The sequence below is a fragment of the Hyla sarda genome, chromosome 4 (genome assembly GCF_029499605.1).
Source record: "Hyla sarda isolate aHylSar1 chromosome 4, aHylSar1.hap1, whole genome shotgun sequence".
Lineage (NCBI taxonomy): Eukaryota > Metazoa > Chordata > Amphibia > Anura > Hylidae > Hyla > Hyla sarda.
In genome coordinates, this window is record NC_079192.1 from 79,280,693 (window position 1) to 79,424,871 (window position 144,179).

Sequence of the window (144,179 nt, forward strand, 5' to 3'; positions counted from 1 at the left end):
GGGGGGTAAAAACTTCCCCTGTAAGGCCCTACCCTTCTTGGCAAGTGTTACTCGTTCTAAAAAGGGCGGCCCCACACAGGAACCTCTCCCTATTTCCAACTAAAAACCATGGGAAATGGCAGTGTTTTAGGTGGGAGTAGGGAGAGGTTCGTGTGTGGGGCCGTCCTTTTTAGGACGAGTAACACTTGCCACTAAGGGAATTAATAGTGCGAGAGTAGGGCCTTACAGGGGAAGTTTTTACCCACGCCTGTTACAATGGACCATATGTTGTTCCCTTCCACCTTTTAGAGTTCTTTGCATCGCATAAATATTTGGTGGTGTTGGAGGCACATGGTGTTTTTTGCACACCTTTCCTTTTTTTAGATTTAAAAAAAATTTGGGTCCATATATTTTATCCTAAGAATAATGTTAAAAGTTAAGTTTTACGTAAGTATACAATCCTCAATACTTACTTGTGCACACCAACACTTTGACAAAAAAGACCGTTTTCTTCTGCCTACCTGCCTCAGCTTCCATTCTGATCCTGCCACCCGCCTGATACCACACATCTGATGCCAAGTTCTCCTTCTTTCACCCACCTCCGTCACCGGGTACTGGTATTAAAAACCACCACCCCACTTTACCAAAGTGTACGGCAGCACCGACGAGTGGAGCTGTAACTATGGTCAGGGACAATACATGACCTTTATGGCCCACTGGGTGAATGTGGTTCCTGCACAGCCACAACAGCAACTTGGACAGGTCACGCCGCATCAGCCTCCACGCTCTCAGGCCGTTGGTCCTGCAACAGTGTGCGACTCCGCCTCCTCATCCTCCACCGTGTCCCATAGTCACCCCAAGGAGAACTCGTATGTCCACAAAAAATGTGGAGAGACTGACCTTTGTGAAGATGAATTAGGCATGGATCAGCCAGGATTTCCACCCACCAATGCCTGATGCATGAGAGTAGATTGACCATGGTGCCACACCAACACTTCACAAATATGGATAGTTCCAAACAGATTTAAGGCACTGCTCCCCAGTTACAAATATTCCTCCGCATCAGACCTTTTTTCACTCACCATCGTCACCGGGTACTGGTATTTCCACCCATCGCACCACTCTGTCACCGGGTCACTTTCAGGACTCCTGATGCTGCTGCTGCCACCTCCAGGCTGTCTCATTCTGCTACCATATGGTCTCATATAGCTACCATAAATCTTCAATATAAATTTGAAAATTCATCTTTTAATCTTAGGGATTGTGAAGCCGTATTGTCTGCTCATGCTGCCACAAGCTCCAGGCTGTGTCATTCAGCCACTATATGGTTTACTGATGCTGCTGGGCCTGGGACATTACCTAAACATTTTTATGGTAGCACTAGCTACCTTAAATCTTCAATTTAAATTTGAAAATTCATCTTTTAATCTTAGGGATTGTAAAGCCCTATTGTCTGCTCATGCTTCCGTGAGCTCCAGGCTGTGTCATTCAGCCACTATCTGGTTTACTGATGCTGCTGGGTCTGGAACATTACCTAAAAATTTTTATGGTAGCACTAGCTACCATAAATCTTTGATTTAAATTTGAAAATTCTTCTTTTAATCTTAGGGTTTGTGAAGCCCTATTGTCTCCTCATGCTGCCGCCAGCTCCAGGCTGTGTCATTCAGCCACTATCTTGTTTACTGATGCTGCTGGGTCTGGAACATTACCTAAAAATTTTTATGGTAGCACTAGCTACCATAAATCTTCAATTTAAATTTTGAAAATTCATCTTTGAATCTTAGGGATTGTGAAGCCTTATTGTCTGCTCATGCTGCCGCGAGCTCCAGGCTGTGTCATTCAGCCACTATATGGTTTACTGATGCTGCTGGGCCTGGGACATTCTGCCAGATAATGGTCTCCTCATTCTGCTGCCACCTATAGGCTCTGTCGATGCCCACCAGCATGGGTAATCCAAAAATGTAAATAAATTAAAATTAAATGAAATAAAAATGGCATAAAAAAATTTGCCACATCCAGACGCTCTGTGGCAGTGATTCTAATAGCGATGCCTGTAATTTGTATGTCATACTGAATAACAGTATTATTTCACTACCCCAGCACACTCCATATGTGTGTTAGGACAAGGCAAAGTGTTCTACACCCTTATTGAGCCTCTCTGTAGGCCAGACATAGCTGTTTTTTAACCCCTTAAGGACAATGGACGTACTCCTACGCCCCCGTTTCCGAGTCCTTAAGGACCGAGGACGTAGGAGTACGTCCTGTCCTTTCCCGGCCCCCCGCCGCTAGCCGGAGGGGAGCAGGTGCCCGATGCCTGCTGAAATCGTTCAGCAGGCATCGCGGCATATCGCCCAGGGGGGTCATTATGCCCCCCCATGTCGACGATGGCCGCAGATCGCTGGACAATTCAGTCCAGCGATCTGCGGCGATTCCGGGTCAATCGGGTCTCCAGTGACCCGGTGACCCGGAATTACTGGCTGATCGGGGCCGTCAGAGACGGCCCCGAACAGCCAGAGCCTGCAGGGGTGAGGTGGCACTGGTGCCACCTCACGATCGCCCTGATTCGTCGGCCGGATTACCGGCCGACCAATCAGGGCGCCTGCTGCGGGTGTCACTCCCGCACCCGCTCCGCCCCTCTTCCAGAGGACGTGAGCGGGTGCGGGACGTGCATCCCTGGTGCTGGGGACCCCGATCCCCGGCGTTAATGTTGGGATCGGGGCCCCAGGAGCGACGACGACGGCGGCGGCGGGACTGACCTGTGCGGCGATCAAGCAGCAGCAGGAGGTGAGTGACAGTCTCCTGCTGTTGCTTAGCAACAGCTCCCAGCATGCAAAAAGGGCATGCTGGGAGCTGTAGTTATGCAACAGGAGGAGGCAGACCACCACAACTCCCAGCATGCACTTATGGGCATGCTGGGACTTATGGTTTTGCAACAGCTGGAGGCACATTCTTTCTATGGAAAAGTGTACCTTCAGCTGTTGTGTAACTACAACTCCCAGCTTGCACAAACAGCTTAAATGCATGCTGGGAGTTGTAGTGGTGCATCTGCTGGTTGCATAACTACAACTCCCAGCATGCCCGTTGGCTGTCGGTGACTGCTGAGAGTTGTAGTTTTGCAACAGCTGAAGGCACACTGAGTTAAGTAGCAAACCAGTGTGTCTCCAGCTGTTGCAAAACTACAACACCCAGCATGCCCTTCCGCTGTCCGTACATGCTGGGGGTTGTAGCTTTTGCAACAGCTGAAGGCACACGGGTTGCAAAACACTGAGTTTGTTGCCAAACTCGGTGTTTCACAACCTGTGTGTCTCCAGCTGTTGCAAAACTACAACTCCCAGCATGCACTGATAGACCGTACATGCTGGGAGTTGTAGTTTTGCAACAGCTGGATGTCCCCCCCCCCCCCAATGTGAATGTACAGGGTACACTCACATGGGCGGAGGATTACAGTAAGTATCCGGCTGCAAGTTTGAGCTGCAGCAAATTTTCTGCTGCAGCTCAAACTGCCAGCGAGAAACTACTGTGAACCCCCCGCCCATGTGACTGTACCCTAAAAACACTACACTACACTAACACAAAATAAAATAAAAAGTAATAAAACACTACATATACACATACCCCTACAATAAAAATGAAAAACGTCTGGTACGCCACCGTTTCCAAAACGGAGCCTCCAGCTGTTGCAAAACTACAACTCCCAGCATGCACTTATAGACCCTACATGCTGGGAGTTGTAGTTTTGCAACAGCTGGATGATCCCCCCCCCCCCCCCCCCAATGTGAACGTACAGGGTACACTCACATGGGCGGAGGATTACAGTAAGTATCCGGCTGCAAGTTTGAGCTGAGGCAAATTTTCTGCCGCTGCTCAAACTGCCAGCGAGAAACTACTGTGAACCCCCCGCCCGTGCGACTGTACCCTAAAAACACTACACTACACTAACACAAAATAAAATAAAAAGTAAAAAACACTACATATACACATTCCCCTACACAGCCCCCCTCCCCTCCCCAATAAAAATGAAAAACGTCTGGTACGCCACTGTTTCCAAAACGGAGCCTCCAGCTGTTGCAAAACAACTACTCCCAGTATTACCAGACAGCCACTGACTGTCCAGGCATGCTGGGACTTTTACAACAGCTGGAGGCACCCTATTTGGGAATCACTGGCGTAGAATACCCCTATGTCCACCCCTTATGCAAGTCCCTAATTCAGGCCTCAAATGCGCATGGCGCTCTCACTTTGGAGCCCTGTCGTATTTCAAGGCAACAGTTTAGGGCCACATATGGGGTATCTCCGAACTCGGGAGAAATTGTGTTACAAATTATGGGGGGTATTTTCTGCTATTACCCTTTTTAAAAATCTAAAATTTTTGGGAAACCAACATTTTAGGTAAAAATTTTTTTTTTTTTTTTACATATGCAAAAGTTGTGAATCACCTGTGGGGTATTAAGGTTCACATTACCCCTTGTTACGTTCCCCGAGGGGTCTAGTTTCCAAAATGGTATGCCATGTGTTTTTTTTTTGCTGTCCTGGCACCATAGGGGCTTCCTAAATGCGGCATGCCCCCAGAGCAAAATTTGCTTTCAAAAAGCCAAATGTGACTCCTCCTCTTCTGAGACCTGTAGTGCGCCAGCAGAGCACTTCTCACCCCCATATGGGGTGTTTTCTGAATCGGGAGAAATTGAGCTTCAAATTTTGGGGGGTATTTTCTGCTATTACCCTTTTAAAAAATGTAAAAATTTTGGGAAACCAAGCATTTTAGGTAAAAAAAAGTTTTTTTTTACATATGCAAAAGTCGTGAAACACCTGTAGGGTATTAAGGTTCACATTACCCCTTGTTACGTTCCACGAGGGGTCTAGTTTCCAAAATGGTATGCCATGTGTTTTTTTTTTGCTGTTCTGGCACCATAGGGGCTTCCTAAATGCGGCATGCCCCCAGAGCAAAATTTGCTTTCAAAAAGCCAAATGTGACTCCTTCTCTTCTGAGACCTGTAGTGCGCCAGCAGAGCACTTCTCACCCCCATATGGGGTGTTTTCTGAATCGGGAGAAATTGGGCTTCAAATTTTGGGGGGTATTTTCTGCTATTACCCTTTTTAAAAATGTAAAAATTTTGGGAAACCAAGCATTTTAGGTAAAAATTTTTTTTTTTACATATGCAAAAGTCGTGAAACACCTGTAGGGTATTAAGGTTCACTTTACCCCTTTTTACGTTCCCCGAGGGGTCTGGTTTCCAAAATGGTATGCCATGTGTTTTTTTTTTGCGGTTCTGGCACCATAGGGGCTTCCTAAATGCGGCATGCCCCCAGAGCAAAATTTGCTTTCAAAAAGCCAAATGTGACTCCTTCTCTTCTGAGACCTGTAGTGCGCCAGCAGAGCACTTTTCAACCCCATATGGGGTGTTTTCTGAATTGGGAGAAATTGGGCTTCAAATTGTGGGGGGGTATTTTCTGCTATTATCCTTTTTAAAAATGTAACATTTTTGGGAAACCAAGCATTTTAGGTAAAACATTTTTTTTTACATATGCAAAAGTCGTGAATCACCTGTGGGGTATTAAGGTTCACTTTACCCCTTGTTACGTTCCCTGAGGGGTCTAGTTTCCAAAATGGTATGCCATGTGGTTTTTTTTTTTTTGCTGTCCTGGCACCATAGGGGCTTCCTAAAGGTGACATGCCCCCCAAAAACCATTTGACGCTCCTTCCCTTCTGAGCCCTCTACTGCGCCCGCCGAACAATTAACATAGACATATGAGGTATGTGCTTACTCGAGAGAAATTGGGTTTCAAATACAAGTAAACATTTTCTCCTTTTTACCCCTTGCAAAAATTAAAAAATTGGGTCTACAAGAACATGCGAGTGTAAAAAAGGAAGATTGTGAATTTTCTCCTTCACTTTTCTGCTATTCCTGTGAAACACCTAAAGGATTAATACACTTATTGAATGTCATTTTGAATACTTTGGGGGGTGTAGTTTTTATAATGGGGTCATTTATGGGGTATTTCTAATATGAAGACCCTTCAAATCCACTTCAAACCTGAACTGGTCCCTGAAAAATAGCGAGTTTGAAAATTTTGTGAAAAATTTCCAAATTGCTGCTGAACTTTGAAGCCCTCTGGTGTCTTCCAAAAGTAAAAACTCATAAATTTTATGATGCAAACATAAAGTAGACATATTGTATATGTGAACCCAAAAATGTTTTATTTTGAATATCCATTTTCCTTACAAGCAGAGAGCTTCAATGTTAGAAAAATGCAAAATTTTCATTTTTTTCATCAAATTTTGGGATTTTTCACCAAGAAAGGATGCAAGTTACCATAAAATTTTACCACTAAGTTAAAGTAGAATATGTCACGAAAAAACAATCTCGGAATCAGAATGATAACTAAAAGCATTCCAGAGTTATTAATGTTTAAAGTGACAGTGGTCAGAATTGCAAAAAACGCTCTGGTCCTTAAGGTGTAAAATGGCCTAGTCCTTAAGGGGTTAATATCAATTTGCCGCGAATAAATTCGGACCGAACCTAATTTTTTCGGAAAATTTGTTGAATCGTCCAAATCAAATTTTTCAAAAATTCGCTCATCTCTAGCAACCCTATATGAAAACTTTTACATCCCCACACAACCACCTATAAGCTATATAACAAAGCTGCGAGTGGAACAGAAAGGAACTAATGGTACAGGAAGACAGCAAGAGGTAAGAAGGGACTAAATCTGACAGGGGGAGAGGTGAGAAGGCAAAGGGGTGAGAGAGATACAGTGACTAACAAAAGAAGGGGCAAATAAAGGGAAGAGACCTTTACATGCTACAACCAACAAACCAGCCCATAGATGGGGATTCATGGCCATGGGCCAAGTTAAAGGGGTACTCACCCCCTAGACATTTTATCTCCTGTCAAAAGGATAGGGGATAAGATGTCTGATGGCGGGGGTCCCGCCGCTGGGGACCCCCGCATTCTACCATGCGGCACCCACCTGTAATGGCTTCCGGAACTGCTGGAGGCCCTCAGGCTAATACACTCCCGACCACGAGAACGGAAGATCGTGACGTCATGAATGCGGTGGTCCCCAGCGGCGGGACCCCCGCCATCAGACTTCTTATCCCCTATCCTTTGGATAGGGGATAAGATGTCTAGGGTGGAGTACCCATTTAAAAAAAAAAAGACTACACTTCCAGTTGGGCAAGTGCTGAGAGAGTGAGGGAGATACACTCTTTACTTTCTATTCTGACTAATACTTAGCATCCTATGATGTTTATATTCCCTTCATATAAAATATTCCACCACAGCAATGCTGGGAGTAGTAAATTAAGTCAGCCTCATGTAGACTTTCCTTTATCATTGTCATGCTGCAAGGAAGGGGAACTCGATACCCCTGTTTTAATAATTTGTGGGGATTCCAGTGGTCATACATATCAGGCCTCGTTCACATCTGTATCGGAGGCTTAATACGAAGCCTGATGGTCTATTGGACAATGGACACTGAGGAATCCCATTGACTTTAATGGGGTTTATCTGATTACTCTCTGTTGTCTGCTTAGCAGGATCTGACAGACAAATTTGGTATTTTGTTCCGCTCAGGACCCGCCAATTAACCAGATCCTAAAACCGGAACGGAGCTCAAACAAGAAGCTTAAGCACATAAGTATCCTATATAATTTTCCGAAGCTTTTAATGAATTGCAACCGGACAGAGAAGGTGGTAGTGAAGGTCAGAACGACACTTGAGCCTACAAGCCAGTACTGGAGCCATCCACTTCCTCCCTGTACATACCATCTTAATACTATAGAATAGTGTATATGATTGATGTGGCAGCAGCACATGATCACCTCTCTCATGGGCTATGTCTGGTAGAGATTGTGGCTGAGGCTCCTGACATGTCATGTTTAACCTGTTCCTTATTACAAGAGTCTTTGTCACCTGCTGACCTCCTATTACTTTAGATATACTGTAATCATTTCTAATACATCAGTCCCCATCTGATAACCAAGGTGATATTACTATGGACCCAGCCATAGTCACTCCTAAGGAGAGACAACGGGAAAGTGAATGTGTCTCCTGCAGTGACGGAGGATCGCACGTATTACATCGCGTACATATTACATCGCAGGGTGAAGGTTTGCACGCAGTCAGTGTCGTACGTATTACATCGCAGGGTGAAGGTATTAGTGCAGTCAGTGTCGTACATATTACATCGCAGGGTGAAGGTATTAGTGCAGTCAGTGTCATATATATTACATCGCAGGGTGAAGGTATTAGTGCAGTCAGTGTTGTATATATTACATCGCAGGGTGAAGGTATTAGTGCAGTCAGTGTCGTACATATTACATCGCAGGGTAAAGGTTTGTGCGCAGTCAGTGTCGTACATATTACATCGCAGGGTGAAGGTATTAGTGCAGTCAGTGTCGTACATATTACATCGCAGGGTTAAGGTATTAGTGCAGTCAGTGTCGTACATATTACATCGCAGGGTGAAGGTATTAGTGCAGTCAGTGTCGTGTATATTACATCGCAGGGTGAAGGTATTAGTGCAGTCAGTGTTGTACATATTACATCGCAGGGTGAAGGTATTAGTGCAGTCAGTGTCGTACATATTACATCGCAGGGTGAAGGTATTAGTGCAGTCAGTGTCGTATATATTACATCGCAGGGTGAAGGTATTAGTGCAGTCAGTGTCGTATATATTACATCGCAGGGTGAAGGTATTAGTGCAGTCAGTGTCGTACATATTACATCGCAGGGTGAAGGTTTGTGCGCAGTCAGTGTCGTACATATTACATCGCAGGGTGAAGGTATTAGTGCAGTCAGTGTCGTACATATTACATTGCAGGGTTAAGGTATTAGTGCAGTCAGTGTCGTACATATTACATCGCAGGGTGAAGGTATTAGTGCAGTCAGTGTCATATATATTACATCGCAGGGTGAAGGTATTAGTGCAGTCAGTGTCGTACATATTACATCGCAGGGTGAAGGTATTAGTGCAGTCAGTGTCGTACATATTACATCGCAGGGTGATGGTTTGTGCGCAGTCAGTGTCGTACATATTACATCGCAGGGTGAAGGTATTAGTGCAGTCAGTGTTGTATATATTACATCGCAGGGTGAAGGTATTAGTGCAGTCAGTGTCGTACATATTACATCGCAGGGTAAAGGTATTAGTGCAGTCAGTGTCGTACGTATTACATCGCAGGGTGAAGGTATTAGTGCAGTCAGTGTCGTATATATTACATCGCAGGGTGAAGGTATTAGTGCAGTCAGTGTCGTACATATTACATCACAGGAGAAAGGTATTAGTGCAGTCAGTGTCGTATATATTACATCGCAGGGTGAAGGTATTAGTGCAGTCAGTGTCGTACATATTACATTGCAGGGTTAAGGTATTAGTGCAGTCAGTGTCGTACATATTACATCGCAGGGTGAAGGTATTAGTGCAGTCAGTGTCATATATATTACATCGCAGGGTGAAGGTATTAGTGCAGTCAGTGTCGTACATATTACATCGCAGGGTGAAGGTATTAGTGCAGTCAGTGTCGTACATATTACATCGCAGGGTGATGGTTTGTGCGCAGTCAGTGTCGTACATATTACATCGCAGGGTGAAGGTATTAGTGCAGTCAGTGTTGTATATATTACATCGCAGGGTGAAGGTATTAGTGCAGTCAGTGTCGTACATATTACATCGCAGGGTAAAGGTATTAGTGCAGTCAGTGTCGTACGTATTACATTGCAGGGTGAAGGTATTAGTGCAGTCAGTGTCGTATATATTACATCGCAGGGTGAAGGTATTAGTGCAGTCAGTGTCGTACATATTACATCACAGGAGAAAGGTATTAGTGCAGTCAGTGTCGTATATATTACATCGCAGGGTGAAGGTTTGAGCGATGTCAGTGTCGTACATATTACATCGCAGGGTGAAGGTATTAGTGCAGTCAGTGTCGTACATATTACATCGCAGGGTGAAGGTATTAGTGCAGTCAGTATCGTATATATTACATCGCAGGGTGAAGGTATTAGTGCAGTCAGTGTCGTATATATTACATCGCAGGGTGAAGGTTTGTGCGCAGTCAGTGTCGTACATATTACATCGCAGGGTGAAGGTATTAGTGCAGTCAGTGTCGTATATATTACATCGCAGGGTGAAGGTTTGAGCGATGTCAGTGTCGTACATATTGCATCGCAGGGTAAAGGTATTAGTGCAGTCAGTGTCGTACATATTACATCGCGGGGTGAAGGTATTAGCGCAGTCAGTGTCGTATATATTACATCGCAGGGTGAAGGTATTAGTGCAGTCAGTGTCGTACATATTACATCGCAGGGTGAAGGTTTGTGCGCAGTCAGTGTCGCACATATTACATCGCAGGGTGAAGGTATTAGTGCAGTCAGTGTCGTACATATTACATCGCAGGGTGAAGGTATTAGCGCAGTCAGTGTCGTGCATATTACATCGCGGGGTGAAGGTATTAGCGATGTCAGTGTCGTATATATTACGTCAGAGGGTGAAGGTTTGAGCGATGTCAGTTTCGTACATATTACATCGCAGGGTGAAGGTATTAGTGCAGTCAGTGTCGTACATATTACATCGCAGGGTGAAGGTTTGTGTGCAGTCAGTGTCGTACGTATTACATCACAGGGTGAAGGTTTGTGCGCAGTCAGTGTCGTACATATTACATCGCAGGGTGAAGGTATTAGTGCAGTCAGTGTCGTACATATTACATCGCGGGGTGAAGGTATTAGTGCAGTCAGTGTCGTACATATTACATCGCGGGGTGAAGGTATTAGCGCAGTCAGTGTCGTACATATTACATCGCAGGGTAAAGGTTTGTGCGCAGTCAGTGTCATACATATTACATCGCAGGGTGAAGGTTTGAGCGATGTCAGTTTTGTACATATTACATCACGGGTGTGTTTAACAGTAAAATGTTCAGTATTTGATAGTGGTCATAATAAGAGATGTATCTTGACACAAGAGCTGTCACCCCCTGGAGCCTAGATAATATATGTAGCATTTCCAGGCCAGCACAATACGTATTATGTCATAGTCAGCGTGCTGGAGGCTTGGCTGTGGGTTGGGCACTACAATGTCACCAGGAATGTATAGTCACACTGGATGTAAGCTGTTGCAATCGCTCGGTACAGCTGCAATGGCTGACGGTGATCACAATAGAAGGATTCTTAGGTTACATCTATATTACAGCTGGGGCTAAGTACCCACAATCTAATGTTCATAATCCCTCCTTAATATAGGCCTCTGTCCTCACTCATGGCCTATATATAATTACAGGGGCCTGAATTTATAGTCTTCTATAGGTTGTGTCTCGTATTGTAGCTCAGCTCCAATCTTTAATGTCATGCAGTGACCTCTACCCAACATCAAAAGTGCCTACAATGCACATGTGAACATAGGAACTGGACCAGGGGGTACTGGGAGAAGGCATCCTGGTCTGATGAACCACATTTTCTTTTACATCATGTGGACAGTCCTGTGGGTATCAGTCATCACCTGAGGAAGAGATGGTACCAGGATATACTATGGGAAGAAGTAAAGCAGAGGTAGTGTAAGAGAGGTCATTGATTAAGTGCAGGTGCGCGAAACGATTCGTCGATTGAGCATTGCTGTATGACCTGCACTAAATAAACCACCCGCAGATATCCGAGTGCCTCCGTATCTTTTGTTTTGAACAGGGGTAGTGAAATGCTGTGAGCAACTCATGCTGGGAAACCAGGAGTCCTGACATTCATGCATTACTCTGACATCCACTTACCAAACCATCTCAGCTCCATTCTGTGTCAATGCAAGTCTATCGATGGGGATGGAGCTTCGTCCACCAGCTCTTGGAGAGCTGCAAATTAGAGATGAAGCCTGCAGTGCAGAAATCTGGTGAACAATGCCATATACAAGTTATATAATGGCCAGAAATAGTGTTGCTCCTCATGTAAAAACACAGGGCAGCATATCCTAAAAAGTCAGCTGAAATGACAGGTACACTTTAAAGGATCAGTTGCTAATTTCCATAGGACGTCTTGTAAAGTCCAGGCCTGGGGGAGTCAGAGATGCTTTAGTGGCAAAGACATAAAAGGGATGTTCAGCACATCATTTATACATAGTGCTTCTCTACCCACAGATGACAAAAGTATATTAGGAAATGGCTGATTTTCAATACAGGATTAACCATAGCATTGCTTTATGTACTGTACAGTACAATAGCTAGGAACATGTATAACATATTTGAAATATGCACTAATAGAAACAAACCCATTAAATTTTCCAATTAAATCTTTGTATCGTTTATGTCATGATCCGGACTGGTAAGCGGGGAGGACACGGGTGGTGGATCCTCTGTGTCAGTGAGGTGATGGCATGGGCCGTACCAGGGGAACGGAATCTAAGGGGTTACTGGTTTTCACCAGAGCCCGCCGCAAAGCGGGATGGACTTGCAGCGGCAGGTAACCCCCAGGTCGTTCCACCCGATAGCGACTCAACCCTACTGACAGCTGAGACAGGCGCGGGACACAAGGACAAGGCAAGAGCAAGGTCGGACGTAGCAGAAGGTCTGGGCAGGCAGCAACGGTTCGTAGTCAGGGGCAACGGCAAGGGTCTGGATACACAGGCAATGGAACACACAGAAACGCTTTCTCAGGGCACAAGACAACAAGATCCGGTAGTGACAGGAAGGGGAAGTGGGTTTATATAGTGTAGGGAGTGCTTGGAACTAATTGGGCCAGGCACCAATTAACCTCTTAAGGACGCAGGGCGTATGGATACGCCCTGCATTCCGAGTCCTTAAGGACGCAGGGCGTATCCATATGCCCGTGGGAATTCCGGTCCCCGCCGCTAGCCGGTTGGGGACCGGAGCCGGATGCCTGCTGAAATCGTTCAGCAGGCACCCTGGCACATCGCCCAGGGGGGTCCTGAGACCCCCCCATGTCGGCGATCGGAGAAAATCGCATGTCAATTCAGACATGCGATTTTCTCCAATTCCGGGCTGATCGGGTCTCTGGTGACCCGATCACCTGGAAAATAGGGCTGATCAGAGTTGTCAGCAACAACCCCGATCAGCCTAAAGGATTGGAGTGAGATCGCAAAGCTGCGATCTACTCCTATCCCCTGCCATTACTCAGAACGGAGTTCTGACCAATGGCAGCGCAGGACAGGGGGTTGCCCGCCCCTGGATGTCGAGGGGCTCTGGGAAGAAGATGGAGGCCGTACCTGCAGGAGAAGATGCCTGGGGACCTGGGATCTTCGCTGGAGCCTGCGGGATCCTGATCAGGTAGGGAATCGACAGTGGGGGGGGGAATTGAAAGTGAAAGTAGATCTATCTTTACTGTGGCAACCACTAGGGGGGCCAAACTGCAACTCCCAGCATGCCCAGAGAGCCAAAGGCTGTCTGGGCATGCTGGGAGTTGTAGTTTTGCAACATCTGGAGGGTCACAGTTTGGAGACCACTGTTACAGTGGTGCCCAAACAGTAGCCCTCCAGATGTTGCCAAACTACAACTCTCAGCATGCCTCGACTGCCCAGGCATGCTGGGAGTTGTAGTTCTGTAACATCTGTCCCTTCAGATTTAGCAATTTTCATGAAATTTTTGAAAATTGCTGCTCTACTTTGAAGCCCTCTAATTTTTTCAAAAAGCAAAAATATGTCCATTTTATGATGCCAACATAAAGTGGACATATTGTGTTTGTGAAGAAAAATAAAATGTATTTGGAATATCCATTTTCCTTACAAGCAGAGAGCTTCAAAGTTAGAAAAATGCTAAATTTTCAAAATTTTCATGAAATTTTGGGATTTTTCACCAAAAAAGGATGCAAGTAACGCCAAAAATTTACCACCAAAATAAAGTAGAATATGTCACGAAAAAACAATCTCAGAATCAGAATATTTGGTAAAAGCGTTTTTGCGTTATTAATTTGTAAAGTGACGGTGGTCAGAATTGCGAAAAAGGGCTCAGTCCTTAAGGTGAAAAAGGGCTGCGTCCTTAAGGGGTTAATGGTGCACTAGCCCTTTAAATCTGAGAGACCCGGCACGCACGCGCCCTAGAGAGCGAGGCCGCGCGCGCCGGGACTGAGCAGGAGGATGGGGCAGGTGAGAGACACGGGGCGCGAACCGAGAGTGGGCACGTCCCGTGCCTCGGATCGCGTCCCCTCCGGGGACATGGAAGCAGCGCTCGCAGTCAGCGGTGCTGACCGGAGCGCTGCATACAGAGGCACGACGCGAGCGCTACGGGTCCCGCTGCTTCCCCGGAGCGCTCGCGGCGTGCCTCTGTATGCAGTACCCCCCTTGGGTCTCCCCCTCTTTTTTGAACCGAGGAATCTGTGGATGAGATCTTTGTCTAAAATATTGGCCTCGGGTTCCCATGATCTCTCCTCAGGGCCAAAATTCTCCCAATCTACCCAAAATTTTTTTTTACCTCGGACGATCTTGAAGGCGAGGATTTCTTTAACGAAGAAGACATCAGAGGAGCCAGAAATGGGAGCAGGAACAGTGACCTTGGGAGAAAAGCGGTTAAGTACAATAGGTTTGAGAAGAGACACATGGAAAGAGTTAGGAATGCGAAGAGAAGAGGGAAGATGAAGCTTGTAATAGACAGAATTGATTTGATTCTTGATTTTAAAAGGGCTGAGGTAGCGAGGACCCAACTTGTAGCTAGGGACACGAAACCGTATGTATTTGGCAGAGAGCCACACTTTGTCATAAAGGGAGAAAGACAGGAGGAGTTCTTCTCTTTGTATCAGCATGTCTCTTCATATGACGAGGCCAGTAGGAGCGACTTATGAGTCTCCTTCCAGATAGCGGAGAAGTTCCGGGTTACTTCATCCACGGCAGGAACTCCAGAAGAAGTGGGAATGGGGAGGGGGGGCAGAGGGTGACGGCCGTACACCACAAAAAATTGAGATTAAGCGGAAGACTCAGAATTTTTGAAATTGTACGAGAATTCAGCCCAGGGCAGAAGGTTGACCCAATCATCTTGGCGGGAGGAGACAAAATGTCGCAAGTAGTCACCAAGAATCTGGTTCACTCTTTCCACTTGTCCATTAGATTGGGGGTGATAGGAGGACGAGAAATTTAATTTGATCTTTAATTGATTACAGAGAGCTCTCCAAAATTTTGACACAAATTGAACGCCTCTATCCGAGACGATATGTGTGGGAAGCCCGTGAAGACGAAAAATCTGCAGAAAAAATTGCTTCACCATCTGTGGCGCAGAAGGAAGGCCTGGATGTGGAATAAAGTGAGCCATTTTGGAAAAACGATCAACGACCACCCAGATGACAGTGTTGCCATGGGATACAGGAAGATCAGTGATGAAGTCCATGGCTATGTGGGACTAAGGCTGTTCAGGCACCGGCAGCGGATGGAGAAGACCTGAAGGTTTCTGACGAGGGGTCTTGTCACGTGCACACACTGTACAGGCTCGTACGAAATCGGTCACATCCTTTTCCAAGGAGGACCACCAATAGTGTCTGGCAATCAACTGTAAAGTCTTTTTGATTCCAGCGTGACCAGCCAGATGGGAGGAATGGCCCCATTTGAGGATCCGGAGACGAAGACGGGGAGGAACATAAGTCTTTCCTGGAGGGATAGGCACCAGAGAAGCAGGAGCAGAAGAGATCAGACACTCAGGGGGAATGATGCGCTGAGGAAGGGTCTCGGCTTCAGAGGCATCGGTGGTACGAGATAGAGCATCAGCTCTGACATTGTTGTCTGTGGGACGAAAATGGATTTGAAAGTTGAAACAGGCAAAGAACAACGACCAACTAGCCTGGCGAGGATATAGTCGCTGGGCGGATTGGAGATAAGACGGATTTTTGTGATCTGTATAGATGGTGATGGGGTGAAGGGATCCTTCCAGAAGATGTCTCCACTCCTCAAGGGCCAACTTAATCGCCAATAGTTCACGGTCTCCAATGGAATAATTTTTTTCTGGAAGGGAAAAGGTTTGGGAGAAAAATACGCAAGTAAAATTTTTTCCTTTAGCAGATTTTTGTAGGTGAACAGCGCCGGCTCCAACAGAGGAGGCGTCAACCTCGAGGAAGAAGGGCTTCTGAGGATCTGGTCTGGACAAGACTGGAGCAGAGGAGAAGCTGGCTTTTAGGTGGTTAAAGGCTTGCTCCTCCTGTGGCGGCCAGGATTTCGGATTAGCATTTTTCTTAGTCAGTGCTACAATAGGAGCAATGATGGTGGAGAAGTGGGGAATGAATTGACGATAATAATTTGCAAATCCGAGAAATCTTTGGATTGCTCGCAGGCCAGTGGGACGAGGCCAATCCATTACTGCAGAAAGTTTATCAGGATCCATTTGAAGACCTTATCCAGACACAATGTATCCCAGGAAGGGAAGACTGCTGCGTTCGAATAGACACTTCTCAATTTTGGCGTAAAGTTGATTTTGGCGTCGTCGCTGGAGCACTTGACGAACATGAAGGCGATGTTGCTCTAGGTTGGAGGAAAAAATGAGGATGTCGTCAAGGTAGACTACCACACAGGAGTACAGCATGTCCCGAAAATCTCATTAACAAAGTCCTGAAAGACTGCTGGGGCGTTGCATAGACCAAAGGGCATGACTAGGTATTCAAAGTGACCATCTCTGGTATTTAAGTCGGTTTTCCATGCGTCGCCTGCTCGAATACGGATGAGGTTAGATGAAGTTTGGTGAAAATCTTGGCACCTTGTAGTCAGTCGAAGAGTTCGGAGATGAGAGGCAGAGGACAGCAATTTTTTTACGGTAATTTTATTGAGACCGCGGTAATCAATACAAGGGCGGAGAGATCCATCTTTTTTAGCGACAAAGAAAAATCCAGCTCCAGCTGGAGAAGAAGATTTCCGGATAAAACCTCTTTTGAGGTTTTCTTGTATGTACTAAGACATAGCTTGTGTTTCCAGGGCAGAAAGTGGGTAAATCCTACCACGGGGCGATGTGGTACCGCAGCGGTCCCGAACAGCCGACTGAGCAGCCGGGATACTTTCACTTCAGACGCGGCGGTCAGCTTTGATCGACGCGTCTGAAGGGTTAATACAGGGCATCACCGCGATCGGTGATGTCCTGTATTAGCCGCGGGTCCCGGCCGTTGATAGCCGCCGGGACCGACCCGAAATGACGCGGGGACACTATCAGACAGGACAGAGCACAGAGGAGTCCTATCAGATAGGAGGGAGCACAGAGGAGTTCTATCAGACAGGAGAGAGCACAGAGGAGTCCTATCAGACAGGAGAGAGCACAGAGGAGTACTATCAGACAGGAGAGGGCACAGAGAAGTACTATCAGACAGGAGAGAGCACAGAGGAGTGCTATCAGTCAGGAGAGAGCACAGAGGAGTACTATCAGACAGGAGAGAGCACAGAGGAGTGCTATCAGACAGGAGAGATCTCAATGGAGTGCTATCAGGCAGGAGAGAGCACAGAGGAGTACTATCAGACAGGAGAGAGTACAGAGGAGTACTATCAGACAGGAGAGAGCTCAGAGGAGTACTATCAGAGAGGAGAGATCACAGAGGAGTGCTATCAGTCAGGAGAGAGCACAGAGGAGTACTATCAGACAGGAGAGAGCACAGAGGAGTCCTATCAGACGGGAGAGAGCACAGAGGAGTACTATCAGACAGGAGAGAGCACAGAGGAGTACTATCAGACAAGAGAGATCACAGAGGAGTCCTATCAGACAGGAGAGAGCACAGAGGAGTACTATCAGGCAGTAGAGAGCACAGAGGAGTCCTATCAGACAGGAGAGAGCACAGAGGAGTCCTATCAGACAGGAGAGACCACAGAGGAGTACTATCAGACAGGAGAGAGCACAAAGGAGTACTATCAGACAGGAGAAAGCACAGAGGAGTGCTATCAGACAGGAGAGAGCACAGAGGAGTACTATCAGACGCAAGAGAGCACAGAGGAGTTCTATCAGACAGGAGAGAGCACAGAGGAGTTCTATCAGACAGGGCAGAGCACAGAGGAGTGCTATCAGACAGGAGAGATCACAGAGGAGTCCTATCAGATGGGAGAGAGCACAGAGGAGTACTATCAGACAGGAGAGAGCACAGAGGAGTCCTATCAGACAGGAGAGAGCACAGACGAGTCCCATCAGACAGGAGAGACCACAGAGAAGTACTATCAGACAGGAGAGAGCACAGAGGAGTCCTATCAGACAGGAGAGAGCACAGAGGAGTACTATCAGGCAGGAGAGAGCACAGAGGAGTGCTATCAGACAGGAGAGAGCACAGAGGAGTACTATCAGATGCAAGAGAGCACAGATGAGTTCTATCAGACAGGACAGAGCACAGAGGAGTACTATCAGACAGGAGAGACCACAGACAAGTACTATCAGACAGGAGAGAGCACAGAGGAGTCCTATTAGACAGGAGAGAGCACAGAGGAGTACTATCAGACAGGAGAGAGCACAGAGGAGTTCTATCAGACAGGACAGAACACAGAGGAGTACTATCAGACGCAAGAGAGTACAGAGGGGTGCTATCAGACAGGTGAGAGCACAGTGGAGTATTATCAGAAAGGAGAGATCACAGAGGAGTACTATCAGACAGGAGAGATCACAGAGGAATCCTATCAGACGGGAGAGAGCACAGGGGAGTGCTATCAGGCAGGAGAGAGCACAGAGGAGTACTATCAGACAGGAGAGAGCACAGAGGAGTCCTATCAGACAGGAGAGACCACAGAGGAGTACTATCAGACAGGAGAGAGCACAGTGGAGTACTATCAGACAGGAGAGAGCACAGAGGAGTGCTATCAGACAGGAGAGACCACTGAGGAGTTCTATCAGACAGGAGAGAGCACAGTGGAATACTATCAGACAGGAGAGAGCACAGAGGAGTGCTATCAGACAGGAGAGAGCACAGAGGAGTACCATCAGACATTAGAGAGCACAGAGGAGTGCTATGAGACAGGAGAGGGCACAAAGGAGTGATATCAGACAGGAGAGATCACAGAGGAGTACTATCAGAGAGGAGAGAGCACAGAGGAGTGCTATCAAACCGGTGAGAGCACAGAGGAGTCCTATCAGACAAGAGAGAGCACAGAGGAGTCCTATCAGACAGGAGAGAGCGCAGAGGAGTACTATCATACAGGAGAGAGCACAGAGGAGTGCTATCAGACAGGAGAGAGCACAGAGGATTACCATCAGACAGGAAAGATCACAGAGGAGTACTATCAAACAGGAGAGAGCACAGAGGAGTACTATCAGACAGGAGAGAGCACAGAGGAGTACAATCAGACAGGAGAGAGCACAGAGGAGTACTATCAGACAGGAGAGAGCACAGATGAGTGCTATCAAACAGAAGAGAGCACAGAGGAGTACTATCAGACAGGAGAGAGCACAGAGGAATGCTAACAGACAGGAGAGAGCACAGAGGAGTACCATCAGACAGGAAAGATCACAGAGGAGTACTATCAAACAGGAGAGAGCACAGAGGAGTACTATCCGACAGGAGAGAGCACAGAGGAGTACCATCAGACAGGAGAGAGCACAGAGGAGTTCTATCAAACAGGAGAGAGCACAGAGGAGTGCTATCAGACAGGAGAGAGCACAGAGGAGTACCAACAGACAGGAGAGAGCACAGAGGAATACTATCAGACAGGAGAGAGCACAGAGGAGTGCTAGCCCACCCTTATTTATGTGATGGTGCATTCCTGTGCAGTCCTAGTGCCGATATATGATGTCGGCGCCCCGCAGTGTCCAAAATGTCTGCAAGGAATTCTCTGTGCAGACATTCCGCCATGTGAACATAGCCTAACAGGCCACTGGTAGATCAGCATGGAAGTTTCTCTTTAGGACATGTTCAGACGATGGAATGTCTGCACGGAAGATCAGCGGAGTGTTGGCAGAACATGCCAGCGCTAGGACCACTGAGAAATTTGCTGTCTCATAGAAATCAATGCATTTCCGCTCAAACTCCACAGAAAGAATAGACATGTCTATTTTTTCTGTGGACACTAAAAACATCTGGAGCTGAAATTCTGCCATGTGAACAGTGCAGCAGAATACCCTGTGGAATTCTAATGCAAAATTATGCACAGAAATTCTATTGTGTAAACATAGCCTTAAAATCCCCCTTCAACCCAATGCGGATGTTGAGACAGGACCTGAAATACAGTACATGATAAGTTCAGCTTCCATCCGTGTCTGAAAGTCACAGTGCGATCACTTATCTATCCATTTAAATGGACGCTTTTCCTCTGCAGTCAACAGATGTCAGTCAGCAGCCTATTCATTATAATAAGCTTGCTACCAGGAGTTCTGCATTAAAGGAGTACTATGGCGCTTTTTTTTAATAAACCCTTCGTGCCCGGCTGCAAAATGTAACAAAACAAACTTTAACTCACCTGCATACGTTCCCCCGTTGCTCCGATGTCGGTGTCCTGTTCTCTGGTCCCTGTCTTCTTCTGCTTCCTGCAGGTCAGTTAGTCACGCTGCTCTCAGCATATCACCTGCTAAAGCTGGCAGGGCCGCCATCGGGGGTACAACCCATACACCATGTAAGGGGCCTGGAGCTTCTGGGGGGCCCAGCCAGCCCTGTCCTTTTTTTTTTTTTTTTTAAGCCTGTCAGTGAGTGACTGTGTCTGTTACTCACTGACCACTGGGGGCCAGCCACTGCACACTGTGCTGACTGATTGACTGACTACATACGGTCAGTCAATCAGTCAGAATCCTTTGAAAAGGCGGCGGTCCCCCTCAAAAGCTGGGCCGGCCCTACAAGGGAACTGGGTGCACAGATGACAGGGCAACTAGTCTTGCCCCGTCAGTAAACTGGTACTTACATCCGCCTGTGGGGACTTGCTGGCAGAGGTGCATGCAGTGAGTGAGATGTAAGTAGCGCAGGCCATGTGAGATTGTCAGTGTGTGTGTGTGTTGGGGGGGGGGGGGTGCTTCCTAATGTGGGGAATTTATGCAATGCTACCTAATGTGGGGAATTTATGCTACACTACCTAATGTAGGGAATTTATGCTACACTACCTAATGTGGGGAATTTATGCTACACTACCTAATGTGGGGAATTTATGCTACACTACCTAATGTGGGGAATATATGCTACACTACCTAATGTGGGGAACTTATGCTACCTAATGTGGGGAAACTATGCTACACTACCTAATGTGGGGAATATATGCTACACTACCTAATGTGGGGAATTCATGCTATGCTACCTAATGTGGGGAATTTATGCTACGCTACCTTATGTGGGGAATATATGCTACACTACCTAATGTGGGGGATTTATGCTACCTAATGTGGGGAAACTATGCTACCTAATGTGGGGAATATATGCTACACTACCTAATGTGGGGAATTTATGCTACACTACCTAATTTGGGGAATTTATGCTACGCTAACTAATGTGGAGAATTTCTGCTACGCTACCTAATGTGGGGAAACTGCTACCTAATGTGGGGAAACTATGCTACACTACCTAATGTGGGGAAACTATGCTACTTAATGTGGGGAAACTATGCTACACTACCTAATGTGGGGAAACTATGCTACCTAATGTGGGGAAACTATGCTACACTACCTAATGTGGGGAAACTATGCTACTTAATGTGGGGAAACTATGCAACGCTACCTAATGTGGGAAAACTTTGCTACCTAATGTGGGGAATTTATGCTACGCTACCTAATGTGGGGAAACTATGCTACCTAATGTGGGGGAACTATGCTACACTACCTAATGTGGGGAAACTATGCTACTGTTACGCCGAGCGCTCCGGGTCCCCGCTCCTCCCCGGAGCGCTCGCTTCACTCCCTCCGCTGCAGCGCTCCGGTCACGTCCTCTGACCCGGGGCGCTGCGATCCCGCTGCCAGCCGGGATGCGATTCGCGATGCGGGTAGCGCCCGCTCGCGATGCGCACCCCGGCTCCCCTACCTGACTCGCTCCCCGTCTGTTCTGTCCCGGCGCGCGCGGCCCCGCTCCCTAGGGCGCGCGCGCGCCGGGTCTCTGCGATTTAAAGGGCCACTGCGCCGCTGATTGGCGCAGTGGTTCCAATTAGGGTTTTCACCTGTGCACTTCCCTATATTACCTCACTTCCCTTGCACTCCCTTGCCGGATCTTGTTGCCTTAGTGCCAGTGAAAGCGTTCCTTGTGTGTTCCTTGCCTGTGTTTCCAGACCTTCTGCCGTTGCCCCTGACTACGATCCTTGCTGCCTGCCCCGACCTTCTGCTACGTCCGACCTTGCTTCTGCCTACTCCCTTGTACCGCGCCTATCTTCAGCAGCCAGAGAGGTGAGCCGTTGCTAGTGGATACGACCTGGTCACTACCGCCGCAGCAAGACCATCCCGCTTTGCGGCGGGCTCTGGTGAAAACCAGTAGTGGCTTAGAACCGGTCCACTAGCACGGTCCACGCCAATCCCTCTCTGGCACAGAGGGTCCACTACCTGCCAGCCGGCATCGTGACAGTAGATCCGGCCATGGATCCCGCTGAAGTTCCTCTGCCAGTTGTCGCTGACCTCACCACGGTGGTCGCCCAGCAGTCACAACAGATAGCGCAACAAGGCCAACAGCTGTCTCAACTGACCGTTATGCTACAACAGTTGCTACCACAGCTTCAGCAGTCATCTCCTCCGCCAGCTCCTGCACCTTCTCCGCAGCGAGTGGCCGCTCCTGGGATACGCTTATCCTTGCCGGATAAATTTGATGGGGACTCTAAGTTTTGCCGTGGCTTTCTTTCCCAATGTTCCCTGCATCTGGAGATGATGTCGGACCTGTTTCCCACTGAAAGGTCTAAGGTGGCTTTCGTAGTCAGTCTTCTGTCCGGAAAAGCCCTGTCATGGGCCACACCGCTCTGGGACCGCAATGACCCCGTCACTGCCTCTGTACACTCCTTCTTCTCGGAAATCCGAAGTGTCTTTGAGGAACCTGCCCGAGCCTCTTCTGCTGAGACTGCCCTGTTGAACCTGGTCCAGGGTAATTCTTCCGTTGGCGAGTATGCCGTACAATTCCGTACACTTGCTTCAGAATTGTCCTGGAATAATGAGGCCCTCTGCGCGACCTTCAAAAAAGGCCTATCCAGCAACATTAAAGATGTTCTGGCCGCACGAGAAATTCCTGCTAATCTACATGAACTTATTCACCTAGCCACTCGCATTGACATGCGTTTTTCTGAAAGGCGTCAGGAACTCCGCCAAGATATGGACTCTGTTCGCACGAGGCGTTTCGTCTCCTCGGCTCCTCTCTCCTCTGGTCCCCTGCAATCTGTTCCTGTGCCTCCCGCCGTGGAGGCTATGCAGGTCGACCGGTCTCGCCTGACACCTCAAGAGAGGACACGACGCCGTATGGAGAACCTCTGCCTGTACTGTGCTAGTACCGAACACTTCCTGAGGGATTGTCCTATCCGTCCTCCCCGCCTGGAAAGACGTACGCTGACTCCGCACAAAGGTGAGACAGTCCTTGATGTCTACTCTGCTTCTCCACGTCTTACTGTGCCTGTGAGGATGTCTGCCTCTGCCTTCTCCTTCTCTACAGTGGCCTTCTTGGACTCTGGATCTGCAGGAAATTTTATTTTGGCCTCTCTCGTCAACAGGTTCAACATCCCGGTGACCAGTCTCGCCAGACCCCTCTACATCAATTGTGTAAATAATGAAAGATTGGACTGTACCATACGTTTCCGCACGGAGCCCCTTCTTATGAGCATCGGATCTCATCATGAGAGGATTGAACTTTTGGTCCTCCCCAATTGCACCTCGGAGATTCTCCTTGGACTTCCCTGGCTTCAACTTCATTCCCCAACCCTGGATTGGTCCACTGGGGAGATCAAGAGTTGGGGGTCCTCTTGTTCCAAGAACTGTCTAAAACCGGTTCCCAGTAACCCTTGCCGTAACTCTGTGGTTCCTCCAGTAACCGGTCTCCCTAAGGCCTATATGGACTTCGCGGATGTTTTCTGCAAAAAACAAGCTGAGACTCTACCTCCTCACAGGCCTTATGATTGCCCTATCGACCTCCTCCCGGGTACTACTCCACCCCGGGGCAGAATTTATCCTCTCTCTGCCCCAGAGACTCTTGCCATGTCCGAATACGTCCAGGAGAATCTAAAAAAGGGCTTTATCCGTAAATCCTCCTCTCCTGCCGGAGCCGGATTTTTCTTTGTGTCCAAAAAAGATGGCTCCCTACGTCCTTGCATTGACTACCGCGGTCTTAATAAAATCACGGTTAAGAACCGCTACCCCTTACCCCTCATCTCTGAACTCTTTGATCGCCTCCAAGGTGCCCACATCTTCACTAAATTGGACTTAAGAGGCGCCTATAACCTCATCCGCATCAGAGAGGGGGACGAGTGGAAAACGGCATTTAACACCAGAGATGGACACTTTGAGTATCTGGTCATGCCCTTTGGACTGTGCAATGCCCCTGCCGTCTTCCAAGACTTTGTCAATGAAATTTTTCGTGATCTGTTATACTCCTGTGTTGTTGTATATCTGGACGATATCCTAATTTTTTCTGCCAATCTAGAAGAACACCGCCAGCATGTCCGTATGGTTCTTCAGAGACTTCGTGACAACCAACTCTATGCCAAAATTGAGAAATGTCTGTTTGAATGCCAATCTCTTCCTTTTCTAGGATATTTGGTCTCTGGCCAGGGACTACAGATGGATCCAGACAAACTCTCTGCCGTCTTAGATTGGCCACGCCCCTCCGGACTCCGTGCTATCCAACGCTTTTTGGGGTTCGCCAATTATTACAGGCAATTTATTCCACATTTTTCTACCATTGTGGCTCCTATCGTGGCTTTAACCAAAAAAAATGCTGATCCCAAGTCCTGGCCTCCTCAAGCAGAAGACTCCTTTAAACGACTCAAGTCTGCCTTTTCTTCGGCTCCCGTGCTCTCCAGACCTGACCCTTCCAAACCCTTCCTATTGGAGGTTGATGCCTCCTCAGTGGGAGCTGGAGCTGTTCTTCTACAAAAAAATTCTTCCGGGCATGCTGTCACTTGTGGTTTTTTCTCTAGGACCTTCTCTCCAGCGGAGAGGAACTACTCCATCGGGGATCGAGAGCTTCTAGCCATTAAATTAGCACTTGAGGAATGGAGGCATCTGCTGGAGGGATCAAGATTTCCTGTTATTATCTACACCGACCACAAGAACCTCTCCTACCTCCAGTCTGCCCAACGGCTGAATCCTCGCCAGGCCCGGTGGTCTCTGTTCTTTGCCCGATTTAATTTTGAGATTCACTTTCGTCCTGCCGATAAGAACATTAGGGCCGATGCTCTCTCTCGTTCCTCGGATGCCTCAGAAGTTGATCTCCCTCCGCAACACATCATTCCACCTGACTGCCTGATCTCCACTTCTCCTGCCTCCATCAGGCAGACTCCTCCAGGAAAGACCTTTGTTTCTCCACGCCAACGCCTCGGAATCCTCAAATGGGGTCACTCCTCCCATCTCGCAGGTCATGCGGGCATCAAGAAATCTGTGCAACTCATCTCCCGCTTCTATTGGTGGCCGACTCTGGAGACGGATGTTGGGGACTTTGTGCGAGCCTGCACTATCTGTGCCCGGGATAAGACTCCTCGCCAGAAGCCCGCTGGTTTTCTTCATCCTCTGCCTGTCCCCGAACAGCCTTGGTCTCTGATTGGTATGGATTTTATTACTGATTTACCCCCTTCCCGTGGCAACACCGTTATTTGGGTGGTCGTTGATCGATTCTCCAAAATGGCACATTTCATCCCTCTTCCTGGTCTTCCTTCTGCGCCTCAGTTGGCTAAACAATTTTTTGTACACATTTTTCGTCTTCACGGGTTGCCTACGCAGATTGTCTCGGATAGAGGGGTCCAATTCGTGTCTAAATTCTGGAGGGCTCTCTGTAAACAACTCAAGATTAAATTAAATTTTTCCTCTGCATATCATCCCCAGTCCAATGGACAAGTAGAAAGAATTAACCAGATCCTGGGTGATTATTTGCGACATTTTGTTTCCTCCCGCCAGGATGACTGGGCAGATCTCCTTCCATGGGCCGAATTCTCGTATAACTTCAGGGTCTCTGAATCTTCCTCCAAATCCCCATTTTTCGTGGTGTACGGCCGTCACCCTCTTCCCCCCCTCCCTACCCCCTTGCCCTCTGGTCTGCCCGCTGTGGATGAAATTTCTCGTGACCTTTCCATTATATGGAGAGAGACCCAAAATTCTCTCTTACAGGCTTCTTCACGCATGAAGAGGTTCGCGGATAAGAAAAGAAGAGCTCCCCCCGTTTTTTCCCCTGGAGACAAGGTATGGCTCTCCGCTAAATATGTCCGCTTCCGTGTCCCTAGCTACAAGTTGGGACCACGCTATCTTGGTCCTTTCAAAATTTTGTGTCAAATTAATCCTGTCTCTTATAAACTTCTTCTTCCTCCTTCTCTTCGTATCCCTAATGCCTTTCACGTCTCTCTTCTCAAACCACTCATCCTCAACCGTTTTTCTCCCAAATCTGTTCCTCCCACTCCTGTTTCCGGCTCCTCGGACGTCTTCTCGGTCAAGGAAATTTTGGCTGCCAAAAAGGTCAGAGGGAAAAATTTTTTTTTAGTAGACTGGGAGGGTTGTGGTCCTGAAGAGAGATCCTGGGAACCTGAGGACAACATCCTTGACAAAAGTCTGCTCCTCAGGTTCTCAGGCTCCAAGAAGAGGGGGAGACCCAAGGGGGGGGGGTACTGTTACGCCGAGCGCTCCGGGTCCCCGCTCCTCCCCGGAGCGCTCGCTTCACTCCCTCCGCTGCAGCGCTCCGGTCACGTCCTCTGACCCGGGGCGCTGCGATCCCGCTGCCAGCCGGGATGCGATTCGCGATGCGGGTAGCGCCCGCTCGCGATGCGCACCCCGGCTCCCCTACCTGACTCGCTCCCCGTCTGTTCTGTCCCGGCGCGCGCGGCCCTGCTCCCTAGGGCGCGCGCGCGCCGGGTCTCTGCGATTTAAAGGGCCACTGCGCCGCTGATTGGCGCAGTGGTTCCAATTAGGGTTTTCACCTGTGCACTTCCCTATATTACCTCACTTCCCTTGCACTCCCTTGCCGGATCTTGTTGCCTTAGTGCCAGTGAAAGCGTTCCTTGTGTGTTCCTTGCCTGTGTTTCCAGACCTTCTGCCGTTGCCCCTGACTACGATCCTTGCTGCCTGCCCCGACCTTCTGCTACGTCCGACCTTGCTTCTGCCTACTCCCTTGTACCGCGCCTATCTTCAGCAGCCAGAGAGGTGAGCCGTTGCTAGTGGATACGACCTGGTCACTACCGCCGCAGCAAGACCATCCCGCTTTGCGGCGGGCTCTGGTGAAAACCAGTAGTGGCTTAGAACCGGTCCACTAGCACGGTCCACGCCAATCCCTCTCTGGCACAGAGGGTCCACTACCTGCCAGCCGGCATCGTGACAGCTACTTAATGTGGGGAAACTATGCTACGCTACCTAATGTGAGAAAACTATGCAACGCTACCTAATGTGGGAAAACTATGCTACCTAATGTGGGGAATTTATGCTACGCTACCTAATGTGGGGAAACTATGCTACCTAATGTGGGGAATTTATGCTCCACTACCTAATGTGGGGAAACAATGCTACCTAATGTGGGGAAACTATGCTACACTACTTAATGTGGGGAAACTATGCTACTTAATGTGGGGAAACTATGCTACGCTACCTAATGTGGGGAAACTATGCTACCTAATGTGGGGGAACTGCTGCCTACCTAATGCAGATTAATGAGAGTTGCAGTGCAATTTTATGGCATAGTACTTTTTTGGGGTGGGAGGGGGAGTGGGGGCCTAGGCACATTCTTTACACAGGGGTGCTGTGCTGTCTGTGTCCGCCACTTGCGCCAGGCATAGGCTGCATCCCTATATATGGGGGTGCAGCTCCATCCCCTGGAAGAAATCTCTCCCCCTGCCAGGCTGCCCGTTTGCTGCTTTAAAAAAAATAATAAAAAAAGCACAGTTCACACGGCGCTTCTTTCATCACTGTGTGCGCCTTTAAGACGCACACAGCATTCAATATGCGCTGGTAGCTGGAGTGACAGGAAGAAGCCAGCAGCTTCATCCTGTCACTCCATCCCGGGCTTCCTGTGTTGCAGCGGCTTAGCAAGAGGCTGTCCGCAAAGGAAGCAGAGAGAAGAGGAGCGACAGCAGCTGTAGGGGAATGAAGGAAAGGTGAGTGATTTTTTTTTCATGCTATGAGGGGATAATATACGATGGCGGCAATGTGAGAGGGATAATATAGAAAGGGGAGCAATATGAGGGGGTAATATAGGAAGGGGACAAAATGAGAGGGATAATATACAATTGGGGGCAAAATATGAGGGGGGAGCTGTGTAGGGGCCACAAAATTTCTGATGGCAGCCCTGGCAGCGGGACATTGCTGCGGCCGGTGATGCGCTGAGAGCAACGTGACTCACCGACCCGCAGGAAGTGGAAGAAGACAGGGACTGGAGAACAGGACACAGACATCGGAGCAATGGGGGAACGTATGTAGCTCAGTTAAAGTTTGTTTTGTTTCATTTTGCAGCCCGGGCACGGAGGGTTAATAAAAAAAAAAGCTCCATAGTACTCCTTTAATAGAAAGGGGGCGCCAAGATGGGGCAAAAAGTTTATTGTATAAAAAAATGCTAACATGCTTTGCAATTCCACCCAATTTTTTACTGTTTCTGCTGTCAGTGAAAGGAAACATTAATGTTCACTTTTCACAGCTGAGGATTTGCTACAAATGTATCTAGTCAAGACGATTTCTTTAAACTAAACCCATCAGCAGCGCTGATCTCTCTTGTATCTTGATAGTTTATCAAGAATTGTAAAATATGTAGTTCTGAAGTCCAGGCTGTTTAGCTCACAGGATTCCTAAGCGTGAACTGTTTATATGTATAGCACTGAGTCACCACAAGCTTTATACACTTTACACATTCCGTTACAGTTTTCTTGCTCTTTCATCAGCTCAGAAAACTCATTAGTTGCACCAGGGGCAGGACAAGCTCTCTGAATGCACAAGGGTGGCATTTCAGAACGTGCCTTCCCTTACACCCTGTTCAGCTTGATAGCTCCCAGATGGACTATTATATCGATTCGTCTTGAGAAGCGGTGAGGTTGGGTGTAGCAGGGGCACAGTGGCATAATTTATTGAGAAGGCACAGTGGCATAATTCATTGTTTTATGGTACAATAAGTCGGTACAGGGCACAGTGTTTGTCAAAATTATATTTTGGGACATAGTGTGTGGCAGTACTATACCAGGGACATAGCGTGTGACAGTATTATACCAGGGGCATACCAAGTGGCAGCACTATACCAGGGACATACCGTGTGGTAGAAATATACCAGGGATACAGCATGTGGCAGTAATACACCTAGAGCATAGCATGTGGCAACACTATACCAGGGGCATAGCGTGTGGCAGTAATATACCAGGGCACAGTGTGAGGCAGTAATATATCCAGGGGCACAGAGTGCAGGCAGTAATATGTCCAGGGGAATGGCGTGCAGGCAGTAATATATCCAGGGGCACAGAGTGTGGCAGTAATATGTCCAGGGGCACAGCGTGCAGGCAGTAATATGTCTAGGGGAATGGCGTGCTGGCAGTAATATATCCAGGAGCACAGCGTGTAGGCAGTAATATGTCCAGGGGAATGGCGTGCAGGCAGTAATATATCCAGGGGCACAGAGTGTGGCAGTAATATACCAGGGGCACAGCATGCGGCAGTAATATATAGCATATATAGCATAACTACAGCTCCCAGCATGCCCTTTTTGCATGCTGGGAGCTGTTGCTAAGCAACAGCAGGAGGCTCTCACTCACCTCCTACTGTTGCAAGCCGCCGCATACTTGTCAGTCCCTCGCCGCCGCTCCTGGGGCCCCGATCCCAACATTGATGCCGGGGATCGGGGTCCCCAGATGCCGGGGTCCACGTCCCGCGCCCGTTCACGTCCTCCGGAAGAGGGGCGGAGCGGGTTGCGGGAGTGACACCCGCAGCAGGTGCCCTGATTGGTCGGCCGGTAAACCGGCCGACGAATCAGGGCGATCGTGAGGTGGCACCAGTGCCATCTCACCCCTGCTGGCTGTGGCTGTTCGGGGCCGTCAGAGACGGCCCAGATCAGCCAGTCATTCCGGGTCACCGGGTCACTGGAGACCCGATTGACCCGGAATCCGCCGCAGATCGCTGGGCTGAATTTTCCAGCAATCTGCGGCCATCGCCGACATGGGGGGACATAATGATCCCCTGGGCGATATGCCCCGATGCCTGCTGAACGATTTCAGCAGGCATCCGGCTCCGGTCCCCAACCGGCTAGCGGTGGGGACCGGATTTCCCACGGGTGTATGGATACACCCTGTGTCCTTAAGGACTCGGGATGCAGGGCGTATCCATATGTCCTGTGTCCTGAAGAGGTTAAGAAATTATTCCTCCATCCTCTGCTAAGGTTTATGAAGTTGAGCCATCTTGCTGAAATGTATGAGGCAACACACAGCTATCTGCCCCTCTCTGTAATACAATGCTATAGAAAGTGACTGGGAGGTTAATTGCTGAAGTAAAAATTATTTTCAGTGAAAAACGCACTGCTCTCTGTCCACCAGAACGCTGATGTGACTAGGAGGTGAAACGCTGCTGGAAAAAGCTTTTCTGTGTAACACACAAAGCGCTGACAGTCCTATCGCTCGGCAGTGAAGGGATGAAGTGACTAGCCGGAATATGGCTGCCAATTATATAGGGCTGCGACATCACAGGGGTGGCTGGCTGCTGATAGGCTGCATGTGATTCAGGGTCATCCCCGCCTACCCTTGTTCCGGCCTTCCCAGAGTTCCTTGCCCCATGTCCTCACATGTGGATCCGCCATTTTAGATGCCCTGGAGCCTGGACCGTACTAAATGGAGCTTAATGAAGCGATTTGAGCGATAGAATCGCAGCGATATTCACATTCGTTGCAAATCAAATTTTTCATGAAATTCGTAACGAATTTGGATTAGTCATATTCGATTTGCTCATCTCTAATGATTGCGTAAAAAGAAAAAAATAAGTCATACAATACCTCCCAACCATCCTGGATAAGGCAGGACATTCCCGCTTTTGGGGTGATGTCACGTTGTCCCAGAACAGCCCCCACATGTCCGGCTTTAACTGTAGATGCCTCCTAATTATTGCTGTTAAGAGGTGTTCCCATTCTGAAGGTGCAGGCGTGATTGAGGGCAGGGTTAGGGGTGTGGTAATGAATGTGGTGTCCCAGTACAGGACTCGGTCCTGTTCCTCTGTCTAAAGTCCCCAGAGCCAGAGTCCCTCCATGCTATCAGGGCTCTCCTGGAGGGCTAACCCCTAGTCGCCTCTTAATACTGTGTTTAATGTATATATTTATATATATTTTATTATAAGTCTATTGATGTACAGGACCTTAGGTCATGTGACTGTTAATAAGATGTGTTATGCTAAGGTTCAAGGACCTTTGGGTCATGTGATATGCCCATAATACTTTAGGTCAGGACTGACAGGTTTGCACCACCAATGAGCTTTGATCCTGCCCCTTCATATATAAGGGGGCTGCAGCCACTTAATCAGTCTCTTTCCCTTTGGATCTCTAGAGAAAGCAGATCTGTATCATCTACTACAATTCAAGCTAGGCCTGAAGCCTATTCCTTCAGCAGCTACAAAACGTGAGTTAATCCAGCTCAAAGCCTACAAATCCTGTGTGACTACTGAACCGAAATTACCCCTAAATTCAGTAGCACAGTGGCTAGCAAAATCCAAGCTCATTCTACTACAAAGTCCCAGCAAACCTGTGAGGAGCCTGTACCACGGTCCTCTTACAAAACACTGTCTGTTATCTGCACTTGCATAAAATCTGCAGTAAAGTTATTCCTGGTTTACTTCAACTCCTGCTGTGGACAATCCTTTATTCCTCCCTATCGTTTGTGGGACGGGTGGCGGTAGGACTAATTACATTGAGGAAGCCCTCACCCTGGCGTCATGACAATTAAGGGTTAATCCTATACCCTAAACATTACCACAGCAACACCCCTGTTCACCCTTAGACCTACAAGCTCACCACATGAGCATTCATTTATTTTACTGCCTCCCCAGCTTAATATAAAAATATTATGATACTGGAATACCCCTTTAAGGTGGTGATACACCTTTAATAGCTGTTGAAAAAAACATTAATGTGGCGGACGGCTATCTCTCCTGATCTGCCCATACACATTATTATTCGGCAGGGCCAGGGGACATTTTTCTTCCCCAATAACATCTGTCTGGAGTGGCCCAACTGTAATCAATCGTCTGATCCTGCCAAAGTCAGCCGACTGTGTAAGTGTATGGGGACCATAAAGGAAAACTGTCAGCTTGCTCCACCCGCACTAACCACTGGTACTGGCTGGTAGTGCTGGGGACTCTGATCAGTATGATGAATACCATGCCCGGATCCGCCGCGCCGTTTGCCCGTTATCTTCTTTCTTCTTGATATGCAAATTAGCTGCTAACTGGCATGGGCGGCGTTACTGCCTTCATCTGGCACTGTGACGTAACCGCCGCCTGACCCGCAGCACTGCCAGGCTTACGAATATTCATGTTCTCCCTCATCCTCTCCTCCCCGCTGATTTCAGGACTCCACTGCGCTGAAGCGGCTTCCGGGTGTAGACAGGAGGCAGGCACATGCGCAGTGGGGTCCTGAAATCAGCGGGGGGGGAGGAGATGATGAGGGAGAACATGAATATTCGTAAGCCTGGCGGTGCTGTGGTCAGGCGGCGGTTACGTCACAGTTCCTGATAAAGGCAGCAACCCCGCCCGTGCCAGTTAGCAGCTAATTTGCAAATCAAGAAGAAAGAAGATAACGGGCGAACGGCGCGGCGGATCCGGGCATGGTGTGCATCAAACTGATCAGCGTCCCCCGCACTACCAGCCAGTACCACTGGTTAGTGTGGGGGGAGCAAGCTGACAGTTTTCCTTTAAGCTATGGCCCCTGACTACAGTACCACCTGTTCTACCCCTGATGGTGACCCTAACATGTGAGTTGTAGTTTTGAAATATGTGGAGGTCCACAATCCTACATCCTTAGGGTTCTAGTTTTGCTGGGCATGCTGGGAGTTGTAGTTTTGAAACATGTGGAGGTCCACAATCCTACATCTTTAGGGTTCTAGTTTTCCAGGGCATGCTGGGAGTTGTAGTTTTGAAACATGTGGAGGTCCACAATCCTACATCCTTAGGGTTCTAGTTTTGCAGGGCATGCTGGGAGTTGTAGTTTTGAAACATGTGGAGGTCCACAATCCTACATCCTTAGGGTTCTAGTTTTGCTGGGGGTCCGGGCACGCTGGGAGTTGTAGTTTTGCTACAGCTTGAGGTCCACAGTTTGGAAACTACTGATCTAGAAGATGGGTATCATCTTTAATCATGTGACACCCTAAACATTTTTGGAAAGTTTTATTACATTTTTATTGATTGTCACGACAAAATCCCAGGCTGCACAGAGGATCAGCTGGTACTGTGGTCTCATCCCGCCTGTGGGCACCTTCACCCTTGGTGGGTCAGATGGCACTGCTCGTATATAAGATCACGTGAGGATGCTGCATGCTCACACTCCGCACGTTCCCGTACATGGCACGATCCAGGGGGCGGGGCCTGACACAGTCATCTGCGGGGGAGAATCCGCGACCACCAGGACTGTAGCCCCGCCCACAACCATCACCCTAACCAATCTCAGCGCCGAATCTCCACACACCCCATACTCGGCCAATGGTCTGCCGTGTCGGTGTTAACCCCTGCAGTCCCGGTTAGGGATGCTGCGCTTTTTTATAAGTAATAATATAAGTTCTCCCGGGCCAGGTATACTGGTTGTATACAGTGTCTGCACTTCCCGGTGTTAGTCATTAGTAGTCGCGGCAGGCGCTGTACAGAAGTGACTCACGCTCACCTCTGAGGAGGATGCTCGGGACGTGTCGGAGGGAGAGCAGGGGTTAATAGGATGACAGTGACGTCAGCGGGGGCTTGGCTGCCGGGCATCAGTGAATGAAGCACTTTGTAAAGAGAGACAGCGAGGAAAAAAGCCGGGTACTACCGAGGAGCACGGAGATACCGCAGCGGTACCGCACCGGAGACACCGAGACATGATCGCTTCCCATCTACTAGCATACTTCTTCACCGAGCTCAACCATGACCAAGTACAGAAGGTGAGGACTCACCATGTATCTAATCCCATCTATCTGATGTATCCAATCGATTCATCTGATGGATCTCATTTCATCTAATCTAGTCTATAAAACTGATGTATCTAATCTTATTTAATACATTCTGATGGATCTAATTGGATCTAATCCAGTCCTTCAATATGATGTATCTTATTTTGTCTAATCCAGTCTATCAATCTGATTCAGTATCTAATAAAGTTTTTGTGTCTGATTTGTCTAATGTTATCTAATCCAGTCTATATCACTCTGATGTATCTAATCCAGTCTATATCACTCTGATGTATCTAATCCAGTCTATATCACTCTGATGTATCTAATCCAGTCTATATCACTCTGATGTATCTAATCCAGTCTATATCACTCTGATGTATCTAATCCAGTCTATATCACTCTGATGTATCTAATCCAGTCTATATCACTCTGATGTATCTAATCCAGTCTATATCACTCTGATGTATCTAATCCAGTCTATATCACTCTGATGTATCTAATCCAGTCTATATCACTCTGATGTATCTAATCCAGTCTATATCACTCTGATGTATCTAATCCAGTCTATATCACTCTGATGTATCTAATGTCAGGCATGGGCTGTAATACTAGATTACAATGATACTAGAGTGCACTGCATGGAGGTATAAAGGTACAATGAGGCTATTAGAATGTGGCATAAGGGATAAAGTATAGTAGAGTGCAGTGTAAAGAGGTACAGTAAGTATTAAGGATAGTAGAGTGCGGTGTAAGGAGGTACAGTATAAAGGATAGTAGAGTGCGGTGTAAGGAGATACAGTATAATGGATAATAGAGTGCGGTGTAAGGAGGTACAGTATAAAGGATAATAGAGTGCGGTGTAAGGAGGTACAGTATAAAGGATAATAGAGTGCGGTGTAAGGAGATACAGTATAATGGATAATAGAGTGCGGTGTAAGGAGGTACAGTATAAAGGATAATAGAGTGCGGTGTAAGGAGATACAGTATAATGGATAATAGAGTGCGGTGTAAGGAGGTACAGTATAAAGGATAATAGAGTGCGGTGTAAGGAGATACAGTATAATGGATAATAGAGTGCGGTGTAAGGAGGTACAGTATAAAGGATAGTAGAGTGCGGTGTAAGGAGGTACAGTATAATGGATAATAGAGTGCGGTGTAAGGAGGTACAGTATAAAGGATAATAGAGTGCGGTGTAAGGAGATACAGTATAATGGATAATAGAGTGCGGTGTAAGGAGGTACAGTATAAAGGATAGTAGAGTGCGGTGTAAGGAGGTACAGTATAAAGGATAGTAGAGTGCGGTGTAAGGAGATACAGTATAATGGATAATAGAGTGCGGTGTAAGGAGGTACAGTATAAAGGATAATAGAGTGCGGTGTAAGGAGATACAGTATTAAGGATAGTAGAGTGTGGTGTAAGGAGATACAGTATTAAGGATAGTAGAGTGCGGTGTAAGGAGGTACAGTATAAAGGATAGTAGAGTGCGGTGTAAGGAGGTACAGTATTAAGGATAGTAGAGTGTGGTGTAAGGAGATACAGTATAAAGGATAGTAGAGTGTGGTGTAAGGAGATACAGTATAAAGGATAATAGAGTGCGGTGTAAGGAGGTACAGTATAAAGGATAATAGAGTGCGGTGTAAGGAGGTACAGTATTAAGGATAGTAGAGTGTGGTGTAAGGAGATACAGTATAAAGGATAGTAGAGTGCGGTGTAAGGAGATACAGTATAATGGATAATAGAGTGCGGTGTAAGGAGGTACAGTATAAAGGATAATAGAGTGCGGTGTAAGGAGGTACAGTATAATGGATAATAGAGTGCGGTGTAAGGAGGTACAGTATAATGGATAGTAGAGTGCGGTGTAAGGAGATACAGTATAAAGGATAGTAAAGTGTGGTATATGGAGGTACAGTATAAAGGATAGTAAAGTGTGGTATATGGAGGCACAGTATAAAGGATAATAGAGTGCGGCTGTGTATGGAAGTACAATATAGAGGATACTAGAGTGCGTTGTAGGACGGTACAGTATAAAGGATGTTATAGTGATGTGTATGTAGGTATAGTATTGTTTATGTAGGTATAGTATAAAGGATGTTACAGTGCGGTGTATGTAGGTATAGTATATGTATAGTAATGTTTAGGTATAGTATATGTATAGTGATGTTTATGTAGGTATAGTATAAAGGATGTTACAGTGTGGTGTATGTAGGTATAGTATATGTATAGTGATGTTTAGGTATAGTATAATGTTACAGTGCAGTGTATGTAGATATAGTATATGTATAGTAATGTTTAGGTATAGTATAATGTTACAGTGCAGTGTATGTAGATATAGTATATGTATAGTGATGTTTAGGTATAGTATAATGTTACAGTGCAGTGTATGTAGATATAGTATATGTATAGTAATGTTTAGGTATAGTATAATGTTACAGTGCAGTGTATGTAGGTATACTATATGTATAGTAATGTTTAGGTATAGTATAATGTTACAGTGCAGTGTATGTAGGTATAGTATATGTATAGTAATGTTTAGGTATAGTATAATGTTACAGTGCAGTGTATGTAGGTATAGTATATGTATAGTGATGTTTAGGTATAGTATAATGTTACAGTGCAGTGTATGTAGATATAGTATATGTATAGTGATGTTTAGGTATAGTATAATGTTACAGTGCAGTGTATGTAGGTATAGTATATGTATAGTGATGTTTAGGTATAGTATAATGTTACAGTGCGGTGTATGTAGGTATAGTATATGTATAGTAATGTTTAGGTATAGTATAATGTTACAGTGCAGTGTATGTAGATATAGTATATGTATAGTGATGTTTAGGTATAGTATAATGTTACAGTGCAGTGTATGTAGGTATAGTATATGTATAGTGATGTTTAGGTATAGTATAATGTTACAGTGCAGTGTATGTAGATATAGTATATGTATAGTGATGTTTAGGTATAGTATAATGTTACAGTGCGGTGTATGTAGGTATAGTATATGTATAGTGATGTTTAGGTATAGTATAATGTTACAGTGCAGTGTATGTAGATATAGTATATGTATAGTGATGTTTAGGTATAGTATAATGTTACAGTGCAGTGTATGTAGGTATAGTATATGTATAGTGATGTTTAGGTATAGTATAATGTTACAGTGCAGTGTATGTAGGTATAGTATATGTATAGTGATGTTTAGGTATAGTATAATGTTACAGTGCAGTGTATGTAGGTATAGTATATGTATAGTAATGTTTAGGTATAGTATAATGTTACAGTGCAGTGTATGTAGGTATAGTATATGTATAGTGATGTTTAGGTATAGTATAATGTTACAGTGCAGTGTATGTAGGTATAGTATATGTATAGTGATGTTTAGGTATAGTATAATGTTACAGTGCAGTGTATGTAGGTATAGTATATGTATAGTAATGTTTAGGTATAGTATAATGTTACAGTGCGGTGTATGTAGATATAGTATATGTATAGTGATGCTTAGGTATAGTATAATGTTACAGTGCGATGTATGGAGGTATAGTATATGTATAGTGATGTTTATGTAGGTATAGTATAAAGGATGTTACAGTGCAGTGTATGTAGGTATAGTATATGTATAGTAATGTTTAGGTATAGTATAATGTTACAGTGCGGTGTATGTAGATATAGTATATGTATAGTGATGCTTAGGTATAGTATAATGTTACAGTGCGATGTATGGAGGTATAGTATATGTATAGTGATGTTTATGTAGGTATAGTATAAAGGATGTTACAGTGCAGTGTATGTAGGTATAGTATATGTATAGTAATGTTTAGGTATAGTATATGTATAGTGATGTTTATGTAGGTATAGTATAAAGGATGTTACAGTGCGGTGTATGTAGGTATAGTATATGTATAGTAATGTTTAGGTATAGTATAATGTTACAGTGCAGTGTATGTAGGTATAGTATATGTATAGTGATGTTTAGGTATAGTATAATGTTGCAGTGCAGTGTATGTAGGTATACTATATGTATAGTAATGTTTAGGTATAGTATAATGTTACAGTGCGGTGTATGGCGGTACAGTATGTTATGATACTAGAGTGAAAGAACACTATAATTGTACATTAGAATGTGCATCTTGTGTTTAGGGTTCATATATTGGCGCGTGCCTAAGAGCAGATAGATCCTATATTACCCCATTATTGGCAGTATAACAGTAAACTGTGCGGTGTAAGCCGCATGTATATAGTGTGTACAGTGTAGGTGTGTGTATATATTTCAGCATTGCTCCCCAATCTGTGGTATTGCGGCTTTTGCAAAAATACAAGGCTGCCGGGGCACGACAGGAGTTGTAGTTTTGCAGCAGCCGGCGAACCACATGTTGGAGAACCCTGTATTACGGTGTGCGGTATATCTTCTATATTACGTTCCCGGCAGTGACCGTACTGCAGAGCCCACCCTCCTGGGAGACAGGTGGCAGGTCAGGGGGCATGGAGGCAGCCAGTCTATGACTCTGTGGTCAGTCATTGTGAGCTTCCAGGACTCAGTAGTGTGTACACGTCCCTACATTCTCCTCCTTTGGGGTAGCCTGCCCACGTGATGGTGCGGAGCATAGATAACGCAGAGTGGGATTTCCCCGGTCACTACCTCATAACACCGCGTTTCATCATCACTAAAGATTTTACTACACGATGTGAAAATAATAATTCCGCCTCAGACAGGAAGTTGGTTCAGTTGCCTGGAAATTGCTCTTTATCAGCTTTAACTCTTTCCTTCCTTTTGAGTAAAACAAATTTAACCTAAAATTTCCGGTCCGATACAGTCACGCTGTGGGGTTTGACGTTTACTGAGCCAACCCCCTACAGCCATTTCTGCACCATTTACCCCCCAATTCTGCACCATTTTTCTAGCTCAGTGTTTTCCAATCAGGGTGCCTCTGGCTGTTGCAAAACTACAACTCCCAGCATGCCCGGACAGCTGAAGGCTGTCCGAGCATCCTGGGAGCTGTAGTTTTGCCAGAGCTGGATACCTATAAGCCAGTTTATTATGTGACCTTAGTAGCTGGAACCATAGACGTCAATAGAAAAATGGCCGCAGTAGATCTTAAAGTACGTGAATGTAATTATTTTCCTATTAGTGTTCTAATCTTCTCCTCTGCCCCCAAATCATTGTCTGGAGAATAGTAGGTTTTCCTCTGAGTACATTGATCGTGTACAGTAATATATTGGTTGCTATGGCGTTTCTTGGAATTCCCTCAGTACACTACCTGGCCAGAAGATGACCTTTCAGGGAACGCCGCATTCACAAGGTCACCAATGCAGTCAGTGAACATCTATGGAAATCTGGGTGTAGATGTGTGAGGATTTATATGGTGGCAAGGATAGAGTTAAAGTGCTCCATCTTTGTCTCTGTGGCCAACGCTATATGGAATTAACTTGTATGTACCACTCTAAGGGTACAGTCACACGTTTAGGTTTTTTGGTGCACTTATTGAACACAAAGCCAGGAATGGATCTTTTCTTTATACTGTACAGATCTTCTAGTTAGGATTTTTTCCTGGCTCTTTGTTCAATAAGTAGCAGAGTACCCTGCGTTGTCTGGTCTTTCAACCTAAACATTGTGGGAGATGGAATGCTAAAATTACGCTCTGGTCCTCATATCCCAACCCCAAATGACATCCCCATATCCCGACCCCATATACCTTCGTCATATACCATCTTCATATCCAGACCTCATATACCTTTATCATATACCGTCGTCATATCCCGACCCCATATACCTTAATCATATACCATCGTTATATCCCTACCTCATATACCTTCATCATATACCGTCGTCATATCCCGACCCCATATACCTCCGTCATATACCGTCATCATATCCAGACCCCATATACCTCCGTCATATACCGTCATCATATCCCGACCTTATATACCATCGTCATATCCAGACCTCCTATACCTTCATCATATACCGTCGTCATATCCCGACCCCATATACCTTTGTCATATACCATCTTCATATCCAGACCTCACATACCTTCATCATATACCATCGTTATATCCCTACCTCATATACTATCGTCATATGCCAACCTCATATACCTTCATCATATACCATTGTCATATCCCAACCTCATATATCTTCATCATATAATGTCGTCATATCCAGACCCCATATACCGTCTTCATATACCATCGTCATATCCCAACCTCATATACCGTCGTCATATCCCAACCTCACATACCTTCATCATATACCGTCGTCATATCCCGACCCCATATACCTTCATCATATACCGTCGTCATATCCAGACTTCATATACCTTTGTCATATACCATCTTCATATCCAGACCTCATATACCTTCATCATATACCATCGTTATATCCCTACCTCATATACCTTCATCATATACCATCGTTATATCCCTACCTCATATACCTTAATCATATACTATCGTCATATCCCAACCTCATATACCTTCATCATATACCGTCGTCATATCCAGACTTCATATACCTTTGTCATATACTATCGTCATATCCCAACCTCATATACCTTCATCATATACCGTCGTCATATCCCGACCCCATATACCTTCATCATATACCGTCGTCATATCCAGACTTCATATACCTTCGTCATATACCATCTTCATATCCAGACCTCATATACCTTCATCATATACCATCGTTATATCCCTACCTCATATACCTTCATCATATACCGTCGTCATATCCCAACCTCATATACCGTCGTCATATCCCGACCTCATATACTTTCGTCATATACTGTTGTCATATCCAGACCTTATATACCTTCATCATATACCATCTTCATATCCAGACCTCATATACCTTCATCATATCCAGACCTTCTATACCTTCGTCATATACCGTCGTCATATCCCGACCTTATATACCATCGTCATATCCAGACCGCTTATACCTTCATCATATACTGTTGTCATATCCAGACCTTATATACCGTCGTCATATCCAGAACCCATATACCTCCATCATATACCGTCATCATATCCAGACCCCATATACCTCCGTCATATACCGTCATCATATCCAGACCTCATATACCATCGTCATATCCAGACCTCATATACCGTCATCATATCCAGACCCCATATACCTTCGTCATATACCGTCATCATATCCAGACCTCATATACCGTCATCATATCCAGACCCCATATACCTTCGTCATATACCGTCATCATATCCAGACCTCATATACCTTTGTCATATACCATTGTCATATTCCGACCTCATATACCTTCATCATATACCGTCGTCATAGCCCGACCTCATATTTGCACCCCTTGGGGGAGATTTATCAAAACCTGTGTAGAGGAAGAGCAGTGCAGTTGCCCATAGCAACCAGTCAGATGGCTTCTTTCATTTTTGAAGAGGCCTGATAAAAATGAAAGAAGCGATCTGATTGGTTGCTATGGGTAACTGCACCACTCCTCCTCTACACAGGTTTGGATAAATCTCTCCACATATGCCCACCTCGTATCCCGACCCCTTATCTTGACCCATATGCCGTCCCAATATCCCTTCCTCATATCCTGACCCCATATGCCGACTGCATATCCCAACCCCATATTTGTCCTCAGACTTGCATTAGGGGGTGGCTAATGGTTGATTTATATTTTTAGTTGACATATAAGTAACGTGTGTCCCAAGTTTCATCAAAATAACTCCAGCCATTTGAAAGTGATGCTGGAACATACATACATTTAAAAATAAATAAATAAAAAATACATTTACAGTGAGAGAGATGGAAATAAAAACCTACATGTGTACATGAAGCCTAAAGCAGTGGTCTCCAAAATGTGGACCTCCAGATGTTGCCCTTGGCTGTCCAGGCATGCTGGGAGTTGTAGTTTTTCAACATCTGGAGGTCGACAGTTTGAAGACCACCGCCCTAAGGCATTCATTAAGAATAATTTCCATAGGAATCCAGCCAATACTGGTTAACACACCAGCGACATGTATATGGGATTTTTACCGTTCAGCTCGCAGTCCGCTTCCTGATTGGATAAAAATGAGGTCGCTATTACTGTAGCATAAGGCCGGATCTAATATACGGTCAGTCTCTTGTCATTAAACTGATATCCTCCTTAATGGGATGTAAAAGTTAAGCGCCCCCTACAGGGATATTTTGTGAAAGGTCACACACATGGATCACTTCTTCCTAGTATTATTTTACCAGTTACACCAGTAAAGCAATAAAAAGCCCTTCACATCTGTGCCTAAGATGTATATGCCAGTGTTTCCCAAGCAGGGTGCCTCCAGCAGCTGCAAAACTACAACTCCCAGCATTAGCTTATAGACCTGGTGTCATCGTATGTGACAGCCTCTGCTCTAACACCAGTCCTAAGAATCTACACCAGTGTTTCCCAAGCAGGGTGCCTCCAGCTGTTGCAAAACTACAACTCCCAGCATGCCCGGACAGCCAACAGCTGTCCGGGCATGCTGATAGTTGTAGTTTTGCAACAGCTGGAGGCCCCCTGCTTGGGAAACACTGCCCTACAGCTGTCCAGGAATGCTGGGAATTGTAGTTTTGCAACAGCTAGAGGGACCCTGGTTGGGGAAATACTATCCGTTGGCTGTCCGACATGCTGGGAGTTGTAGTTTTGCAACAGCTGGAGGCACCCTGCTTGGGAAACACTGCCCTACGGCTGTCCGGGAATGCTGGGAGTTGTAGTTTTGCAACAGCTGGAGGGACCCTGGTTGGGAAACACTGCCCTGCGGCTGTCCGGGAATGCTGGGAGTTGTAGTTTTGCAACAGCTGGAGGGACCCTATTTTTGCAACAGCTGGAGGCACCCTGGTTGGGAAACACTGCCCTACGGCTGTCCGGGCATGCTGGGAGTTGTAGTTTTGCAACATCTGGAGGCACCTTGGTTGGGAAACACTGATATATGCTTTAGTATCCATTTGTATATTTAGGATCCTTATATAGTAATTTTGGGATGATTAATTTAATATGTATAAAGGGTAATATGGAGAACTTGCAAATGATCTACTATATCCAACCAGACACCCAATGTAGTAAAAAGAGATTTTACCATGTAAGTTTAATTTAAAATATAGGACTAGGGATTTCTGTAACATAAGATGTTCCTGTGATTATTATTTTTAAAGGGTTAAACAATTATTGCATACTTCTTCAGACTTCATGTGTATAAGGGTATCCTTCACTAGGAGCATTACGTTTAAAGGGATTATCCAGGAATAAAAAAAGAGAGCTAATTTCTTCTAAAAGTAGCACCATGCCTGTCTTCAGGTTGTGTGTGGTATTACAACTTGGCTCCGTTCATTCCAAAGGAACTGAACTGTAATAGCGCACACAACCTGAGGACAGGTTCGGTGCTGTTTGTGGAACAAATCTGCTCTGTTTTTCTTGTACTGGATAACCCATTTAGGGAGGAACACACAATCCGACTGCTGGAGGTAGTTTTAGGTCATCCGTGTGTCCTTTTAATGTCACTGAGCAATACATCTTTACATTCTAAGTGGGTCATTAAAGGGGTATCCCAGGAAAAACATTTAGTTTTATATCAACTGGCTCCAGAAAGTTAAACAGATTTGTAAATGACTAAAAAAAATCTTAATCCTTCCAGTAGTTATCAGCTGCTGAAGTTGCGTTGTTCTTTTCTGTTGCTCTCTGTTGATACCTCTGCTTGTCTCAGGAACTATCCAGAGTTGGAGCAAACCCCTATAACAAACCTCTAAGGTTATGTTCACACTACGGATTGTGAACGGAATCTCCGCTTGCAGAATTCCGCGAGCGGAGATTCCATTCTGAAGTACTTCGGCGATAGTACCGCGCGGCACTGCGCCGTCACCATTGACTGCTATGCAGTGTTCGCGGACTTCTGCGCAAAGAATGAACATGTTCTTTCTTTGCGCAGAACAATTTCAGCGGCGGAATTGTCTGCCGCTGAGATTCCGCAGGGTGAACGGGTCTCACGGAAACCCATTTACACTGATGTTTATGTTCTCAGTGCGTAATTCCGTTTGCCGGGTAATTACGTAGTGTGAACATACCCTCAGGCTTCGGACAGTTCCTGAGACAAGCAGAGGTGTCAGCAGAGAGCACTGTTGTCTGACAGAAAAGAACAACTCAACTTCAGCAGCTGATAACTGGTGGAAGGATTAAGATTTTTTTAATAGGAGTAATTTACAAATCTGTTTTAACTTTCTTGAGCCAGTTGAGTTATGTGTGTATATATATATATATATATATATATATATATATATATATATATATATATATATATACAGCAACAGAAGAATACAGCAGCACACTGCCAGCACAAGGATATAGGTGCAACATGAATATGCAGTTAAAACATGGAGAGCTATACAGCTATGGTGTAATAGATGCAAATGTGAAACTATGAGATAGTGAGGCACTTAGCTCGCAAATTTGTCTCCGCCGGCGGTCAAATAGCTTGGACCGTCCCACCGCGATAAGGTAGCCTCCTGGGACGGACCCTACTCTGTGAATATGCCTCTGTGTGAACAGTTCAGTAAGCATGGCAGGATCTGGAACATCCAAGCCACCTTATATACACACCTGATAGAGGTGGGTGGGGTGCAAGGCCAACATGGAGGTAGCCACTCCCCCGTATGTGCAATACAGACAAAGAATAAGTCAGCCAGCACTTTAGTTGATACCAAACTATTATATGGACCTGGCCTACAGGTGCACGCTACTAGGCTAGATATACAGCAACAGAAGAATACAGCAGCACACTGCCAGCACAAGGATATAGGTGCAACATGAATATGCAGTTAAAACATGGAGAGCTATACAGCTATGGTGTAATAGATGCAAATGTGAAACTATGAGATAGTGAGGCACTTAGCTCGCAAATTTGTCTCCGCCGGCGGTCAAATAGCTTGGACCGTCCCACCGCGATAAGGTAGCCTCCTGGGACGGACCCTACTCTGTGAATATGCCTCTGTGTGAACAGTTCAGTAAGCATGGCAGGATCTGGAACATCCAAGCCACCTTATATACACACCTGATAGAGGTGGGTGGGGTGCAAGGCCAACATGGAGGTAGCCACTCCCCCGTATGTGCAATACAGACAAAGAATAAGTCAGCCAGCACTTTAGTTGATACCAAACTATTATATGGACCTGGCCTACAGGTGCACGCTACTAGGCTAGATATACAGCAACAGAAGAATACAGCAGCACACTGCCAGCACAAGGATATAGGTGCAACATGAATATGCAGTTAAAACATGGAGAGCTATACAGCTATGGTGTAATAGATGCAAATGTGAAACTATGAGATAGTGAGGCACTTAGCTCGCAAATTTGTCTCCGCCGGCGGTCAAATAGCTTGGACCGTCCCACCGCGATAAGGTAGCCTCCTGGGACGGACCCTACTCTGTGAATATGCCTCTGTGTGAACAGTTCAGTAAGCATGGCAGGATCTGGAACATCCAAGCCACCTTATATACACACCTGATAGAGGTGGGTGGGGTGCAAGGCCAACATGGAGGTAGCCACTCCCCCGTATGTGCAATACAGACAAAGAATAAGTCAGCCAGCACTTTAGTTGATACCAAACTATTATATGGACCTGGCCTACAGGTGCACGCTACTAGGCTAGATATACAGCAACAGAAGAATACAGCAGCACACTGCCAGCACAAGGATATAGGTGCAACATGAATATGCAGTTAAAACATGGAGAGCTATACAGCTATGGTGTAATAGATGCAAATGTGAAACTATGAGATAGTGAGGCACTTAGCTCGCAAATTTGTCTCCGCCGGCGGTCAAATAGCTTGGACCGTCCCACCGCGATAAGGTAGCCTCCTGGGACGGACCCTACTCTGTGAATATGCCTCTGTGTGAACAGTTCAGTAAGCATGGCAGGATCTGGAACATCCAAGCCACCTTATATACACACCTGATAGAGGTGGGTGGGGTGCAAGGCCAACATGGAGGTAGCCACTCCCCCGTATGTGCAATACAGACAAAGAATAAGTCAGCCAGCACTTTAGTTGATACCAAACTATTATATGGACCTGGCCTACAGGTGCACGCTACTAGGCTAGATATACAGCAACAGAAGAATACAGCAGCACACTGCCAGCACAAGGATATAGGTGCAACATGAATATGCAGTTAAAACATGGAGAGCTATACAGCTATGGTGTAATAGATGCAAATGTGAAACTATGAGATAGTGAGGCACTTAGCTCGCAAATTTGTCTCCGCCGGCGGTCAAATAGCTTGGACCGTCCCACCGCGATAAGGTAGCCTCCTGGGACGGACCCTACTCTGTGAATATGCCTCTGTGTGAACAGTTCAGTAAGCATGGCAGGATCTGGAACATCCAAGCCACCTTATATACACACCTGATAGAGGTGGGTGGGGTGCAAGGCCAACATGGAGGTAGCCACTCCCCCGTATGTGCAATACAGACAAAGAATAAGTCAGCCAGCACTTTAGTTGATACCAAACTATTATATGGACCTGGCCTACAGGTGCACGCTACTAGGCTAGATATACAGCAACAGAAGAATACAGCAGCACACTGCCAGCACAAGGATATAGGTGCAACATGAATATGCAGTTAAAACATGGAGCGCTATACAGCTATGGTGTAATAGATGCAAATGTGAAACTATGAGATAGTGAGGCACTTAGCTCGCAAATTTGTCTCCGCCGGCGGTCAAATAGCTTGGACCGTCCCACCGCGATAAGGTAGCCTCCTGGGACGGACCCTACTCTGTGAATATGCCTCTGTGTGAACAGTTCAGTAAGCATGGCAGGATCTGGAACATCCAAGCCACCTTATATACACACCTGATAGAGGTGGGTGGGGTGCAAGGCCAACATGGAGGTAGCCACTCCCCCGTATGTGCAATACAGACAAAGAATAAGTCAGCCAGCACTTTAGTTGATACCAAACTATTATATGGACCTGGCCTACAGGTGCACGCTACTAGGCTAGATATACAGCAACAGAAGAATACAGCAGCACACTGCCAGCACAAGGATATAGGTGCAACATGAATATGCAGTTAAAACATGGAGAGCTATACAGCTATGGTGTAATAGATGCAAATGTGAAACTATGAGATAGTGAGGCACTTAGCTCGCAAATTTGTCTCCGCCGGCGGTCAAATAGCTTGGACCGTCCCACCGCGATAAGGTAGCCTCCTGGGACGGACCCTACTCTGTGAATATGCCTCTGTGTGAACAGTTCAGTAAGCATGGCAGGATCTGGAACATCCAAGCCACCTTATATACACACCTGATAGAGGTGGGTGGGGTGCAAGGCCAACATGGAGGTAGCCACTCCCCCGTATGTGCAATACAGACAAAGAATAAGTCAGCCAGCACTTTAGTTGATACCAAACTATTATATGGACCTGGCCTACAGGTGCACGCTACTAGGCTAGATATACAGCAACAGAAGAATACAGCAGCACACTGCCAGCACAAGGATATAGGTGCAACATGAATATGCAGTTAAAACATGGAGAGCTATACAGCTATGGTGTAATAGATGCAAATGTGAAACTATGAGATAGTGAGGCACTTAGCTCGCAAATTTGTCTCCGCCGGCGGTCAAATAGCTTGGACCGTCCCACCGCGATAAGGTAGCCTCCTGGGACGGACCCTACTCTGTGAATATGCCTCTGTGTGAACAGTTCAGTAAGCATACTGTTCACACTGTTCACACAGAGGCATATTCACAGAGTAGGGTCCGTCCCAGGAGGCTACCTTATCGCGGTGGGACGGTCCAAGCTATTTGACCGCCGGCGGAGACAAATTTGCGAGCTAAGTGCCTCACTATCTCATAGTTTCACATTTGCATCTATTACACCATAGCTGTATAGCTCTCCATGTTTTAACTGCATATTCATGTTGCACCTATATCCTTGTGCTGGCAGTGTGCTGCTGTATTCTTCTGTTGCTGTATATCTAGCCTAGTAGCGTGCACCTGTAGGCCAGGTCCATATAATAGTTTGGTATCAACTAAAGTGCTGGCTGACTTATTCTTTGTCTGTATTGCACATACGGGGGAGTGGCTACCTCCATGTTGGCCTTGCACCCCACCCACCTCTATCAGGTGTGTATATAAGGTGGCTTGGATGTTCCAGATCCTGCCATGCTTACTGAACTGTTCACACAGAGGCATATTCACAGAGTAGGGTCCGTCCCAGGAGGCTACCTTATCGCGGTGGGACGGTCCAAGCTATTTGACCGCCGGCGGAGACAAATTTGCGAGCTAAGTGCCTCACTATCTCATAGTTTCACATTTGCATCTATTACACCATAGCTGTATAGCTCTCCATGTTTTAACTGCATATTCATGTTGCACCTATATCCTTGTGCTGGCAGTGTGCTGCTGTATTCTTCTGTTGCTGTATATCTAGCCTAGTAGCGTGCACCTGTAGGCCAGGTCCATATAATAGTTTGGTATCAACTAAAGTGCTGGCTGACTTATTCTTTGTCTGTATTGCACATACGGGGGAGTGGCTACCTCCATGTTGGCCTTGCACCCCACCCACCTCTATCAGGTGTGTATATAAGGTGGCTTGGATGTTCCAGATCCTGCCATGCTTACTGAACTGTTCACACAGAGGCATATTCACAGAGTAGGGTCCGTCCCAGGAGGCTACCTTATCGCGGTGGGACGGTCCAAGCTATTTGACCGCCGGCGGAGACAAATTTGCGAGCTAAGTGCCTCACTATCTCATAGTTTCACATTTGCATCTATTACACCATAGCTGTATAGCTCTCCATGTTTTAACTGCATATTCATGTTGCACCTATATCCTTGTGCTGGCAGTGTGCTGCTGTATTCTTCTGTTGCTGTATATCTAGCCTAGTAGCGTGCACCTGTAGGCCAGGTCCATATAATAGTTTGGTATCAACTAAAGTGCTGGCTGACTTATTCTTTGTCTGTATTGCACATACGGGGGAGTGGCTACCTCCATGTTGGCCTTGCACCCCACCCACCTCTATCAGGTGTGTATATAAGGTGGCTTGGATGTTCCAGATCCTGCCATGCTTACTGAACTGTTCACACAGAGGCATATTCACAGAGTAGGGTCCGTCCCAGGAGGCTACCTTATCGCGGTGGGACGGTCCAAGCTATTTGACCGCCGGCGGAGACAAATTTGCGAGCTAAGTGCCTCACTATCTCATAGTTTCACATTTGCATCTATTACACCATAGCTGTATAGCTCTCCATGTTTTAACTGCATATTCATGTTGCACCTATATCCTTGTGCTGGCAGTGTGCTGCTGTATTCTTCTGTTGCTGTATATCTAGCCTAGTAGCGTGCACCTGTAGGCCAGGTCCATATAATAGTTTGGTATCAACTAAAGTGCTGGCTGACTTATTCTTTGTCTGTATTGCACATACGGGGGAGTGGCTACCTCCATGTTGGCCTTGCACCCCACCCACCTCTATCAGGTGTGTATATAAGGTGGCTTGGATGTTCCAGATCCTGCCATGCTTACTGAACTGTTCACACAGAGGCATATTCACAGAGTAGGGTCCGTCCCAGGAGGCTACCTTATCGCGGTGGGACGGTCCAAGCTATTTGACCGCCGGCGGAGACAAATTTGCGAGCTAAGTGCCTCACTATCTCATAGTTTCACATTTGCATCTATTACACCATAGCTGTATAGCTCTCCATGTTTTAACTGCATATTCATGTTGCACCTATATCCTTGTGCTGGCAGTGTGCTGCTGTATTCTTCTGTTGCTGTATATCTAGCCTAGTAGCGTGCACCTGTAGGCCAGGTCCATATAATAGTTTGGTATCAACTAAAGTGCTGGCTGACTTATTCTTTGTCTGTATTGCACATACGGGGGAGTGGCTACCTCCATGTTGGCCTTGCACCCCACCCACCTCTATCAGGTGTGTATATAAGGTGGCTTGGATGTTCCAGATCCTGCCATGCTTACTGAACTGTTCACACAGAGGCATATTCACAGAGTAGGGTCCGTCCCAGGAGGCTACCTTATCGCGGTGGGACGGTCCAAGCTATTTGACCGCCGGCGGAGACAAATTTGCGAGCTAAGTGCCTCACTATCTCATAGTTTCACATTTGCATCTATTACACCATAGCTGTATAGCTCTCCATGTTTTAACTGCATATTCATGTTGCACCTATATCCTTGTGCTGGCAGTGTGCTGCTGTATTCTTCTGTTGCTGTATATCTAGCCTAGTAGCGTGCACCTGTAGGCCAGGTCCATATAATAGTTTGGTATCAACTAAAGTGCTGGCTGACTTATTCTTTGTCTATATATATATATATATATATAATTTTTTTTTTTCCTGGAATACCCCTTTAAAGTTCTGTTGAGTTTTGGTGTGTTCTGTTGTGTTGCTTTGTGTTGTGTTTGTATTGCTTTCTAGGAATTCCTCAGAATTGCGCTCGCCGCTCAGTTTTGGAGATAATGCACATATATGTAGACAGGAATGCACTGAAAAACGTCTGCAAGGAATTCTTCACGCTGAAATAAAAATAGCAAAAGCTATTTTTAGAGATGGAGGCTTGTGTAACCAGTCGGTGTCCTCCATCGGGAAAAATTAATAAAATAATAATTTTTAAAAATTGCATAAGCATTTGGTATTCTCATTGGGAACAATATAGCAATACACAGTGCTACTCTTGTGTATCCAACCTCCATGAAATATCGGTGCCAGGTTCCCCGACCTGGTGTCATCGTATGTGACAGCCTCTGCTCTTACACCAGTCCTAAGAATCTAGACCAGTGTTTCCCAATCAGGGTGCCTCCGGCTGTTGCAAAACTGGAGTTTTGCAACAGCTGGAGGCACCCCAGTTGGGACACATTGGTCTAGAAATTGTCACTAATAGAAGACAAAATATCGAACTAATGCAGTGGTTCTTAAAGGGGTACTCCGCCCCTAGACATCTTATCCCCTATCCAAAGCATAGGGGATAAGATGTCAGATTGCCGGGGTCCCCGCTGCTGCAGCACCCCGCTATCATTACTGCGCAGAGCGAGATCGCTCTGCACGTAATGATGGGCAATACAGGGGCCGGAGCATCGTTACGTCATGGCTCCGCCCCCTCATGACGTCACGGCCCGCCCCCGTCAATTCAAGTCTATGGGAGGGGGCGTGGCGGTCATCACGCCCCCTGCCATAGACTTGCATTAAGGGGACGGGCCGTGATGTCATGAGGGGCGGAGCCGTGACGTAACGATGCTCCGGCCCCTGTATTGCCCGTCATTACGCGCAGAGCGAACTCGCTCTGTGCAGTAATGATGGCGGGGTGCCGCAGCGGCGATCCCCGGGGTCCCCAGCAGCGGGGAGCGCAGCGATCTGACATCTTATCCCCAATCCTTTGGATAGGGGATAAGATGCCAGGGGTGGAGTACCCCTTTAACCTTGTTGGAGGTACTGAACCCCACCAGTTTCATATGCGCATTCACCGAACCCTTCTTAATTGGAAAAATAAAATATGATTTTTTCAAATTCAAAACATAGGAGGTATATATTTAAGTGTATATTTATACATAGGTGCACAAAATGAACAAAACCATTAAGAACAAATAACAAAACCATTAAGAACAATACCATGAAAACATGATTTTCACACAAACATAATGAATATTTACTTCAAATCAGTGTGACTTCTGCTGTTGTCTTTCAGAGACCAGTTCAGAAATGCGCAGCTTTACCTTGGCAAGTGCCACTCTCATGTCATTTTTGCAACAATGGCAGTGTTCCCCCCCACATTAGGCAGGCAGTGCCCCCCCCCCCACATTAGGCAGGCAGTGCCCCCCCCCCACATTAGGCAGGCAGTGTCCCCCCCCCCACATTAGGCAGGCAGTGTCCCCCCCCCCCACATTAGGCAGGCAGTGTCCCCCCCCCCCACATTAGGCAGGCAGTGTTCTCCCCCACATTAGGCAGGCAGTGTTCTCCCCCACATTAGGCAGGCAGTGTTCTCCCCCACATTAGGCAGACAGTGTTCTCCCCCAGATTAGGCAGGCAGTGTCCCCCCCCCCCCACATTAGGCAGGCAGTGTTCCCCCCCCCACTTTAGGCAGGCAGTGTTCCCCCACATTATGTAGGCCAGTGGTCTTCAACCTGTCCGGGCATGCTGGGAGTTGTAGTTTTGCAACATCTGGAGGTCCACAGGTTGAAGACCACTGATGTAGGCAGTGTTCCTCCACAGACATACAGCCTCCAGCCATAAACAGTGTATGGCTGGATGCCTGTGTACTGCCCACTTCAGTGCTCCGACCACCGCTCCGGCTATAGCAGTAGCACACATCTTCCTCCTTCTCTATCCTCCGGTCCTCTGCGCCTTCATTTCCATGGGCGCAAGCACGGGACGTCAGTGATGTCCCGGCGGCCCTGCGTTTTTAAACTTAACGCGGGGCCACAGGGAGTTAATAGTGATGGGGAGAATTGCCCCGTTGCTACAGGACGGGCAAAGACCGGCTCTGCTCGGGGCCCCAAGCAATTGCTTGGTTTGCCTGTCCTGTTGCGACCTCCACCGCCGAACCCCCGGGACTGACTCACCGAACCAATGGGGTTAAGAACCACTGAACTAATGTATACTAGTAATGCAGCTGAGAGATGTAACTGAAGGGAAATCTAGTTATGTGCAAGAAGATGAGTCATAAGAAATCCTTCTATAAGAAGTCAGAGTTCAGAGATGAGACATCACTAAAGACTACGTGCAGGATGTCATATCCGATATAAAATAGGTGCTCAGACCCCTACCGAACGCTAGAGCGAGCCGGGGCAAGGGTGCACTGAGCGGACCACATGACTGAGACAAACTTACAATGTATGTCTATGGGATTGTCTTGGTCCCCGACACAGAGGGAAGGGTGATGCTTCTTTCCTAACTTGTCCTAGAAAACCTATATAGATGCACCAAACTGACACAATATTATGAGTAAATATAAATCTTTATTATAATCAGATAAGATAAAACATGATAAAAAATGATAAAAAATCACTAACTTGTCCTAGCAAAATTTTGAGGTCTAAACACTCAGACCCCGACCAATCAAAACTTTTGACATGTGAAAAGTTTTTTTTGAAGACACACTTTAAATAATTCTTTCTGTTCTGATCTATCTATCTCATATCTATCTATCTGTCTCATATCTATCTATCTGTCTCATATCTATCTGTCTCATATCTATCTGTCTCACATCTATCTGTCTCACATCTATCTGTCTCACATCTATCTGTCTCATATCTATCTACAGGGGTCAAGTCCTAGGAAAAAAAAGTGTGGGAACTCACCCACCCAACTTTCCACTTAAAGGGGCACTCCGCCCCTAGACATCTTATCCCCTATCCAAAGGATAGGGGATAAGATGTCTGATTGTGGTGGTGCCGCCGCTGGGGACCCCCGTGTTTTCCCTGCGGCACCTGGCATTCGTTTAGAGCGTTGGGTGCAGAGCCAGAGGCTTGTGATGTCACAGTTACAGCCCCTCAATGCAAGTCTATAGGAGGGGGCATGACGACCATCACACCTACTCCCATAGACTTGCATTGAGGGGGCATGGCTGTGACATCACAAGCGTCTGCCCCCCTTCGCCAGTCATTCGGCACGGAGCGAAGTTCACTCCATGCACACTGGATGTCTGGGGTGCCGCAGCCAAGATCGCTGGTGTCCCCAGCAGCGAAACCTCCGGGATAAGATGTCTAGTGGTAGAGTACCCCTTTAAGGGCTGGTCCTGCAGGACTCCGGCTAATGGGAACTGCGTTCCTGCTGTGGAAAAAGTGCAGAAACTCCGTCCCTATGAGTTCCTGCAGGACTTGAGCCCTGTCTGTCTATCTATCTCACATCTATCTATCTATCTCTTATCTCTCTCATATCTATCTATTTCATATCTATCTATCTATCTATCTGTCTATCTCACATCTTTCTATCTCACATCTATCTATCTCTTATCTCTCACATATCTATCTATTTCATATCTATCTATCTGTCTATCTCATATGTATCTATCTATCTCACATCTATCTATTTCATATGTATCTATCTATCTCACATCTATCTATCTATTTCATATGTATCTATCTATCTCACATCTATCTCTTATCTCGCTCATATCTATCTGTCTATCTCAAATGTATCTATCTATTTATCTATCTATCTCATATCTGTATCTATCTATCATATATATATATATATATATATATATATATATATATATATATATATATTTAATAGCATTAAACAGTGTAAATCTATACACTATAAAGTAGAATGGGTGCAGTATTAGTGCATATAGTTATTAATGTGACACACCTACAGGAGTCTTATTCTGAGAAAACCCCTCTGTATTTTGGAGAAGTTCTGCCTCCCACCCTCACATACATGGGGCTGAAACCAGACCCCCTCTCTGTAGGAAGGTGACTCACTTGGCAGTGCTCTCCAGGCATTGCTAAATCCACGCTGCCGCCAGAGACATGATGAGAGCGGAGCATGTGATGTGGAGGCAGTGCCCCGACATCATTTGTTTAAAGAGCCAACCGGTTCTGGAAGGTGTGGCGGACACTTACACAACCTATCATTTCCTATTGCATTCCCATGAAGGAAGTCATGTCTCTGCACTTTATAAAGACTTATCTCACATTCACAAATGATTTTTGCATCTGTCGGGGGTCATACGAACTATCCTTAAAAATCATATAGAATTCTATATCTAGACCAGTGGTCTCCAAACTGTGGACCTTCAGCTCTTGCAAAACCCCAGCTCCTAACATGCTGGGAGTTGTAGGTTTGCAACATCTGGAGGTCCACGGTTTGAAGACCACTGATTTAGACAAGTCGTATCTAACACTTGCACCCGATGACCGAGTGGGGTCCCCATAGACTGCGTTGTCTGCGGAATTGGCAGAATTTTTAGAGCGGCTTTTCCGGGTGGAAAGTCCGCCACAAAAACTCCCCAGTGTGCAGCGGAATCCCATTGCCAGCAAAACAGAATTCCGCTCGGAAATTCCATAGTGTGAACCCGGCCTTGCACTGTCTCTGTTTTTATCCGTTTAATTAAACATACATTTTTTTTGCACATGCTCAGTCGCTTAGGAATAACCTAGAAAGATCGAGAAACATAAAAATTTAAAACATTTTTGAAAATAAAACAAACAAAAACATGTGAAAATGTACTACTATACATCTGAGATATATGATTTATAGAAACATCTGATTTAATTTATCAACATGTAATTTTATATGATTTAGATTGTTTTAACAATACCTGGATGGAGGCAAAAATTGTGGAGTGAGTGAGGCCTCACCTGAGAATTACTCCTCTTGGATGCCACATATGGCTTATAATTATTATTATTTTTTTCTTGCTTAACTTTATAAGAAGTTGTGGCAGGTTTTACTTTCCTATAAAGCACAGAAAATATATACCACCCCTACATATACCATGTACTGGGCCCATAGAGGTCCACGGATGCTGGTGGATATGCAGAGCTTAGATTCTGTTCACACTGATGGTTTTCTCTACATCATTTTATTCTGTCTATAGAGAAGAGTTTCTATTGAATACCCGGATGATTTCCATGCGTAGATCCTTTCAGTTTGCATCGGTTTTGCATGAAGTGAAGCAATGTCTCCCTCCCAGCTCCTGCTTTAAAGATTGTAGTAATAACTACCAGCGACGGGCGATTATTTTTAAGAAATTACTTACTAAGAAACAGTTGTATAGAAATCCTAATGAACTTTATTATATTCCTTGAACTAGTATAGCACCTTAAAGGGGTACTCCGCCCCTAGACATCTTAGGGGATAAGATGTCTGATCGCGATCTGATGTAATCTCAACTGCGGCACCCCAGACATCCGGTACACGGAGAAAACTTCACTCTGTGCCGGATGACTGGCGATGCGAGTGGAGGCTCGTGACGTCTCAGCTGCGCCCCCTCAATGCAAGGCTATAGACTTCTATAGACTTACATTGAGGGGGCGTGGCTGTGACTTCATGAGCCTCCAGCGCTGCACCCGACGCTCTAAACAAAGGCTGGGTGCAGCAGGGAGATCGTGGGGGTTCCCAGCAGCAGGACGCCCATGATCAGACATCTTATCCCCTATCCTTTGGATAGGGAATAAGATGTCTTGGGGCGGAGTACCCCTTGTAACAGTAGAAGAAGTGATGGCACGTCCCTGTAGTGTAGCAGAAGGTGTGCTTTATATCACTGCTGGCTTTAAAATATTGTTCAAGGTTAGAAAAATGTTCTTTTTTCCATGGGCTGTATGTGGTTTTGCAATTAAAAGGGGTCAAAATAAACAACCTGTGTATGGATGTCAAAAAGCATAATAAAACAACTTACTAATACAATGTTATTAACCATGTACAAAGATCGTCCACAGATCTGTCTGGCTTGTAGTTGTAACATCATGTCACACTCTCTGAAAGCAGAGCTCAAGTCCCTGCTCCCCTCCCCCCCTCCCCTTCTTTCTGTTCTGAACAAGACCAGTGATGTGAAAGGGGGAAGCTTATATTACTGCTTATTAGATTTTATGACAATAGGAAGCCTTTCTCAGTCACGGTCATTTCAGTCAGAACAGGCTCACTGCTGTCTGGGAAATGTTTCTTGCTGTCTTAAAATCGAATGAGCAATATTAAGAGCCCAATGGTCTCATCTTGAGCAGACAGAAGGGTAGGGGGGTACTGGGGCGGGAGCTCTATCGGAGAGAATAATGTAATGTTGCGGCTACAATGGAGAGAGCTCAGCTGATATAGAGAGATCTGCACACTATGGCTAATACCATTATATAAGTAAGCTGCTTTATTATACTTTTTGACACCATACCCAGGTTGGTCCTTTTTCCGGACACCCCCTTTTAACCCACAAAAAGAACCGAGCTACGATTTCATACACAGCCCAGGCCAGGACTGGTGCTTTTTAGGCTGGAAGAAAAGTCTCTTTTCTAGATTCGAATGAACATTTCAACATTCTAGGAGCCAGGTATATTTTTTATTACCCATAGTCCATACAATAGGAATCGGCATGGTGATCAGTGAAAAAAAAAAAAATCAGTCCAGGTGTATTGGTGGTTATCCAAGGTGAGAGAGAGTGGGTTTGGAATTTACAATCTGCACATGGCCTTATGTTGAAATGTATCACTAACCCAAGTGATACCTATTCCAGTCCAGTTCAGTGACATCTTGTAGGGCCGGCTGGACGATAAAGTCATTAACAAAACCCATAGTCAGATCCTGATCTCAAGATCATACAAGACAGCCTGAGCTGCTGATGTCATTGAGGAGTCTCTTATCAGTCTTGAGATTGTCTTGTACTAAGGTTACCTCTTTATTATTTGAGGATTAAAAAGACTTAGGAGTTTTGGCTCTGCGACATCCTGGAGAAGTCGGAAACTGTGACTAGTTATTATAGGGAGTGTTCTGATATTATACTGTGTAATTACAGTCTTATTGGAGTCATTATAGTGTTCTGAATAGAAACAAATCTATCCAGCTCACCCTTGCACTTGCACTTGGACTGGACTAGGACTCGTCCACGTAGCATATGAAAGAAAAGGAATGTCCAGCGCCAATTCATGGAAAAGGAACTTCTTTATTCAGTTGCCATGGGAAACAACAGGGACTCAAGTAACGTGACGCGTTTCGGCCCTTTGGGCCGAAACGCGTCACGTTACTTGAGTCCCTGTTGTTTCCCATGGCAACTGAATGAATAAAGAAGTTCCTTTTCCACGAGTAGGCACTGGACATTCCTTTTCTTTCATTTTATAGTGTTCTGAACCACTTCTGTATGTCAGTGTATAAAGCCTAACACATAGGCCCTCATTAACTATTCTAAACCCGACTTGTTTTGTCGGGTTTTTTTGGCGCATCTTTGTCTGCGATATGTCGCAGACATCGTGCGCCAGTCTGCGACACGATGTAACATTTTTTCCCGAAGGACCCGATGTGGATTCTCCCAAACCCGAAAAAGGGGCGTAACCCAACATTTCTGAGCTTTCCCACGTATTTATAAAGGTTTCCAACCCAAATTTGTTGAATTGTTGTGGATTTTTTCCCGACAACTCAGAGGACTTGGAAACCAAAACCAACAAAACCCACGTGCGACAAACAGGATGCGACATAATAATAATAATAAATACCAGGGGAAAAAAGCAGTCGGGTAAGAAAGCAAGATAGACTTACAACCCGATTTTCTAAGTAAATGAGGGCCATGGTGGACGTTCTTATTTGTTCTGGTTTCCACTTGCCAACATGCACTTCATTTTTATAGGTGATAAAATGGCACAAACAGCACTTCAGGCTTACATCTTTGTGTTTCTAAAGTTATATTAAAAGGGTACTCCGGTGGAAAACTTTTTTTTTTATTTGTAAATTACCGTACTTCTATAAAAAAATCTTAATCCTTCCAGTACTTTTTAGGGGCTATATACTTCAGAAGAAATGCTTTTTTTTTGGGATTTCTCTGATGTCACGACCACAGTGCTCTCTGCTGACAATTTTTGAACTGTCCAAAGCAGGAGAAAATCCCCATAGCAAACATATGCTGCTCTGGACAGTTCCTAAAAGGGACAGCAGAGGTCAGCAGAGAGCACTGTGGTCATGATATGAGAGAAATCCCCCCGCCGAAAAAAAAACCTTTCCTCTGTAGTATACAGCCCATAAAATGTACTGGAAGGATTAAGATTTTTTTTTATAGAAGTAATTTACAAATCTGTTTAACTTTCTGGCACCATTTGATTTAGAAAAAAAAAAAGTTTCCTACGGGAGTACCCCTTTAAGACTGGGTTCACATTGCGTTTGTATTTAAGTTTTTAACATGCATGTTTTATACTCTCAAAATTGGTAAAATCGTATGGTAAAAATGGATGTGATTTGTATGCTGTATAGCAGAATACATTTTTCATTGACTTACATCGTAAAAGTTTGCAACAAATACTTAATTATTATTGCTATACTTTTCAATGTTTTATGACTATTACATCCTACATGTTAAAACACAGTGTGAACCCAGCCTAAGCGATTCTTTACCATAGAGGTAGTCCCTGTGTGCCAGTCATATGCTGCCCCCAGTCCTCTATCATACAATGATAGCAAGCAAGGAGTGGGGAACTGGCTTAAAGGGGTACTCCGATGAAAAACAATATATATTTTTTTAAATCAACTGGTGCCAGAAAGTTAAACAGATTTATAAATTACTTCTATTTAAAAATCTTAATCCTTCCAGTACTTATCAGCTGCTGTATGCTACACAGTAAGTTGAGTTGTTCTTTTCTGTCTGACCACAGTGCTCTCTGCTGCCATCTCTGTCCATGTCAGGAACTGTCCAGGACAGGAGAGGTTTGCTATGGGGATTTGCTCCTGCTCTGGACAGTTCCTGACATGGACAGAGGTGTCAGTAGAGAACACTGTACGCAGACAGAAAAGAACAACTCAACATCCTGTGGAGCATACAGCAGCTGAAAAGTACTGGAAGGATTAAGATTTTTAAGTAGAAGTAATTTACAAATCTGTTTTAACTTTCTGGCACCAATTAATAAAAAAAAATAATAATAGTTTTCCACCGGAGTACCCCTTTAAGCAGAACTTCTCACCTGCCGGAGACAACCAGAGGTGAAAAGTTCAGCCCCCGGGATGCAGCAGCAGCTGCAAATATGTGAACGACGGGTATACCAGTCGCTGTGCGCAAACCCACTTCAGCAGCCGACGGGTATACCCGTCGTTCTGCTTTAAGGGGTTAAGGTTTTTTTTTTGTACTGTGGAAATTGCTAAAAAGAAATTCCCAAAAAGGTCTTGCAAGGGATTGTCACCACTGTTGTTGTCTTTACAGGTGGACAAGTACCTCTATCACATGCGCCTCTCTGATGAGACACTCTTGGAGATATCAAACAGGTTTAGCAAGCAGATGGAGAAAGGACTTGGGGCAGAAACCAACCCCACCGCCTGTGTGAAGATGCTGCCCACATTCGTACGGTCCACACCAGATGGGACAGGTAAGGACAACATTATGACATCACTATGTAATGACCTGATAAAAGTGATGTGGGATGTAATATGAATAGGGCCCTCTAAATGCTGCAAAACTACAACTCCCAGAATGCCCGGACAGCCAACGGCTGTCCGGGCTTTCTGGGAGTTGTAGTTTTGCAACAGCTGAAAGGCCACAGTATGGAGACCACTCTACTCCTATGATTCAGATCACACTATTCCTTATGGATCCATTTGATCAAATAAAGGACCTTTCCAGATCTTAAAACATCTAATATCTACCAGATGGAGGACTACAGCATGCTGGGAGTTATAGTTTTGCCAACATCTGGAGGTCCACAGTATGGAGACCACTTTATTAAGGGTACATTCAAACATACAGGATCCTGCGCAGATTTGATGTGCAGGATTTGTAACTGCAGATTAGAAGCTGTGATCAGTCATTTAGTTTACATGGACATTTAGTTTGCTGAAATCTGCAGCAGCAAATCCTGGGCATCAAATCTGCGTAAGTTCACACGAGCAGATTCACAGCGTACTTAACGCTGCGGATCCGCCGCTGAAGGCCCCTCTGTATTCTGCCTTCACATGTGCCTGCTCGTAGTGGCAATACACCGATAGGTGCAGACACACTGAAATGGTGTGCGAGTCGCCGCGCATGCGCGGTGTACTTGCACATATGGTGGCCGCTCCTCCTGCTCAATATGCCAGGCCGAGAGCTGCCGCGATGTGTGAGTATTCTGAGCATGCGCGTGGGGACTCGCACATCGCACTGTGTCTGCAGGCACATGTGAAAGCAGAATACAGAGGGTCCTCCACTGTGTGAACGTACCCTAAAGAGTACCTCTGATCATAGTCCTGGTGGCAAGATATCTGTTTTAATTTTGTGGCAACTTCAGAGGCCGAGACTTGTCCCAAGATGAACAGGATATGATAGAGGGAGAGAAGCTAAGCTCTCTAATATATAGGTAAATCTGATTTAGAGCAGGATTTCTGAGATAAGATCCTCACCGGACTCCTAGAAGACACAATGAGAGTCCTGCTTAACCCGCCCACATACAGTGATTGACAGCTTTCCCTATATCAGTGTGTTTGTGTACATATAGTTGTCAGACACTCTGTGGGCGGGGTATAAGGACTCTCACTGTCTCTTATAGGAGTCCAGTCAGGATTTAGGGTGAAACCACAAAAGTCATCAGCCGCATACAGCCAAAATGCGTCGGCCATTTGTCACGCCATTTGGTAAGCATACTTGCACAACGTCTGGCTGCCGCATTTTGGCTGCATGTGACCAACAGTTTCACCCTTACTCTGCTTTTTCAAAAAAATCATGCAACAAAAAACTTATATCACAGAGCTCAGCTCCCTTTTCATAACCTGCCCTGAGCATAAATGGGAATTGAAGCTAATCCTCATTCATATCCACTGCTAGATCTAATACACATCAGCAGCAGGAATACCTGTGTCATCCTTGGATTTCTGCTGAAGAAACTTTTGTAAATACACACTGGAGTCACCATAGGGTATTTCTGGGCTTGACAAATCCCAGGTGCCAGGTCATCATAACAAGTGAGAATTTCATCCTGGCACCTAGGTCAGCGTTTGTGCTGCAGAGCTGACGGCACTTACATATTTACTGCACTCTCTGTCACCCCGATTTTCATTCTGTAAATATATATCTCCATCTCCCATTCTCCCATCCCCGTGTGCTGTCTGGACGTTTTCCCTGTCCATAAGATGATGTCCTATGAATCAGCATGTGATGATAAACGCTCCTCTGCCTCCTCCACTGCTCCTGTGCTTCTTGCTTTAGTGGCGTGTAATGCTATGGAGAAGGCAGGGAGACATGTATTGTCACATTCTCCTCAGGGGCGGGGAAGCCGTGTAGCCAGTAGTGTTGAGCGCGAATATTCAAATAGCGGATTTTAATCGTGAATATCGGCACCCCGTGATTTTGCAAATATTTAGAATACAGTGACCCCCCCCTGACCTACGATGGCCCCGACCTACGATAATGTCGCATGTTGAAGGCAGCATCAACATACAATGCTTTTTTATGTCGGGGCCATCGCATATACGGCTATCCGGCAGCGCAGACTGCTTCAGCTGCTACCGGATAGCCATTTAAGGTGCCCCGTGTGGTCCTGTGGGTGTCACTCACCTGTACCGGCGCTCCGGACCGTCCTCTTCGGGATCCCCTGCATCGCCAGCACTCTCTATCGTCGTCATCGAGCACGCCGTCTCGTCATCCAATAGGAGCGGCGTTCGCAGCGATGTGATGACGGCGATGAAGAGACGCAGCAGAGACGGTCCGGGACGCGGCGACAGCGATGTAGGGCGACATCCAGGGCAGCAGTGAGTGGCGGGGACAGGTGAGTACTGTATAACCTCCTATACCAGTGGTCTTCAACCTGCGGACCTCCAGATGTTGCAAAACTACAACTCCCAGCATGCCCAGACAGCCGTTGGTTGTCCAGGCATGCTGGAAGTTGTAGTTTTGCAACATCTGGAGGGCCGCAGGTTGTAGACCACTGTCCTAATCTTTACATTGCACGGATCCCTCAACATACGATGGTTTCAACTAACGATCGTTAATTTAGAACCAATTACCATCATATGGCGAGGGACCACTGTATAGCAAAATATATTCGTTATGACGAATATTCGTTTTTTTTTTTTTTTTGTACTGTGTAAACAAAAAGTGATCATCCCTTCCTGCTTCCAGCTTGTGGTCCATAGAAGGCGAATATGTGAAAATTTGCGAAATCTGCACTTCCAGAGGACATTGATCCCTCCCTTCTTTTAGCTTGTGGGCCAATGAGAAGGCTGCAAATACAGTTGTCAGAGGTTAGCAACATCCCTAGCTACCAGTAGGAACGTAGTTAGTTAAAAGATATAACCGCGAAAGTGCATTTTGCTAATTTCATTACGAATATCGCATGAAATTTTGCGAATTCGAATATGGCCTATGCCGCACATCACTACTAGCCAGCACAAGGGCGCGGGAGAATGAGAAGGGAAGCTACATTTTTACACTGAATGGGACCACAGACAGAATTTAGTATATTACCTAGAGGAGGCAAGCTACCTGCAGAGGACTCCTACCTAAAGGGGGCATCAACCTACAGGAGGGGTTTTACATACAGGATAAGTGGGTTAGTGTAAGCGTAGTACTAGCTGTGCAAAATTTTACTGGGAAAATAGTGAACAAAAAAATTCCTGGCTTCTAACTTTGATTTGCTGACAACAAATTTGTCAAGTCTTGCGGTATTTCATGATATGTGAACATATTTTATAGAGTTGGTGAGAGTAGGCATCAAGCAGATTTCATGTACAGACATCATGAGGAGAATGTGGGGGATGTTTGTGGCAGCTGTATATGGTAAATGGAGTGATTAGGCGGGCCGAACATATTATTAGGGTGAAAACACATGGGCTCTGGGCCCCATGCAGCCGAAATGCAGTAGCCAATCAATGCATGAGCTTGCTGGCAAATTTGTTCGCTGATCTGCTGACTGGCTTCATTCTGGCTATATCGGCCTACAGCCCTTGTGTTTGCACCCTTAGGTTCATTTTAATGGTAAGATAATGTATGTAAATGCATACAGGTAGACGTAAGGATAGCACTCACCACCTCTTGAAGTTGTAGAATATTTTGTTTATTGCATGTGAATCATAATGTGGCGGAATGCAATGGAAGACATAATTCGCAGCGGGCGAGGACGCCGGGGCGCTCCAGCGCCCCGGCATCCTCGCCCGCTGCGAATTATGTCTTCCATTGCACGCCGCCACTTTATGATTCACATGCAATAAACAAAATATTCTACAACTTCCAGAGGTGGTGAGTGCTATCCTTACGTCTACCTGTATGCATTTGAATATAGCGTTGTGTGCTTTCTTAGATTTAGCACCCCACCTGCATAGCTCCTGCATAGGGATTTAAAGGGGTATTCCAGGCAAAAACTTTTTTTTTTATATATCAACTTGCTCCGGAAAGTTAACCAGATTTGTAAATGACTTCTATTAAAAAATCTTAATCCTTCCAATAGTTATTAGCTTCTGAAGTTGAGTTGTTTTCTGTCTCACTGCTTTCTGATGACTCACGTCCCAGGATGCTGTCCAGCTCCTATGGGGATATTCTCCCATCATGCACAGCTCCCGGGACGTGACATCATCATTGAGCAGTTAGACAGAAAACTTCAGAAGCTAATAACTATTGGAAGGATTAAGATTTTTTAATAGAAGTCATTTACAAATCTGTTTAACTTTCCGGAACCAGTTGATATATAAAAAAAGGTTTTTGCCTGGAATACCCCTTTAAGTGTATCACTTGGACACGGGGTACTGTGCCGGACTGACTGACTTTCTCTACTATAAGATAATGTATGTAAAGGCCACCCAACTGCCCCACAACAATAGATGGTTGGCGCTTAGGTCTGCAAAATGCCAAATTCTTTGTTCATTTTGAAAAATACATTACTACCAGCAGTGTCTAGTATAGTGAATAAACATGCAGCAATGGACAAGCAGGTATACTATACTAGCTCCCTCTGAACCTATGTTTGGGGGTTCAGAGGTAGATGTTTTTTTAGCAGAATATATATATATATATATATATATATATATATATATATATATATATATATATATATATATATATATATATATATATTTTAGCTGACAGCGGTCTTGTCAGTGCGGCCATCCTATGACTTCCCAAGCACCTCTCTGTTGGATCACGCGTGGTTGTGAAATGTTCTGGGAACTGTATGCCCATAAAACTGTAAATATGATTTGTGTAGCATTAACGCTACTCGTGTTTTGAGCCCTTCACGTATTGCAGGGTGACTCCTATATACTTACACGTTTTATAAAGCGATTTGAGGCATGCCACAGCCTGACGTCTTGGCAGCTGTCTTGATTATGCAAGCACAAGAATGTCTTTGGGCAGTGAAGCTCTTTCTCTTCTAAAAACATGTCTTTGTGCAAAAAACACTGCAGGGACTGTAGTAAGCGAATCTCAACCACCCTGGCATAGCGCGTGGCTGCCACGTTGATAAAATATCCTGCTATCACTGCAGTATCATTTAATGGCCCTTGTAAAGGATGGCTGAGCATTTGTTAAAGCCATCCGAGTGTGCTGGACCTGGGTAGTCATGTTATTGTAAGATCTGGAGAAAACCCTTTATAAAGAAGTTATGCAAATGTCACAATGGCAGGGACTAAGCAAGTTCTCTTTTATTTATAGTCCAAATACTTACAGACCGTACGCTTCAAACCGTAACATACACCGGTTATCTCACTCACCTCACGCCTGACCCACGGTTTCACTACTCACAACTATGGTAGCAAATAAGCTTGTTATTAGTCCACATTATTTTGAGGAATTTATCACTAAATTTGGTATCCTATAAGATGGCAGGGGGGAAATACTGTCCTGTAATCGGCAGCTAATTGTTACATAAGTCTGTGTCTGGTGTCTTCTCTCTCCAGCTGTGTACATAAAGGAGTAGGTTGGGTTATCGAGTTCCTTCTTATTGACTCGGGTTGGACTCCCATTGTTTAAACATTGTATTGTTTGATCTACTGAAGGAAAATCCTGACGTAAATGTTGACGTACAATGGTTACGTCAGAACGGAGGATGGAAAAATTCCCAGGGCTAAGTAATCCTGTCATTGCTGTGCGACGGCGGCGCAGAGACCTCAGCTTGTGATATAGTATTTAACATATGTGTGTTTAGATATGAGATAGAGATATATGAGAGAGAGAGAGAGATGAGAGATATATGAGGGAGCGCAGAGGAAATGAGAGACAGGTAGGTACATAGGTATGAGAGAGATATATGAGAGATATATGAGGGAGCGCAAAGGAAATGAGAGACAGGTAGGTACATAGGTATGAGAGAGAGATATGAGAGATATATGAGGGAGCGCAAAGGAAATGAGAGACAGGTAGGTACATAGGTATGAGAGAGAGATATGAGAGATATATGAGGGAGCGCAAAGGAAATGAGAGACAGGTAGGTACATAGGTATGAGAGAGAGATATGAGAGATATATGAGGGAGCGCAAAGGAAATGAGAGACAGGTAGGTACATAGGTATGAGAGAGAGATATGAGAGATATATGAGGGAGCGCAGAGGAAATGAGAGACAGGTAGGTACATAGGTATGAGAGAGAGATATGAGAGATATATGAGGGAGCGCAGAGGAAATGAGAGACAGGTAGGTACATAGGTATGAGAGAGAGAGAGAGATACATACAAAAAATAAAGTGATAGATATGAGAGAGAGATATATGAGGAAGAGCGATAGATATATAGATATGAGAGAGCGAGTTACGAGAGAGAGTGATAGAGAGAGATGGAGGGCAGCAGTGTTTCCCAACCAGGGTTCCTCCAGATGTTGAGAGAGAACAAAGAAAAGAGGGAGATATACAAGAGAGCGATAGATATAAAAGAGACATACACCAGAGAGCGATAGATATAAAAGAGGAAAAGAGAGAAATATACAAGAGAGCGATAGATATAAAAGAGACATACACCAGAGAGCGATAGATATAAAAGAGGAAAAGAGAGATATACAAGAGAGCGATAGATATAAAGAGGAAAAGAGGGAGATATACAAGAGAGCGATAGATATAAAAGAGACATACACCAGAGAGCGATAGATATAAAAGAGGAAAAGAGAGAGATATACAAGAGAGCGATAGATATAAAAGAGACATACACCAGAGAGCGATAGATATAAAAGAGGAAAAGAGAGAAATATACAAGAGAGCGATAGATATAAAAGAGACATACACCAGAGAGCGATAGATATAAAAGAGGAAAAGAGAGAAATATACAAGAGAGCGATAGATATAAAAGAGACATACACCAGAGAGCGATAGATATAAAAGAGACATACACCAGAGAGCGATAGATATAAAAGAGAGATACACCAGAGAGAGATATACCAGAAAGCGATAGATATAAAAGAGAGATACACCAGAGAGAGATATACCAGAGAGCGATAGATATAAAAGAGAGATATACCAGAGAGCGATAGATATAAAAGAGAAGTACACCAGAGAGCGATAGATATAAAAGAGAGATATAGATATAAGAGAGGGATATATGAAAGAGAGGGATAGATATGAGAGATCTAGATGAATGTGAGAGCAAAAGAAATGAGAAATAGAAAGATGCATAGATATAAGAGAGAGGAATAGATATGATACAGCTATAGATAAAATAAAGATGACAGAGCAATAGATATGAAAGACATATTATAGATATGATAAATATTATTTATATTACAGAAAGTGATAGAAATGAGAGACAGATAGATAGATACATAGTTATGAGAGAGGTGCATAGATAGATACATATGAGATATAGATAGATACATATGAGATAGATAGAAATTAGATAGATAGAGATAGATATGAGAGATAGATATGAGATAGATAGATAGATATGAGATAGATAGAAATGAGATAAATATGAGATAGATAGATATGAGATAGATATGAGAGATAGATAGATAGAAATGAGATAGATAGATATGAGATAGATGGATGTGAGATAGATGGATATGAGATAGATAGATGGATGTGAGATAGATAGATATGAGATAGATAGATAGATATGAGATATATAGATGTGAGATAGACAGATATGAGATAGATAGATGGATGTGAGAGATAGAAATGAGATAGATATGAGATATAGATAGAAATGAGATAGATATGAGATATAGATAGAAATGAGATAGATATGAGATAGACAGACATAGATAGATATGAGAGAGATAGATAGATACATATGAGATAGATAGATAGATAGATAGATACATATGAGATAGATATTATATAGATGAGATGGAATGATGGATTGATATTAGGTGATAGATACTTTACTCCTGTCAGCAAATAACATGAAAGGTGACAACCCCATCTAACGTCACAGTTCATTTCAGTGTCTACATATAAAAGTAGGAGTGAACTGTACTACGCTCTTTTCTTGCCAATATCTGCCTAGTGTAAAATACTCTAATGGATCCCACATGAACACCAGATGTATTTCAGCGTACATACGGATCTCATCTAAATTTTACCTTTACCCTACTTATATGGTCACTGGGCCTCATATAAAAACTAGTGCCCTTTGATCCCCTAGTGACATGGGGGGGACCTCACTGGCCTCCACTTACTCAGGCTATGAAGTCTAGAATGTCATTACTGGTTGTCACCCAGCATCTGGTATTACAGTGGGGAACCAGGACAAGTCAGAGATGTGTATGATCGGGTTATGTGCGATATAAGGTTAAAACTAATGCGAAACAAAGATTCATGGATACTAAATTCTGTTACTGTCTGATGTTAAGAATTTAAATAGTTAAATATTAAAAAAAAGTAAAATTTAGTAAAACGGTGGGGTCCATGTGCTGAAATTTTCACCTGGACTCCAACACTGATCAAAACTTCAGACTTTTTACTATAACATGTCAAGGGGTTAACGCAGTGGTGTCCAAATTGCAGCCCTCCTGATGTTGCAAAACTACAACTCCCAGCATGCCCGGACAGCCAACGGCTGTCCGGGCGTGCTGGGAATTGTAGTTTTGCAACATCAGGATGGCCACAGTTTGGACACCACTGGTTTAATGATACTAAAGGCCCTATAGATAGATACTGTAGTTACATAAGCGCACACACCCTGTATGAGGTGGAGGCCTAAGGGCTGGATTAGATATGCAGGTTTTTTATAGTAAGAATGGAGCAGATGAATAGGGAAGCCAACAGGGACTTATACTTGCCTAGCAAGTAATATTAGTTGACCGTACCTAGCAGTGGTATTAATGTTACCTGAACAACGCAGTAGGTTTCTTCCTCTGTTTTGTCTTGGAAGGTAGAAAAATAAAAAGCTGGTGTTACTAAAGATCTGACTGGCTTCTTAGGTCTATAACATGCTGTCTATTTTTAATTTATAATAAAAAGTAGGGATCAACCGATATTGATTTTTTTCGGGCCGATACCGATACTCTGTGAAGGTTAGGGCCGATAGCCGATAACTTATACCGATATTCTGGTATAAGTTATCGGCTATTTATCCCCCCCCCCCCCGCCGCCGACCCCGGGGATGGGGGAGGCAATGGGGCAGCGGCGGTGAGGGGTGTGGTGCAGTGCGGTGGGGTGGGGTGGGAGGCGGGGCATTATCGGATTATCGGCAAGGTCATTTCCGATACCGATAACGTCCAAAATCGTGAATATCAGCCGATTAATATCGGCCAAACCGATAATCGGTCGATCCCTAATAAGAACTTTCTAGCGGTAGGTGGGTATTGATTCTTATTGAGGAGATCCAGATGAAGGTATGGAGTTTTATTATTATAATTAGCTCCTTTAGAAGGAAGAAACTATCTAGGGTCACCTTTAGATAACTACCATAAGCCTATGTCTGACCTAAAACAGAACCTTGAAACATGACCATCCACTGTCTAGAAAAAACGTTTCACCAAAATGGCAGGTAGAGAATCTTTACTGTAAGAGCAGTGAAACTATGGAACTCTCTGCTATATGATGTTGTGATGGTTGATTTATTAAAGGGGTACTCCGCCCCTCGACATCTTATCCCCTATCCAAAGGATAGGGGATAAGATGTCAGATCGCGCGGTCCCGCTGCTGGGGACCCCGGGGATCGCTGCTGCAGCACCCCACTATCATTACAGCACAGAGCGAGATCGCGCTGCACATAATGACGGGCAATACAGGGGCCGGAGCATCCTTACATCATGGCTCCGCCCCTCGTGACGTCCCAACCCACCCCCATCAATACAAGTCTATGGGAAGGGGGCGTGGCGGTCGTCACGCCCCCTGCCAAAGACTTGCATTAAGGGGACGGGCCGTGATGTCATGAGGGGCGTAGCCATGACGTCACGCTGCTCCAGCCCCTGTATCGCCCGTCATTACGCAGAGAGCGAACTCGCTCTGTGCTGTAATGATAGTGGGGTGCTGCAGCAGCGATCCCCGGGGTCCCCAGCAGCGGGACCCCGGCGATCTGACATCTTATCCCCTATCCTTTGGATAGGGGATAAGATGTCTAGGGGCGGAGTACCCTTTTAAGCAAGTATAAAAGTAGGACCTGCATAAGTCATGGGTGCTAGATTTCTGGAGATAGGACATAATCCAGTGATTCGCGAGTTGAGAAGGATTTTTTCCCCTTTTCTGCCTTCTTCAGGATCAGCACAGTCATTTATAGGTTGACTTTGATGGACTTTTGTCTTAGTTCAACCTTATCAACTATGTAACTATGACCACATATGGTGGGAGATTTATCAAAACCTGTCCAGAGGAAAAGTTGCTGAGTTGCCCATAGCAACCAATCGCATCGCTTCTTTCATTTTTGAGAAGGCCTCTGAAACATGAAAGAAGCAATCTGATTGGTTGCTATGGGCAACTGATTAACTTGTCCTCTAGACAGGTTTTGATAAATCTCCCCCATGATACCTATATGGGACTTTAGAAAACATTTATACAAATTTTAAGAATAACATGCAAATATTTCATATTAGGCCAGTTTATATAATATGGATGCAGGTCCCGGGCCGGCTGTGGGTGTAATGAACCGAACGATCCCTATGAGTCTTATATTTGGGATTATTGGTCTGTAATACTGACATCAAAATGCCTATAAAACTGACCTCGGATGGTCATGTGTTGTATATGATTAAAGGGGTACTCCACGGGAAAACATTTTTTTTTTTAAATCAACTAGTGCCAGAAAGTTAAACAGATATGGAAATTACTTCTATTTAACAATCTTAACCCTTCCAGTACTTCTCAGCTGTTGTATGCTCCAAAGGAAGTTATTTTCTTTTTGAATTTATTTTTGGCCTGACCACAGTGCTCTCTGCTGACACCTCTGTCCATGTCAGGAACTGTCCAGAGCAGGACAGGTTTGCTATGAGGATTTGCTCCTACTCTGGACAGTTCCTGACATGGACAGAGGTGTCAGCAAAGAGCACTGTGGTCAGACAGAAAGGAAATTCAAAAAGAAAATAACTTCCTGTGGAGCATACAGCAGCTGTTAAGTACTGGAAGGATTAACATTTTTAAATAGAAGTCCTTTACAAATCTGTTTAACTTTCTGGCATCAGCTGATAAAAAATTTTTTCCAGTGGACTACTCCTTTAAGAACTGAAATGTATATATCAGGAACATCCGAAATCTGGAGATATTCCTAGAAAACAGCTGTTTCTCCGTTGTAGGTGGAATTCATCCCCCTCATTTACAAAGACGACAGGAATAGAGTTTTTTTTGTGTGTGTGTGTGTGTATGTATATATCGGTATAGTCGAAAGCTTTGACCATTGATCTATCCGGTGCATTCAACAAATGTTTCCACACAGCAATCTGCCGTTACAGAGGTTAAATCCACTGGCACTCTTTGGTTTGTGTGGCCATGAACAAAATGGTTCTGGGCAGGGTCCTGCGCAGTGCAGCCAGCACAGCAGAATCATTGCCTGATATAGAGGGGTGAGAGAGGTCATTCCAGGTCAACAGCGCCCATTCCTAGGCTGTACCAAGCTAAATGCACCGGAATCGCACTACCAGGGACACCGTCACACAGCAGGTTGGCACGCAGGCCACTTGTCACATTACCACTGTTGACGATCGATCGTACATTTCCATTATATAACACGTTCTGCCAGGGGTCAAGTCATGGGGGGGAAAAAGTGTGGGAACTCATCCAAGATTTCCACTCAGGGGCTGTTACTGCTAATGGGTACTGTGGAAAAAGTGCAGGAACTCAGTTCCCACATGTTCCTGCAAGACTTGAGCCCTGCGTTCTGCATCTGGACTGGGAGGATTGGAGAAGGGGTGAACTTAGTCGGCTTCAGTATCTGTATATACATGCCTGTGGTCACATAACAGCTTATTGGGGTCCAAATTATTATTTGTGTATTATTATTGGTGTCCAAATTTAGAAGAGTCACCTATCTAGAAGATAGACTGTACAATGAGTCCTTTATTTGATCAAAGTAATGCCAAGTAAATAATGAAGTTTGACTCCTAGGAGTAGAGTGGTCTCTGAACCATGACCCTCCAGCTGTTGCAAAATTACAACTTCCAGTATGCCCGGACAGCCAACGGCTGTCCGGGCATGCTGGGAGTTGTAATTTTGCAACAGCTGGAGGGTCATAGTTTGAAGACCACTGGAGAAGATCATCAATTGTTCTTCACTAAATGGGTTTAGTACAGTCAAAAAAAGTAGAGGTAGCTTTGTATGGGTTTAAAGGGGTTAACCAGGAAAAAACTCTTTTTTTTTATATATCAACTGGCTCCAGAAAGTTAAACAGATTTGTAAATGACTTCTATTAAAAAATCTTAATCCTTTCAGTACTTATGAGCTTCTGAAATTTAGGTTGTTCTTTTCTGTCTAAATAATCTCTGATGACACGTGTCTCAGGAACCGCCCAGTTTAGAAGCAAATCCCCATAGCAAACCTCTTCTAAACTGGGCGGTTCCCGAGACACGTGTCATCAGAGAGCACTTAGACAGAAAAGAACAACCTAAACTTCAGAAGCTCATAAGTACTGAAAGGATTAAGATTTTTTTAATAGAAGTAATTTACAAATATGTTTAACTTTCTGGAGCCAGTTGATATATATAAAAAAGTTTTTTCCTGGAATACCCCTTTAAGCAAAACATTTTTCCATGCTTATAAATGGAGGTCTTATAAAGCACGCGTATGGATTTCAGGTACCGTATAGATGACTGGGACAGGCAAAGGCTTCTCAACTAAAAATCTGCCATTTGTGAACATGCCCTAAGACTCCAACTGTTGTAAGGATGGACTAAACTGAGAACGAACACTGTGCTAGACCGTTTTAGGGATCCTTGGACCTTCCTTATTAGATTTCCTTGCCGTCCCTACACAATGATGTGACTAATCCAAGCCCAGGGAACTATAAGTCTCTGTCTTGGATGATATTTTAGTATTTCTTGTATAACTCGTAAGACGACGTCCAGTGAAAATGACCGGTTTCATAGGTGTTTTACATTATCTTGGGGCACAATCGGAATCAAAAACCAGTCGTATCACTTCTTATCCAGGTCACAGCTGGTTATCTGTGTCGTAGATCCTGATTTATCTCTGGAGCCTGCAGATATGTTTCCATCATTCCATTCCCTGGACCTGACTCTCTATTGTTTCTTATCTTTGTACTAGTGTTTGGGCCTTGTAAATTGTAGGCCATCTAGTTTTCTTCCAGCCCCAATAGAACTAGTGTTAAAGGGGTATTCCAGTGAAAAACCCTTTTTTTCATATCAACTGGCTCCAGAAAGTTAAACAGATTTGTAAATGACTTCTTTAAAAAAAAAAAATCTTAATCCTACCAGTACTTATCAGCTGCTGAAGTTGAGTTGTTATTTTCTGTCTGACCACAGTGCTCTCTCTGCTGACACCTCTGTCTGTCTCAGGAACTGTCCAGAGTAGGAACAAATCCCCATAGCAAACTTCTACTCTGGACAATTCCTGAGACGGACAGAGGTGTCAGCAGAGAGAGCACTGGTCAGACAGAAAAGAACTCCACCACTTCCTCTGGAGCATACAGCAACTGGGAAGTACTGGAAGGATTAAGATTTGTTTTAATAGAAGTCATTTACAAATCTGTTTAACTTTCTGGAGCCAGTTGATATGGAGAAAAAAAAAAACAGTTTTTCACCGGAATACCCCTTTAACAACAAGTAAGGTACTAAACATACAAAAGGATCCAATAGTTAAAATTCAACATTCCGGATCCATCTATCCCCTAATGTCATCTGTTGGGGAGGGTCAAGATCCACATTGGCCGGAATGCCTAGGACCCACTAGTACAATTGACTCTGGGGCCCACCATAAAGTTAAATGCAAATATTACCTGTATTACCTGCAGCAAAAACATCACATTTGTACCATGATTTGTTTCAAAACCAGTCCTTGCTTGCCATGATATTATGCAAATTGCAGCAAAATGCATAGACATTATTCAGGGGCTCACCGGGGAAGGGGGTCCATCTGCTCCCCTGTGTTACAGTCCGAGTCTGATCAAGAGGTCCCCATACGAGTAACATAGTCACCCAGTCCCACCATAATTGGCAGGTTCAGTCGACACATGTCTAATGTATATGGGGGTCTTAAGGCTAAAACAGGAGTCAGTGGCAACTTACTCTTCATGAAACACAGAAGCAAAGGATTTGTAACACCTCTATAACAGAAACCACAATGCAGTATCAGATTCGTTGTACAGTGGCTACCACCGTGCCCATTGGGCCCTGTTGCCGGTCATGGTGTCCATGGTTTGACAAGAAAAGTCGTGATACACGTAGCAGTATTTTTCTTGTAAAAAGTGATTGAATTTACCCAATATGTAGCATCCCAGTGTCTCATCACACCATGTGATTGGTTGTTGGGATCTCACTGTTCTTGCAACTTTAAGTCCCTTGAAAGTTTAGATCCCAATGAATAACTTTGCAAATGGGCTCCGTGTCAACCAGTTCTTTTTCTTAATTTCTTTTCCACTCAAACTGCTATTTACCTTCTTGCGTGATGTTAAGATTTCTTTTTTTGTTTTTATCTATAGAAGATGGAGAGTTCCTGGCTCTGGACTTGGGAGGAACAAATTTTCGAGTCTTGAGGGTGAAAGTATGTGATAACGGAATGAAAAAGGTGGAGATGGAGAACCAGATCTATGCCATCCCAGAAGACCTAATGAGGGGCAGTGGATCACAGGTAGGTTTCTGTTCATGCTATTGTCAGATCAGAGCTTTAACCCCTTCCCGACCTATGACGTACATGTAGGTCAAGCAGATACTGGCGGCATCCCACTGCGCCTGGTAAGATCACTAATAGCCAGCCATCTTGCCTCTGGACGTAGGGGGTTTCATCCCCCCCTCCCCCTTCACAGTGATCGTTCCTATCAGCTAGTCAAATCTGACTAGCTGATGGCAGCGTTTCGCACATAAAAATCCTGAGCAGCGCAGTGTTTGTGTCCTGATCACGGACACAAACACCATGTCTCCAGTGTCCCTTACCCGTACCAAGCTGCCGACGCAGTGCCCGCTGTGCCCACATGCATGCTTCACTTCCAGGTGAAGGAAGAGTAAAATTATAATTTTTTTTTTTATAAAGGAGCTGTTTAGTTGTACAACAGCTCCCCCTAGTGCCCTAAACCTGTTACTGCATCTTTTGTGCACTAGACACTAGGGGGAGCTGTTGTACAGAAGTAAAAAAAAAAAAAAAAAAAAAAAAAATTAAAAAAAAAAAAAAATATATATATATATATATATATATATATATATATATATATATATATATATATATATATATATATACAGACACATGTATATTCAACATTTTATTGTTCCCCCCCAAAAATGTGATTTTTAACTTTTGGAGAAAATTTGAAAAAAATGCTCATAATAATAAAAGGCTTCTAGTGTCGTAAAAAAGTAAAAGAATGTTTAACAAATGATGCCAGCATAAAGTAGACATGTTGTGGATGTGAATAACTACATTTATTTGGCATGACTATTTCTGTTACAAGTAGAGACTTTCAAACCTAGAGAAATGAAAACATTTTCACTATTTTAGAGTTTTTCACAAAAATTGCACCAATAATATAAAGTACAACATGTCTCGAAAAAACAATCTCCGAATCACTCTGCCAGGTAAAAGCAGTCCAAAGTTATTACCACTTAAAGAGACACATGTCAGATTTGAAAAAACGCACTGGGTCATGAAGGCCAAAACTAACTGGGTCATGAAGGGGTTAAGTTGGTTGGTCTGTCAAATACGACAGGAAGAAAAAAAACAACGCAGCATGCCGCACTTTACTTCCTGTCAAAACCCACACCATGTCTGGACCCGATGGACCACGTTATAAGTCAGCAGGGTCCGCTGGGCACAGTTGGTGTCTGTGGTTTAGGGGGTCCAGCACTGCCGTCATGGCTTCCGTTGTTACCGAATACGACCTAAGGGCATACAGAAGAGCTAGATGATGGTGCTGTCCAATGGCAATCTGTTACATTCTTAGAGAAAGATAAAATATGATTTTTTTTATTGTTAGCAACTTTGCTATGTTTTTTTTTTTTTTTCTAAGCATGTAAGAGTATACAGTGGTCCCTCAAGTTACAATATTAATTGGTTCCAGGATGACCATTGTATGTTGAAACCATTGTATGTTGAGACCATAACTATGGACACCTGGTTATTGGTTCTAAAGGCACCAAAATGTCATCCAAAAATAGGAAAATTGAGAATTAAAGAAAAATAAGTAGATAACTAATATAGATAAAGCAAATCCTTACATATAAAAGTAAGAAAGAGCTGCTGGGAGCTGTAAATCACTGTCTGTTTCCCAACCATGGTGCCTCCAGCTGTTGCAAAACTACAACTCCCAGCATGCCCGGGCAGCCAAAGGCTGTCCGGGCATGCTGGGAGTTGTAGTTTTGCAACAGCTTGGGGCACCCTGCTTGGGAAGCACTGGTCTATGTAGAGTACAGGAGCTTCTTCGGGGTCCTGTACAGTACACACAGTGTCCTAAAAAAGAGTAACATGGAGTCGCCCTCACCTGGTGTCCAAAGGAGAAGCTAACTCTGGCCCAAAGAGTAGTACAGAACATGTAATGCCTCCCCGTACTGTAGGGGGCGCTACCAGACACCAGTCAGTGCATACGCTTCAGTAATATAGTTTTACCAGTGAATGCCCATTCTGATTGGTCAGTTCATTGACACGATTCACAGATCTGGACTGTCCATAACATTGTATGTTGAGTCTGGTTTCAACTTATGATGGTCAAGAAAAGACTATTGTATGTTGAAACTATTGTATGTTGAGGCCATTGTAAGTTGAGGGATCACTGTATTGCCTTGCATATAGGAAATAGGATGGAAGATGTGTATATACACTAACCCCCCCCCCAGTATTTAGGATAAATTTGGCTGGGACGGCTGGAAGTCATGCAGAATGCAGCCAGCTTTAGAAATTGCCGTCCTCAGCATTCCCTGCTGCTCCTGTACACTGCAGGCGGTTTCCCTTTACACACAAGTAGATCTTTTCTGCCAGCGAGTGATTTCGGGAATAATAACACACCCGCTCCATTACAATAACTTGCACAATCCTGGCTCCGCTGTGCCCGGCTCCTGCCATCTTTAATGCTGCTAGTCATTTTGACATGTTTTGTCAGGGGCTTGGCAAAGAAAACAGTGGAAAAAAAAAAAAGTGCCCAGCTTGATATTACTGGGCAAGCTGAAAAACGTCAGTAAATGGCGCTTACAGGCAGAGGGCATCTTATTAGGCACAACTGTAATGGAAATATCTCATTAGCCAGTCGTGTGGCTGCAATGCGTCACCTTGTTAAATCAATGCCACTAAGTATTTAGGATGCTCTTTGGATCCTGCACATACTAAATGGGTGCACCTGAAACCACCAAAAACGACACAAAGGGGTTGTCTCGTGAAAAGACCACTTGTCCGTATGCATTATATTGATATCATAGAGCAGTGTTTCCCAACTAGGTTACCTCCAGCTGTTCCAAAACTACACCTCCCGGCATTCCCAGACAGCCCTCGGCTGTCCGTGCATGCTGGGAGTTGTAGTTTTGCAACAGCTGGAGGCAGCCCGGTTGGGAAAGACTGTAATAGAGGGAGGCCCTGTTTCTGTAGACCTATGACTATTAAAGGGGTATTCCAGGAAAAACCTTTTTTATTTATTTTTTTTATTTTTTTTTGTATATCAACTGGCTCCAGAATGTTAAACAGATTTGTAAATGACTTCTATTAAAAAATCTTAATCCTTCCAATAATTATCAGCTGCTGAAGTTGACTTGTTCTTTTCTGTCTGGCCATAGTGCTCTCTGCTGACATCTCTGTCTGTCTCGGAAACTGCACAGAGTAGAAGAGGTTTGCTATGGGGATTTGCTTCTACTTTGGACAGTTCCCGAGACACGTGTCATCAGAGAGCACTTAGACAGAAAAGAACAAGTCAACTTCAGCAGCTCATAAATACTGAAAGGATTGAGATTTTTTAATAGAAGTCATTTACAAATCTGTTTAACTTTCTGGAGACAGTTGATATATATATCTATAAAAAAGTTTTTTCCTGGATAACCCCTTTTAATACCTGAGGATTCAACTGTCTAAGGGAGCGTTCACACGCTATTACTAGCAGTGGGTTACCCGCTGGGGGAATCCTGCTGCGAGTTATGCTACCATTGATTTAGATCGGTCCACAGACAGTCTGCAATAGTGTCAGATTTGCGGACTGTCTGTGGACCCATTCACATGAATGGTAGCGTAACTTGCAGGGGATTTCCCGCAGCGAAGTCCATCAAAGTGACATCTGTGCTACTATATGTTCTTGAGGTTATAGGATCAGACTACACCCTTTTTTGTAGTCTGTCACCAAGGAGACGTATATGTTTGCAAATAATCTGTGTATGCTAAATAATTACCTTGAGGAAGAATTTCCTCTTTTACAAAGTTGCTTCCGTATTTCCATCAGATGAATTGTAACAAATATAACATTGGTTGACATAGCCTTTAAAGGAGTACTCCGGTGCATATTTTTTTCATTTTAACCCGTCCGGGCTGCAAAATAAAAGAAAACACACTTTCTCTTATCTGCCAACGAGCCCCCGGAGCTCCGGTACAGGTGTTCGGTCCCCAGGCTGTATTCTTCTTACTTCCTGTTAGCCCGGCACGTCACACGAAGCATCAGCCTATCACCGGCCGCAACGATGTCCCGCCTCGGCCAGTGATAGGCTGAAGCTCTGTGTGACGTGCCGGGCTAACAGGAAGTAAGAAGAATACAGCCCGGGGACCGAACACCTGTACCGGAGCTCCGGGGGCTCGTTGGCAGATAAGAGAAAGTGTGTTTTCTTTTATTTTGCAGCCCGGACGGGATAAAATGAAAAAAGTGTGCACCGGAGTACTCCTTTAAATGATTCTATTCATGTAATGCAGTAAAGAGTATGTCAGCACGTCTTCCACCTATGAATCCCCACGGGTAGCATTCACATGGGGTTTCTCATTTGGCATCACTGCCAGCATTCACAGAATGTCTGTTTACTAAATCTATTTTTGCTGTGGCTATGAATGTACCGTATGTCTTTTATAACCAGAAGGTTTTGCTTCTTATTTTACATCATATTTTCTTTCATTATCTCCAGCTCTTTGACCACATTGCTGAATGTCTGGCCAACTTCATGGACAAGCTGCACATCAAGGACAAGACTTTACCCTTAGGGTTCACTTTCTCCTTTCCTTGCTACCAGTCGAAACTGGACGAGGTGAGCGGAACATAATAGGCCTGGCTTTATCGTGGGCTATTGAGCATGTACATATCTGCACACTACATGAGTATTGTTTTAAGACGACCCAACACTTCTCCTGACACAACTAAAACATGAAGGGGTTTTACAACTGTTTTGGAAAATTGCATATGGATCTTTATACTTCCAGTACTTATTAGCAGCTGTATGCTACAGAGGAAATTCTTTAATTTTTGAATTTCTTTTTTTGTCTTGTCCACAGTGCTCTCTGCTGACACCTCTGTCCATGTCAGGAACTGTCCAGAGTAGCAACAATTTCCTCTGTAGCATACAGCTGCTAAAAAGTACTGGAAGGATAAAGATTTTTTTAATAGAAGTAATTTACAAATCTGTTTAATTTTCTGGAGCCAGTTGATATAAAAAATAAAAAAAATTTTTTCCACCGGAGTACCCCTTCAAGTGGGGACAGTAATGCTTTATAGTCATAATCCTCTTATCCTATATATATATGTATGTATGCCTGTGTATGTATATATAAAAAAGGCATAAGTATTCCTCTTAGAGAGAGGCACCACTTCTGGTGTATGGAGATTCAACAGGTCATCAAGCCTCTCACTAGCCAAGCCAGAACCCCCTACTCTGTACTGACGAAGAGCAAAGACTCCGAAACAGTGCTGTCTGCAGATAGGTCCTCTTCTCTTCTGGGGAGAAGTCTGGCTTGGCATTTAATCCCAATCAGTTTCTGAGACTCCATAATTGGAGCTAATGCTGATCTCCAGGGAATTTGATGAGCTACTTTGCATATTCCCATATATACATACATATATATATATATATATATTTATATATATATATATATAATGTGTATATGTATGTTCCACCATAACCCCCAAATAGATAGAGATATTTTGATGAAACTTGGTATAAATCAACCCTAACGCACCCCCTTATGCGAGGGTGGGGTTTTTGTCTGAAGTCCCAGGCAAGTCTTTGGGACTTCTGGTACTGATCATGTTACTCTCAGGCTGCAGAGATTGGCCATTTTTTTTTTTTCTTTCAATAGTTTTTTTATTGAATTTTGCCATAATAGAAAAACATAAACATGTATAAAGGACAGACGCAGCTATCAACTTATTATTTTACGACAACAAACACAGCGAACATTTTATTACTGTATATAGGTAGACTTGGTTGTCGATTCAATCTTACATATAAGACAGGCAGTTGTTTAACCAAAAGGAAAACAGAAATAAAATAAATAAGAATAAAGGACATATAACCTCTCCGACATGACATACATAGTAGTAGTATACGTGCATACCAATAATGTTATAGTTTAAAGTTTTTTAAATGCATTGCAGTTATAACCTGTGGGGTCACCAAGCAGAAAGTGTTACGGTGCCATCACAGGGGGAATTAAACATTACATGGTGCCCACTAAAGTCATTGAGTAGTCTGGGTAAAGCACTGGTGAGCTAAATCCTCTAGAAAGAGACTCTCTTTGCAGCCACCTTCTGATCCATCACATTGCCATCCCAAATGATGGACCCCTGCTTTTATTGGGGTGCTAGAACATGCTTTTTTTTTTCTAAACCAGACAAATTGGGTGACAGTAAAGGATTTATAATGTGCGGCTCTTACTGTTCCCATACTATACTGCACCCGGGCAGGTGAATGCTTTTTCTGTAATATCACGATCTTGTGTGTTATTTCAAGGGCATGATAGGGCTGGATACATAACAGGCTGGTAGCCGCTTATCAGCTTGCGTCATGAGAAGGACGATGGCAGATAAAGCGAACACGATCCCAGGCCGTGATGATTGACAGTTCCTATTGCTTGGACCAGTTGTCCTATGATCTTTCCCAAGTATTTAGAATTCTTATGTCCCATTAGCACATGTGCCTTATTATATATAAGCTAGCTACAGTATAGGCCCATACATAAGCCTATTCAGGTCAAGAGCCATACTGGGCTTCCATACAAGAATAGTAACACAAAGGTCATACCTTTTAGCCATGTGCACTTCATCCCAATGTGAGAAGCACTGAAGTTTTTCTTTATTGCATTTGACCTCTTCCACAGGAATAAAAGTCATTTCACCATAATCACAGTTTCTCTAATAAACTTTTTCCACAGAGCATCTTGGTGAACTGGACTAAAGGATTCCATGCCTCCGGCGTGGAAGGAAGAGATGTGGTTACTCTGTTAAGGAAAGCTATTAAGAAACGTGGGGTAAGGGAGACTTTTATTTTACCCAACCTTCAGTTCTTGACTTAAAGGGGTACTATGCCCCTAGACATCTTATCCCCCTATCCAAAAAGAATAGGGGATAAGATGTCTGACCGCGGGGTTCCCGCCACTGGGGACCCCAACGATCTTGGCTGCGGCACCCCAGACATCCGGTGCACAGATCGAACTTTGCTCCGTGCCAGATGACTGGCAATGCGGGGCGGAGGCTCATGGCATCACGGTCACGCCCCACTCGTGACGTCACGGCCGCGCCCCCTAAATGCAAGTCTATGGGAGGGGGCGTGACGGACGTCACGCCCCCTCCCATAGACTTGCATTTAGGGGGCGCGGCCGTGACGTCACAAACGGGGCTTGGCCGTGATGTCACAAGCCTCTGGCGCTGAACCTGACACTCTAAACTAACGCCTTTGGATAGGGGATAAGATGTCTAGGGTTGGAGTACCCCTTTAAGTGTATAAAAATCGGATTAATAATGCAGAGTGAGATGGTACATGGTGCGTGACTGCCATCCATTCAGCTGTCAATCCACAGCCGTTAGTTACAGATAGACAGACAGTACATGTGGGTGTGGATGGAATAAGCCTAAATTACACTTTACTTTCTGTATAATTTATCAGATTTTTGTAGCAATACATGTGGGTACAGTGTGTTTTTAAACCTGAACACTTTGGTATATTACATCTTGTTATTTTTCCCCTCTTTTCATTATAGGATTTTGATATTGATATTGTTGCAGTAGTGAATGACACAGTGGGCACAATGATGACCTGCGGATATGACGACCATAACTGTGAGATCGGACTTATCGTTGGTAAGTGGGTATTGGCGGTATATACTGTGCACTCAAGGCATTTAGCTGTACGTCTTGTCTGATCTTATGAGTATTTTCTGATCTTGCCAGGTACCGGTACAAATGCCTGCTACATGGAAGACCTGCGTCACATAGACCTTATAGAAGGGGATGAGGGGCGCATGTGTGTGAATATGGAGTGGGGAGCTTTTGGAGATGACGGATCTTTGAATGACATCAGAACTGAGTTTGATCGAGAAATTGACATGGGGTCTTTAAACCCAGGAAAACAAATGTAAGTATCTCAATTTCTGCTCCCTTCTCTAATGCACTTTATGTAACAACTTCAAGGTAAACAGGAATCTTTTCATCATGTTACAGTTTACTGACACTAGAGGCTACTGTGGAAGCTGTTATAAGTGGGGACCACATAAAATTAGAGTGCTGAGGGTTAAGTGTATAAAACATCCACAACAAAGAGAAGTATGGCTGGCACAGCCGCTACTTCACAACAAGCCCATAAGCCGGACTAGCTGGGATGCGCGGGCACATGCACTTAGGTGGGTTAACTTCGTGGGGTGCTCAATCTTAATGCAATAGTGTTCAAATGCTTCCAACAATCGAGAGCCAGAGAAAGGGCAATACGCGCGAAACAATTGTCGCTCCGTTGATGAACGCACCGGCATGTACACCTGTTCACACATGATGTGGAATAAAACGCAACTTGATTTACGCGGTGAGTGCCATCTATCTATTTTACTCAAGTGTATAAAAGTCACCGACATTCTGCTGACTAAATATATGACTAAATATGTGCAGACCCAACCTCAAGTGGCATTAAAATCAGCACAAAATGTGCCCTGCCAGGAGCTTCATTGTATGGGTTTACGGCCAAGCAGCTGCACACAAGCCTTACATCACCACGCAAAATGCCAAGTGTCTAATGGAGAGGTGTAAAACTGCCACCATTGGGCTCTGGAGCGGGGGCAACATGTTCTGTAAAGTGAGTAACCACGCTTCTCTATATGGAGTCTGATTGACCAGTCAGGGTTTGTTGAATACCAGGAGAACGTTACCTGCATAGTGCCAGCTGAATAGTATGGTGAAAGAGGGATAATACGATGGGGGTGTTTTTCAGGGGTAGTCTAGGACCTTAAAGAGTACCTGTCATCAACAAAAACTTTTAATATGTTGTTTATAATCATTAATGAAGACATATTGTAATATATCTTCATTAAAAAATATTAATAGTTATACCAGTTTTTTCATTTGATACTTTTGGCCCCTAGGGGTCTCTCTTCTATGCCTGGTCTGCAGGCAGCTTCCTATGCTTTTCATAGTAAGTGTACAGCTTTTAGGACTAATGCTGAAAGGGCTCTGGTCCTTCCACCGGAAGTTCAGTACTCTCAACTCAGGACTCGCTCCCAGCCTGGAGCAGCACTGTGAGCTACAAGCCTGCAAATGCCTCTCATATAACAGAGGCCAGTCACCACCCCCTCCCCCTGCTCTGTGTTCTCCCTGCCCCCCACCACATATTATCTTATACATTGTATTATCTCACTGCACTCCCTGCTCAGTGCCCCCCCCTGACATTCATCTTAATTACTGCCTCTGTAATTGCTCCCACCGCCCCTGGTTCTCAGCATGGACTTTTTAGTGCAGAGAGACACAGGAGAGAGAGAGAGACCGAGGCTGCCGTCCCTCCCCTGTACTTAGTCTGTATGCACACTGCAGAGCAGTGTTTCCCAACCAGGGTGCCTCCAGCTGTTGCAAAACTACAACTCCCAGCATGCCCGGACAGCTGTTGGCTGTCTGGGCATGCTGGGAGTTGTAGTTTTGCAACAGCTGGAGGTACCCTGGTTGGGAAACACTGCTTCAGAGGGAGAGCAGCATACAGGAAGACTGGCAGAAGCAGAGTCCCGGCCAGGCTTCATGTGACATCATGCCTGCCGGGACCCGCCTCCTTCCACCCCTCAGAAAGACAGTGCTTCTGAGCTAATGAAGAGGGATACAAAAAGGTATTTCCACTGCGTTTTAAACCTCAATAAACACAGGGATAGGCATAGTTAGAGTAAGGGACAGATGGGGAGGGGGATCAGGGAAAGTTGATAAAAGGTACTCTTTAAGTTCTAGTGAAAGGAAATCTTAAGACTTTATTATGCCATGACATATTGGACAATTGTCACTTCCAACTTTGTAGAATCAGTTTGGGTTGGGCCCAGGGTTCAAGGTCCATGAAGTCATGGTTGGATAAGGTTGGTGTGGAAGAACTTGACTGGCCCGCAGAAAGCCCTGACCTTAAAGGGAAACTCCATTACATAAGTACTTATCCCCTATCCACAGAATCCCTTGGATAGGGGATAAGTGTCTGATCGCTCATGGTCTGACCGCTGGAATTCCCCGAAATCTCCTGCCCGGAAACTTAGCCCTCTCCATGAAGGGAGCGACCTCTGCTCTGTGCATGGATTACTGTCGACCACGGCATTAAGTAATGGCCCCTCAATTTTTCTCTATGGGAACGCTGTATCTGTGCACAGAGAGGAGGTCGGACCCTCCCCGAACAGATACTTTTTCCTATCCACGGGAACCAGTGGATATAGGATAATTACTGTACCAGAGTTTCCCTTTAACTCCATCCGATACCTTTGTGATGAACTAGAATTGAGATTGTGAGCCAGGCTCTCTCACCCAACATCAGTGTCTGACCTCACAAATAATATTCTGGATGAATGGCCAAAATCCCACCTCCACCTTCAGAATCTTGTAGAGCGTCTATCCAGAAGAGTGGAAGCTGGTATAACTTTAAATGGGAGGACCAGCTCCATATTGATGCCTATGGATTTAGAATGGGATGTCCTAAAAGCTCCTGTAGGTGTGATGTGTAGGTGTCCCAATACTTTCGTCCATATAATGTGCTCCTCAATCATTTCAATGACATAGCTAGGGGTAGTAGAGAACTATATGCATCTGATGTATGAGCTCACAGGATTGTCTAGACTGGATAAACCTTCAGAAAGTTTATTTTATTGATAGAAAACAGAAATCTTGAAATGTAAACTCAAAGAATATTAGCAAGTTGAGGCATATATTAAGACATATCCGGAGATCATGAGTCTTATGATTGTGCGTCTTGATCAGGTGACTGTCTCGCATCGATTCCAGGGACAGGCTGTTCTGCAAGTTGTGTCATTCTGCTCCTGGGTTTCCTTTTGCTCCATAGTGCCAGTCCATTGTTCTCCTTTTGGTATCAGATTGTGAAATAAGAATGGATCCTCCCCTTAGAAATATAACCTAGTGTATAACATAGAATTCGAGAACTGAGCCAGTTAATGGTCCACCCCACAACATATCTGTGTCGATGGCCCCTGAAATGGACACTTATCTGCTATATATATTTTTTGCTGTATAAAGATCTTATGTAACCTGGCATTGCTACGGGTGGCAGCGTTTCAGTGCAATGCCAGGTGCAAGTAGTAATGGGTTTAGTGTTATTGCACAAGAGCAAAAACTCTGGGGGAGATTTATCAAAACCTGTCCAGAGGAAAAGTTGCTGACTTGCCCATAGCAACCAATCAGATCACTTCTAGGTATCGGCCGATATCGATTTTTTAGGACCCATACCGATAATCTCTGACCTTTCAGGCTGATAGCCGATAACTTATACCGATATTCCGGTATAAGTTATCGGCTATTGACCCCCACCCGGCCCCGCAGAAGCCACTGCAGATCAATGATTTAAAGCGGGCGCTTTAAATCAATGAACTGCAGCAGCTTTTGTGGGGCCCGAGACCGCCGCCGCCACCCGCTTCTCGCCCCCTGCCTGTCCTGGGGTCCTCCCTAGTCCAACCACTGCCGCCGCTGCCCCATTGCCTCCCCCATATCTGGTTTTATAATTATCTGTTCCCGGGGTCCGCGCTACTTCTGGCTCTGGTGGCGTCCTGAGCTGTCACTGTGCGCACTGACGGTGACGTTACGTTGAAGGCGTCACTTGTCATTGCGCTGCGCAGCGCGCAGGATGCCGTAGGACATCACTGGAGCCAGGAGTAGCACGGACCCCGGGCCCCTGAAACAGGTAATTATAAAACTGGGGAGGCAATGGGGCAGCGGCGGCGGTGGTCTCTGGCCGGGGAGGCGGAGCTGGGGGGCGGGGCATTATCGGCATATCGGCAAGATAATTGCCGATACCGATAATGTCCAAAATCGTGAATATCAGCCGATAATATCGGCCAAACCGATAATCGGTCGATCCCTAATCACTTCTTTCATTTTTGAAAAGGCCTGTGAAAAATGAAAGAAACAATCTGATTGGTTGCTATGGGCAACTCAGCAACTTTTCCTCTGGACAGGTTTTGATGAATCTCTATCCCTGTTTTACACTAGTTTTCACACTGCAACATTGCCACCTGCTGGTTGTTTAAGGTACTGAAGTCTCTAAACCCATATTTCCAGATTTTCCTAACCTATTGTTCTCCATTGTTTCCAAACCTACAATTGTCCCGCTGTTGCAAAACTACAACTCCCATCATGCCCTGACAGCCTTCGGCTGTCAGGGCATGATGGGAGTTGTAGTTTTGCAAAAGCCAAACAGCCACAGATTTACATTAAAGTTAGTAGATGCTATTAAAACGCAATTCATAATGGCCACCGTCTCTTTCAGGTTTGAAAAGATGATCAGCGGGATGTATATGGGTGAGCTCGTCCGGCTCATCCTAGTCAAGATGGCGAAGGAGGATCTGCTTTTCGGGGGGAGGATCACAGCTGATCTTCTGACCACTGGACATTTTGAAACCCGCTACGTCTCCGAGATCGAAAAGTAAGGACCTTTTAAAGTAGGGAACCTACTTAGCAGGACGTTATCTGTGCAGATCCATATTTGTATCCATAGGGGGCAGTATTCTAATAGTCAGGACTACGGGGGGAGATTTATGAAAATCTGTGCAGAGGGAAAGTGGATAAGCATTTAGATATGAACAGTAGAAATCTTGACTACTTCTTAGAAAAACAGAGCTGATTTCATTATAAAAAAAAACAGCACCACCCCTGTCCTCAGGTCGGGTGTGGTATTGCAGCATAGTTCCATTGAAGCGAATAGACCCAAGTTGTAATAGCACACACAATCTGAGGACAGGTGTGGTGCTGTTTTTAGAAAAAAATTTGCTCTGTTTTTCTATTCATGGATAACCCTTTTTGGGTATGTTCACACAGGTCAGAAGTGCACGATGATTTTACTTACTGTTGTATATGATGCTGTCACCATATATTTGATCTATTTATTATGTAAAATATAATCATAAAGCATTTATATTGTAAGATATCACAGTATTACATGAATACACCAGTGTGCCGCCATATTCCCCTTATGTAGTGTTGCTGTTATCTTATGCAGCACTGGGCTCTTCTGCCACCTGCAACTGCCCCTCCATTTACCCCTTGCAGCAAAACACTGTTTCTAAATGGCGCTGCGGCACGGCAGGGTTATGAAGTGAGCTCAGGAGCTGAGTTCGCATCATACCCGTTCAGGCAGATGTCCGGTGTAGTGAAGAATTGTGTGTCTTGAAGCGTTCTGTGTCCCGAACAGCTGGAAAACATTTTTTTTATTTTAAATCAACTGATGCCAGAAAGTTGAACTGATTTGTAAATTACTTATATTTTAAAATCTTAATCCTTCCAGTACTTATCAGCTGCTTTATACTACAGAGGAAGTTGAGTTGTTCTTTTCTGTCTAACCACAGTGCTCTCTGCTGACACCTCTGTTCATGTCAGGAACTGTCCTGAGCAGGAGAGGTTTGCTATGGGGATTTTCTCCCACTCTGGACAGTTAATGACATGGACAGAGGTGTCAGCAGAGAGCACTGTGGCCATACAGAAAAGAACTACACAACTTCCTCTGTAGTATACAGCAGCTGATAAGTACTGGAAGGATTAAGATTTTTAAATAGAAGTAATTTACAAATCTGTTCAACTTTCTGGCACCAGCTGATTTAAAAAACAAATGTTTTCCAGTGGAGTACCCCTTTAAAGAGAGTTGCTACCACCACATATTGGGGCATATTTGCTTAGACTGTCAAGTCTAAGTACTGCACAGCGTAACAATGTACTGTATCTATCATAGTGATAAATTTGGCACATGTTTAGACTATCTAGTCTAAGTTTAGCCCACCTATCAGTTGGCTTATGTTACACTTAAAGGGGTACTCCCGTGGAAAACTTAAAAAAAAAAAATGTTTTAAATCAACTGGTGCCAGAAAGTCAAACAGATTTGTAAATTACTTCTATTAAAATTGTTGAATCCTTCCAGTACTTCTTAGCTGCTGAATACTACAGAGGAAATGGTTTTCTTTTTGGAACACGGTGCTCTCTGCTGACATCATGACCACAGTGCTCTCTGCTGACATCTCTGTCCATTTTAAGAACTGTCCAGAGTAGGAGAAAATCCCCATAGCAAACATATGCTGCTCTGGACAGCTCCTAAAATGGACAGAGATGTCAGCAGAGAGCACTGTGGTCGTGATGTCAGCAGAGAGCTCGGTGTTCCAAAAAGAAAACCATTTCCTCTGTAGTATACAGACCTTAAAAAGTACTGGAAGGATTAAGATTTTTTAATAGAAGTAATTTACAAATCTGTTTAACTTTCTGGCACCAGTTGATAAAAAAAAAAAAAAGTTTTCCACGGGAGTACCCCTTTAATTATTGGCATCCAAGCAACGTCAAGTGTAATGCCAAGCCATGCCTGTTCCCTTTAAACCACACCTACTTGTAAATGTGCCAGTCGTGTAGGCCATTTTTTAGTGCATTTGCAATAGCAAATCTGCACCAATTTCTCCTTTTTCATATACGATGCAATGTCACGCTCTCTATGATTAACTCCAGTATTGTATTACATATAAGACACTATTATATCATTGATACTGTTTCTGACTCTGCTCTTTCTCCTGCACTTACAGAGACAAAGAAGGGATCAAAACAGCCCATCAGATCCTGAGTAAGCTGGGGCTGGAGCCCTCTCATGAGGATTGTGTGGCCACACATAGGATCTGCCAGATAGTTTCTTCTCGATCTGCCAACCTATGTGCCGCCACGCTTGCTGCTGTCCTGAGACGCATCAAAGAGAACAAAGGAGCGGAACGCTTGAGGTCAACGGTTGGAGTAGATGGCTCGGTCTACAAGAATCACCCACAGTAAGTCAATGAGCTGTTTTCTGGATAGGGGGTAGAAGGGACCATATTGTTTCCTAGTATCAGGAATAGAAAGCATTATGCAGTATGAAATCCAAGATTATTGGCAAATATATAGCATCTTGATTTTCCTTAGCTTTGCACGGCTTCTTCAGAAGACTGTCCGCAGACTGGTGCCTGACTGTGATGTCCGATTCATCCGATCAGAGGACGGCAGTGGTAAAGGAGCTGCCATGGTGACCGCTGTAGCTCACCGCTTGGCGAACCAGCGTCACGAACGGGAGAAGACACTTGAAGCCCTCAAGCTTAACACCGAGCAGCTTCTAGAGATTAAGAGGATCATGAGAGTTGAGATGGAGAGGGGCCTGAAAAAATCTTCTCATGAAGAAGCCACAGTCAAGATGCTACCGACATACGTGAGATCAACTCCTGATGGCACAGGTGAGGGGGGGCCTCAGAGCTCGGTTCAGATTAGGTTGTCATTATTCAGAAGATATGGTCAGTATAAAAGAGTCAAACAACAGTGACTCATTTATACTGACCAACTTTCCTTATGGCCTATCCTTATGATTGGTACACACATTGTGCAGAAAGAGTGGGCTGTGGTGCTCATTGCAGTCCCTTTATTTGGTAATGCAGATAAAGGGTTTATCCCGCGATCAAAAGTTCACCAGATATGGGATAACTAGCTGAATTGGTGGTGGTCAGACTGCTGTTACCCTCACCGATCATGAGAAGTTAAAGGGGTTATCCAGGCAAAACCTTTTTTTATATACAGTGGTCCCTCAACATACGATGGTAATTCGTTCCAAACGACCCATCGTTTGTCGAATCCATCATATGTTGAGGGATCCGTGCAATGTAAAGTATAGAAAGCTGTACTCACCTGTCCCTGCCGCTCCCAACCGCATCCTCACCGCTCCCGATGCTGTCCCAGGGGCTCCCGATGCTGTCCCGCTGCTCCGGTGTCTTCTTCGGGATCCGCCGGCTTCTTCCGCATCTTCTGCAGGGTCCGGGCCTTGCTTTCTGGTGACACTATTACACTGCTGCGCCGGCGCGGCGTGCGTAGTGACATAATAACGACGCCGGAAAGCGAGGCCCGGACCCTGGAGAAGATGCAGAAGACGCCGCAGGATCGCGAAGTGGACCCGGAGCAGCGGGAATAGGTGAGCGAACCTGCCCGGGAGGCTTAAACTGCTATCCGACAGCAGCTTAAGCATTTTGCGCTGTTGGATAGCAGTTAATGCGATGGCCATGACATATAAAAGCATCGTATGTCGATGTTGACATCAACATGCAATGGCCTCTGATTTTGTCATATGTCGGGGCCATCGCAGGTAGGGGGGTTACTGTATATCAACTGGCTCCGGAAAGTTAAACAGATTTGTAAATTACTTCTATTAAAAAAATCTTAATCCTTCCAATAGTTATTAGCTTCTGAATTTTTCTGTCTAACTGCTCAATGATGATGTCACGTCCCGGGAGCTGTGCATGATGGGAGAATATCCCCATAGGAACTGCACAGCTCCCGGGACGTGAGTCATCAGAGAGCAGTTAGACAGAAAACAACAACTCAACTTCAGAAGCTAATAACTATTGGAAGGATTAAGATATTTTAATAGAAGTAATTTACAAATCTGTTTAACTTTCCGGAGCCAGTTGATATATAAAAAAACCTTTTTTGGCCTGGAATACCTCTAACCCAATATGAATCGAGTGGCAGTGTGAATGCTCAGCCACTGCTCTGTTCATTCTCTATGGGACTTTTGAGCATAGCCGATTGCTAAACATGGCTACATTCAGAAGTCCCATAGACAGTGTACAGAGGGATAGACAAGCATGCACGCTGCCTTTCAATTTACTAGAGCAGTGTTTCCCAACCAGGGCGCCTTAAGCTGTTGCAAAACTACAACTCCCAGCATGCCCGGACAGCCTTCGGCTGTCCGGGCATGCTGGGAGTTGTAGTTTTGCAGCAGCCGGAGGCACCCTGGTTTGAAAACACTGCACTAGAGAGTCAATTCAACTAAGTTGTCATGATCAGTGGGAGTCCCAGCAGTCGGACCTTGACCAATCAGCTATTTTTCTATTGTGTGAACAGGTGATAACTTTTAACATTGGTATAAACCCTTTCAGTGGGGCTGAGCTGTACAAGACACAACCACACGAATAAGAGGAGAGCTCCATTGGGTATTACATTGATAGCCTATTTAAAACCTCTTTGAGAAGACCACCCACAATTTCAATAAAAAGGGGTCGTCTATGGAAGTAGTCTTTTTAGAAAGTGGCCACTACGCATTATGTATGATTGACTTGAACGATGTCGCGCAAAATCTGGTCTGGGTAACAGGGTTGGTCTTCTCAAAGAGGTATCGCTGTATCTTGAAAAAAAAAATATATACTTTTAAGTGTACCTGTCTTCAACAAAAACCTTTTATATAATGTAGATAATACCATTATATGTATATATTTGTAATATACATTGGGTAAAAATTGTGCATATTTTTGGGTGAAAAAATGCTGTCCCTGCAGCTATTGCCTGTGTGTCTCTATGAGGAGTCCAAATACAGGAAGTGAGGGCAGGATAAAGCAGGGCTCTGTGCAGGCTCCTGGCTTGTCAATCATCCTACTGTGTGATCCGGGGGGGGGGGGGGGGGGGGGTGTGTCATAGAGCCTCAGTGCACACTGTCCTGCTTTTCATTACTGCACAGAGCCCTGCTTGTCCACCCTCACTTCCTGTATTTGGACTCCTCACAGAGACACACAGGCAATAGCTGCAGGGACAAAAATATACACATTCTTTAACCAATGTATATTACAAATATACATATAATGGTATTATCTACATTATATAAAAAGTTTTTGTTGATGACAGGTACGTATTAATTTATAATTGGTCCAGGCCATCAGCTCTAAATAATACTGAATACAGTGATCCCTCAACCTGCGATGGCCCCGACATATGATAATTTCAACATACAATGGCCTCTCAGAGTCCATCGCATGTTGAAGGCAGCATCAACATATGATGCTTTTGTATGTCGGGGCCATCACATAAACGGCTATCAGGCAGTGCAGACTGCTTCAGCTGCCGTCGGATAGCCCTTTAAGGTGCCCCGTGTGGTCCGGTGATGGTCACTCACCTGTCCCCAGCGCTCCAGACCATTCTCTACAGGATCCCCTGCATTGTCTTCGCTCTCCTTCGTCGTCATCACGTCGCTGCGCACGCCGTCCCATCATCCAATAGGAGCAGCGTGCGCAGCGACGTGATGACAGCAATGAAGAGCAACAATCCCGGCCAGCAGAGACGGTCCGGAGCGGCGGGGACACCCCGGGGACGCGGCGACAGCGATGGAGGGCGACATCCAAGGCAGGGATGACGGTGCGGAGCGGCGGGACAAATGAGTTTAACTTCCTATACTTTACATTGCACGGATCCCTCAACCTAAGATGGTGTCAACTAACGATGGTTCATTTGGAACGAATTACCATCGTATGTTGAGGGACCGCTGTAATACACTGGGTTCTGACAGCATCACAATGTACTCTTTCAGAGAGAGGAGACTTCCTGGCTTTGGATCTCGGGGGCACAAATTTCCGCGTTCTGCTGGTGCGTGTTCGGAGTGGTATGAGACGTGGGGTGGAAATGCACAACAAGATCTACACCATCCCTCAGGATGCCATGATAGGAACCGGAGAGGAGGTGAGAACTGCTGAATATTCCTGCCCTTTAATGGAGATGAGCTGTAATAAATGAAAACATGAATTCAGAATTGCTGACTCTGCTTCATATTGTCTGTTACCCTGATATATTTTCTTATATATGTATTATAAATAATTGACTATATTTTATTTGTTATTCATTGCAGCTGTTCGACCACATAGTTCACTGCATTGCTGATTTCCTGGAGTACATGGGCATGAAAGGAGTCTCTCTGCCCCTTGGGTTCACTTTTTCCTTCCCGTGCCACCAGAACAGACTGGATGAGGTAAATGGAGGAAAGCAGAATATTCTGTGTTGGTTGTAGTCCATAATCTCTTCATTGAAAGCTGGCTATAAATGAAACCTAGCTGTCCGCTAAAGTCTCCTAATCTCCACGTACACATACCTGTGCCTGCATGTATTCTGAATGGGGAAAAATACATGCAGGCACAGCCAAGCTGAGCATGCATGTGAATGTGGAGAATAGGAGTGGGTTATCTCACTGCAAAATAAAAGAACAGGGCATGTGGAAATCCAGTATGCCTGATCCTTCTCTGTCCTGACATCTGTCATTAGGGGAAGAGCAAGGGCACCCCCATACACATTAGTTGGTCAGCCGATCCTGCCGAAATTAGCGGGTTCAGACAGCATTAATCTGATGTGTATGACTAGCTTTTGTCATTAAGGCGGCGTTCACATGATCGAAAATGTGCGAAATGTCCGCAGACTCTAGGACCACTTGGAAATGCGCCGTCTCGTAGACAGCAATGCATTTCTGAGCAGAATTTGCAGAAAGAATAGGCATGTCTATTCTTTCTGCGGATGCCGGAATTAAGATTTCTGTGGCAAAAACATTCCGAGCGGAATATCCCTGCGGAATTCCGCTCAGAAAGTCTGCCGTGTGAACATAGCCTAAAGCAGAAAGGTGTTGGAGAGCAGCTATATTCAGCTGAATCTTCATATCATAGTCTTTAAAGGGGTACTCCGCTGCTCAGCGTTGGGAACCAACTGTTCCAAACGCTGGAGCCGGCAGCTTGTGTAGTCATAGCCCCCCCCCCCCTCATGCCATCATGCCCCGCCCCCTCAATGCAAGTATATGGGAGGGGGCGTGACTGATGTCACGCCCCCTCCCATAGACTTGCATTGAGGGGGTGGAGCAGGACGTCATGAGGGGCGGGGCTATGACGTCACAAGCTCCTGGAGTACCCCTTTAATCTGTGGCTTTACAAAGGACTGCAGGTAAACCTACTAAATGAACATTTAGCTCCAACGGATCCATGACAAATCCCGTTCTGCTACATCATATCGGTAGTTTACATTTCCTTTTGCCTCTTCGTGCGCACTTCCTTATGACCTATTTCGTGAGTAGGTTCATGGTGCTTTTTGCAAAATACAGATCATTATTCAAGCTTTTTCTGCTGAGCCTAAATCCTATCATGTTCAGTAGCGTCGTACAGTAATCGTTGAGGATTAGTCTTTAAAGCAATCAAAGATATTTTCCTTAGTTTTCGTCTTCAGTTGAACACAACTGAACTATGGAAGCTAAAAGGGCACTCTTTGTCCCAGCGTTCGGAACATTTTGTTCCGATTGCTTGTAGCAGGTGGCGGGGGTTGTGATGTCACGGCCACGCCCCTCGTGATGTCACGTCACGCCCCCTCAACGCAAGTCTATGGGAGGGGGCGTGGCGGACGCCACGCCCCCTCCCATAGACTTGTGTTGAGGGGGTGTGGAGTGATGTCACGAGGGGCGTGGCTGTGACGTCATGACCCCGCACCCAGCATTCTAAATGAACGATGGGTGCTGCACAGAGATCGGTAGGGTCCCAGCGGCGGGACCCCACGATCAGACATCTTATCCCCTATCCTTTGGATAGGGGGATAAGATGTCTAGGAGTGGAGTACCCCTTTAAGTAGGGGTATAGGCTGCAAAGCTTAGCTGAAAATACATGGATACTATGGAGGAGGTATGGGCATCATGAATCCTGGAGTTATCTAACAATCCTGTATGTGTATATTTTCGTATAGGGCATTCTCCTGAAGTGGACCAAAGGGTTCAGAGCATCTGGATGTGAAGGAGAAGATGTTGTAAATCTCCTGAAAGAAGCCATCCACAGGCGAGAGGTGGGTATTTTGCACCCTGCACGGAGGAGGAGCAGCAACAGTGTATTTGTCTGCTTTACTACATATAGCGAGCACATTGTTTGTTCATTCCTTTAGTTTGTTAAACTATTACTAAGGCTGTGTTTTGCATTCTCCTACTAGTTCTAGCAGCTGCTGGGAATTTGTTTTCCCTGTTGCTGTTCCCGACCACCTGAATTGCTTCCTCTTGCATATCGAGACCATGTAACTTCGGAGAGACCGGGAATTTTCGTGGTGCTGATCGGGGAGAAGTCAATCACGGTGCGTACATCAAGATAAAATTCCTTTAATGGTTAAGGTGCACCTTAACCATTAAAGGAATTTTATCTTGATGTACGCACCGTGATTGACTTCTCCCCGATCAGCGCCACGAAAATTCCCGGTCTCTCCGAAGTTCCCTGGTCTCCTTAAAGGGGTACTCCGGTGAAAAACTTTTTTTTTTTTTTTTTTTAAATCAACTGGTGCCAGAAAGTTAAACAGATTTGTAAATTACTTCTATTAAAAAATCTTAATCCTTCCTGTACTTATTAGCTGCTGAATACTACAGTGGAAATTCTTTTCCGTTTGAAACACAGAGCTGTCTGCTGACATCACGAGCACAGTGCTCTCTGCTGACATCTCTGTCCATTTTAGGAACTGTCTAGGGTAAAAGGAAATCCCAATAGAAAACATATGCTGTTCTGGACAGTTCCTAAAATGGACAGAGATGTCAGCAGAGAGCACTGTGCTCGTGGTGTCAGCAGACAGCTCTGTGTTTCAAAAAGAAAATAATTTCCGCTGTAGTATTCAGCAGCTAATAAGTACAGGAAGGATTAAGATTTTTTAATAGAAGTAATTTACAAATCTGTTTAACTTTCTCGCACCAGTGGATTTAAAAAAAAAAAAAAAGTTTTTCACCAGAGTACCCCTTTATTCTTCACGGGAAGGCTGCAGATGGGTCCATGAATATCTTGTCATTCATTACGTGCTGTCCATTGTTGTGTATGCCGGTACACAACCGGAGTGGGTAAGCGGCCATTGTGCCCCCCTTTGTATAATTACCATCCAGCACGTGTGATCCTCCACAGGGAGCGCCTTTTTGTTGCTTTTATATTCCTCTTGCATATGGAACTATAGGGGCAGTATTCCCCAACCAGTGTGTCTTCAGCAGTTTCAAACCTACAACTCCCAGCATGGTACAGTAATGCAAAGTACCGCCCTGTTCAAGCCTATAGGAGTGTGGTCCCAAAACAGCACCACATCTGCTCTTAGGTTGTATGTGGTATTACAACTGGGCTGCAATTCCACACTCAAACTGAGAACAATAGTGGTGCTATTTTTGGAAGAAAGCAGCTATGTTTTTCCAGTCGTGGATAAGCCTACTGCACAACCATAAAGTGAAAGGATAAAATTTACCTTTTACGTCTACAATTGTATGAGATTTTTCTTATTGTATAGTATTCACTGATCTGTTTCATTATCTGTAGGAGTTTGACCTGGATGTAGTGGCCGTTGTGAACGATACCGTGGGGACTATGATGACTTGTGGCTACGAAGACCCACATTGTGAAATGGGACTGATTGTCGGTAAGACTGCCTGATGAAGCCGTGCATGTGCGGTGAAACGCGTTGCATTTTAATAAACCTTTTATACTCACCTGATGTGCCTGTTCCGAGTCAGCGCCGCAAAAGACCCCCCGCACCTTTAAAGTCCATTTGTCTCTATTTTAATGTTATGGCTGATCAGTGTTAGTTATTTGACATTTATTGACAGGTCATAATCTCTGTAGTTTGGATCCACAAGTATAATATGGGTCTTCACCTTCTTTCCATTTGTCAACCTCAGGTACCGGCAGCAATGCTTGTTACATGGAAGAGATGAGAAACGTGGAGCTGGTAGAAGGGGAGGAAGGCAGAATGTGCGTCAATATGGAGTGGGGAGCCTTTGGTGACAATGACTGTATGGAAGATTTCCGAACAGAGTTTGACAGAGCGGTGGATGAACTGTCTCTGAATCCTGGCAAGCAGAGGTAGGTTGCTTTACAACAAAAATGCCAAAATCCTCTAAAAAGACATCCGTTTTTAAAGGGGTCCTCTGGTGGAAAAATATTCTTTTAAATCATCTGGTGCCAGAAAGTTAAACAGATTTGTAAATTACTTCTATTAAAAAAATCTTTACCCTTCCAGTACTTTTTAGCAGCTGTATTGAACATTCTTTCCTTGTCCACAGTGCTCTCTGCTGACACCTGATGCCCGTATCAGGAACTGTCCAGAGCAGGAGAAAATTATACAATCTCTGAAGGAGGCTATGACGGATCATTAAGGGGGTACTCTGGTGGTAAACATTTTTTTTTTTTTTTTTTTTAATCAACTGGTGCCAGAAAGTTAAACAGATTTGTAAATGACTTCTATTGAAAAATCTTTACCCTTCCAGTACTTTGTAGCAGCTGTATGCTACAGAGGAAATTATTTTCTTTTTGAATTTCTTTTTTGTCTTGTCCACAGTGCTCTCTGTTGACACCTGATGCCCATATCAGGAACTGAGCAGGAGAAAATCCTCATTGCAAACCTATGCTGCTCTGGACAGTTCCTGACATGGACAAATGTGTCAGCAGAGAGCACTGTGGACAAGACAGAAAAGAAATTCAAAAAGAAAATAATTTCCTCTGTAGCATACAGCTGCTAAAAAGTACTGGAAGGGTAAAGATTTTTTAATAGAGGAAATTTACAAATCTGTTTAACTTTCTGGCACCAGTTGATAAAAAAAAAAAAAAAAAATTTATGTTTTCCACCAGAGTACCCCTTTAATGATCCATCATAGCCTCCTTCAGAGATTGTATAATGTAAAATCTGCTATTGCAGCTGCAGGATTGTCTCCGCACGGCGCTCTTACACAACAACATTTGTGTCATACTGTGCCGGAAGAAAGATGGAAGATTAAAGGACCCACTCTTGCCTGAGACATGTCCTGTCCCCTGTATTGTGTCAGAGATTATGTTCTCCTATAAAAACATCACAGTGCTGTACGCAAGAAATATTAACACTTTACTTTTAAGTTTACATTTTCCCCACAAATATTTAGAATTAGAATGTAACTGTGTATGGGGTTTATTAGAATGTCTGTTTTCTGGGGAAAATATATTTTGTTGCACTTCTCTTCCTGATGGGGGCAGCATTGCTTCCGTGGTCCAAAGTTAGTTTCAAGCAAATGATATGAGCAGAGCAAACACATCATGTAGATGTATTGAGGCTTGTATTATGTGTGGGTTACAATAGCAGTAAAGGCAATGCCACGCCCCCTCCCATAGACTTGCATTGAGGGGGCGTGGTGTGACGGCATGAGGGACGTGGCTGTGATGTCATGACCCCGTCACCCATTCCAAGTCTTCGGAACAAAATGTTCCAAATGCTGGGGCAGCGGAGTACCCCTATAAAGTGGCTTCTTTATTTTCATCAAATTAAAATATGTCTTAGCAAGGCCCAAATAGATACACAGCAATCCTTACGGACCTCCGATAGACTTGCATTGAGGGGGCATGGTGTGATGTCATGAGGCTGTGGCTGTAACGTAATGACTCTCGCCACCAGCACCCAGTGTTCTAAGTGAACGCCGCATGCTGCACAGAACTGCAAGTATTACGTCTTTACAACTTTTTTGGGTGTGTGGTTTACCCCCCGAATTTGGTGATGCATAATATCATTACAGCATTAGCAGGTCAGAGTTGACTTGCTATAGAGGACAGTGCACTGTTACACATGGATCTGGATAGGTTGGAGGTTTGGGCTGGGAAGTGGCAGATGAGGTTCAACACTGATCAATGTAAGGTAATGCACATGGGGAAGAAAAATCCGGGCTGGGATTATGTATTAAATGGGAGCACACTTGGGACGACTGACATTGAAAATGACTTAGGAGTCTTAGTTAAAGAGTACCTATCACTAAATAAACTTTTCTACACTAACTTAAGCTATGCTCCCTAACTACATCTAACACCTTCCCTGCCCTTGAAAACTTTTTAAAGAGCTTTAAAAAGCTCTGTAACTTACCTATCTTCTTGCTCACTTAGCGTGAGCACCCGGCAGGAGGATGTGGGCGTGCCCCAGCAGGCTCCGCGTCACTGAAGCCTGCTGGGGGGGACTGCTTCCGCCCTCACTTGGGGGGGGGGCATGGGAATAGTACCTGATTATCCTCAGTGTACGGGGCGCCGCTTGTCCTCACTGCCCAGATGCCTGCTTGTCCTCAGTGAATGGAGCGCTGCTTGTCCTAAGTGAATGGAGCGCCGCTTGTCCTCACTGCCCAGATGCCTGCTTGTCCTCAGTGAATGGAGTGCCGCTTGTCCTCAGTGAATGGAGCGCCGCTTGTCCTCAGTGTACAGGGCACCACTTGTCCTCAGTGTACGGGGCGCCGCTTGTCCTCAGTGTACGGGGCGCCGCTTGTCCTCAGTGTATGGGGCGCTGCTTGTCCTCACTGCCCAGATGTTCAGAGCGCCGCTTATCCTCGGTGTTCAGTGCCCTGTATGTGAGCACAGCGCTCCCACCTGTCTGATTGACAGGTGGGGAGCTGTGCTGAGCTGGTCACGTGCTCAGCCAGCACTGCGATTTCGGACTCACTGCCGGGTCGGCGTGAGTCCGAAATCAATGAAAAGCTTGCGGCTAGGGAGACCCCTAGTGGCCACATTTTCAAAGCTAAAAAAACACATAAAAGGAAGCATTTTTTTTTTTTTTTTTATTAAATCTTATTACAAAGTTGTTCTATATACAATCAGCTCTAACATATAAAAAATTTTTTTTTGATGATAGGTACTATAATAGTAAACTTAACTGTAGTGACCAGTGTCAGGCAGGTGCTGCTAAGGCAAATAAAACCATGGGGTGCATCAATAAGGGCATAGATGCCCATTACAAGGAAATAATTCTTCCACTGTACAAATCACCAGTCAGACCACACATAGAATACTGTGTACAGTACTGGGCACCAGTGTACAAGAAAGATATAGCGGAGCTGGAGATGGTTCAAAGACGGGCAACCAGAGTAATACATGGAATGGGAGGACTACAGTACCCAGAAAGATTATCAGAATTAGGGTTATTTAGTTAATAAAAAAGAAGGCTTAGGGGAGACCTAATAACTATGTATAAATATATCAGGGGACAGTACAGAGATCTCTCCATGGTCTATTTATACCCAGGACTGTATCTATAACAATGGGGCATCCTCTACGTCTAGAGGAAAGAAGGTTTATACACCAGCACAGACGGGGGTTCTTTACTGTAAGAGCAGTGAGACTGTGGAATTCTCTGCCTGAGGAGGTGGTCATGGTGAACTCTGTAAAAGAGTTTAAAAGGGGTCTGGATGAATTTTTGGAGAATAATAACATCGCTGGTTATGTATATTAGATTTATAGGGACAGAACATTGATCCAGGGATTTATTCTGATGCCATATTTGGAGTCGGGAAGGAATTTTTGCCTCTAGTATGAGTTTTTTTTTGCCTTCCTCTGGATCAACTTAGTAGGGACTCATTAGGGTTATAGGTTGAACTTGATGGACTCTGGTCTTTTTTTCAACCTTATGAACTATGTTAATATGAGTTTTAGCCCGAATCACAATACATCTCCAGCCGTGAGTCATATTTAAAGGGGTTCAGGAAGCCGACATCTGGGTTGCTGTATGTGGGCTCCTCACACTAGAGATAAGGCATTTTAGACTGTAAATTAATCACATGGTGTCCTGCTGTTAAGCCCCAGCAAGCAAAAAAAAACTAAATAACTTTAAGGCAATGTTCCCCAACCTGAAACACTCCAGATGTTACAAAACTACAACTCCCATGATGCTGTGATGGCTAAAGTGATAGAGCAACATGATGGGGAACACTGTTTGCTCCTTTCTATGTAGAAGAACGAGGCTTCTTTAATTGCTCAGTTGCCGGTAACACAGAATGTACACATTAATTTTCAGGTTTTTGGTAGAGTTCTGCTTTAAGTGTAGAAAACTCTTTCTATAAAACATTCAGAATATATTTCCTAATCTTAGTAATAACCAAAAATCTCCTTCTGCCCACAGGTATGAGAAGATGATCAGCGGGATGTACCTGGGGGAGATTGTAAGGAACATCCTGATAGACTTTACTAAACGGGGGCTCCTGTTCCGTGGAAAGATATCCGAGAGGCTGAAGACCAGGGGCATTTTTGAAACCAAGTTTTTGTCTCAGATCGAGAGGTGAGTGAACGTCTTGTCTTCTTAATTCTAAGTTCTTGTGAAATATTTCTCCTATGTCCTTACATTACATATTTTCTATCTTGGCAGTGATCGCTTGGCATTGCTTCAGGTGCGCTCCATCCTTCAGCACCTTGGTTTGAACAGCACATGTGATGACAGTATCATTGTCAAGGAAGTGTGTACGGTGGTGGCAAGAAGGGCGGCTCAGCTTTGTGGTGCTGGAGTAGCTGCTGTTGTCGACAAGATCAGAGAAAACCGAGGGTTGGATTCCCTAAAAGTCACTGTTGGTGTGGATGGGACCCTATATAAACTTCACCCTCAGTAAGTTAGCTGGTGCATAGAATCAATATGCTCAACCTTAAAGGGGTACTCCACTGGAAAACATTTTCTTTTAAATCATCTGGTGCCAGAAAGTTAAACAGATTTGTAAATTACTTCTATTTCAAAAGCTTAATCCTTCCAGTACTTATCAGCTGCTGTATGCTGCACAGGAAGTTCCTGCAGCTGATAAGTACTGGAAGGATTAAGATTTTGAAATAGAAGTCATTTACAAATCTGTTTAGCTTTCTGGCACCAGTTGATTTAAAAAAAAAATTTTTTTCCAGCAGAGTACCCCTTTAAACAGTGGCTTTGATGTGTTTTCAGGTTGAATTTGTTTAGACTGGAATCTCGTCGTCGTTCCTAAGTAAAAGGCTGTTGGCATAAAAAGCTTCATTTGTGTCAGGAGCGTCTCTCTAGCTGTCTGTATGCAATGAGCTCGAGTAGATTTCTCCTAATATAAGTCATATTATTGGGATACTCCAGCATTTGACAAGTTTTCTAACCTTTGGGACCCCCCTTGTTTGCACACACTACATACTTTCTGACACAATAATCTACTTGTACATCTCCGGTTCTTCTAAAGGAAGCATAGAGTGTGTGCCGACCCCGAGCTCAATGCACAGGGAGTGCTGAGGACCCATTTAGGAGACCAGACACTTTTTCTCTATTCGGTGGATATGATAGTAAAAAAAATTGACTTTTTTTGGGGGGTCAAAATGCCGCTTTTCAATTATTATTTTCTTATAAATTAACCCTTCAGTGTTTATTCAGTCTTCTGGATAATACTGACATTTATGCAGAGAGAATGGATGTAAAGTAATGGTGCACATTTCCTATTTTTTCTTAGAAAAATTGGGAAAATGAGAATAACAAAGAAATAGTTAAAATAGGAAAAAAAATAGACCTAACTAACTCAGCCATACAGTGCACAGCTATAAGGCCTAATGATAATAATTCCATATGCATGGCCTATATGTGCAAAGTGGATTAAGGGGGCACATATTAAAGTTGGTGTGATTGGGTCCCTGGGGTCATTTTGGCTCATGCTACAGTTTGGCCCAGAGCTATAAAATAAAGTATTTGATCTAAGGATTTATATACCGTAATACAAATCCAGAAGGATGACGCATAACTTATCACACATACACAATGCAGTTATTAGCGAATATACAGTACGATGTTGAAAATTCTAAAAAAAATATATATATATTTTTAATATATTTTCCATAGTTTCTCTACCATCATGCACGAAACCGTGAAGGAGCTTTCTCCAAAGTGTCAAGTTACGTTTCTCCAGTCTGAAGATGGAAGTGGAAAGGGAGCCGCCCTCATCACCGCCGTGGCGTGCAGGATTCGAGAAGCGGGCCAACGTTAAGGGACAGGAGCCAAAAGATTTATTTTTATTGAGCGAATTCCTATATAAAGACTCAATACGGCTCCTTACATTCTTAACCATCTCCAATCCATGGACCTGGTTGGACTCCCTGGATGTGCTTCTGGTGTTCATAGATTTGCCTACACTCATACCAGGGAAATGTAAATAGGTCGATGTATTTTATTTTTCTAGTAAAGATATATACGGAAAAAAGACTGACATAAAACCAAGCCTCCGATATTCTAGAAGAGTCCTGGATATCTAGCCAAATCATCTTTTGCCGAGCTTCCAAACACTTTATTGTTATCGTGTGTACAGGCCAGATGTGTATTCTTTAAAGGGGTACTCCACTGCAAATCATTTTCTTTTAAATCAACTGGTGTCAGAAAGTTAAACAGGTTTGTAAATGACTTCTATTAAAAAAATCGTAATTCTTCCAGTACTTATTAGCTGCTGAATGCTCCAGAGGAATTTCTTTCCTTTTTGAATTTCCTTTCTGTCTGGCCACAGTGCTCTCTGCTGACACCTCTGTCCATTTCAGGAACTGTCCAGAGCAGGAGAGGTTCGCTATTGGGATTTTCTCCTACTCTGGACAGTTCCTAAAATAGAGGTGTCAGCAGAGAGCACTGTGGTCAGACAGAAAGGAAATTCAAAAAGAAAAGAACTTCCTGGTGAACATACAGCAGCTGAGATAGTACTAGATTTTTTTTATAGAAATAATTAACAAATCTGTTTAACTTTCTGACACTAGTTGATTTTAAAGAAAATGTTTTCCAGTGGAGTACCCCTTTAAGGCTGCATTCCTGGACCTGTAACTTTCCAGCTATTGCAAAACTACAACTCCCATCTTGCCTTGACAGCTGAAGGCTGTCAGGGCATGATGGGAGTTGTAGTTTTGCAATAGCTGGAGAACCACAGGTTGGGAAACACTGCTGTTAAAGGGGTACTCCGGTGAAAACCTTTTTTCTTTTAAATCAACTGGTGGCAGAAAGTTAAACATATTTGTAAATTACTTCTATTAAAAAAATCTTAATCCTTCCAGTACTTATTAGCTGCTGAATGCTACAGACGAAATTCCTTTTTTTTTGGAACACTGATGACATCATGAACACAGTGCTCTCTGCTGACATCTCTGTCCATTTTAGTAACCATGCATAGCAGATGCATAGCAGATGTATGCTAAGGGCAGCATGGTGGCTCAGTGGTTAGCACTGCTTCCTTGTAGTGCTGGGGACTTGGGTTCAAATTCCACTAAGGACAATAATGAATAAAGCGTTGTTGTTATTATTATTCTAATGTCAGCAGAGAGAACTGTGGTCGTGATGTCATCAGAGAGTATTCCAAAAAGAAAAGAATTTCCTCTGTAGTATTCAGCAGCTAATAAGTACAGGAAGAATTAAGATTTTTTAATAGAAGTAATTTACAAATATGTTTAACTTTCTGCAACCAGTTGATTTAAAAGAAAAAAGGTTTTCACCGGAGTACCCCTTTAATGTATGGTACTCCCAGTTGCCTAGCAACCACTTGACTTCCTGTTTGGGCAACCACCAGGGTATGGTATTTCAGGTTGCCTAGCAACCAGTAAACTTCCTGTTTCCTTGCCACAGGAAGCTGCTGTACCATACTGCACAGGCTTGGTTTAGGTCCACTTGCTACAGTTTAAGGTTACATTCACACATACAACAGAAAACCTGCAGCAGATTTTGTACGCGTATATGTATCCAAGGGAATCATTCGGACTCAATTCAGAAATTCCACCCTAAAATTCAGGTGCATCAGCCGCTGATAGTTTGCAATGGGATTCTTATGCAACGACTCTGAATCCGCTGAAAAAATGTCCAATAGGAAATTCAAAATTGGCGACAAATCTGCAGTGCATCCACCATGTGTGAACATACCCTGATGGAAACTCAAAGAGCTGCTCCGGAGCAGATAAAGCAAAGCTTTCTAATATTACTTCAGGTCATGTTCACTCTACGGAATCTCTGTGCGGAATTCTGCTGTACGAGTCTAACATTGGTGTGAATGGGTCTTCTGTAGAGTTTCTGAAATTTTTGAAATTCAGAATTCCAGACCCGTCGAAAGAATGACATGTTTATTCTTTGGGAGGAATCACGCACAGACTCTCTTGCTTTCGGTGGTGACGGCACGGGTCATTGTGGTCCTAGCGCCGATGGATTTTGGCGGTGGCCACTTCACATGAGAGAATATTTCTGGGTGGAGATTCCGTAGTGTAAATGTACCCTTAAAGTGAAGCCTCTTTAGAAGACCACCCACCTCCTCGAACAGATCCACTCTGCTCCTGTGACCGGTGTTCAGTCCACCATACATTTTGTACAGTGGCCATATCCTTTGAAAAGACCACTTCTATAGAAGACCACTTTTTTGTGCAATTTTCAGGTGGTCTTCTCAAAGAGGTTTCACCGTATATGACTTTAAAGGCGTACTCTGCTGCTCAGCGTTTGTAACAAACTGTTTGGAACGCTGGAGCCCGCACCAGACGCTTGTGATGTCAAAGCCACGCCCCCTCATGGCGTCACGCCCCTCCCCCTCAATTCAGGTCTATGGTATCGGGCGTGACTGCTTTAATATGGGTGAAATTTCGGTATTTAAACACAATATAAGGTCACGTTGTATGGGAGATAAAAGCCTTAATTTACTTTTATAGGAATAAAATAGAATTATTAAAGGGGTATTCCAGGAAAAAACTTTTTTTATATATCAACTGGCTCCAGAAAGTTAAGCAGATTTGTATATTACTTTTATTAAAAAATCTTAATCCTTTCAGTACTTATAAGCTTCTGAAGTTAAGGTTGTTCTTTTCTGTCTAAGTGCTCTCTGATGACACCTGTCTCGGGAAACGCCCAGTTTAGAAGCAAATCCCCATAGCAAACCTCTTCTAAACTGGGCGTTTCCCGAGACAGGTGTCATCAGAGAGCACTTAGACAGAAAAGAACAACCTTAACTTCAGAAGCTCATAAGTAATGAAAGGATTAAGATTTTTTAATAGAAGTAATTTACAAATCTGTTTAACTTTCTGGAGCCAGTTGATATATATAAAGGTTTGTTCCTGGAATACCCCTTTAACATCCGTTTTTATTTTCAGACTAGATCAAAGACTATATCCGTGCACTCCGTTCCTTCAGGGTGCTATATGTAGGCTGGTTAGGCCCAAAGTCAGTGTGTAGAAATAAAGCGCACACCTTCATATACAAAATTAGAGATTTATACTATAATTCTCAATAAGCATAAACTTGTGCATGATTTGCCGATGGAGTGGCGCTGGGGATTTCTACACATTGTACTTTCAGGCTATTCTTATACTATATTTCTGAATGTGTAAATGGATGTATATGAGGAGTCAATATATCCTGCAAGACTTGAAAACCTCTTCCAAACTTTAGGACTGTTTGTGGTTATTGGGATAACACATAAATTGAGCAATAATTCATCTCTGTAGGGTGAGCAACCTCCTATAGTTTTTTTTCTATTTGTAGAGTAGATTATTATATTGTTATATTTGCTATTATTATTATTATTGTAATATTAATTTATGTTAAGCCTGCATAGAATGCTATAGAGATACTTTTACTGGTGTGGAACACCTTGTAACCCTTTAAATGCTGCTCTCGATTATTTGCTTTTCCAAAGAATAGCAATATAGGACCCGTCAGACTGATGCTACATATAGAGAAGTCCATTGGATGTACTGGACAGACTTCTGTTTCTACAGACAGGTGTTTCACGTCTCTATGCAATGTCTGGAATGCACATAGAGTTTAATTTTGCTACGTGTAGACCTAACTATATTTTGTAGTTTCTGTACAAATATGTATGTATGAATCTTTCTTTTGGCAGATGTATTAATGTTCTCATAGGTTCCCACTGTTATGTTCGCCTGTAACACGCTTGGGGCGTGTATCTTCTCATCCTGGTTTGGGTCTGCTTATAATGCACTGTATTATTATTATTGTCTGTCTGGCAAACTACAGGTGTCCGTTACTTGTACAGAGTTATAGCTGTGTTTTATTTATATTCGCTATTTTATTGGCTTTCTGTATCCTGTCATTGATAAAGTTGCTGAATGCTTTATAGAAAGATGAAATATGACTGTGTATGTCTTTATTTTTATATATATATATATATATATATATATATATATATATATATATATATATATATATATACGCCTTAGGGTAGGGTACTTGCTGTATTTTGCGGCCTATTTTCTATTTTCTGCAGCTGATTTTGCTTCTCATTGACTTAAATAGGTAGTAAAATATATAGCAGCAAAATACGGCATGTGTGACCCTACCCTTAAAGGGGTACTCCACCCCTAGACCTCTTATCCCCTATCCAAAGGCTGGAGGTTCTGTCTCCCGACCACGGGAACAGAGGATCGTGACGTCACGCCCCGCCCCCTCATTGCAAGTCTATGGGAGGGGGCGTAGCAGCCGTCATGCTCACTCCCATAGACTTGCATTGAGGGGGCGGGGCGTGACGTCACACGGGGCGGAGTCGTGACGTCACGATCTTCTGTTCCCATGGTTGGGAGCCAGAACCTCCAGCGTCTCGCCCCCTCCCATAGACTTGCATTGAGGGGGTGGGGCGTGAGGTCACACGGGAGCGGAGTCGTGACGTCACGATCTTCCGTTCCCGTGGTCGGGAGCCAGTACCTCCAGCGCTGCCGGAAGCAGATACAGGTGGGTGCTGCATGCTATATTGCAGGGGTCCCCAGCAGCAGGACCCCCGCGATCAGACATCTTATCCTCTATCCTTTGGATAGGGGATAAGATGTCTAGGGGTGGAGTACCCCTTTAAAAAGGTTTTCTTTGCCACTAACATTGCCGGTCTATTGTCAGATTGGCCCAACAGTGTCTCATTGGTGAGGGTCCAGCATGCTGCACTCCTGCCCATCGTCTACTAGCTGGATCCATGGTGCCTGCAATACACAGTGAAAAGAGACGGAAACAGACTGCACTGTATGTTGGTTAATGGTGACTGCAGTTCTGCTTTCATTGAAGTGAATGGGAACTGAGCTACAATAACCCAAGGCTGTCATTACACAATGTTAGAGCTGTCTGCTTCACTATGTATATGCAGCTGACACAGCTGTGGGGGTGCTACAACTGATCAGACACAGTGGCGTCTCCAGCTTTCAAATTTTGGGGGGGCACACTGGGGCCAGGACAAAAGTAGGGGGGGGGGGGGGCAATTATAACAACACCAGATTTATACATTGCACATGCAAATGATATCCAAGCCAAGGGCAGCATCGGGGGACCGTGAAGATCTCATTGACTTCAAAGGCAGCTTCAGCATGTGTCTACGTGGAGAAGAAGTGACATGTCACTTATTTTTTGGCCAGTTCCCTGTCAAACATTAACATAAGTAATATATGTGTAGATAGAAGCGTGCTGGCACTACCTGTATTGTGTGGTTCACAAAAAATACGTTCGTCCTATAATCCGGACTCTAAAGTATCAGACAGCACAGGCTTGTAATATGGTGGTGCTCATGTAATATAGGTAAAGACAGTTCATCCAATCGCAATGATGTAGAAAAATTACAGGCAACTCACCAATCTTTTGCAAGACTACATGCTTAAGGGTGCATTCCCTCTTGGCGTATTTTGCTGCGTATTTGGTGCTGCGTATTTTCCTACCCATTGACTTCAACAGGGAAATACGCAGCAAATACGCCGTGTGGGAGCGTACCCTTAATTCCAGGGTGTGCAGGCAAAGCGGCTCCATGCCGCTAGACGCTAGTGCGAACAATGACCTGTATACTGAGACTAATATTACAAATAATATCAGTATACAAGGAGGAATATTATCACCATATATATTACCATCATACTGTAACTGACCAAATCCTGTATACTGAGACAAATATTACCAATAATACCAGTATACAGGGAGAAAATATTGTCATTATACATATTAAGGTCATACTGTTACTGACACCAATATTACTGATAATACCAGTACAAAAAAATAAAAATGGTCAGCACCTCCAGACAAAAGGTGCTTACTGTTAGTTGTGTGCGTTACTAGCAAGAAACAAATAATACTGCCACACCATGACCACCACTACCATTGTGACTGACTAATGACCGACTAACACCAATTGTTACTGTATAAAATTCATTTTACAAATACCAATACTCCCACATACACTGGCCTTATAGTGGTAGATACCAGCTGTACACATCACAGTGTGTATTATCCCTATACTGTGACATCACTGTGTGTATGTATGATGTCAGTTTATTATGAAGCGCAGTGATGTCAGTTTATTATGAAGCGCAGTGATGTCACAGTTTATTATGAAGCGCAGTGATGTCAGTTTATTATGAAGCGCAGTGATGTCACAGTTTATTATGAAGCGCAGTGATGTCACAGTTTATTATGAAGCACAGTGATGTCACAGTTTATTATGAAGCGCAGTGATGTCACAGAGACTACAGAATGTACAACTGTACGTATGATGAAGATGGCGGGATGCTATCGGAACGTCACACATACATGGGGGAATAAAACACTTAGATAATATAGATTAATAGATAGATAGATATGAGATAGATAGATATGAGAGATAGATAGATAGATAGATATGAGAGATAGATAGATAGATATGAGATAGATAGATAGATCAGTTTCCCAATCAGGGGGCCTCTAGCTATTCCAAAACGACAACTCCCAGCATGTCTTTGGCTGTATGGGCATACTGGGAGTTGTAGTTTTGCAACAGCTGGAGGCCCCCTGGTTGGGAAACACTGATCTATCAATCATCTATCTATCTCCTATCTATCTATCCCTCCATCTATCTATATCCATCTATCTATTTATGTATCTATCTATCTTTCTATTTATCTATCTATCTATCTCATATCTATCTCATATAGATGAGAGATAGATGAGATATAGATAGAAAACTCCAAGAGAGCAGCACTCCTAGGGTCAATGCAGTAATGATAGGGTGCGTCCAGTTGCTACAGATCCTAGTTACGAATCCCTCCACATAGAAAACGAACGGCAACCGCACTCCCATATGTTGCAAAAAAGTGGTCTTTATTCACACAAACGTGAAGATGGCGATGTTTCGGCTAGCTCACCTAGCCATTATCAAGCAATACAATGTGCAAACTGGTGAGTATATATGGCCGCGCAGGGCCAGTCAATTAGTGACATCATATTACAAAATGCATTCAACTCTGATCATTATTTACTATGTTTGATGTACTAAGTGCAATAAGTGTATCAATAAGGCCTCCCATATCGGGACGCTAAAGTGTCCAATAGTTAAAAACTATATAAAAAACACTGTACATTATAAAACATGTGCATGTGTCCATGTGCAGGTGCGCATTCTTGATTGTCTGGGCGGGGGCACGGGCACTCACCGGAACGATCCAGGAGACAGCATGTAAACAAAGGCCATATGTTATGGCGACGGGACGCCGATCCTGTCAGCGTTCACTCTGGAGGTGGAGATGACGTCACTGCTAAAACATCCGCTGGTTGTTGCTAGGTTGCGTGTAAGCTTCTGCCTGCGCAGGCGCCTTGAAGCTATTGGTTCCACCGCAGCCATCTTTATGTAGGGAAACAGATCACAGCAGTCTCCACCTGTTCTTCTAGCCCATAGGTCAAAACGGGGTTGCTGCGAGTCTCGCTGTCCGCCCAGTTAACCTTTCCCTGTCTGCCTCTGGTCCCACCAGCATTGGCGGTTGCCCTAGGCAACAAGTGGCACAGAACAGGATCCAGGAGAAGTGAACATATTTCTTATTATAATGTGGCACAAATATAGAATAGCATGTACTTGCAGCCGTCTATCCCCTTCCAGAGAAAAAATTCTTGATTACATGTCTGTTGCTATTTTCGTTACCGGTGTTGCCCGTGTCCTCCAGCCTATGACAAACGAATAAAGAAATATTAAAATCCTGTTTACACAAAGAAGAATTTCAGCATAACACAGAATCGATGTAACAGGGTTCATGCATTGCATATATCATGAGACCAGAGACAACCAGAGCGAACAGAGCATGCAGGATAACCTGAAGAACCCCAGAATAAACGCCAAGGAGCCACGTACTCATTTTTTAGGATCGCCTCAGCCCCTCGACGCAAACCCACCAGACGAGGGGGCAGAAAACACAGACGAACCATCTCGCCCCAGGGGATTACTTTCCAACAAGGACAAGACCAGCCAACAAAAGCTAACATTCAAGAAACAGACACAGAGACAATAGTGGTAAATATATCTTCATATCCATTAAATCCTGTACAGTCTAAATTGCTAAGCAAGGGACTAAATTTTTGCCCAAACATGGGTGTCAATTGGTTTCAACTCGAACTTGATCTTCTCCAGTTCATTAGGAAGCTGAAGCTTAAAGTTTGGTTTTCTAATAGGACTGGAGATAAGAGGGATGCTATTGCTGATTCTAATGTGTCAAATAGAATTGATTGCTTTACGTTAGCTAATAGCGGTATTAAAACTACTAGCGATTTTCAACCCAATGTAGTTACACCTATCATAGACACATTTTCTACACTGGTTAAAAAAGACATAGAGAAGGTCAAGACTACCATGACCTCCTTATCTCACCCTAATATGACACAAGAGGAGATCAGGGCTCTAAACGGATTGATCCATGACCACAACCTGGTGGTGAAACCTGCTGACAAAGGAGGGGCGGTTGTGGTCATGGATCGATCCAAATATATCAAGGAGGTCATGCGACAGCTTGGAGATACAAAGACTTACTGTGCACTTTCATGTGACCCCAAGTGGGAAATACAAACACATATCAAAAAGGTACTGACAGAGGCAAGAGAACAAGGACTTATCGATGAAGCCATATATAATTATTTGATTATTTCGCATCCGGTTACACCTATGCTTTATGTATTACCTAAGATCCATAAAACATTGACTGACCCCCCAGGGCGACCAATTGTTTCTGGGAGGGGGTCAGTGACAAATCATATCTCCATATTCCTCGATAGTGTCCTTAGACCTTACGCCTCTGCAGCTAAATCATATATTAGGGACACAGGTGATTTTCTGAACAAACTGAATGAGGTACAGGTCCCGGAGGGGGCCATTCTGGCCTCATTCGATGTCAGCCTGTACACCTCCATACCACACGATGGGGGTGTACAGGCTGTGGCGGCCACTATCTCTGGTGATTTTTCACTGGAGAGAAGGACATTTCTCACGAAACTTCTAGAGATAGTGTTAACAAAGAATCATTTCATGTTTAATGATGTACACTATGTACAACGCATGGGCACGGCCATGGGGACCAATGTGGCGCCAACCTACGCCAACATCTATATGGCACACATTGAGGAAAGCATCGTCTATGGATGCCACCACTTCAGCCATGTGCTGAGGTGGTGGCGCTACATAGATGATGTTTTCTTAATATGGACCGGGACAGCTACAGAATTGCATGCATTTCATGACTTCTTGAATAATATGATTGAGAGCATAAAATTTACCCTGACTTTTTCCTCTACTACGGTAAATTTTCTGGACACTAATGTGACTATCACAGGACAGGAATTACATACTGATATTTTTGTAAAACCAACTGACTGCAACTCAACATTAAGGTTTGACAGCAATCACCCTAGAAGCATGATCCGCTCCCTTCCAACTAGTCAGATGATGAGAGCCAAACGCATCATTAGTGACGATCAACACATAAATCGGGCACTTGACACGATGACACAAAACTTCATTAGTAGAGGTTACCCAGAATACTTGGTAAGGGACTGCAGGACTAAGGTAACGAGCATGAGGAGACATGAGCTACTCAAGGACCGAAAACCTAGGTCAGGAGATAGAGTGGCTTTTGTCTCCACATACTCGGAAGCATCACAAAGAATAACGAATATATTGAGGAAGCATTGGCATATCTTAAGGGATGGTCATGACTGCATCTCTGAGTTTGAGAACCCACCCCTGATGTCATATAGAAGGGGGTACAATCTTAAGGACAAGCTTGTCAAGAGTGATATAGCTCTGGTGAAATCTCAACAAACCTATTTTTCTGGGGCTAGTAAAGGCTCTTTCCCGTGCCAATCTTGCATCAACTGCTAATCTATGCAGAAAGGCAATGAGTTTGTGCATCCCGAGACGGGAAGGATATATAAATGGAAATATTATGTGACATGCACAATGGATCATGTGATATATGTTCTCTGGTGCCCCTGTCATCTTTTGTATGTAGGGGAAACTACTTTGGATGCAAAAAAGAGGATTAATCAACATAGATATACAATACGCAAAGGACGCACAGACTTACCAGTACCTAAACATTTCCTTGAAGCAGGACACTCCGAGAAGGAACTAAGGTTTATGCTGATAGACCACATCCCCAGACCCAAGAGGGGAGGTAATAGAATTGCTATTCTTAAAAAAAGAGAGCTTTGGTGGATATATGAACTTAAATCGTTAAAGCTAAATTGGCTGAATGTGGATTTCAAAATCACCCATGATATATGCAATTCATGAACCCTGAGATATAGATAGATAGATGAAAGATAGATAGATAGATAGATATGAGAGATAGATAGATAGATGAAATATAGATAGATAGATACATAAATAGATGGATATATAGATAGATATGAGATAGATAGAAAGATAGATAAATAGATGATAGATAGATAGATAGATAGATACTATCTCTTTCTATCTATCTAAAACAAATAAAAACGGCACAACCAAAATCCAGAGATTAGAGAGAAGTCGGGGTGCCCGCATACTTGGAACCTGGGTCCACTGATTCCTCAATCCAGACAAAGAACAATATGATGCAGCACGCCACAAGTTTGCAGAAAATGGTGGTTTATTTCATCATGTGCATAGTCTATGCACATGATGGAATAAACCACCATTTTCTGCAAACTTGTGGCGTGCTGCATCATATTGTTCTTTATTTATCTATCTATCTATCTTTCTATATCCTATCTATATCATATCAATCTATCTATATCATATCCATCTATCTCCTATCTATCTATCTATCTATCTATCTATATCATATCTATCTATCTATCTATCATCTATTTATCTATCTATCTATCTCATATCTATCTATATATCCATCTATTTATGTATCTATCTATGTATATATCATCTATCTATCTATCATCTATTTATCTATCTTTGTCATATCTATCTATATATCCATCTATTTATGTATCTATCTATCTATATATCATCTATCTATCTATCTATCTCTCATATCTATCTATCTTTCTATATCCTATCTATCTATATCATATCAATCTATATCATATCCATCTATCTCCTATATATCTATCTATATCATATCTATCTATCATCTATCTATCATCTATTTATCTATCTATCTCATATCTATCTATATATCCATCTATTTATGTATCTATCTATAACTCATCTATCATATCTATCTATCTTTCATCTATCTCTCATCTATCTGAGATAGATATGAGATAGATAGATAAATAGAAAGATAGATAGATACATAAATAGATGGATAAATATGAGATAGATATGATATAGATAGATAGACATGAGATAGATATGAGATAGATAGATAGATTGGAGATAGATGGATAGATAGATAGATAATAGATAGATGATTGATTGATTGATAGATAGATCAGAGTTTCCCAACTAGGGGGGCCTCCAGCTGTTGCAAAACTACAACTCCCAGTATGCTCATAAAGCCAAAAGAATGCTGGGAGTTGTAGTTTTGCAACAGCTGGAGGCCCCCTGGTTGGGAAACTGATCTATCTATCTTTCTCCTATCTATCTATATCATATAAATTTTTCTATATCATATCCATCTATCTATATCATATCCATCTATCTCCTCTCTATCTATCTATCTATCTATCTATCTATCTAATCTATCTATCATCTATCTATCTGTCTATATCATATCTATCTATCATCTATCTATATCATATCTATGTATCTATCATCTATCTATCGATCTGTCTATAATCTATCTATCCATCTATTTATGTATCTTTCTATATATCATCTATTTATCTATCTCATATCTATCTATCTATCTATCTATCTATATATATATTTATGTATCTATCTATCTATATATCATCTATCTACCTATCTATCTCTCATATCTATCTTTCATCTATCTACCTCTCATCTATCTGAGTTAGGAATGGAAGGAGACGTGCGCAGCTGCGGGGCAGCCCCTGCGCCTTCCGTGCGCGGCCAGGGAAGGGGGAGGAGTGGCCCGGAGGAAGGGGAAAAGAGTGGCCCAGATGAAGGGGGGATAGAGCGGCCGGAGGACAGGGGATAGAGCGGCCCGGAGGAAGGGGAAAAGAGCGGCCCAGATGAAGGGGGGATAGAGCGGCCGGAGGACAGGGGATAGAGCGGCCCGGAGGAAGGGGAAAAGAGCGGCCCAGATGAAGGGGGGATAGAGCGGCTGGAGGACAGGGGATAGAGCGGCCCGGAGGAAGGGGAAAAGAGCGGCCCAGATGAAGGGGGGATAGAGCGGCCGGAGGACAGGGGATAGAGCGGCCCGGAGGAAGGGGAAAAGAGCGGCCCAGATGAAGGGGGGATAGAGCGGCCGAAGGACAGGGGATAGAGCGGCCCGGAGGAAGGGGAAAAGAGCGGCCCAGATGAAGGGGGATAGAGCGTCCGAAGGACAGGGGATAGAGCGGCCCGGAGGAAGGGGAAAAGAGCGGCCCAGAAGAAGGGGGATAGAGCGGCCCGGAGGACAGGGGATAGAGCCGCAAATTCCGCAAATAAAAAAAAAAAAAGCATTTTTAAACATCCGGTGTGCCCTGAAAGTCTTTCAGGGCACACCGGATGTTTAAAAATGCATTTTTTTTTATTTATTTGCGGCTCCGGCCGCTCTATTCCTGCTACCTGCTGCTATACATGATGGGGATGTAGTCCTGAACTGTGAGCCTACATTATGTAGGCTCACAGCTCAGGACTACATCCCCATCATGTATGATTGTGACTGTCGGGGATGTCCGGTGGGGCTGGGGTTTAGTAGGGAGAAAAAAAAAAACGTCCTGCAGCAGCGGGCCGCGGTGATTAGGGTGTGCCTGTGCACACCCGGCACACCCCGTGCGCACGCCTATGCCTCCCACTGTCTCCCGAACTACAACTTTCCCCCTCTCCCCCAAGCAAGTTACTTACTTTAAAAGGACAGCATGAGCAGTGGGCAGTGGGCAGGTAAGTCTTCCATACTGGTGGTGTCCGGGCCTGTATACACACAGCGGGCCTGCTCCACAAGGTCCAGTATACAGGGGAGTGAGAGAGGGGGAGGAGCTTCCTGTCTGCTCTTCCCAGTCTGCATAGCGCGGCCCCTGCGTGGTGACAGGGCTGCTGGCTGAAGGTTTATTAAAAAAAGGATGGCGGAGTAGATGGCTCCGGGGGGCGGGGGCTCGGGCCCCTTACTGGTGAACTAGCTGTACCCCCCTGATGGCTATGAGAGCTGCTAGTGACCTAATGCTGCTAGGGGGGGCACAAGGGGGGGGGGGGGGGCAATCATGATGTAGGGGGGGCCGTGGCCCCCTCTGGCCCCCCCCTAGAGACGCCACTGCTGACAGGCAGCCCGTGCGGCCTGCAGAGAATGGTGTCCTGCAGAGAATGGTGTCCCCGGCGGTTCACACTCTGCAGGTGAGGGGACAGTGCAGCCGGGGCTGACAGCTCCCGCTCATCACTAATATAGTATCGGGAGGGGCAGCAATCTCTGTTTTACATGCCGTGACATCCCCATAGATCACAATGGGCCTATTGGTTTCAATGGGCAAAAACGCACAGAGTTAATCCATACAGGAGATGCTTTTAGTATAGAAACATAGAATGTGTCGGCAGATAAGAACCATTTGGTCCATCTAGTCTGCCCAATAATCTGAATCCTATCAATAGTCTCTGGCCCTATCTTATATGAAGGATAGCCTTATGCTTATCCCATGCATGCTTAAACTCCTTTACTGTATTTGCAGCGACCATCTCTGCAGGAAGGCTATTCCATGCATCCACTACTCTCTCAGTAAAGTAATACTTCCAGATATTACTGCAGAAACCTTTGCCCCTCTAATATAAAACTGTGTCCTCTTGTGGTAGTTTTTCTTCTTTTATATCTCCTCTCCTCCTTTACCGTGTTGATTCCCTTTATGTATTTAAAAGTCTCTATCATATCCCCTCTGTCTCCTCTTTCTTCTATACATGTTAAGGTCCTTTAACCTTTCCTGGTAAGTTTTATCCTGCAATCCATGTACTAGTTTAGTATCTTCTCTGAACTCTCTCTAGAGTATCTATATCCTTTTGGAGATACGGCCTCCAGTACTGCGCACAATACTCCAAGTGAGGTCTCTGTACAGCGGCATGAGCACTTCTCTCTTTCTACTGCTTATACCTCTCCCTATACATCCAAGCATTCTGCTAGTGTTTCCTGCTGCTCTATTACATTGTCTTCCTACCTTTATGTCTTCTGAAATAATTACTCCTAAATCCCTTTCCTCAGATACTGAGGTCAGGACTGTGTCAAATATTCTATATTCTGCCTGAGGGTTTTTATGCCCCAGGTGCATTATCCACATTACATTTCAGTTGCCAGAGTTCTGACCATTCTTCTAGTTTGCCTAAATCCTTTTCCATTTAGCGGATCCCTCCAGGAACATCTACCCTGTTACATTTCTTTGTGTCATCAGCAAAAAGACATACCTTACCATATAAAGAATCTGTGGGAGTAATATCATCTTGATGATAGAGGCCCTGCCTGCCATTGCAATGGGAAGTCTAAGCCATGTATCAATTGTATTTTTTAATGTTATTTAATAAAGGGGATACATTTTGTTCAGGAAAAAGGCCTGGGATCATTCTAACTGATATCCCAAGATACTCAATAGTATTGTCAGGCTCCAAGACTTTCAGCCCGACCCCAACTCAACTACTAACTATATCAAACAGCAGTAGGCTCGACTTGGAACAATTAACTTTCAATCCAGAAAAATTCCCCAAACATTCAATTGTCTGCATAGCTTTCGGGGTTGATTTTTCAGAATTTTGAAGCGTAAGAAGCAGATCGTCTGCGTAGAGCAAGAGTTTACTATTCTAACTGTAAATACCATATCTCCCCCGTTTGCCTAATAGCTATTGCAAGGGGTTCAATGTATAAAAGAAATAGAAGGGGGGTCAGGGGGCACCCGTGTCTAGTCCTTCTCTCGAAATTAAATGTTTCTGTATGATTCCCATTGACTATAACCTGAGCTGAAGGTTGATCATACAGGACCCTGACTTATTCCAAAAATCTGCCACCCAACCCAAACCTCTCAATTGCTGCCTGAGGTAGCTACACTCTACCCTGTTGAAGGCCTTCATGGCATCTATCGACAGGATGGATCGGAGCCCCTACTCCGGCATATGAATATTAGCAAACAGCTTAATCAAATTATCATGACTATTTCGGCTCGGTACAAAGCCGGTTTGGTCAGTAGCAATAATTTTGTTACAAACCTTTGCCAATCTCATTGCCAAAACCTTGGCAATAGTTTTGGCATCTGAATTTAATAGAGAGAAGGGTCTATATGAATCAGCTGAAAGAAGGTTCTTTCCCTTTTTTAACAGCAGAATTATGTTTGCTTCACGCATAGTCAATGATATAATACAGGATTTTATTACAAGCAAGAGGCGAGTATTATAGTGCCAAATCTTTCTTTTAGGGAAAAAACAGCAGCAAAGGAGTTAACGGAAATAAGAAGAGAAAAAACACAGGTGAACGCAGGTGATAGCAGCTAGGTAATCAGCAAGGTATCCACCAATCAGCACACGGCATAGGTTATAATAGGTATAGGCGTTCCTTAACTCCTTAAGGACCAAGCATTTTTCTGTTTTTCACTTTTGTTTTTTCACTTACCTTTTAAAAATCATAACCCTTTCAATTTTGCAACTAAAAATCCATATGAGGGCTTATTTTCTACTTTGTAATGACATCAATCATTTCACACAAACATTTACGGCGAAATGGGGAAAAAAATCATTGTGGGACAAAATTGAAGAAAAAACACCATTTTGTAAATTTTGGGGGCTTCTGTTTCTACGCAGTACATTTTTCAGTAAAAATGACACCTCATCTTTATTCTGTAGGTCCATACAATTAAAATGATACCCTACTTATATCGGTTTGATTTTGTCGCACTTCTGGAAAAAATCATAACTACATGCACGAAAATGTATACATTTAAAATTGTCCTCTTCCGACCCCTATAACTTTTTTGCTTTTCCGCATACAGGGTGGTTTGAGGGCTGATTTTTAAGTTTTAATCGGTACCATTTTTATTTTGATCGGACTTCTTGATCGCTTTTTATTCCTTTTTTTATGGTATGAAAAGTGACCAAAAATACGCTATTTTGGATTTTGGAATTAACCGTGCGGTTTAATTAATAATATATTTTTATAGCTCGGACATTTACGCACGCGGCGATACCACATATGTGTATTTTTATTATGGTTACATATTTTTAACCCCTCAAGGACCAAGGACGTACCGGTACGTCCTTGGTCCTGCTCTCGTGATATAACGTGGGGTTACACGGTAACCCCGCATCATATCACGGCGGGCCGCTAATAGCGTGCAGCGCCGATTGCGGCGCCGCGCACTATTAACCCTTTAGCCGCGCGCTCAGAGCTGAGCCACGCGGCTAAAAGTGAAAGTAAAAACTGCCGGTTAGCTCAGTGGGCTGTTCGGGATAGCCGCGGCGAAATCGCGGCATCCCGAACAGCTTACAGGACAGCGGGAGGGCCCCTACCTGCCTCCTCGCTGTCCGATCGCCGAATGACTGCTCAGTGCCTGAGATCCCGACATGAGCAGTCAAGCGGCAAAATCATCGATCCCTGGTTTCCTATGAGAAACCAGTGATCAATGATAAAGATCAGTGTGTGCAGTGTTATAGGTCCCTATGGGAGCTATAACACTGCAAAAAAAAAGTGGAAAAAAAAAGACTTTTAGGAGGAATCATTAGATTCCTCATACAGATCATTGTGGTTTCATAAAACCACAATGATCTGTGTGCTCTGCACTCGATTGATAAAGCCTGGCCCTGCCAGGCTGTATCATTCAGAGCCCCGGCACCGCCGCAGCAGGAGAGGTAAGCCCTCAGGCTACCTCAGTAGTGGATCACGTGGATCGCGCTGCGGGGGCGATCCATCCCACTGGACCACCAGGGACGGGATACAGGCACCTTTAGATGCCGTGGTCAACTTTGACAGCGGCGATCTAAAGCGTTAATAGCCGGCCGTGGCGATCGACGGCTACAAGAATCAGCTGGGGGCCGCCCGTTATGACGCTGGCTCGAGTCGGGAGCCCGCGTCATACTCGGTAATGGCCATTGGACGAGCATAGACATCCATGGTCGTTATCAGGTTAATCTTCCTCTTTCTTTTGCTGCTTCAGATAAGTATCACATCTCTGGTCATTTCTCTACTGCACAACTGTATTGTATTGCGACAGCACATTCTATTGTTTGTCTGTTAGAAACACCCGGTCATAGACAGCGGTTCTCTTGTTTGTTTACATATCGCTGGTGCTTTATCGCCGCACGGAACTCTGGACTGTTTATTGTCACTCCACTAACCTTTAGTTCCGTCCCTTCATTGCGGCGCCGTTCTCTCCCTCTCCTCCTGCTATATCGTAGCACTTCGCCATCCCGGGCTTGCGCCCGGCCATCTCGATCTGACGCGATCTCGTCAGATCTCGCGAGATTCTCTCTCTGTCCCTCTCTCCACTATTCAGCATTACGCGCCCGTTACCTCACAGGCTCCTCAGACTGCGGCAGCGCTAGATGTGTCATTGGAGTCTTCCGATTCTCAGTATTTTCTCCAACTAGTTGTTTCTCTTTACTCATTTAGCCCTCTGGTTTTCCAATAGTCTCTTGCTGGACAAATATTAACCCCTTAAGGACCCAGCCATTTTATACCTTAGGACCCAGCCATTTTTTGCACATCTGACCACTGTCATTTTAAACATTAATAACTCTGGAATGCTTTTAATTATCATTCTGATTCCGAGACTTTTTTCGTGACATATTCTACTTTAACATAGTGGTAAAATTTTTGGGTAATTTGCATCCTTTCTTGGTGAAAAATCACAAAATTTGATGAAACATTTTGCATTTTTCTAACTTTGAAGCTCTCTGCTTGTAAGGAAAATGGATATTCCGAATAATTTTTTTTATTCACATATACAATATGTCCACTTTATGTTTGCATCATAAAATTGACATGTTTTTACTTTTGGAAGACACCAGAGGGCTTCAAAGTTCAGACGCAATTTTCCAATTTTTCACAAAATTTCCAAAATCACAATTTTTCAGGGACCAGTTCAGGTTTGAAGTGGATTTGAAGGGTTTTCATCTTAGAAATACCCCACAAATGATCCCATTATAAAAACTGCACCCCTCAAAGTATTCAAAATGACATTCAGTCAGCATTTTAACCCTTTAGGTGTTTCACAAGAATAGCAGCAAAGTGAAGGAGAAAATTTGCAATCTTCATTTTTTACACTCGCATGTTCTTGTAGACCCAATTTTTTTAATTTTTACAAGGGGTAAAAGGAGAAAATGTATACTTATATTTGTAGCCCAATTTCTCTCGAGTAAGCACATACCTCATATGTCTATGTAAAGTGTTCGGCGGGCGCAGTAGAGGGCTCAGAAGCGAAGGAGCGAAAAGGGGATTTTGGAGAGTACGTTTTTCTGAAATGGTTTTTGGGGGATATGTTGCATTTAGGAAGCCCCTATGGTGTCAGAACAGGAAAAAAAAAAACACATGGCATACAATTTTGGAAACTAGACCCCTTGAGGAATGTAACAAGGAATAAAGTGAGCCTTAATACCCCACAGGTGTTTCACGACTTTGCATGTAAAAAAATAAAGAGAAAATTTCACTAAAATGTGTGTTTCCCCCCAAATTTCAAATTTTTTCAAGCATTAATAGCAGAAAATACCCCCCAAAATTTGTAACCTCATCTCTTCTGAGTATGGAGGTACCCGATAAGTTGACCTGAAGTGCACTACGGGCGAACTACAATGCTCAGAAGAGAAGGAGTCATATTTGGCTTTTTGAGAGCAAATTTTGCTCGGGGGCATGTCGCATTTAGGAAGCCCCTATGGTGCCAGGACAGCAAAAAATACCCACATGGCATACCATTTTGGAAACTAGACCCCTTCAGGAACGTAACAAGGAATAAAGTGAGCCTTAATACCCCACAGGGGTTTCACGACTTTTGCATACGTAAAAAAAAAAAAAAAAATTGGACTAAAATGTGTGTTTCCCCCCCAAATTTCACATTTTTGCAAGGGTTAATAGCAGAAAATACCCCCCAAAATTCGTAACTCCATCTCTTCCGAGTATGGAGGTACCCCATAAGTTGACCTTAAGCGCACTACGGGCGAACTACAATGCTCAAGAGGAGGAGTCATATTTGGCTTTTTGAGAGCAAATTTTGCTCGGGGGGCATGTCACATTTAGGAAGCCCCTATGTTGCCAGAACAGCAAAATGACCCCCACATGGCATATCATTTTTGAAACTAGACCCCTTGAGGAACATTACAAGGGGTACAGTGAGCATTTACCCCACACTGGTGTCTGTCAAATCTTTGGAAAAGTGGGCTGTACAAAAATTTTAATGTGCACAGCCCACTGTTCCAAAGATCTGGGGTGTAAATTCTCACTGCACCCCTCATTACATTCCGTGAGGGGTGTAGTTTCCGAAATGGGGTCACATGTGTTTTTTTTTTTTTTTGCGTTTGTCAAAACCGCTGTAACAATCAGCCACCCCTGTGCAAATCACCTCAAATGTACATGGTGCACTCTCCCTTCTGGGCCTTGTTGTGCGCCCCCAGAGCACTTTTTGCCCACATATGGGGTATCTCCGTAGTCGGGAGAAATTGCATTACAAATTTTGGGGGGCTTTTTTCCCTTTTACCTCTTGTTAAAATGAAAAGTATAGGGCAACACCAGCATGTTAGTGTAAATTTTTTAATTTTTTTACACTAACATGCTGGTGTAGACCCCAACTTCACCTTTTCATAAGGGGTGAAAGGAGAAAAAGCCCCCCAGAATTTGTTAGGCCCTAAACTGTTGCCTTGAAATATGAGAGGGCTCCAAAGTGAGAGCGCCATGTGCATTTGAGGCCTGAATTAGGGATTTGCATAGGGGTGGACATAGGGGTATTCTACACCAGTGATTCCCAAACAGGGTGCCTCCAGCTGTTGAAAAACTCCCAGCATGCTTGGACAGTCAACGGCTGTCTGGCAATACTGGGAGTTGTTGTTTTGCAACAGCTGGAGGCTCCATTTTGAAAACAGTGGCGTACCAGAAGTTTTTCATTTTGATTGGGGAGGGGAGGGGGGCTGTGTAGGGGTATGTGTATATGTAGTGTTTTTTACTTTTTATTTTATTTAGTGTTAGTGTAGTCTAGTGTTTTTAGGGTACAGTCACACGGGTGGGGGATTACAGCGCGTTTCCCGCTGCGAGTTTGAGCTGCCGCGCAAAATTTGCTGCATCGCAAACTTGCAGCCTGATACTCACTGTAAGCCCCTGCCCATGTGAATGTACCCTGTACATTCACAGGGGGGGGGGGGGGGGAATCTCCAGCTGTTGCAAAACTACAACTCCCAGCATGCACAGACTATCAGTGCATGCTGGTAGTTATAGTTTTACAACAGCTGGAGGTACACGGGTTGGGAAACGCTGAGTTAGGAAACAGACAATGTTTCTCAACCAGTGTGCCTCCAGTTGTTGCAAAACCACAACTCCAAACATTCTCAGGCATGCTGGAAGTAGTAGTTCGGCGACATCTTTAGAGGCAGATGTTGCCGAACTACATCTCCCAGCATACTTGGAGTTGTAGTTTTGCAACATCTGGAGGACTACAGTTTGCAGACCACTAATACAGTGGTTCCCAATCTGTGCCCTTCCAGATGTTGCAAAACTACAACTCCCAGTATGCCAAAACTGTCCAGGCATGCTGGGAGTTGTAGTTCTGCAACATCTGAAGGGCCAGATGTTACAGAACTACAACTCCCAGCATGCCTGGACAGTAAGGGCCTGCTGAGGATGTGTAGTTTTGCAACATCTGGAAGGGCACAGTGGTCCCAAAACTGCGGACCTACAGATGTTGCAAAACTCCAAGGGCTGTCTGGGCATGCTGGGAGTTGTAGTATACAGGGCTTTATGGCGACGTGCAGTGCTGTAAAGGGCCCGACCGCGGCTGAAGATCCACTCACCTGCCGCTGCCGTCTTCATCGCCGGGATCCGGGTCTTCAGGGACGAGGTAAGTACCGGGGCTGGGCCCCAGCATTCCCCCGTCGCGTCCTCCGGTCTTCCTCCTGTCCTCTCCGGACTTCCAGGGGCCGGGCAGGGCGTGAGGAAGTAACCCCCCCATGCGATTGGTCGGTTAGCTAACCGAAGAATCACAGGGGATAGGAGGAGGTGGCACCTCGCTCCTATACTTTAGCATGGTCCTGGCTGTCTGTGACAGCCGGGATCATGCAAAATTACCGGGTGGTCGGGTCCCAGAGACCCGATCAGCCCGGTATCGCCGCAGATCGCCGGGGGCGATTTCTTAGCGATTTGCGCCGATCACCGACATGGGGGGTCTACATGGCCCCCCTCGGCATTTGCCCTGGATCCCTGCTGAAGGATTTCAGCAGGGATCCGCTTGCGATCTCCACCGGGTGAGCGGCGGAGACCAGGAAAATGCATACGTCATGGGTCCTTAAGACCCAGGGTGTGATGACGTATGCATACGTCATGGGTCCTTAAGGGGTTAAGAATATTACTTGGCATTCATTTTAATAATATATTACCTTTCTGTCATTGACATTGTGTCCCAGTCACTGCCACACACAAGACTTGTGCACTACAATTTTTTTTGTTTTGTTACGTTTCGTTTTTTCGTTTTTGAAAAAACTTTTCGGTTCGGCAATATTTTCGGTTTTGATTCGTCGGATACATTCAGTATTCGGGTGTTCGGGGCTGAATTTTTTTCGGATACATTCGGTATTCGGGGTTGATTTTTTTCGGATACATTCGGTATTCGGGTACATTCGGTAAATCTTTTTATTCTTTTTTTGGACTTTAGCGATCCTAAAAAATTATGGAGATGCCTTTTTTCTTAAAATTTCGTAGGGTACCATAAAAAAATCATAATAAAAAAGATACAGTAGTGATGGAAAAAATTGTATCTAACGAAATGTATCTTTTTTATTATGAAATGTTTATTAATTTTTAAACAGGGATCAATTTATGTGAGCGGGTAAAGCACTAAAAATGTAGCCGACAATAATGAAAATGTAGTGTGTGCGTGTTTTTCACTTTTTTTAGTAGCACTACTACTCCCAGCATGGAACACACTCTTCCATGATGGGAGTAGTAGTTACCTGTACTAATTGACAGATCGCTGGGGTCCCTTGCGATCCTCTTGTATAGATGGGGCGGCAGCTCTTCTATGGTCCCCTGCACTCACGTATATATACACATATTCATATTTCCCGCAGAGCTGTGATATGTCTCGCTACGATATGTCTATTAATGCAGGTACTACAGCTCCCAGCATGGAGCAGAGTGTGCTCCATGTTGGGACTATTAGTACCTGCAGTAAGGGACAGATCCCAGCGGATGTCACTCCTCCTGACACCTTCTGCAATGTCCTTTTGTGAATGTCCTGATCAGCTGTTCTCAAGGCTACAGAGCTGGGAGAACAGCTGACGCTGAGCCGTAGGTATACATCGTATATCTACTGCCCAGCAAGAACTTACAGTGAGCCTGGCAATGTGTATACAGTATACACATTGCTGGCTCACTTAACCCCTTGCTGAGCTGTGCGCTATGCGCAAGCCCAGCAAGGGAAGAGTGAACTTACTCTGCTGGACAGTGTAGGTTAACCCTTTGGGCGGTATACACTATATACAGCTATCTATAGATAGCTGTATATAGTGTATACAGAAGACGAAGTCCGCTTACTTCTGTCGAGTACCGGGCAGGTCCGTGTAGCTCCGCCCCTAGTGATGACGTCATTAGGGGGTGGGCTACAGAAGGGAACAAGGCTAGTTAATCTGAAGCTCTGTTCACATTGTCCGTTTTGTATAATGTGAACAGACCCTTCTGGCAGTGTCTACCCAGACACGGAGACTCCAGCTGTTGCTAAACTACAACTCCCAGCATGCCCAGACAGCCAAAGGCTGTCTGGGCATGCTAGGAGTTGTAGTTTTGCACCAATTGGTGGCTCCCTGTTTGGGTAGACATTGCATCATGGGTGCTCTCCCCAGCGGACAGCGACAAAAATGTCATAACCATTTTTTTGTGTTTTTTTTCTTCTCGTTTCAGATCCGTGTATGCAGAGGATTACTGCGGATTCGATGGATTACGGTGGATTTTTTTTTCTTTTAATAAAATGGTTAATGAGGGGGAGTGTTTTTTTAAATAAAATAATTTTTCCAATGTGTTGTGTTTTTTTTTATTGACTTTTCAGGGTTAATAGTGGAAGCTGGTCTTATTGACTGTATCCATTACTAAGCCAGGGCTTAGCGCTAGCCCCAAAAACAGCTAGCGCTAACCCCCAATTATTACCCCGGTACCCACCGCCACAGGGGTGCCGGGAAGAGCCGTTACCAACAGGCCCGGAGCGTCAAAAATGGTGCTACTGGGCCTAGGCGGTAACAGGCTGGCGTTATTTAGGCTGGAGAGGGCCAGTAACAATGGTCCTCGCCCACCCTGGTAACGTCAGGCTGTTGCTGTTTGGTTGGTATTGTGCTGAGAATGAAAATACGGGGAACCCTACACGTTTTTTTTTATTTTTTTTATTTAAATTGTTGTAGTTCTGTAACATCTGTCCCTTCAGATTTAGCAATTTTCATGAAATTTTTTGAAAATTGCTTCTCTACTTTGAAGCCCTCTAATTTTTTCAAAAAGCAAAAATATGTCCATTTTATGATGCCAACATAAAGTGGACATATTGTATTTGTGAAGAAAAATAAAATTTATTGTGAATATCAATTTTCCTTACAAGTAGAGAGCTTCAAAGTTAGAAAAATGCTAAATTTTCTAAATTTTCATTACATTTTGGGATTTTTCACCAAAAAAGGATGCAAGTAAGGCCGAAAATTTACCACCAAAATAAAATAGAATATGTCACGAAAAAACAATCTCAGAATCAGAATATTCGGTAAAAGCGTTTTCGCGTTATTAATTCGTAAAGTGACAGTGGTCAGAATTGCGAAAAAGGGCCCAGTCCTTAAGGTGAAAAAGGGTTGCGTCCTTAAGGGGTTAAGAAACACCTTATTTTCTGTCCGCCAATTCAAAATTCTCTAATAGTGCCCCTCCCGAGACTAGTCTCTGGATCCGCTCCTGGTTGTGGTTAAACTTTACTTTCCTGGAAAAGTTTCTGAGTTGCCCAGAGCAACCAATCAGATTGCTTCCTTCATTTTTGAAAAGACCTCTGAAAAATGAAGGAAGCAATCTGATTGGTTGCTTTGGGCAACTCAGAAACTTTTCCAGAAATGGAGGATGCTAACTTTTTGTATCTTATATGGAATTATTCCTATATTCATACATTTTGGAACCATCGATCTTATTGAAAAAAGGTATAACATTAAGATCGAACGAGACCCTTAGATGCTAATCCTTGGAGATGTCGGGGAGTCTATATATAAGAAAAGTTTAATTAGACTATTTCCTTATGCAAAGTTGCTGTCCGGGCATGCTGGGAGTTGTGCTTTTGCAGCGGTTGGGGGTTCACAGCTTAGAGACCACTGCTATAGAGGGTGCAAATGTATCCAAGCCCTGGAACTCAAATAATGTGAAATATGAGATGATCAAAATGGAGCCCCTGCGCTAATTACTTGGGTTCTGGGGTCTGTAAGGTCCATAGTAGAAACATCAGGTTATGTCCATAGCAGATACTAAATCATGGCAGCTCTAAGAAACAAGCAGTCATCATGACATCAGACATGTGATGTCATAGATAGCTGGAGTCCTGACATTCCACTGACAGCCGCCTGAGCCTTCATTCTGTAGATTGTTACAGTGCGATTAGCAACTATTTCTTCTTCTTGACTGAGATGGAGCTAAAAGGTTTGGGGTTCGTCCCCCTTCTGTTGGCGTTTTGGTGTGCGGCCTGGCTTGCCACCAGCTACATCGTGACGGTCGTCCTCGGCCATGCCGCCTCTCCACTGATGCACATCAGGTAAGATAAACAAGCACAAGATTATTATTTCATGGGTTGGGAGTGAGGAAATATCCACAATAACATTGGTTTCTTTTCCTTCACAGTGACGTGGGAAATGTCTTTCCCGAAAACATATTATTGAGAATTGGATTCATAGGGACATCCATTGGCACTTTGGTACTAACCTTTCTTATTTATAAGTATATGGTTATGCATACTGAAGAGTTCAGGGGTCATCAGGTCCTGATCCAGAGGATCCTGCTCGCCATTGTGTGGGCCTCCTGTTTTGCCACAGCTGTCATGCATGTATTGTCCCCCGAAGAATATCCCAGGATACACTTTGTCAGCATGGTAATTTCCATTACATGTGAAGCCTTATACTACCTTGGGCAGTCCATCCAGACGTATAAATTACCAGGAGCAAAAAAAATCATCCACCATAGTAGATGCACCTGCTGTGGCCTGGCTTTTACCTGCGCAATTTTCTACTTTGGATATAAAACATTACAGGAATTATTCTATGATGATGAAGACTGGGACGAGATCCGTGAAATCACCACCATAATCATCGAGTGGGTGATGCTTCTACTGATCCTGATAAACATCGTGACCTATTATTCCACCATGCAGAGGTTAATGTTAACCGTCTCCAGGAACAGCTGCAAACTCTCTCTTAGAGTAAGAATTGATGACTTTGGGGTGTAGACCACCACGTGGGCCATCAAGTGGACTTCTGGGAGAGATACTGCACAGGACACGGAAAAACCATAAAAAAAATAATATGAGCTGGTGATATTACCTATACAAAAAAATAAAAAAAATTAAAAAAAAATATTAGTGTGTGATGTGTAATACCTACCGTATTTACTCGAGTATAAGCCGAGTTTTTCAGCACCATTTTTGTTGCTGAAAACGCCCCTCCTCGGCTTATACTCGAGTGATCTCTCCGCCTGTCAATCCCTTTTCAGTGGTCTTCAACCTGCGGACCTCCAGATGTTGTAAAACTACAACTCCCAGCATGCCCAGACAGCCATCGGCTGTCTGGGCATGCTGGGTGTTGTAGTTTTGAAACCTCTGGAGGTCCGCAGGTTGAAGACCACTTCGGCCTTCGTCATCATCCAGGCCCCCCCCCCCCTCTTTTGTTTTGTACTCACCCCCCCAGTTTGGGTGAGCTGGTCCGGGCCGGTGGGCAGGGATAGTCATTCCGGGCTGTCCATTTTCACCGGAGGGCCCTCTTCATGCGCAACATCCCTGTGCGTCGACATCAAGGCAACATCACTAGGACCAGCTCACCCTAACTTTCTGCCGAGGGGAGGTGAGTACAAAACAAAAAGGCCACAGTGGTCTTCAACCTGCAGACCTCCAAAGGTTTCAAAACTACAACTCCCAGCATGCCGGGACAGCCGATAGCTGTCTGGGCATGCTGGGAGTTGTGGTTCTGCAACATCTGGAGGTCCGCAGGTTGAAGACCACTGATGAAGGGATTGACAGGCGGTGATGATGAAAGGGAGGGGGATGATGATTAAGGGGGGGATGATAATGAAGGCCGCAGTGGTCTTCAACCTGCGGACCTCCAGAGGTTTCAAAACTACAACTCCCAGCATGCCCAGACAGCCGATGGCTGTCCGGGCATGCTGGGGGTTGTAGTTTTGCAACATCTAGAGGTCCGCAGGTTGAAAACCACTGATGAAGGGATTGACAGGCGGTGATTATGAAGGGGGGGGGGGGTGGATAATGACGGGGGTCTGGATGATTACATTGGGGGATGATGTATTTCCCACCCTAGGCTTATAGTCAAGTCAATAATTTTTATTTTTTTATTTTTTTTTGGGGGTGAAATTAGGGGCCTCGGCTTATATTCGGGTCGGCTTATAGTTAGAAAACCAGAATCAAATTCATCATTATAACCACCCTCTGCATTACCCTCTTTATTATTTTTCAAGCAAGCACTTTGTTCTAATTCGTCCACTCTCTGGCGTGCTCCTTGTATAAGGGGTTTGGGATACCCTTTTTGTTTAAAACGATTCTCCAAGTTATTTAGTTGTTGCTGGCATTTTTGTGTGGAAGAACAATTCCTCCGGATTCTTTTCATTTGACCGAATGGAATGTTCTTCTTCCATTGTTTCAGATGGCAACTGTTAAAGTCGAGGTAGTTCCTTAAAATAGGTGGCAGTATGCAAACAGCCATCCTGAATATAGATATTTAAATCCAGGAACTCAAATTTTTGGGGGGACTGATGCAGCGCTGTTTTTGGCAATCTCTGGCTCTGCCATAGCGCTTTTTTTGAAGGGGCGTGTCGGCTGCCGCTTCGTCTGGTGGTCAACACGCGCTATCTGGCCAGCGAGCCAGAGCCCCATACAGGAGATCGCAGGGGCCCCCCAGCGGTCAGACCCCCCCCCGCAATCTGAAACTTATCCCCTACCCTTGGGATAGGGGATGTTTTTCAGCACTGGACTACTCCTTTAACCTCTTAAGGACGCAGGGCGTATGGATACGCCCTGCATTCCGAGTCCTTAAGGACGCAGGGCGTATCCATACGCCCGTGGGAATTCCGGTCCCCACCGCTAGCCGGTTGGGGATCGGAGCCAGATGCCTGCTGAAATCGTTCAGCAGGTATCTCGGCATATCGCCCAGGGGGGTCATTATGTCCCCCCATGTCGGCGATCGCAGCACATCGCTCATCAATTCAGATGAGCGATGCGCTGCGATTCCGTTCCCCGCCGCTCGCCGGGCGGGGATCGGAGCCGGATGTCTGCTGATTTCTATCAGCAGACATCCCGGCAGTGTGCCGGAGGAGGTCTGGAGGACCTCCTATACCGGCGATCGCTGCAGGACGCCGGTAACTACTAACCTGCGTTCTGCAGTGGTTCCGGGTCATCAGGGTCACGTGTGACCCTGTGACCGGGATATAGATGGTGACTGGTGGTGTAGTATACACCACCAATCACCATCCATGCTGTACTGGGGGCTGGCATTGTGGCCACCCCCCTCAGTACAGTTGTGATTGGGTGGCCAAAGTGGCCACACCAATCACAATGTAATGGGAGGGGATCTGGTGGGCTAGGAGCATGTTGCTCCGTTCTGCCCGCCATTTCAGAGAGATCTGGTGTGCAGGATGGAGCCCCGTGCTGCCCACCATCCCCTCAGTAAAAAAAAAGTGCCCCTTGCCCCCTTTCTGTGGCCCCTTGGCACAGAAATCCCCAGGGATAGCTTTAGATTTAGGTAGGGACAGGCTAGGGTTAAAAAAAAAATTATTATTATAATTTTTTTTTTCAGCGTACCTCAGTGGGTTCCGTGGGTCCGTAGTACCTTTAGCTGCGTGACCCCGGCCCTGCTGGGTCGCTGCGGTCTGCCGCCAGCCTTTTTTTGGCGCAGATCTTTTTTTTTTTTTTCCCCTAAGCGTGTGTGTGGACCCTCTTATTTGTAAAAGAGCGGTCCACCACCGTTTGTTAAAGCCCACCCGCCGCTGATCAGTCCCGTAGTACTGATTAGCGTTTTTTTTTTTGTGGTGCTGGCACTTTTTTTCACGTTTTCTAGCGTTTTTTGCACCCATAGGCGGTCCGTGCCACCAGTAGCAGGCGTGTACTGTGTGGCCGGACCTTACCTGTGTGTGCGGCGTGCCTCACCGCTGTCAGTGATTTATCATTGATCAGCGTTTTTTTTGTGGTAAAGGCACTTTTTTCGGTTAACGCGTATTCTTTTTTTTGCACCCATAGGCGCCACCAGTAGCAGGCGTGCACTGTGTGGACGGACCGTACCTGTGTGTGCAGCCTGTCCCACCGCCGTCAGTGATTTATCACTGATCAGCGTTTTTTTTTTTTGGGTTCAGGCGGGTGCATTTTTTCGGGGTTAAGCGCTTTTTTTATTTTATTTTTCGGGTTTTTTGTGTGTGGGTCTGTGTGCAAGCAACCAGCCACTGTTCTGGGCTGAGTGGCCGGACCCCCCACTGACTTCTGCGCCCCCTGCCGCCACAAGCGCTAATCAGTGCGCACACCACTGATTAGATAAACGCTTTTTTTTGGTGTAGGGCTTTTTTGCGCTAGAAGTCCCTTTTTTGTTTTAAAAAAAAGTCCCCTTTTTATTTTTTTTCTGTTAGGGCGGGTTAGTTTAGTTTAGTTAGGTTAGGTTAGGGAGGGTTAGGGCGGCTTAGGGAGGTAATATCGCACCACACCACACGCAGCACACACACCAATAAAGTTTTCCCCACACACACACACATACCCGTATCCCCATTAGAGTAGGGAAATGGCCCGCAGAGCGTTTTCGGCGGAGGAGGCATATGCCATAATTGCCTCCGACACCGAGAGCTGCTCAGAGGACGATGAAGACCCCACCTTCCTTATTTCATCGTCCTCCTTATCATCTAGTTCAGATGATGAGCCACCAAGGCGGCGAACTCGCCGCCGTGCGACGCCGCAAACCTCCTCTGCCCTTGACCCTGTGCCCCATGCTAGTATGAGTCCCCCTGGCGCTCATACTAGTGAAGCCCCCCAGCCAAGGTCACTGGTACCTCGTACCGGAGAACTTGACTGGGCTGAGCCAGCGGACCACGAGCCCGTGATTCCTGAGTTTGTTGGCGATTCAGGAATCAAGATTAACATCGCCGGGTTCACTGAAAAGGACTTTTTCGGTCATTTTTTCAGTGACGACTTTGTTAATCTAATGGCTACACAGACGAATCTGTACGCCAGAACAGTTCATCACCGCTAACCCGGGCTCACTTTTAGCTAGACCCGGCGGCTGGACTCCAGTCGATGCAGCCGAAATGAGGACCTTTTGGGGCCTCGTGCTGCATATGGGTCTAGTTAAAAAACCCAGTGTCAGGCAATATTGGAGTGGGGACATCCTGTACCAGACCCCGCTCTACAATATGGCCATGACACGTCCCCGGTTCGAGGCCATTCGGAGATGTTTGCATTATGCTGATAATGCGGCATGTCCCCCCCGAACTGATCCCGCGTATGACCGCCTGTATAAAATCAGGCCGGTCATCAATCACTTCGGGGCCAGATTTTGGGAGGCCTATGTCCCTGGAAGGGAGGTCGCTATTGATGAGTCTCTCATCAGCTTTAAGGGGAGACTCAGCTTCCTGCAATACATCCTGACCAAGTTAGCGCGGTATGGCGTGAAGATGTATAAACTTTGCGAGAGTACCTCCGGGTACACTTGCAAGTTTATGGTGTATGAGGGACGAGATTCCCGCATTGAACCCCCAGATTGTTCCCCCACTCTGGGTGTTAGCGGGAAAATCGCTTGGGGCCTTTTGCACCCATTGCTAGATAAAGGTTACCACTTTTACGTGGATAACTTTTATACTAGTATCCCTCTCTTCACATCCCTCGCCGCCAGATCCACGGTCGCTTGTGGGACAGTCCGGAAGAATCAAAGAGGCCTTCCTTCCTATCCCCTGCAGACTCCTATCCCCCGGGGTGAGTCCCGTGCCTTTTCCCATGAGAACCTGTTGTTGGTCCGGTATAAGGACAAGAGGGATGTCCTTATGCTCACCACAATTCATGGGAATGGCAGCACCCCTGTCCCTGTGCGAGGTACCGTGGGACCGGTCCTCAAGCCCGATTGTATTCTGGACTACAATCGGTATATGGGGGGAGTTGATCTTTCTGATCAAGTCCTCAAGCCATATAATGCCATGCGGAAAACACGCGTATGGTACAAAAAAGTTGCGGTCTACATGGTACAGGTTGCCATGTACAATGCTTTTGTACTGTACAAGTACGCTGGCAACACAGGGACATACCTGCAGTTCCAAGAGGAAGTTCTAAAGGCCCTCATCTTTGGTGACCGCCAAAGAGCGGGTCAGAGCACCTCTGGAACTTCAGGTCCCCGGATATTCCCCGGCCAACACTTTCCAGGTGTGATCCCCCACACTGGAAAGAAGGGACGATCTCAGAAGAAATGCAGAGTGTGTCGCAAGAGGGGGATTCGGAAGGACACCACCACTCAATGTGACACTTGCCCCGATCATCCGGGCCTCTGCATAGGCTGCTTCAGGGAGTATCACACTTCCATGGAGTACTACATTTTCCATCCTTTGCCCTAATTTTCATTCCCCAAATTTCGACTCCAATGTACCAGTCCAGAGTACATTGTCTTCCAAATTTTATACCAAACCCCCCCCCCAAAAAAAATTACAAAAAACACCTTTTTCCCAATACCCCCAATATCTTTTTTATTTCTTCCCCCTAAAAAATGGGTCATGGGACACAGAGTCAACAGCATTGGAGGTTTGCAGTTGCCTCAAATGCGCAACGCTCTCTCTCCCCATCTGAGCGGGTTGCGCATTTTAGGTAACAGAATAGGGACAGCCCCACACATCCCCTTCCCAGAATGATGATTCAGAGTATAGGGTTTGGGGCGGGCATCATTTTTACTTTTGGCTGTACTCTGGGTCATCATTCTGGGAAAATAATTGGCATATCAGTTCTAAAATTGCAATTTTCTTTCCCCCATAGTACACTTCATCCATTCCTGGAAAATAAATGAAGGGAACACCCGTCTGTTCCAAATCTCGACTTCACCCTATACACCTTCCCTAGGGGGTGAAATGTTTGTAGTATTCTCACATGTGGGTGTTCCTTTCTTGTATTTTCCTCTGAATGTATGTAACTGTTAGGTCCGTAACAAACATCCGCCATAAATGCGAAGAGTTCTCGCTGAGCTCTGTCGTATTTCCATGCGACAATTCGGAGTCACATGTTAGTTGTTTCCAGAAAAATGAAGCAGAGCATAGGTTGGAAATTGCAATTTTCAAAAGCTACCCTTCATCCATTCCAGGAAAATAAATTTAGGAAACACCCGTGCGTTCAAAATGTCCTCTTTACCCCTATACCCATTCCCCAGGGTGGTTACTTTCTGTAATGGTGTCACATGTGGGTGTTTCATTTTTGTATTTTCCTCGGAATGTATGTAACCGTCAGCTACTGATATGCCAAAGGTCACAAATACAAAGTGACCTCTATGACTTCTGAGCCTTGTTGTGCGCCCTTCCAGCACGTTACCCCATATGTGGATGTATTTTTATAGTCAGGGGGAAAAGCCCTCCAAAATTTGTAACCCAATTCCTCATATTACCCCTTGTGAAAATGTAAAAAATTGGGTAACCCAAGCATTTTACTGTTAAAAAAATCAATTTTTTCAATTTATGGCCCACTTTTCAAAAAACCTGTGAGGTGTTATTTCCCACTGTACCCCTTGTTATGTTCATTGAGGGGTGTAGTTTCTAAAATGGTGTCACATGTGTTTTTTTTTATGTTGGGTGCTTTATAAATAAATGCAATTGACCCCCGACTTCAATTTCAACAACATTTTCACTCCTTCCATTCTGAGCATTGTAGTGCGTCCACAGAGCAATTTACATCCACATATGGGGTATTTTTTTTCTCAGACAAAATTGTTCTTCAAATTTTGGGGCCTTTTTCCCTATTACCCAATGTGAAAATGAAACATTTGGGGTAACACTATCAATATAGTGCAAAAAAATCAAATTTTTCACTTTTATGGCCCACTGTTCAAAAAACCTGTGAGGTGTAAGTACTCACTGTAACACTGTTACATTCCCCGAGGGGTCTAGTTTCCAAAATGGTATGCCATGTGTTTTTTTTTTTTTGCTGTCCTGGCACCATAGGGGCTTCCTAAATGCGGCATGCCCCCAGAGCAAAATTTGTAACTCCTTCTCTTCTGAGACCTGTAGTGCGCCAGCAGAGCACTTTTCACCCGCATATGGGGTGTTTTCTGAATCGGGAGAAATTGGGCTTAAAATTTTGTGGGGTATTTTCTGCTTTAACCTTTTGTAAAAATGTAAATTTTTTGAGAAACCAAGCATTTTAGGTAAAAAATATAAATTTTTTTTTTTTACATATGCAAAAGTCATGAAACCCCTGTGGGGTATTAAGGTTCACTTTACCCCTTGTCACATTCCCCAAGGGGTCTAGTTTCCAAAATGGTATGCCATGTGTTTTTTTTTTGGTTGTCCTGGCACCATAGGTGCTTCCTAAATGCGGCATGCCCCCAGAGCAAAATTTGGTTCCAAAAAGCCAAATGTGACTCCTTCTCTTCTGAGACCTGTAGTGCACCAGAAGAGCACTTCCCCCCCCATATGGGGTGTTTTCTGAATCGGGAGAAATTGGGCTTCAAATTTTGGAGGGTATTTTCTGCTTTAACCCTTTGTAAAAATGTAAATTTTTTGAGAAACCAAGCATTTTAGGTAAAAAAATATATATTTTTTTACATATGCAAAAGTCGTGAAACCCCTGTGGGGTATTAAGGTTCACTTTACCCCTTGTTACATTCCCCAAGGGGTCTAGTTTCCAAAATGGTATGCCATGTGTTTTTTTTTGCTGTCCTGGCACCATAGGGGCTTCCTAAATGCGGCATGCCCCCAGAGCAAAATTTGCTTCCAAAAAGCCAAATGTGACTCCTTCTCTTCTGAGACCTGTAGTGCGCCAGCAGAGCACTTTTCACCCCCATATGGGGTGTTTTCTGAATCGGGAGAAATTGGGCTTCAAATTTTGGGGGTATTTTCTGCTTTAACCCTTTGTAAAAATTTAAAATTTTTGAGAAACCAAGCATTTTAGGTAAAAAATATAATTTCTTTTTTTACATATGCAAAAGTCGTGAAACCTCTGTGGGGTATTAAGGTTCACTTTACCCCTTGTTACATTCCCCAAGGGGTCTAGTTTCCAAAATGGTATGCCATGTGTTTTTTTTTTTCTGTCCTGGCACCATAGGGGCTTCCTAAATGCGGCATGCCCCAGAGCAAAATTTGCTTTCAAAAAGCCAAATGTGACTCCTTCTCTTCTGAGACCTGTAGATCGCCAGCAGAGCACTTTTCACCCCCATATGGGGTGTTTTCTGAATCGGGAGAAATTGGGCTTCAAATTTTGGAGGGTATTTTCTGCTTTAACCCTTTTGTAAAAATGTAAAATTTTTGAGAAACCAAGCATTTTAGGTAAAAAATATATATTTTTTTTTTACATATGCAAAAGTCGTGAAACCCCTGTGGGGTATTAAGGTTCACTTTACCCCCTGTTACGTTCCCCAAGGGGTCTAGTTTCCAAAATGGTATGCCATGTGTTTTTTTTTTTTGCTGTCCTGGCACCATAGGGGCTTCCTAAATGCGGCATGCCCCCAGAGCAAAATTTGCTTCCAAAAAGCCAAATGTGACTCCTTCTCTTCTGAGACCTGTAGTGCGCCAGCAGAGCACTTTTCACCCCCATATGGGGTGTTTTCTGAATTGGAAGAAATTGGGCTTCAAATTTTGTGGGGTATTTTCAGCTTTAACCCTTTGTAAAAATGTAAAATTTTTGAGAAACCAAGCATTTTAGGTAAAAAAAATATATATTTTTTTACATATGCAAAAGTCGTGAAACCCCTGTGGGGTATTAAGGTTCACTTTACCCCTTGTTACATTCCCCAAGGGGTCTAGTTTCCAAAATGGTATGCCATGTGTTTTTTTTTTTTTTTTGCTGTTTTGACACCCTAGGGGCTTCCTAAAGGTGACATTCCCCCACCAAAACCATTTCAGAAAAACGTACTCTCCAAAATCCCCTTGTTGCTCCTTCCCTTCTGAGCCCTCTACTGCGCCCGACGAACAATTAACATAGACATATGAGGTATGTGCTTACTCGAGAGTAATTGGGCTACAAATATGAGTATAAATTTTCTACTTTTACCCCTTGCAAAAATTCAGAAATTGGGTCTACAAGAACATGCGAGTGTAAAAAATGAAGATTTTGAATTTTCTCCTTCACTTTGCTGCTATTCCTGTGAAACACCTAAAGGGTTAAAACACTTACTGAATGTCATTTTGAATACTTTGGGGGATGCAGTTTTTATAATGGGGTCATTTATGGGGTATTTCAAAATATCGAATTTAAAAATTTTGTGAAAAATTTGAAAATTGCTGCTGAGCTTTGAAGCCCTCTGGTGTCTTCCAAAAGTAAAAACACGTCAATTTTATGATGCAAACATAAAGTAGACATATTGTGTATGGGATCCAAAAAATACATATTTTGAATATCCATTTTCCTTACAAGCAGAGAGCTTCAAAGTTAGAAAAATGCAAAATTTTCATTTTTTTCATCAAATTTTGGGATTTTTCACCAAGAAAGGATGCAAGTTACCACTAAATTTTACCACTATGTTAAAGTAGAATATGTCACGAAAAAACAATCTCGGAATCAGATTGATAACTAAAAGCATTCCAGAGTTATTAATGTTTAAAGTGACAGTGGTCAGAATTGCAAAAAAGGGCTCAGTCCTTAAGGTGAAAAGGGCTCAGTCCTTAAGGGGTTAATGGCCTCCAAAATGAAGTTCCTCTGATGTATTTATTTTCGGTCTTTATGTACCTTAGGTAGAAAATAAAAATAAGGTACATTTAGGTTGGGGTTAAATATATATCATGTTTTTCCCTCTTAACTCCTTGGGGACGGAGCCCAATATAACCCTAAGGACGGGAGCATTTTTTGCAATTCTGATCACTATCACTTTAAGCATTAATAACTCTGGGATGTTTTCATTCTGATTCCGAGATAGTTTTTTCATGACATATTCTACTTTATGTTAGTGGTAAATTTTTGTCGATACTTGCATCATTTCTTGGTGAAAAATTCCAAAATTTGATGAAAGAATTGAAAATTTTGCATTTTTCTAACTTTGAAGCTCTCTGCTTGTAAGGAAATCAGACATTCCAAATAAATTATATATTGATTTACAAATACAATATGTCTACTTTATATTTGCATCATAAAGTTGACATGTTTTTACTTTTGGAAAACATCAGAGGGATTAAAAGTTCAGAAGCAATTTTCCAATTTTTCACAAAATTTTCAAAATCGGAATTTTTCAGGGGCCAGTTCAGTTTTGAAGTGGATTTGAAGGGCCTTCATATTAGAAATACCCCATAAATTACCCCATTATAAAAACTGCACCCCTCAAAGTATTCAAAATGACATTCAGTAAGTTTGTTAACCCTTTATGTGTTTCTCAGGAAAAGCAGCATAGTGAAGAAGAAAATTCAAAATATTAATTTTTTACGCTCGCATGTTCTTGTAGACCCAGTTTTTGACATTTTACAAGGGGTAATAGGAGAAAAAGCCCCCCAAAATGTATAACCCAATTTCTCTCGAGTATGGACATATCTCAAATGTTTATGTCAAGTGTTCGGCGGGCGCAGTAGAGGGCTCAGAAGGGAAGGAGCGACAATGGGATTTTGGAGAGTGAATTTTGCTGAAATGGTTTTTGGGGGGCAAGTCACATTTAGGAAGCCCCTATGGTGCCAGAACAGCAAAAAAATAAAACACATGGCATACTATTTTGGAAACTACACCCCTCAAGACACGTAACAAGGGGTCCGGTGAGCCTTAACACCCCACAGATGTTTGACGACATTTCGTTAAATTCGGATGTGTAAATGAAAAAAAAATTTTTTCACTAAAGTGCAGTTTTTTCCTCCCAAATTTACCATTTTTACAAAGGGTAATGGGAAAAAAATTCCCCCAAAATTTGTAACGCAATTTCTCCCGAGTACGGAGATACCCCATATGTGGCCCTAAACTGTTGCCTTGAAATACGACAGGGCTCTGAAGTGAGAGAGCGCCATGCGCATTTGAGGCCTGAATAAGGAATTTGCAGTAGGGGTGGACCCGGTTACAAGGATGGAGCTTGTCTCCACCAAAACCCTACAGCAGTGTTTACCAAACAGGGTGCCTCCAGCTGTTGCAAGACTCCCAGCCTGTCAGGACAGTCTATGGCTGTCCGGCAACACTGGGAGTTGTGGTTTTGCAACAGCTGGGGGCGCTGTTTAGGAAACACTGCCGTATGAGACGTTCTTCATTTTTATTGGGGGGGGGGGGGGGGGCGACGTGTAAGGGGGTGTATGTGTAGAGTGTTTTACTTTTTATTATTTGTTAGTGTAGTGTTTTTAGGGTACATTCATTTCCTTGAAGGAAACCCACTGTAAACCTGTCCTTGTGAATGTACCCTGTACATTCACATGGGGGGGGGGGGGCGCCCCGGGGGGGGGGGCGCCCCAAACCTTCAGCTGTGGCAAATTGACAACTCCCAGAGTGCACTGACAGACCGTACATGCTGGGAGTTGTAGTTGGAAAACAGACTCTAGCTCAGTGATTCCAACCCATGTGCCTCCAGCTGTTGCAAGACTACAACTCCCAGCATGTACGGTCTGTCAGTGCACTCTGGGAGTTGTAGTTTTTCAACAGATGGAGGCACACGGGTTGGAATCACTGAGTTGGGAAACAGACTCTAGCTCAGTGTTTCCCAACCAGTGTGCCTACAGCTGTTGCAAAACTACAATTCCCAGCACGCCCAGACAGTCAGGGATGCTGGGCGTGTAGTTCTGCAATATCTGGCCCTTCAGATGTTGCAGAACTACAACTCCCAGCATGCCTGGACAGTCTGGGCATGCTAGGAGTTGTAGTTATGCAACAACTGGGGAAGAACAGTTTGGAGACCGCTAAGTAGTGGCCTCCAAACTGTAGCCCTCCAGATGTTGCAAAACTACAACTCCAAGCATGCCCAGACTGTCCAGGCATGCTGGGAGTTGTAGTTCTGCAACATCTGAAGGGACAGATAATGCAGAACTACACGCCCAGCATCCCTGACCGCTGCTCCGTGGATGCCGCCGATGCCGCCTCCGAAGGTCCTGTTAAGCTGGGCCATGCTCCCCCCTCTCCGCCCGTGTTCCCCCGCTCTGTACCGACTTCCGATCTGTGGCCAGAGCGGGGGAAATGAACTCTAATCCCCCCGCCCCCCTCCTGCCATTGGTGGTCAGCCTGACCGACCAATGGCCGGGGATTGGAGGGGGTGGCAACACTGCCACCTCTCTCCTATCCTTTAGGCTGGTCGGAGCAGTCTCTGACAGCTCCGATCAGTCTTATTTTCCAGGAGATCGGGTCACCAGTGCTGCGATTTGCTGCGATCGCTGATATGGGGGGGTCTCAGGATAGATATCAGCAGTCATCCAGGTCCGATCACCGCCCGGCGAGCAGCAGTGATAGGAAATGCCGAGGGCGTATAGATACGCCCTCCGTCCTTAAGTGACAGGACACGAGGGCGTATGCATATGCCCTACGTCCCCAAGGAGTTAAAGGGGTACTACGCACCTAGACATCTTATCCCCTCTCCAAAGGACCCCCGTGATATTGGTTGCGGCACCCTGCTGTCAGCAAACTTGCTCTGTGCGTAATGACGGGTGATACAGGGGCCAGAACATTGGCATAGCCATTGACTGTCCTGGCACGCTGGGAGTTTTGCAACAGCTGGAGACACCCAATTTGGGAAGCACTGCCGTAGGATAATTTGGTGGTGGATGCAAATCCCTAATTTAGGCCTCAAATGCGCATGGTGCTCTTTCACTTTGGAGCCCTCTCATATTTCAAGGGAACAGTTTTGGGTTACAATTTTTTTTCTCTTCTTTTACCCCTTAAGAAAAGGTAAATTTGGGGTCTACACCAGCATGTTAGTGTAAACAAATTAAATTTTTTACACTAACATGCTGGTGTTGCCCCATACTTTTAATTTTCACAAGAGGTAAAAGGAGAAAAATTTTTATATTTTGACGCAAAGTGCTCTGCAGGCGCATAACATGGCTCAGAAGGGAGAGTGTACCATATACATTTGAGGCCTAAATTGGTGATTTTCACCGGGGTTGCTGGTAGTTACAGCGGTTCTGGCATAAACATAAAAAAAAACACCCACATGTGACCCTATTTTGAAAACGACACCCCTCACGCAAAGTAACAACGGGTATAGTGAGCCTTAACATCCCACAGGTGTTTGACAAATTTTCGGTAAAGTTGGAGGTGAAAATAAAAAAATGCATATTTTTTTTCACAAAATACTGGTGTTACCCCAATTTTATCATTTTCACAATGGGTCATAGGAGAAAAAGCCTGCAAAATTTGTAACCCCATTTCTTCTGAGTCAGAAAATACCCCACATGTGGATGTAAAGTGCTCTGCGGGTGAACTACAGGGCTCAGAAGAAAAGGAGCACCATTGGGTTTTTGGAGAGAGAATCTGGCTGAAATTGAAGGCCATGTGCGTTTAGGCCTCCATGGTGCCCAACATCTGACCCCATTTTGGCATTTTGGAAACCACACTCATAATAAGAGGTGCAGTGAGCATTTACACCTCACATGTGTTTGATAGATTTTTTGAGCAGTGGTCTGTGAAAATGAAAAATGAAAATTTTTCATTTGTACAGCCCACTGTTCCAAAGATCTGTCAAATGCCAGTGGGGTTTAACCCCTTAAGGAACCAGCCCATTTTCACCTTAAGGACCCAGCCATTTTTTGCACATCTGACCACTTTAACTTTAAGGCTAGGTTAACACTATGGAATCTCTGGGCAGAATTTCTGCTGGAGATTTAGCCGGCGGCACAAAGACCTCACAGACTGCATTGCTCTCCCCATAGATGGCAATGCATTTCTGGGTGGATATTTTGGGAGATCTGCTCAGAAATGCATTGGCATCTATGGGGACGACAATGCAGTCTGCGGAGTCCTAGTGCTGCCATCTTGATCTCCGGCAGAAATTCTGCCCAGAAATTCCACAGTGTGAACCCAGCCTAAGCGTTAATAACTCTGGGATGCTTTTACTTTTCATTCTGATTCCGAGATAGTTTTTTTGTGACATATTCTACTTCATGTTAGTGGTAAATTTTTGTCGATACTTGCATCATTTCATGGTGAAAAATTCCAAAATTTTATGAAAAAATTGAAAATTTTGCATTTTTCTAACTTTGAAGCTCTCTGCTTGTAAGGAAAACAGGCATTCCAAATAAATTATATATTTATTCACAAATATAATATGTCTACTTTATATTTTCATTATAAAGTTGACAGGTTTTTACTTTTAGAAGACATCAGAGGGCTTCAAAGTTCTGCAGCAATTTTCCAATTTTTCACAACATTTTCAAAATCTAAATTTTTTTACACTCACATGTTCTTGTAGACCCAGTTTTTGAATTTTTACAAGGGGTAATAGGAGAAAAAGCCCCCCAAAATTTGTAGCCCAATTTCTCTCGAGTAAGGAAATACCTCATATGTGTATGTCAAGTGTTCAGCGGGCGCAGTAGAGGGCTCAGAAGGGAAGGGGTTACAATGGGATTGAATTTTGCTGAAATGTTTTTTGGGGGGCATGTTGCATTTAGGAAGCCCCTTTGGTGCCAGAACAGCAGAAAACCCCCACATGGCATACCTTTTTTGGAAACCAAACCCCACACGGCACGTAACAAGGGGTCCAGTGAGCCTTAACACCCCACAGGTGTTTGACGAGTCGGATGTGTAAATGAAAAATAAAAAATTTTCACTAAAGTGCAGTTTTTTTCCCCAAGTTAACCATTTTTGCAAAGGGTAATGGGAGAAAATGACCCCCAAAATATATAACCCCATCTCTTCTGAGTATGGAAATACCCCCTGTTAGGATGTAAAATTCTCTGCGGGTGAACTACAATGCTCAGAAGAGAAGGAGTCACTTTTGGAAAGTAAATTTTGCTGAAATAGTTTTTGGGGGGCATGTCACATTTAGGAAGCCCCTATGGTGCCAGAAGAGCAAAAAAAAAACATGTGGCACACTATTTTGGAAACTACACCCCTTAAGGATCGTAACAAGGGGTTACACCCCACAGGTGTTTGACAACT

General features: G+C 44.5%; 2 protein-coding genes across 7 annotated transcripts; both read left to right on the forward strand.

Annotated features, from left to right (window-relative positions):
• Positions 1-31,411: 31,411 nt before the first annotated feature.
• On the forward strand, positions 31,412-103,714 carry LOC130368136 (hexokinase-2). Of its 6 annotated transcripts, none has more exons than XM_056571482.1 (18): positions 31,412-31,536; positions 59,874-60,036; positions 74,637-74,785; positions 79,225-79,344; positions 81,464-81,559; positions 82,289-82,388; positions 82,479-82,662; positions 87,025-87,180; positions 89,312-89,545; positions 89,679-89,983; positions 93,094-93,242; positions 93,409-93,528; positions 95,268-95,363; positions 96,848-96,947; positions 97,207-97,390; positions 101,424-101,579; positions 101,667-101,900; positions 103,131-103,711. In XM_056571482.1, exons 2-18 carry the CDS (start codon positions 59,895-59,897, stop codon positions 103,273-103,275), a joined length of 2,670 nt encoding a protein of 889 aa, XP_056427457.1. In that variant the 5' UTR covers positions 31,412-31,536; positions 59,874-59,894; the 3' UTR covers positions 103,276-103,711. The 6 variants fall into 6 exon arrangements, with proteins under 6 accessions (XP_056427457.1, XP_056427455.1, XP_056427456.1 ...); XM_056571480.1 differs by lacking the exon at positions 31,412-31,536 and adding an exon at positions 33,502-34,044 and having other exon boundaries at positions 103,131-103,710; XM_056571481.1 differs by lacking the exon at positions 31,412-31,536 and adding an exon at positions 39,123-39,141 and having other exon boundaries at positions 103,131-103,712.
• A 24,642-nt stretch (positions 103,715-128,356) lies between these two features.
• On the forward strand, positions 128,357-129,325 carry LOC130366841 (DNA damage-regulated autophagy modulator protein 1-like). The gene is made up of 2 exons (XM_056569220.1): positions 128,357-128,516; positions 128,603-129,325. The coding sequence occupies exons 1-2, from the start codon at positions 128,392-128,394 to the stop codon at positions 129,201-129,203; spliced, it is 726 nt and encodes a 241-aa protein (XP_056425195.1). The 5' UTR covers positions 128,357-128,391; the 3' UTR covers positions 129,204-129,325.
• The last annotated feature ends 14,854 nt before the right edge of the window (positions 129,326-144,179 follow it).

Bases quoted from the DNA above. Each gene is read 5' to 3' on its own strand.
- LOC130368136 (XM_056571480.1), top strand. From the start codon at position 33,982: ATGATCGCTTCCCATCTACTAGCATACTTCTTCACCGAGCTCAACCAT. The intron at 82,389-82,478 runs GTAAGTGGGTAT...TGATCTTGCCAG, and splicing joins TGAGATCGGACTTATCGTTG to GTACCGGTACAAATGCCTGC. The intron at 101,580-101,666 runs GTGAGTGAACGT...CTATCTTGGCAG, and splicing joins TTTTTGTCTCAGATCGAGAG to TGATCGCTTGGCATTGCTTC.
- LOC130366841 (XM_056569220.1), top strand. From the start codon at position 128,392: ATGGAGCTAAAAGGTTTGGGGTTCGTCCCCCTTCTGTTGGCGTTTTGG. The intron at 128,517-128,602 runs GTAAGATAAACA...TTTCCTTCACAG, and splicing joins TCTCCACTGATGCACATCAG to TGACGTGGGAAATGTCTTTC.